Below are 144,179 nucleotides of genomic sequence, written 5' to 3'. Positions count from 1 at the left end.
ACGGAGCTGCTGCGTAGCCGGAGCCTGGGCCAGGCCTGCTCCCCGAGGCCTCGTGACGCGCCATGGATGTGCCTGGGATCTGGAGAGACGCTCCTTTCCCTCTGACCGGCTGCGGTGGGTCGGTCCCAGCACTGCCCACCGTCGGCTCCGGCGTCCACTCGGGCTTCTCTCTTCTGGGAACCCGGTAACGGGGGCTGCGGATCCCCCGTCCCTGAGCATTCTGTTGAGCTCATTGATGTTGGGCTCATTTCTCCATCCACCGTCAGCCAGCCGGCGTGCAAGATACTCCTCTGCAAAATCAGCGCACAGGGAAAACGCGGCCCCCTGCTCAAATGTTAGGAAGAATTGCAAACCCGTAGCAGACCACAGAGCTCGCAAACCAACACTGCCCGCGTAAGCCCAAGGCCTGGGCCATGTGACCTCGCCACTCTTCAACGCTTGTGAAGAAAGCTCATGAGGAGGCTGCTATGGCTTTCTACTAAGTCCTTGTTTTTTCCTGTATCTTATTGAAATATACCATATTAAAGTATACACATTTAGAGTGACATTTTTCTCTGCATTAAAAAGACAACAACAACAGTATTTACTGTCTCCTGTCTTTAACGTTTGAGATGGGGGAAAGTATCTGTCATTCTTCAGTTGACAATCAGCATTTATTTTCCGGGTCTTGGATTTTGACAGCAAGCTGTCCAGGTTTGTCTGGCGTATTCTTTTCTTGCACTATTTGCAGTGCTTACTGGAGTTATGGGTTCTTGTTCTGGAAAGTTCTTGCTCAAATATTTCCCTTCTTTCACTCTGTGTGCTCTTGTGAAATTCTCTGAAAATGTGTGGTGTTGGGGTCATTCCAAACCGTTCTCATTCTTGAACTTTCTCTCCGTTTTCCTAGTACCACTGCTTTCTGCCCCACTCTGCCCAATTCCTCAAAATCTGCCTAACGTTTTAATTTTTTCCTTCAGCATATATAAGAACATGAACCTATATTATCATCCTCAGCCCAACGAATCCTGACACTTGACTAAAACGTGAAACAGGGCCATCACCCTCCGGAGCAGCCGTTCAAGTCAGCCTCCGCCGAGTTCCTCTGGAAGCCCATGTTCTAGCGCTGTCTTTGCGCTGGGCTTCAGCGTGGTGGCATGCAGAAAGGAGACACAGCGTCTTCTCCATTGCCGATCAACGCGCCATTGTTGGAGGGTGTCCGTGCTGTCTTTTTGATAGACCCACACGGTTTACTCTTTGAGACTCTTATCAACGACAATATTCCCAAATATGTAAATTTTTGTGCCTGTAGACCTTATTTATTTTAGGTCAGTAAAAAGTAGGGAGGTGCTATCAGGTGAAGGAAACTATAACACACACGTATAAATATAATATACTAGCATAAAATGTTTTCTCCAAAACATGTAGTATTATTAGTGCCTTTAGGTTAGAATGCTTATTGCAAACATTTCCTTTCAGTCTCAGTTTTTCATTTCACTGTCTTATCTGTGCTGGTGTGTGTGTGTGTGTGTGTGTGTGTGTGTGTGTGTGTGTGAACACCAGGCTTAAACTCAAGGCTTGGGTGCAGTCCCTAGGCTTTTTCACTCAAAGCTACTTACTATTGTACTGTTTGAGCCACACCTCCACTTTTGGCTTTGCAGTGATTCACTGAAGATAAGAGTCTAATTGGAGACAGGAAGAGTGGCTAATGTAGCCACTCTATTCCGTGTGCATATGAGAAATTGTAACCATGTAACTGGATGACATGGACTGGGCTGGCAGAAAGGGAACAACAATGGAAGGAGTGATACTGATCAAGATGCATTGTACTCATGAACTGACAGGCTGAATTAAAACCAGCTTGAACACCGACACAAGGAAGGTAAAAATTAAACTAAATTTTTTTTTTAGAAATGTCTACTCAGGCTGGCTGCTGAGATCCTCAGCCATCAGCCTCCGGAGTCGCTGAGGTCACAGGCCTGAGCCACCGGTTCCTGACGACAGGAAGGAGAAAGCATCTAACTCTGGGTTCTATAACAGAGACAAGAGCCTTCTTCTCCAGGCCATTTGGATCAAAGCCAAGAAATTTGCTTCCCTGTGATTTTACATTCATGCTGTGTATTTGCTTGTAAAATCCCCTTATCATCTTTTGAATCTTGTACAAGCTCTGATGCTACCCCTTCGTTCTGATAGTGTGAGTTTGGGCCCTCCAGTTCCGGATGGGTGTAGCTATTCTGTGGAGCTTTTCATGGTGCGCACTCTAGACTGCCTGTAGCCAGGCCTCCAACCTTTCCACAACAGGGCTCCTCACACACCGGAAGCTGAGCCCAGCCTCCTCCTTCCACTTCTGCCACCAGGCCAGTGCTTCCAGGCAGAGATCCCGGAGGACCAGTCGCCTCAGGGACTTCACAGGGAACAGCTTTCCCCAATGCACACAGACCACGCCACCTCTCCTCCAAACCTAGCGAACAGGTGATTCCCTCTGTGTTGGTATCTGTCTGTATTTCTATGTAAACTTAAAAGCAGGTAGACATTTTTTTTCTGGTAATTGTTGATAGTCACTTTGCGGTTTCCTTGCCTCATGATTTTTATCATTTCTGAGCTTTCCATGTGTAAGTGTTTTATTATACTCTGTAGCTTATCACTCCAGCACCTATGACCTGCAAAACTATGCTGCCTGCCAGTCATGGTGGCTAGTTCCTTTGTGTGTGTGGTAATCTCTGATTGCAGTTTTATAACTGGATTCCCTAGAAATTGCAAGGACTTAAATTAAGAATATCTTCTTCCCCAAAACAAATGTTTACATGATGCAGAACTTCTGAAGTAGGAGCATTTCAATCCACATCTAGGGCTCAGAATCAATTTTAGAATCCTTTCAATTTGTCTGTCTATCTATGAACTGTCTATCGCCACCACCGTCATCATCATGAGCTCTACAGCCGGCCAGTCAGTTAGAACACGTGAACTTCGGCTTTCTGGGCTTTCCCTTTTCTCACCCAACCCAACGATCTCCAGTCCTATCCATTTACCTGCAAGCGATTGAGTCTCACTTCTCTTCTGTATCTAGCTCATACCCCGTACATCAGCTGGCTTAAGATTCCAAGCAATTCTGGGAAAAGGCTCAGCCTGACCGTTGCCTGTCAGTGGCAATGTTCCAGCAGCTCAGCGAACACTGGCCCGAGAGCTAGAGAATGGGGTGGCAGCCCCTGAAGCAGGAGAGCCCAGTGCAGGCTTCGTGTGTGGGGCTGAGGCGGCGAAGCTTTCCCGTGGATGACGGCCCCCCACGCCCCCCTGCAGGCCCCCCACGGCTGAGCCACCCTTAGCTCCCTGCGGTGTCAGAACACAGTGCAGGGAAACATGCGTGTCCAGACCTGGAGCAGAGGCCTTGGCCGGCCACTCCACGTTCCCTTCCACCTGACATTTCTACCCCATCCCGCGCCTTACCTGGAGACCTGGTTTTCTTCCTAGGTGGAGACTTAGCAATGGACTCCTGATTTTGAGGGCTCAGGGTGGCTAGGGTCACCCACGACAATTGACCTTCCTGCCCCTGAGCGTGTCGACGCGTGTCCCCACTGACTGGCCACTGGTGGGTCAGAAGCTTCCCTTCTTTACTCCTGAGCTGGCGGTCTGCCCCCGACGTGTCCTGGAGACACGTCACACGGGAGCGCACGTGGCTCCTTCAGTTCTTGTCCTGTCTGCCGCTCTCGCTGCCCGGGCCCCTGGGTCCCTAGTGGCAAAAGGCCACAAACATCACCTTCACCGATGGCCGATCCCTGCTAAGAAGCAGAAGGCACAGGTCCTCTCTACCAGAAGAGGCAGTGGCCGTGAGGGTGGAAACTTCATCCAAGCAAGGAGGGAGGCTCGGGGAAGGGGTGAGCCTCGTCGTCAAATGAGTACATCCGCACAGCTCAGCCTTTCAATTACCCATATGACGAGTTCCTTTTTTCTTTCAATTTATATGTGGCTCAGTATTCAAAGCATACAGTGGTTCTGAAGAAGGAAGGAAGGAAGGAAGGAAGGAAGGAAGGAAGGAAGGAAGGAAGGAAGGAAGGAAGGATGAGAAGAGAAGAAAAAAAGACAGACAAAAACAATTAGAACAGCTGTGGAACTAGCACAGAGCCCTACCCGGGGCCTCTCAAGGAAAATCAGGCCAGGCTCAAACTCAGGCCAGCAAGAGGCACGCGGCGAACCTGACTTGCAGAACGCCCAGGTCCACGGCGACACGACAGACATTGCTAGGGAGCGTTACGGCCAGCAGCGTCTTACTTCCTTTGGCTCGTTTCTTTGTTGTAGTACCAACTTTGACAATCCCAATAGCTTACAGAGCATGCGTTGTTGTTTTTTTCTCAATAAATTGATAAAGACAAAAACGGTGGTGGTGTCTGGGGGGTCCTCCTCCTCCCCGTTCAGCCCTGGCCCCTCTACACCCTTCCAGGCGTGGCTTCAGCCGCCACTCCACGGCTGTGGCTCCCCCTGGTCACCGGACACCCGGCCAGCTCTCCCTCCCCGGGGGCACATCCTGAGCCTCATCCTGGGTGTGTGTGAGAGGCCTGACGCGGCTCAGTGACTGAGCCCTCAAAGCCCCACAGGTCAATATCCTGTTACAGCCACCGCCGCCATCGCCAACCAAGTCCCGTCCATGTATTCTCCTGGGTTCCTCCCAGCCGTGAAGGGCAGGTCAACTGCATTTATGTGGGAGGAGCAGCTCAGCGCTGCCCCAGCCCCGGGTGAGCATCCTGGAGAGCAGGGGCAGAGGCTTCTCTCGAAGCTTCCTCTAACCCCTCTCACCGCGGTCCTGCATCTTCTCCGTGGAGCACGGCAGGCCCCATGGTTCACCGAGAGCAGGGCGAAGGGAGACGCAGGCTCCCTGGGCCAGCGAGGCCCCGTGGGTACAGACAAGCATCTGCCCCAGCTCCTTCGGAATCTGCCCCGCAGCTTCCTTTCCCCTGCTGGTCCTGTGGTCAGACTATGTGTTTTGATTGTTTCTCTGGTGGGTGGTTGTTTATTTTTCTCATGAGGCCATGAGGCGGCCCATCCAGGATATCAACCATGCTCATCCTGAGCAGGATTTAGATGGACATGGGAGACCTACGTCTTTCCCTTGCTTTGCAATTAAGAAAGGCAGAGTGATGGATCAAATACCAATAATGCTGCTCTGCGTTAAGCCAGCCCCTTTCCGCACAGCCACAGGAGCAAGGTTTTCACGGGATGAGCCTCTTTGGCTTGGCGTTGAAGGTCAGATGATTGGCGAAGTCAAGTCCTGGCTCTTTAGCTACAGAGAAGTGGCTGAATCGCTTAACTCACACCTTGAGTTCTCTTGTGAGCATGCAGAGAGGAGAGGCGCATGATTAGCTACATCGGATAAGCATCAGAATTAAATGAGAGACCTGGAAACGAACCCAGCTCCAGCAAGAGCCTTTGACGCCCTCAGCAGGTGCCAGGCCAGAGCAGAAACCTGCAGGCAGCATCCAGCCAGCGTCCAAATGCCCAGAGGCGTGCGTGGGCAAACCAAGCCACTGAGTCCTCCTGCCGAACTCTGGGCATCTCCCACGCCTTTCTCAAGCCTCATTTTTACCGTCTGTACAATAAAACAATAGATTCTATGAACTTCAATTTTCTCCCCAGTTTTTTTGTGTTTATGATCTCTATCCAGTATCGTGATTTCAGTGATAGTTTAACACTCTATGGGACGATGATCATAGAATCTCGTTTAAAGCGTACACAGGCTTCCATTTTGAAAGGGGCTTGTGCTAATTAGTGAGGTGGCTGGTTTTACCTGTTGGGAAAAATGTTTTGTCGTTAACTTTGCTATAGATAAATCTGTTAATAAGTTTGCACTAGATGATGGATAACTATTTCTAAAACATGTAGCGCCTGAGGCAATTTAATGGACAGCTTTGGTTACCTGGCTTCAGGATGAGGCAGAGAGAACACAGGGACACACACACACACACACACACACACACACACACGAGAGAGAGAGAGAGAGAGAGGGAGGGAGAGAGTACGTGTTAGGGAGGGAGGGAGGGAGGAATGGAAGGTGGAGGAGGGCGAGAGGGAAGGACAGAAGGAAGGAGAGGAAGAGAGAATGGGGAGAAGAAGAGAGAGAAGGCGCAGGAGAGCTGCTTCTCGCTGCAGTGGTTGGATCCCAGGGAGAGGCGGAGCTGGCATGTCCCCGCAGGGCCGTCACTGGAGGCACGGCCTCGTTGGAGGGCCTGGCTGGGGAAGCCCACCTGGTTGCTGCTGAATGGCTCTGATGGTGTTGGGTCACCCCAGGACAGTGTCAGCATGGGGGCTTCTGCCTGAATAAAGGCCCGGGCCTTGACTCTCATGGACAGAGCCACCGCTCGCCTCAGAAGCCATTCCAGGCCTAAGGTTCTGAGGCCATGGGAGTTGTCCAGGGTCTTTCTGAACGTACTGAGGGGAACGCTTCAAACAGTGCGGGCGACGCTCTCACCTGCTGGGAGGGATACAGGTTCATGATGGACCTTAAATTGAGCGGAAGGAAATACAGGCAGGTGACCTTTCATTTGTACGCAGGGCTGTCAGTCAGGACAGAAGGGAAGGTGTCCATGGGCTCCACTGAAATAGGAGAAAGTTGGGTCCCACTGAGAGATGATGATTCCTTTTACAGTCAATGAACACAGAGAGCACTGCCATCTCCACAGTGCTGCCCACCAGTTTACTTTAGATGGCTTCTTTCTGTGGTTCTTAATGCCATGGTCCACTTTGTCCTTCAAGGCAGAGATGAGCTCCCCTTTTAGAGCCCATCCAGCCTGGGCACAGCCGGGGCGGGGGGCGGGGGGGGCTCGTGTCCTCTCAGCTCCTCTCAGCACCGCCGAGGTGGCGGCTTCCTCACCTCAGAATCTCAAAGGGAAGCTGCAGCCAGCTGGAGGTAGACAACTCACCTCAAAGATCACATTTAAGGAAAGACCTGAACAAAAAGAATTCGAGTTTAGTACAGCATGGATTCAAAATTCACAATTCTGTTTTTAAATTAGATCATATTCCCCATTTCTTTAGTTGAGAGGTTTTCCTAGAGTACTGATTACGACTGCCTGGGGTCAAAGAAGACATAGGGCCCCTCCTCAGCCACAGACACCAGAAGAACTAGAGCACTGGCCTACTAACAGTTTCCTCTATTTGTCTCACTGTCCACAGACTTACCAAGGAAACAGGCCTCCTACTTGCAATAACACTGGGCACCAAGAAGGAAGAGGATCAGAGGAGCTGTGGTGTTTAGACTAGAAACCACAGCTGCAGCTGGAATAAACCCATCCCCAGGCAGAGATCAGGAACCAGACAGCAAGGTGGACTGGTAAGAGAGAGACCACGTACCTCCCAAAGCCTGAGGAACCTGCAGGAGCAAAGGAATGGGCTGTTATCATGTGAATGGGTTTGAGATGGTTGGGGAAGAGCCAGGGGTAGAGGACTCTAAAGAGAGAAGAAAATCAGACACAGTGTATTAGTTAGCCTCAGCTGCTGTAACAAAATACAATAGCCTTCTGGCTTTGTTTTGCTGTTGCTCCTGTCCTTGTTGTTTCAGGTTTGGAGCCCTGGAGTCCAAGGTCAGGGTGTGAGCGGTCTGACTGCTGAGGCCTCTCTCTTTGAGCCGTAAAACCTATGGTATTTCCATACCCTGAGTGGCATCGCCCTACACAGATTCTCCTGTGTCCTGATTGGCCTCTACTCTCTGTGCATCTGACTCACATAGCAGAGCGAGGGAAGCCCCCTCCAGGCCGTCCATCTGTCCGTCCTCTTGAGCCCCCCGCACTGGAATCCCGGAGTCTGAGCACCAATCGGCACCGCCCGCGACCTCGGCGGTGCTCTCAGCGCAGTGCCGAGGAGGCAGACGCTCAGCTGGCTGACCTCAGCGTCCCCAGGTCGCGCGGCCAAGGGGCCCTGGAGCCTCGGAAGGCCCACGCGTGTCTGGCTGCCCGCGAAGGCTGTTTCTGCGCTGCTTGGCAGGGCAGGGGCGGGCTGGGTCCCCTGGTGATCGCTGCCCCACACACTGGTTTCCGAGCTTGATTAAGGACTCGCACTCTAATTATCACACACATTTAAGTCTTCTCTTCTTAATGAGATAATGAGCTTAGGAAGGTACCCTTACGCCGGCGTATTTTTTCTTCGATTCTGTCCTTGTCCTCCATGCGAGCGTGGCATAGTACTTAATAATTATCCTTTATTTGGACACTCAGGATTTCAAATGGCTCGTGCTTGGGATTTGAAGAGGACTTTAACTCTCTTTACCGCATCAAACTTAGAGAGTCAAGTGTCTGTACAGGATAAAGGAGAGTGTCATCATCTCCGCTTCCACATCCGCGAGCCTGAAGAGACTCACTAATCCCACCCTACTGCCTTCCTTTCCTCCACCTCGGCGCCCGAAGCCATGCGTGGAAGTTTGTGAGGCCAGTTGCAGACTTTATGGACGAAGCGTTCGTCTTCGGCTTGTTAAGGAATGGAGAGTGAGTTCATCTGTCATTGATTCATGCCTTTGCCAAACGCAACTTATTTATGCAGAACCAGTCCTTCTGTGTAAGTGTCGCATAGACACTTGGTGGGTGTATATTTTCCCTGTCACTGCCCAGTTCTTTTATCTGTAAAATGACACCTTCCCCATAGGGTCGGTAATACAACCTGCTTTATGCAGGTGTGAAGACCGAATTCATAACCATACGGAAAAGAATTGTACATACACAAGAAATATTTGTTCTCAGCCTCCATTCTCTTCGTCTTAAATCACCCAATGGTGTTCTGCAAGCACGAATTATATTTTGAAGGGAGCTCAGGGTACATTGTACATATCAGGAAATGTCCTGATGGAAACTTACCCCTTGAACAATTTACACTCAACTAAAAGGTCTTTTAAAAGTACATTCAACTTTAGAAACAAGTCAATACTTTCTCAATTCCCTTATATTCCTTTGCTTTTTTCTTCCTTATCAGCGTTAATGCTCAGCCTCAATAACTGCTTAACCCCAAAAAGCAAGTTTCACATCACCTTGAGCAATGGAGGTGAACAGAAAACAACGGAGTGTGTGTGAAACACACATTTTAGACACTCAGGTCAACTTCCCCACTAGCTACAGGAGTGGTTTAAAAATAGAATGCACATGATGCCTGACTGTAATCCTAGGGGAAAAAAAAAAAACCAGATGGATTTCCTTGCATATTTATTTTTTTCTAACAAATTAGAAAACACACGGAGCCTCACTGGCATTTTACATAGGATTGACAAAAGTATTTCTAGAAAGAGAATAAATGGGATTACACGCTTGAAATGCACACTTCTTTCGGAACTTCCTGAGCTGAACCATGAAGAATATGGAAAGGAGGCAGTGGAGTGGGCTGATCCAGACTGGTACGGTACAATTCATATTCCTGCTTCACCAGGGAGCCCAGACAGCCACATGCCTGGGTCCTATAAACTCTGTGAATCCCAAGAACTGCTCCCTAGAAGGAACGTGCAGTGTTTCGTTCCTTGCGGACCTCAGTACTTAGCGTCATGTGGCATATGCGCTGTCGCTGAAAATCAGCTGTTATTATCTTGACTTAATTAATCCTCACAGAATCCCCCCAAATGGCAAAGTATGACCCTGACTGCTCCCAAATCATGCAGCTCTGAGCTACGGAACCCAGCTAAACCTATCTCTGTCCATTCATCTCGAGTTCCTCACGCTTCCCAGTTCCACCTGGAAGCACAGAGTGGGAAGGACCCTTCCTTCCTAGCTCGTCCGGCCTTGAGAAATGGGCAAGGGAGGCTTAGGATGCACAGCCACTCAGTGCCCACCCCGGGCCTTTCCAAAGGTTCGTCTGTCCTCAGACTTGTCTTCCTGCCTTTTGCGGGACAGGTGCAATGCCGTAAGTGCAACAGGTCTCCGTCCTTCTGCACACAAGCTCTGGCACCTGAGGGTCCTGACCGGGAAGGAAGACAGCAGAGCTGAGGGGATGGGGCCTTCTGCTCCTCACTACCACGGACAGTGGGTCTTTCTGCTTCCGCCATCACTAAGCAACGACAGGGTCTCTGCCATCGCACATTTAACACGAGTCCCAGTAACGAAAACGCCTCGCGGATGTTTGGTAAACCAAGTGGCCTGGTAGACGACTTCCCATCTCTTGAAGGTCAAGTAACGGCCTCGCGCCAGCAATACTTCCTAAACGTGGAGTCACGGAGGAGAAGTGTGTGGTCTCACGAAATCCATACACAGATCCTTTCCTTGATATCTCCTGCCCAAGTCACGGAGCCCAGGAGCAGCTCGAGGGGCCGGCCACGCCATTTCTTACGATGGAAACCCGGGTGAGAGGGCAAAGAGGGCCGCTCGGGGCTCGTGACGAGGCCGTGGCCGAGTTGGGAGTCCATGCGCCCGGCGCTCTCTCTCCGGCTGTTCATCTGCTCGGCCACCTGGCACTGCCTCACCTACCTGCTCTGTGTGCCTGGTTTTAGTCCCCTGGCGTCTCTTCCCTGGCCATTGTGCCTCAGCCTCCAGACTTTGGGAAAGACCGACACAAAGGATGCGGGCCCTGAGCGCGCGCGCGTCTGCCGCACGGCTGGGCGTCCTGGACTGGGGGCCGTTCTGGGGCTCCGCAGCCAGGCTGTCCCCGCCTTGACAATCACCATCGCTCCTGTGTCCGCTGGAACGGCCAGAATCGGAATGCCGAGAGTCCCCGCACACCGCCGGTGAGCCCAAGCCCCTCTGCACAGGCGAGGGCGCAAGCTCCTGGGGGCCGTTGCCACCTGGGTAATTCCAGAGCGCACGCGCACGTACGTGTGACTTCCACCTTGCTGCCCTCCATTTCGCGTCGTACCTCTGAGGGGAATGGCTGAAATGAAACAGAATACCTGCAGGGGCTGTCTCGTCTGCACACTACCTGAGAGATACAATTTCCCCGAGATTTTTCAAACTGTCTGGCATCTTCAGACTTCAAAATCACTTAGAGATATTATAAAACCATCTCTGATTGTATCATGATGATTGCTGACATTCAGTGTCTGTCAGCCTGGGGGGAAAAATGAAAGAAAGAGAGAAAGAAAGCGATGGTGAGGCTGGGCTACTGGAGGCTGGGGGCTGGTGGTGGGGTTCTGGGACACGGGGCGACGCCATGTTGAGTGAGCCCTTCCTGTGGTCAGGATTGGAGTCCAGAGCTCTCCTTTTCCTCCTGACCACCCTGGCTGCTTCACACCTGACCCCTTGACTGACAAACTGGAAAAGAGTACCTGGGAACAAAGGCTGGTTATAGAACGTCTAAGGCAGCATATTAATATTTCATTTGCAATTCTTTTCTCTCTGAGGCTGACTGACAGCTTCGTGGAGATAGTAGCAAAGCTGATTTTAATTATTTTTTTTTTAACCTGCATCGCAACTCTCCCTGCCTCTCCCTGCTGTAAATCACTCCAAACGCTTTCCTTCATTATTACCATAAGCGTTCGCTGGCAGTCTCTAATTACTCCAAAGAATTTCTTATCTTTTATTTCTAAAGCTGAAATTTTAAAGAGAGAGGGAGAGAGAGAGAGGGAGAGGGAGAGAGCCATAATTAACCGTGCAGCTGTTGGGCGTCTGCCCGAATCTAGAACTGCAGCCACCCCCCCCCGCCCCTTTCCTGGTTGGTTTGGCTGACTGGGGAGACTGGATGCAAGAATGCTATCACTTTCTTCAGAGCAGGGGAGCAAGGCACACCACACACAAGATATCACTTATAGCCCTCAAGAATGCCCAGATTCGCGTTCTTGTTTGGGGCAACACACCCTATTGGGCAGTGGGGGACTGAGTCAATGGAAGAGAATGGGAATGCTCTAGCATTGAGCCGTGAGTTCATTCCCAGCCAGCCGCTCCTGAAATCGGCCGAGCGCCGGGGGCCGTCGCGCAGGCCGAGTCACAGGCGGCTCCTGAGGTGGGGAGACCCCCCGTGCCACCGAATCGGGGGTGACTTAGCTCTGGAATGTCGCCCAGGGGAGTTCCTTGTGCCTGAGCAGCCCCTCGCTCTGCTGAGCCTCGCACTGAGGATTCGTGACACAGAGAGCGTCCCGCCGGCCAGAGATGAGCCAAAGCCAGATCCGGATCACCGAATCCCAAATCAGGCTTCCAGAGGCCGCTTGAAAACGGCAGGGCCCGTGGCCTGTCCCCCGGTCTCCGGATGGGCCCCGGAGTGGGGTCGATCATGGGAATTGCCCGGGGCAGAGGCGGGAAGTCTCATGGCTCAGCTCGTGGACAGGCGCTAGCGCGTCCCAGCGGTGGTCCAAGGTCCTAGACGTCACCCACGCGGTCTGCAGCCGAGAGCCGACCACGGCTGCCTCGGGGAGGAGCAGCCAATGCCGCAGGATGCAGCACCGAGAGCATCCTGCTCTGAAGAGAGCCGTCTAGAACACTCTGGAAAATCCTCTTCCTCTCGGCCATCGGAGCCCACGCTCCTGCAGACCAGCCTCACCGTGACGCTCCTGGGGAGAAAGGATGGAACTACGCGGGGCTCTGAGAGAGTCACGCCGCCTCAAGCCTTCCTGCTCTGACCTCGGCCCCACCGGCCGCTCAGATCAGAGGACTGAGCGGCAGCACTCGACTCAACGCTGTTCTTGAAATGAGAAGGTTACACGCTTGCAAAACTCCAATGTTGTGCTCGAAGTTTCATTCAAGCAAAATCAAGCTTCTTGTTGATCAAAAGAAAATTGCTCTCTTAACCAAGTCCCGCGTTACTGACAGAAGAATAGGTACTCACCATGATCTATTCTACGTTTAGTGAAATATCATTCCTCCAAAAAATACTTATGCTTTGACCGAAAGCCTCACTCTGTGCCGAGCTGTCACAGCGCCGGAACTTTCATGAACAGTTCCGCCGTGGCTGTGAAAACTCAACGAAATGAGAAACGGGAGCTCTTCAGAGAGGCTCCTCTCTGTCCTCGTTCTGTGATGAAAGCAGGAGGCGCGGGCCCCAGCATTACCAATCAAGGCTGACGGCTCAGCCGGGCAGGAGAGAAGGCATGGCTCAGGAGTGCTCCTGAGAAGTGAGATTGAATTCCCTCTGGCCACCACTGCTCCTGAAAGGACATGGGAGAATGAAAGGGATGGAATGCACTAGAAGCTCTGCCCTGCTCTAAGAGACTAAGCAACAGCCATCTGCTGGGCCAGGCAGGAGATGACTTAATTAATATTAAATACTTAATATTAATAGAGAGTCACGGGCCGCTTTCGTCTGTGCAGCCCCTGTCTTCCGGAGCCGCCCCTCACCTGTGTCAGTGCCTTAGCCCAAGAGCAGCTCCCCTCTGCAGGAAGGACCCTGGGTGGGCGGGAGAGGCCATTTCAGTGGGCTGGGACATGATGGTAGCAAATCCGTGGCAAAGCGAGGACGGAGGCTACCCTTCCTGGACGTCTCTGCCCGCACCGGCCCTTTGCGCAGGCCTGACGCCCCCAGAGTCTTCCCTGGAAGTGTTTTCAAGCTCCGCAGCGAGGTTTAACACTGGCCGTGAAGGGGGAGGGCCGCGTTCAGCATCCTTCGCGTCCTCAGCGCGGTCTGAACTTACACGGCCACTTCCGGTTCCCAAACCGGACCCGCTGCGTGGACCGCATGGAATGCTGGCTTGCCAAAGAAGAGGGGAAAGCAATGCCTTCTATCAGATGCACAGCAAGCAACATTTCTATAGTATTTGCATTAATAATCTCACGTAGAGCATGAATTACCCTTTACAACACTGTGTATCTGAAGTGAGGCCGATTCCCGAGGAAATGCAGTCCTAAAAACCATGACAATCGAAAAGCATGACCTGATTTGAAAGAATTCAATTGAGACTCTCTTAAGACTTCTTTATCTTATTAAAGGATAAAGAAAGCCCTCAGAATAAAATTCTATCCTCTCTCTCTCTCTATCTCTCTATCTAACCTGTTTAATTTTTAAATATACTAAAAAATCTACCTTGCAAAGCAGTGGCTGTTATTTCCTTTCCTCACTCATTGTGAGGAGCAGGCAGATTTGGGGTACAATGGTCCTCTCCTGACACAGGGATGCACTACAGTTCAGGTGTCAGCCCCCCCCCCCCCAAACACACCTGCCACCAGACTCCTAAGGTTCCCACCTGGCAGGTTTGGCTGCCGGGGGCTGGGCTCTCCAAAGGTGATAGGATTGGATACAGAACACTACTACGGCACTGGGGAGAGGTGGAACCTGGTGGGAGGAAGTAGGCCATCCGAGAGAGACATACCTCATCCTAGGCCACGTCCTACCCCCTCTCTCTCAACTTCCAGGATGCCATGATGTCCCGGCCACCAGGAGCCCCTGCTGCCACCCTTTGATTCCCCCCTCAGGCCCAAAGCAGGGGACCCAGCTGTCTTTGAACGGAAACCTTCGGAACCCGAGGACGCAATGGCTTCCCTTTAAAGGCGTTGGTCAGAGTGAGGCACCACGGACTCAAACACCGCGTGAGCAGGTGTTTCCTCTCCACTGTTTGTTTGCTGAAGGACTTGTATCTTCAGAAGGTTCTTGCTCGAGTGAAAACTGATTGCATGTGAAAGCTCCGCCCGTCCCCTCAGATCTTTCTATTCTGTTCATCGTACATTCTGACGATCCATGCAGACAGTTGTGGAAAAAATTGGTTCACGCGGGTGAGAATCCTTGAAGAGGGAGGTAGGAAGAGAAGCCGCGTGGCGTTCTGGGCGTGTGCAACGCGGCGGCGGGGGGGGCGTGGGGAGGTTGGTACTCGCACACTCGCACCGAGGGTTGCTCTCTGAGTTCCTTTCCACCTCTCCGGGGAGTTGAACCTGGATTCCAAGGTGGCAGAACACTCTTTCCTCACTGGGAATCCTGGCCAGAAACTTCCAGATCCAGAAACCTAGATGATAACGGCTGCTCTCCCACAGGAACAAGGTTCCACTGGAAACCAGCTCAATTCAATACAAGATGTGCCACCGTGCCGGGCTCAGGCACGGAGAAGGTGACGGGAAGGCAGCACCGGCCATTGGGACCGCTGCTGCCTCTCGTCTGCCATCCAGCCAGGAGAACAACGTGCCCCTCGGTGCAGCGCGATGAGCTCCTTGACCTTGAGTCCGGTGACACACAACTCCCGCCACACAGCGGCCACAGCTCCACTCCTGTCTGCGGACTCTAAATCCCGTGCACTGCAAAGCAGATGGCCACTGCCGACTGTGGGAGTGCTGGGAGCTTCAGGGCCGGGAGCTCCTAGCTAGGTGATATGAATAGGATAGAAGAACGGCCACGCGATGGGGCCTCTGCTGGGCTCCCAATACCGTGGAGACCCCAGCACGCAGGCTGTGGGCAGGGGGCGACCCCTTTCACGTGAAACCTCAGGGGGAGCTCCGAGAGTGGTCACCCGCAGGGAGAGAACGCACGTCGGCAGGGGCTGGCGAGTTTGGGTGCAGCTGTGCTTTGGAACCTAACGGAGAGGAAAGATGTCAACAGTGTGTGAGCACAGCGCCGGCGTAGGAATCCAGCTGCCTGCACTCAAAGTCTCCACAGGAATTAAATGCATGAAACAAATATAATAACACAAATTTCAACTGGTATAAACCCTTTTCATCGCAGAATCTCGGGCTTGAATCATCTCCAGCTCTGAAAGACTTTGAAATAGCAGCACGGAGGAAGATTGGAGGAGAAATGAAATGCAAAGCAAGCCAAGAATCCAGAAAGCTGGTGAAGTCTGGAGGCTGAAGCCATTGCATGGGCCAGTTCTCAAAATACGGACTCGACCTCTACATCAGAGCCACCCCAAGATTTCCAGACTCTCTCTGGAGGTTCCACAGACCTGGGGTGTGTCTCAGAAATCTGTACTCCTAACAAGCATTGACTTTTTTCAGTTAACCCTCCCCCACCCCACCCAGCGGGGTGTGACCAGTGGGGAAGTCCATTCCCAGGGAGGGAAATGGGGTTTGGGAAAGCTCACTACAAGAAACCGATCATGGACGAGGGCACTGTGCCAAGAGGCGACCAAGAGGCCGCGTTCACCACGGCAGGGAGGAGTGTGTCCTACAAGGCAACCGTGGATTCCCACGCCGTTCGTTCGCAGGAGAATGGGGCTGAGGGATGTGGAGGGGTGGGGAATCCCTTCCACTTGACATCACACAAGCCAAAGCTGCTCCCTAAAAGGGCCTGGGTGGGAAGTTCGGCGTACACCTCAGGCCGGGAAGCAGCGAACGGGAGGGGCTTAGCCTGACCTCTCCATCGCGATGTGACGAAGCGCTCTCCTCCTCTGCTCACCTCTCCTCTTCTCCCCATGGAGCCAGGCTGCGGTGCTCTACCTTTTTTGCCTCTAGTCTTTTTTCACAAGTCAACTTGGCTTTTCTACAAACAGAGTAGTACTTAGCACTATGAGGACGAATCCAAGACTCAGACCACCCAACTACCGTCCCTCCTCCCGGGAACATGCCTCTGTGGCTCTTTGGTCTCCGTCTTTTATATTTCCTATCAATAACTTGCTTTGGGTTTTAAATATTGGTGATCCCAAAGCTCAGGCCTTCTCTGTTTGTTGTTGTGTGTTTGATTTTACTGTCTATTCTTTCATGCTTATTTCTCTCCCAAAATTCCAGTGATACTCTATAGTTTAGTCTAGGAGCCCTTAAATTAAAATTTCCCACATGCTTCCCCCCCCGCCCCCCGTGGAATTCAAATAAGGAGACCCTAAAGTTCTCAGCATTCCAATTCCAATACCTGAAGCAGCATCAGTACCCAGGGGTTTGTGTTGTGCCTGTCTTCTTCCTGTTCCCTAAGAAAAATGGTTTCTCCATGAGAGCCACAAGCTAAAACGTCACCCATGTACTCTTCCCATTGACCTCACTCCCTATACCTACCTGTTCCTAACTAACACCCCTTATTTTTTCCACCTAAGTGTCATTCAAATCAGAATCTGTCTTTTCTAAGAAAAAAAGAAAGACATAGTCTATAATATACTGTCGTCACCTTAGGTCTTTATCAAATAGTACAAAGTATATAAAATAAGACTGAACAATCCTTCTTCTTCAACCACTCAAAACTCATAATTTCACGGTTAACCAGATTGTTCTAAAAAGGTCTTAAATTGAACATAGAGCTCACAAAGACATTAGTGTAGTAGTACTATATTAAGCCAACAAAACTGAAATTCTTTAATGAAGATTGTCTTTGTTTATATAGTAATCCTGGCTCTCAAGGGCCACAAACCAGCCAGATTCCTGTAGCTCACGCATACAATCTTAGCTACAAAGGAGGCTGAGATCTGAAAGCTCATGGTTTGAAGCCAGCTTGGGCAGAACAGTTTCCTAGATCTTAGCTCCACCTTCCTAGCAACAAGTTGGACTTAAGTCTTGGGTCAAGAGGTACAGAGCTGGCAAGCAAGCAGGTTGAGCAAGTGTCAGGCCCCGAGATCGAATTCCAGGCCAAATGAGCTCTCCAAGTTACATTGGGAGATGCCGAAATTCACTTATCAGGTCTCGTCCATTAGATGAGGTGACAGGAAAACAACAAGAAGTAGCCTCCGAAACGCATACACTGTGTTTCCACCGCCAAGCCTCTTGCTATCCGCATCCTCATCCTCCTTTTCTTCCTCCTCTTCCTCTTCTCGTTCTCTTAGTGACCCACCCAGGCTTTCCTCAGAATGTGGGAGAAGAGGAGCCTCCGTCATACTCCTCCATGGCCCCCGTTCACTCAGCAGATGGCTTTCCCAGCTCTTTGCTTTCAATCCTCAGCAGTTCCCCTGCACCTGAGCATGAGACCCCGGGTCCCGAGATGCCAGCCAGGTACACCGAGGGCTGATGTTCCTCTGCAGCTCCTGCAGAGGCTCATCGTCACCTGGAGCCCTGGGCTTCCCTCAGAATCCAGACCGGGCGGGAGGCCCCGCATTCTACTATTGGGAAGCCCCAGTGCGTGTTCAGACGGAGCCATCTGCCACGTCCCTTCTTCTTCCTGGCGTCTGCCTCTGCGCTCAGAAAATGAGGATGCACAGTAGAATCCAGCCACGAGGACAGAAGCTACACAGAAGCCCAGGGCCTCAGAGGCACGGGTGGTGGTTGGCGCTACGGCCTGGGCAGGCAGCTAGGGCAGCGGCCTGCCGTCCTCATTCTGTTCCCACCCAGACGGGAAGAACGATGGCCATCACCACCCCAGCATAAACACACTGGCACCCTCAGCGTGAAAGCTGTCCCAGAAAATATAAGTCACAGTGGAGGGTGGAGAGATCTTATGAATATTCATGAACCCAGGGTCTCAGCAGCCAAGCTAAGCACAGAATTACAGCAATTGTCTGAATGATTTACACACACACAAAGCCAGCCCTAGGCAAAATTACAGAGGAGGCTGGAAGTCTCTGTCCCTCTGTCTGGCACCGCCCAGCTTCCTCGCGGCTCGCCCTGCAGGGGCTCCTGCTCTCTGCCTGCCCGGGAACATCTGTGCCAACTCCCAGAAACCAAGACTCTGCCCAGCCCTGCTTCAGTGACAGGTCTCAGATGACCTACGTCTCTTCCTTCCAACATCACTTTTCTGTTCCCCAGAGCTAAGAAATGGGCTGGCCAGCAGAGCTACACAGACCAATTGTGGTAAATGTAGACATGGGTCTAATGTCTTTCAATGTCTCTTGTTGATATTTAGCCTGTGTAACTGTCTTGTTGCGATAAGAATCCTTAAACTCAGTTTCAAGAAGGAGAGGTTGTAACCAGACTTGGCAGGTGATGAAGTCAGTGGGGAGGGCTGGTCAGAGCTGACGGACGTACTTCTGACTCACAGCCTTCGCACAGGAAGGACCATCACAGGCCCTTGAGCTCCACAGGAAGTGAGCAGCGGACTGAGGGACATACTAACAACTACACCGTGCCCGAAGAAAATGGCATCCTGAGTTGAGATTGTGAGGCTCATGGTTATGAAACGGTGGGTCTCACAAAAGTAGGTGTAACGTTTTTCCACTTTCTAATTCTCTGTCCTGAAATAACCATTGCTCTTTTCAAGGCTTTCTGTGGATTCTGGGTATGGTGCGGTCTGAGAGTAAGCTCAGCCACACGGAAGGTAGCGGCAGCGGTGTCATGATTTCAAAACCAGGCTAAGCAATAGTAATGCAGGCCCTACTCAAAACCAAAATACTCGATGGAGGGTATAGTTAAAATAATAGATGGCTAGAGGCCCAGGGTTCACTCTCCAGAGATCTCCAGTACCGATCTCTACCAATAATTAGTAATATAAGATATATAAATTATGTAACATAATGATAGTAATTAATGGTAATAATAAATATTTTTCTATGAGCTCCAGAAAGTTCCAGCTTCATTCTACCCCTTACTAAGCTGGCAAGGAGACCCTGGGAATGGAGAGGTGTGCCCCATGGGAAATGCTTACTAGTTAACTTGAACCATGGCTACCCAGCAAGGGGACTTTCTATTTCTCCATCCTGCTGTCTTCGCTTTGGTGCATTAGCTTTTCAAAAAGAGCTTTTAAAACCTTAACTTAAACATTGTTGTTTTTTTTTTAAAGCTTGATTAACATGAAGTAATTGTACATATTTCAATACATGCACGCAGTGTGTACTGATCAAATCAGGATAATTAGCATTTCCATCTCCTTACCATTCGTGTTTGGAGCCTTTAAGCGTCTCTCTTCTAGTTATTCATTAAGAAAATGTTTAGGAAAATGTCCTGATTTGATCAGTGAACATTGGATGTGTAAATCAAGTTATTACGCGGTGCCCTGTAAATATGGTGTGATAAAAAGTATACCTATTTTAAATCTTAAACCACAGCATCTGCGGGCGACTCCTGGGGTTGTCGAGGTTGTCCTTGGGGGCTCCGTACAGCGGCCCACGCCTACTGGCTACTGCCGGCTGAGCGCATTGAAAGCGTGTAAGACCGAGGTGGGTGCATGTTAAATCTAGCTGAGCTGCAAGCAAAGAAGAGAAACACTAAGGAGAGCAGAAGGCCGTCCTGGGAACGCTACTGCTCAGAGGGTCCCAGCGTCGTCCACACTAGTCCCACAATCTCTGACAGCGGCACTGTGAGAAGCTGCAGGGGAGAAGACGGTCTCGGGCTGGAGGACGGAAGCGCCCTAGACAGAAGGTGGGGGCTATGTAGCCATGGAAGGGGCCAGCCGAGCTCCAAAAGCCTGTGCTACGTTGAGGTGCTCATTGCTAGCGGTGAAGATTGCAACCTCATGAACAAATGGTTGTTTCCGCTGTAGTTACAGCGAGATCACACTGGCATAGGTTGGGTTCCAATGGAGTATGAGTGGCATCCTTGTAAAAAGGCAAAGCAAGAATAGTGTATTGGAGTCATAATGTCACAAGCCAAGAAACAGCGAAGGCCAGCTGAGCCCCGTAACGCATCCTCTCTCCTGGAGCCCGCCCAGGGGATGCTGCTCTGCATGCTTGTAGCTCATCATTTCTCTACACTGACCATGACTATATACTTACACAACTTATGCAATGTGTAAACTCACTATTACCGGCCAAGTCAAAGCAAAGCTAATGCCATCGTGACAGGGAGAACTTCCATAGCATGTTGCCTTCACGTCTCTGAGACCTGTCAGCGATCCTTTCCAGAATATCTACCGCCCTCATCAGTTTACAGTCCTGACCCTCCCTCATCTGGATGGCCCAGCCTGATAGCGCTCCTCACCGTCTACCTCTCTTCCCTCTTTCACTGAGCAAGCTGCTTACGGACTGAAGGCTTCTAGGAGGTGAGCGGCTCGGGCCACCTAACACAACCCATGCAGAGCCAGCTAGCAGAGCCCAGAGTGAGGACAGAGCACCAGCAGCCTCCTCCACACAGCACGGCGCTGCTGTAGAACTGGTCATGAAGAAGACCGAGCTGTGTGGCTGTTGTTTTTGTTTGTTCTTCTAATATTCCACTGACTTCCTGCTATAAAATATCCATCCACGTAACCTGAAAATAAAAATGAATAATGACTGAATCGTGAATACAAACGGTGTGTCACCACGGATGCCCCGGGAAACCCCTCAAGGGGCATCTGTCTCTTCTTTCGCACAGAAGGACCACATCCGACCTGCCACATGGCCTCGTGAGGCCACAGGCCATGGGGGATGATGGGGGAGCAAGGTTTCTGCCTGGCCAGCTGGTGGGAGGGGAATTTGGGGGGCTTACGTGTTCAGAATGAAATCATCCGGTGAGCCACCGAGGGTTCTTCTTGTTCCTGGCTCTGTCAATCACACATCCTTAATGTGGCTCTCCTCCCTTGCCGTACACAGTGAGCGCAGACCCAGACCTCCGCGCAAGTCCGGTTTCCCTGGGTAACCCCTGCCGCCATTCCGGAAAGCAGCTCAGGATGGCGCTTAGGAGAAATGCACGCGGGAAGCCAGGCTGCGTCCCGGGGTCCTAAGCTGCGGGTAGAGAGCGTCGTGCCCTCCTCCCCTCCACTGCCTGGCATAACGGCTCAACACGCACAGACGTGAGCAGTGGTACGATCTGGCCCTGGGTGATGAGCGAGAACTTGGTGACTTGGCTAAGAAGCTGTCCCTGGCCCGCGGTGGCAGAAGGCCCCATCTTTGGTTATACTACACGTAGAGCTGTTTCCGTTGCTTCTTGCCACGGAGCTGTGAAGCATCCTAGTTCTCGTATTTATTACATGCGCTCAGCAATCAAGAATTGTAATGCTCTCCACATCCTTCTTTCATGTTGTTGTTGAAGACAGGGAACTTTTATATCCCCGGGAAAAAGTTCCAGTGAAAGGTGTACACACCAGAGGATGTACACAGCCTGGCCACCCTGGCTCTGATCTACAGTGATACAAAGGAACGCACGCGCACAAAGGATTCCCTGTAGCCTGGCTCCTTCCATTCACAGTGGACGGAGTTAATGAGCCCAAGGTCAAGGGATCAGTCGCCACACGAAGCACTTAAGCCGGGGCTGGAGTGCACAGCTCTTCCCCTGGCAGGAAGCGGCACCCTGTCACCATCATCCTATAAACGTCAGACACCGGCCACAGACGGAATCAGAAAAGAAAGTCCGCACAGCTCCACCATCCCCAACCGCCTACAAAAGAGTCTCCAGGAGCCTCATGGTCATCCCCCATCATCCCTCCCATTTGTAAGACGCCCCCATCTGCAAAATACGTTTCTATGTGATTCTCCATCCTCTCTCACGCACTGTTTACCTTGAAGGATATGATATGTGAGGCATTCTTCTTTAACTTCAGACATAAAGAAAATAATGTTCTTAGAGTGCTATGCCGGAAAAACAGGAGGTCCAGGATTCCAGCCCAGGGCTTGGAGATTGTCCCAACACCAACGCTTTACAATAAGGAAAAAGTAGCATCTTCTTCGCGCCTGAAAGATGACCTGTAGCCAGGCCCCAGTGATTCATGCTTGTAATTCTGGTTACTCAGGAAGCTGAGATCTGGTGGTTGTGGCTCAAAGTCAGCCTGGGCAGGAAAGTCCGTGAGACTCTCATTTCCAACTAACTGCCAAAAAGCTAGAAGCGGAGCTGTGGCTCAAATGGTAGAGCACCAGCCATGACAACAAAAACTCAAGGATAGTTCCCAGCCCCTGAGTTCCAGCCCCACGATTGGCACACACACAAACACATATTTGTGAATAGTTTCAGTCAAAAGGAAAGAGTGCACCATTACCACCTAAGTCAAGAACAAAACTTTCTATAGGGAAGGCACACAATTCCGAACGTAGGTATATTCACAGAAAGACAAAATCTACTCATGGACACCCAGGAAAACAAACCAGAAACAAAAGACTGCAAAGGTCAGAAAACAAAGGCTGAAAGCAGGTCGTCTGGACCATAGCAAGGGTTTCCGGGTGGGCCCCCTGCGGCCCTTTCTTAATGGAAAGACACCAAGAGATTCTGCAAACAAGCCCACCTCCTGCGCCCAGTTGTTAAGGAGACAGCAGTCCTCCTGTCTCCCTGCCATAATTGAGACCAGCCAGCCACACAGCTTAAATCACAGAGAAGAAGATAAAGGAGGCCTGAGCAACAAGACTGGGGAAGACCAGCCCCGGGCTGAGCTCCAAGAGGCCTCCTGGCTGTCAAATCCCCACGACGAGACAGCCCCTGGTAGGCCCGCAGTCTTTGTGCCTTGTTTCAAGGAATCAACAGATTGTGATTTTCAGGTATATGAATCGCACCAAGGTATGGATACACATTGACTAGAAGGGTCTTTTCAGATTTCAACAAGAGGGATGCGGGATGCCTGTTGAGTTTCGGCGAGAAGAAGGGTCAGCTTGCAATTTTTAATAAAGTTCAGTAATAAAGAACACAGTACTCGTCCGAGCAGACGCATCCCGATGGGATCCATGCCAGTCTTCAGAGCAATAGAAGATGGGTTTGAAACTTCCACTGCCCCATCGGTGGAAATTGTCCCAGGCCTGCGATGAATACCATGCTCGCTCTTTTCTCCTGAATAAGCAACCAAGTATTAAGAGTTTTTATGGCAGCCTCAAGAGTGTTCAGAAAAGACACATTGAAAATGGGAGTGTTCTCTGTCTCATTTGGCACCTGCGATCCTCTTGTCTCCACGCCCAGAGGCTGGGATTACAGACATGGCTACAGTTCTCAGCTACAGCGCTCCTAAGTTCTAAACTAGTAAATAGAATGCATCACCTTAGTCAACCGTAGTTCTCCAGAAAGCCTTAGAAAATACCCCAAAGGAAGCCAAGGGACCCCGAAAGCACCGGAGCATTTGGACTCTGGCCTTGAAAGAGGAGCACAGGACATTTGCTTTAGTCCTCTGTTGGCCCAGCAAGTCACCTCTCCTTGTCCATTCTGTCGGTGGAGATGTAATTTTCGCCTGAGAATCTGCACGCTGGTACTCTGACACAAACATCCGCTCCTGCATATGACTTGCGTTCAGCTCACAGAGGCCTTGTTCATGCCAGGCAGCGCCTGGATAGAGCCGGGCTCCGTGCTCGACACCCAGAGCTCCACAGGCTCCGAGGAGAAGACAAGAAGGGTGAACCCGGCCCGCCTCCCAGTCACAGCTGGTCTCCAGGGCTGCTCATTCCTGCGACTACAGCTTAGGTCATTTCCAACCACATCTTTACAAGCCTCAGGACTGTCTTCCCCCCCAGAGGAGGGCTGCACAGGCCCCTTCTATTTGCCACAACGACCTACAGCATGTGTGGCAGCCATGACACATAGAGGAGCCACTATCAAGAAAGATACCAGAGGAGACCTCACTTCTGACACTCCCCTGGTCGTTTATTTTTTTTTTTCTCTTGGTTTCTTACTATTTTCTGACCTCCTTAATTTGCCCATGAACCCCAAATGGTTTCCAGATGGATGTGGGCGTCTGCAGCTCTCAAGGCACCAAGGGGCTTCCCGTGGCTCTGCCCTCGTGCTCAGACGCAACACACAGAACCGATAGGCGCACGCCCCTGTCCTGTCTGCCAGCAGACGGAGAAAATGCGACACAGCCAGCACCCGCGTCCCATGCCTGGAATCCTAACTACTCAGGAATCTGAGATCTGGGGATGGTGGTTCAAAGCCAGCCGAGCAGACCAATTTAACTCTTATCTTCAATTAACCAGGAAAGAAAAGCAGAAACCGAGGTGTGTCTCAAGTGGTAAAGCGCTAACCGTGAGCACAAAGGCTCAGAGAGAGTGGGAGGCCTTGAACACAGCCCCAGTACTATCACACATGCACACGTGCACACACACACACACACACACACACACACGGTGACAGAAAATGATCCTAAGACACTGAACATGATATTGGACACCCCTGACGTGATCAATGCTTATAAAAGCTTAAATAAGAGCAAAACAAATCAGAAAGCTACTACAGACACGAATTCATGAATGAAGCGTGTCCTCCGCATTGAAATAGAGACGTCTAAGCGACCCCAGCCCCGGTTGGAAAGCACTCCGAGCTGTGAGCCGGAGGGCAAGCAGCATGGATCGCAGAGGCCCCTGCCTCCCCGCCGGCAAAGCTGCGGCAAAGCTGCGGCTCCGAGTGACCGTAGGACTCGCCCAAGCTGGGCCCTGGCAATCTGAAACGGGCACAGCTCTCCTGCCTTGCCTTGGCACGATCAGTCGCCTTCTGGGCCACTTCACCAGTCCTTCCCTTCACGTGAGGTGTAAGGTGGCCTTTGCTAGTTGGAATGGCAAGAGCGGAGTGAGGAGACCGGCTGTGGCCAGGCCATCCCCGGGTCCGACTCTACCGTGTGAAGCTCTGCTCTCACGGTCCTTCTCCAAGCTCTTCCTCCTCCGGCTGAAACCACCCTGAGCCTTCCACGTTTCCCAAAGCAATCCCCATGCCCCATGCAGGCTGGAAAGAGCGGCCGGGGTCCTGAGAATGGCGCCGGCCCGCTCCCCAGCTCTTGGGTTTAGATTATAGCCTCGGCGTCGGCCATCTTCTGAGCGCTCTCCGCCAGAGCTACAGATCTACCTTCCCAACGCTTTGAGGCAGATGGGGCTCCGTGACAGCGGCCACCGGGCCCCTGGGTGCATTAGAATCACACAGATTGGCTGGTGGGAGGCGTGTTCCCAGGCCCATCCTGGAGATACGGAGCAGTTTGATGGAGCCAGTCACCAGCTGACACTTTGGAAACGCCTTGTCTTCGGTTTCTACAATACAGACAGATTGAAGGAACGAGTTATCCCAGACTCTGAGAGCCCGCTGGCTCCCCTTCGGCTGCCACTGCCGCCAGTGAGGTCTGTTTCTCGGAGTCAGCGCCATGTGTGCACCTTCTGGTGCCCACGTCGCCTCTGTTCCCTTGGAGGCCGTGCACACAACCTGCCCGTGGGAATGAGAAGAAATGCCGGCTCAGCAGCATTATTTCCTTCCGGATTCCCAATGTCTGCAACGGAAGAGATTTCGTGTACACAAACCCCCACCGGGACTGCTGAGAAATGTCACTGGATCAAAGCATTTGCCGATGCTCTTTTGTCCTTTGCTGCATCTTCGTTCTTCTCTGTATCTTGACACTAAATTAAGACTCAAATATTTTGGCACTACCCATGACTTCAGAGACTTAAGAGGTAACAAGGAGGGTGTGGTTTGCTAGTAACATGTTGTTCAAGCGGTAGAGCGTCTGGTGGCACATGGCAAGCCCTGAGTTCAAACCCGAGTACCATCAATTAGAAGGAGGGGGAGGAGACGGAATTGACATTCGAGTTCTTTCTCTTCCTCTCTCCCTCCATCTATCTTTCTGTCTCTGCCTCTCTATAAAAGACATTCTGGGAATGTGGTCACGTGCAAGTCAAGCAGGGACTCAATACAGGCAAATCAACCACCAATTTGATGCTGATTTTGTGAGCCTCTAGAAGAGTGAGGAATACATTTCGGTGGTGTACAACTCCTTCTCGGTGGCCTTTGGCTAAGGTAGCTCGGGCAGACTTAAACAAAAGGCAGAGAAAACATGGCTGCTATGACCAGGCTGGTTCCATCTTCAGCGCCGCCTCTTAGGGATATTCCGTGACGAGGGAGGCCCTGGTTATTCTTTTGCTTTAGAATAGTTCTCACAGTGGATCCACTGTACCTGGGCTGTCATATGTCATTGCCTTCTTTCATCACCTGACCTTAATGAAAAAAGAGACTTGGGTACGTGAATGGTGAGATGGATCAAATCATTCTCCAGGGTTCTGGAGGGTATCTCCTGCTCTCTGGATGATATCGAAAGCCTGAACATTGGTATACAAACTGAGCAAACATGCAAATCAGTAATCTGGGACTAAAGAGACACAGAAATGATCTTGGAAATTGCTTTTAAGGGAAAAAAATTACAGTATCATGTTGACAGACACAAAAGAACTTTGATGAAAGCAGCTGTTAAATTGTTAATTTAACATAAAGATGGAGCTGATGATTCAGAAATGATCAAGTCGGCTGCAGATATTCTGTGCTCTGAATAGCAGAGGCTGTGTCGCACGCAGCCCTAGCCATGGCTGTAATTTGGGGTTGCATTCTATCTACATTAGCAGAACTGTTAATAAATCACACCAGCAAGAAACGAGGGATTGAAGATCTCCAGGTGTTGGATAATGCCTCAAATATCCTCACCACATGTCCCAGAGGAGGCATGTGAGTTCATAAACATAGCGTGGCGATGGCTCACTGCACCGGTCTGGATGCAGCCTAGCTAAGTTCTGAAGGACACATGGACTTGCGGCTCAGGCTTACGATGTGATCACTGCCGCCTGACCCTCAGACTCTTGTGATAGCTTCTGCGCGTTCCAGGTCAAATCATAGCTCTTTCTTGAACACTTCTTATCAAATATAGACCATAGACCTGCTTTGCTTTGCTTTTCCCTGTTTTCCTTCTCTCTTTCCCTACTTTCCCTTACCCTCCTCTCTAATTGTCAACCTGTTACACACAAACACACACACACACACACACACACACACACACACAGATTTTATTTTAGTGATGAATGAAATTTAAAAGATCTGGTTAGAAAACATGGTGGAACAGTCACTGAGATCAATGCACAAGCTATTATTCAAAGGATTATTTTTGGTGCCATAGTTTCGATGAGCTAATGTCTGTGATTGAAGCATAAACCCAGTTTTGACATCTAATATTCACCTAGTGGACATCAAAAATAAATGACATTGTCAGAACCAATTTGTGTGTGTGTGTGTGTCTGTCTGCCTGCCAGCCTATCCCTCCCTCCCTCTCTCTCTCTCTCTCCCCCCCACTTTCTATTTGTGACTCTATTTGGAAAGCACATGTTCTGAGCCACGGAGGCTAGGCCTGTACTTAACTCCTGTTCCTCTTGCCTCAGCCTCCCAGAATGCTATAGCTGGAGTGATAAGCCACCGTGCCTGGCTAGAAATCAATCACTAGAGCTAGCGTGGTTCTTCATGAATCATCTATCGCACAGACATCATGACAATATTTGAGATTAAGTCCCCCAATCTTTGATCCTCTGACATAGCATCAATTGTATCATACCATCACCGAATAGAGGACAAGGATGAGCTGATCTTCACAACCATGGTCAGACAGGTGGGAAAATGCCTTCAGCCCTAACCCAACACCATACTATTCTCTTCCTTTGATTCCTCCAATCAGTTTCCAAGTAGAAATAATCTGACATGTTATGCTATGCTTTGTAGAATTGAAATGATCAGAGGAAGAAGGCATCTTGAGCCTTTTCTTCAAAATTAAGATAATGTATGTCAAAACTTTTTACAAGATTGTATACGATGTCCACATAGGATACAGCGCTCTGGTAATGGTCCAGGTTCTTCCCTGCCTACACCCGAGGAGGCCAACAGATGAATGCTCAGCTTTGAGAGAAGGCCTAGGATAACACCTGTCCACAGCTACTCCCAGCCAAATGCAGCTGACGGCTCAGCCATTTCCTCTTAGCGTTTTAAGTCATCTTGGATGGGGGGGACGGCTACCATGGGTGCCTCTCAACTGGCTGAGATGGAGGAATCCCACCCTCATTCCACTGACAGCTCTGGATATGAGACATATGTGCACACCTCTTCAGAGTTCCCTAAATGTAGCTGATTCCACCAGCCAGGTTCCGGGCGTCATGAGTTTGTGAACAACAAATGTAGCTCTAAGAAGATCTTATCAGGCACGAAGTGGATTGTGATAATGGCTAGGGGCCGCATTTAAAGACAAATTTAAGAGGCAAAATCCAGGCTCTGCTAGTGTGTAATTATCTGTCTTGGGGCTGGGATATGGCCTAGTGGCTAGCCTTGAGCAAAAAGAAGCCAGGGACAGGGCTCAGGCCCTGAGTCCAAGCCCCAGGACTGGCCAAAAAAAAACAAAAACAAAAACAAAAAAATTATCTGTCTAGGCCTCAATATTCTCATTTGTATAATGAGTACAGTCATGACCTTCACATTATAAGATGGTTATAGGAATTAGATAATGGAGGTAAAGTACCTATCACAAAATGCATACTTCCAAAATTATATATATATATATATATATATATATTATATATGTATATATTCACACATATATGAAAGATGTCAATTCCAGTATTTGTGCTCACTCAGTATAAAAGCAAAATTATGTGATCTGGGTAACTATGGTTTCTGTATTGGAAACAAAGCCATTTTGATTTAATACAGCAATGTGACTCCAAAGGTAGCCATGTATGTGTTTGAAATATCACTAACAATAGAACTGCACTAAATCACAACAGTGATAGTTTCATCTATTTTAGTTAAATCTCCTTCAGTACTAGACCTGATCTTGAATTCTACCAACTGATATAAATTCAACAGATGCATAAAAAGATACTCAAGGAGAATCAAGGTATGAGGAAACTAAGAGGGAGAATGTAAATATAGAAAAAACATTTAGAAACATTGCCTAGTTTTCTCCCAACATTTCCTAGACAAGGCAAACAAGAATGGCTAGAGTCTGAAAGCATTTTGGAGAAGACAATCTGGAAAAGGATAAAAGAAGCAGAAATGTCCTTAAAGGAAGGAAAACATTTCTGATATTTAGAAATATTGAGTAGAACAGGATACCTTGCAAGAATTGAAACACTGTGATTGTTATTATATTTAACCAAAATGTATTAGATATGTATTATCACTACCCAAATTTAGGTACTACTGTACATGGATAGTGATAATACCTATCAGTTGATAACACTACAGCCAAAGTAGGTTCTGTGAAATTATATGATAGAGTAGACTACGTGAAACAATGTAATACAGGGAGAAAGTAACTGAACAAGAAGAAAATTGCTTCTCCTGTGCTTGTTAAAATGGTGTCTTTTTCCTCCTTCCCTCCCCCAACCCCACTCTGGCTCCCCCAAAAAAGTCCCTGAAGTTGAGGAGAGAATAAAACATTTTATTTGGGATAGAAAGAGATAAATGCTGAAGTCAGATTCAAGAATAAGACTGCACAATGAGCAAGAATAGAAGAAAGATAAGTATTTTCTATTCTACATTGTTCATTCTGCAGTTTCAAAGAATGCCTTTTAAAGGATGTAATTAGGGGTAATGAGGTGCAAAATTTCATGTACAAAAGATGATCTTGTTAAGGGCAGTTTAGGCAGACAGTGCAGCTAAAAATGAATTTTAACCCTCTGTTCACTGGAAGCCAGTGTAATATACCCCGGACTTTTCCAGATCACCACACCAATGGAGGCTCAAGATAATCAGAAATTTACCAAAATCTGGTATAACACATCTAACTTTGGCAACAGTTGTAGGACACTTCGCCTCCTTAATAAAAAATAAAAAAAGGTCAATTATTGCCACGATCTTGAATGGTACGACTTGTATTCAAAGTCCACGGCTGTGGCACTGGCCCACCTTTTTCTAACTGAGGAACCTGCACAGCGCGTCATCGCTTTATAGCAAAAGAAGGCGTCTTCCAGCAGTGGGCTAACTCAGGGCCTTACTGGTCTTCAGAATGTATTTTTCAGCTCTTCCCCTGGGTCGGCCACTTACAGTCCAAATGGTCCGCATGGATCCTCAGCCATCAACGGGAAGCGGGGACCTGAGAAACACGGAATAATTAACCTGGGAAGGCAACGTACGTTTCTAAGTTATCTTCAAAATCCTTACCTTTCATGTTGAGCTTGGGCCCCTGTATTTTCACCTGTCCAGGAAATCCCAAGATGGCGCTCATCTCCACTCTGACTTCACCCCACCCTTTCCTGAACATTTCCAATGAGCAGGGGTTTGCCCGGACTTAGAACCCTGCGCAGAAGTCCAGTTGGCTGGAGTCCCGGCCACAGTCCCCCGGCTCTGCCGGGTCGCAGGGGGCGGTGCCAGGCTCTGACGGGGAGCGCCCAGGAGGCCTGCGGGGGCGTCCCGCCCCGTGGGATGTGCAAGGTGAAGGCTTCAGACCAAACTGACTATTGTTTTTTTAAAGCTAAACAAGACATAGCAATTCCTTTTTTTTTTTTTTTTAATTAAGGAAAATTCTTCCAACTGCATTGCATTACCCCACCACAGACTGCAGCAGTTATGAGTTCGGAAGACACGATTGCAGAAGCTAGTATATTTTGGAATCGTCTATTGAGATGTCACAGGCAAATACACCCAGATTCAGTCAAGAACAAACCGAGCACCAAGTACCACATTTAGAATGATTTTTTTTTATTGCCAGAGCAAATTATGTGCAGGAAGGAAACTAGAAAGGTGGTAAAGAGTGAGATTTTTGAAAGGCACTGTGAAAATTACTGTTTGAACCTTGTTCCAAAAGCTACAGGAAGCCACAGAAGTGGTGAGAACTGGAATAACATTATAGTGCCAGCAAAAATGACACCATTATCTTTGGTTCAGAAAGAATCATCTACAGAGTTCCATTTCCTGCCTCTTAATTGCACCCCTCAGCTTCTCCTGGAGAAGTTCTACCGAGGTTGCTCAGCGTACACTGGGGCAAGGAAAACAGCGTCTAAACCGCCTTGCCTTTTCCTTTCATTCACAATCCCTTCTTCCAACAGCGTTGACTGAGCACATGTTTTGTGGGCTATCTAGACGCTGCCTTTTCATTTGCATTGTTGTCAACGGTGGGAAGCATAACGAGCAAGAATAGGATTCTCACAGCTCTCTCCCTCTGTAACGCTTGGTCCCAGGGCCTGAGGAGAGGAGATGAATTACGTAGGAACTCAGGTCAGAGAAAGGCATAGCCGGTGTCATTCTGATCGGGAAGGTCACATCTCTCTCTTCAGTGTGACAGAATGGGAGGAGAGGTGTCTCCTCCGTAGCTCACCCGTCATGGAATCCTTTTATCACAAGCTGAAGCAATAATGACGTACACAGGTTTACAGCAAAATACGTCGTCCCGAGAAGGAGAGAAACTGACAGGAAGCCCCAGAGCTCCGGTGCGTTGCTGAGCCGCGCCTGCCGTTGCATTTCTGAGGGTCTGGGAGCCGGAGGGGCTGTGGAACGAGGAGCTCACAGTGCTGTCCCCCCCGCCCCCCGCCCCGCAGGGCAGGTGCACCACCAGTGTGGCGGGACTCACCACCAACCCGTGAACGTTTACCACAAGTGAGGACTCGAGTAGGGCCTTACCTAATATTAGACGGATGGATGGAAGTTAAAAATCAGTTCTACGCTTTGGTTCCCTAGGAAATACCACTTCAGGGGATGTTGCTCTCTCCTGGAGCAGCAATACCCCGTGGCCTTTCCTCGCAGACTGGACAGAGGCAGTGGGCTGCAGCCCCCTTAGCCCCATAATGAGGAAGGGACACCACGACAAGATGGGCTGACGGTGGTGTGAAGGTGGCGTTTCAGGTTGGGCTCATGACCGGTGTGGTAGAATGTAACCCCATCGTAAGTGGAGGAGCACAATCTCTATATAACCATGGAACTTACGGGTTTGCTAGATAGGTTTTGGCTCCACACATTATTTTCACTCCTTGGAATTTCTTGACAAACAAAGCTCTCCGTATTTTATCAGCACACGCAGTACTTTACTCACCTGTACAAAAACATTTTTAAATGTCCGATTTGTTTAACAAGATGTGATGCAATGACAAGCTGAAGACCTGCCGGGAAAGATCTAGTCAATTACGCAAGGATCATTCATGTAAAGACTATCCTTATAAAGGCGCGCAGACCCTCCAGATGCAACATTTCAGAGACGCAGTCCCCGGCAGGCGCTGGCCATCCATTTCTTCTTTGATTTCTCATCACCACCCATCAGGCCCTTTCCAGTGAGAACTGGAAATTCACCTCGAGATCGTTTCCATTACAAACTGGGGTTTTCTTCCCACATGAATTCCAGAAAGGCCAAGTTTCCAGGGCTACTTCTGTGAGCCCCAAGTGTGTGGCTAGTGGATATACAAGCACTTGAACCCCTACTCGAGGGCTGATAATGAGGTCAGACTGAGAACCCGTGTTTGAATCTTGCCTGAATTTTTTTTTTTTGACTTGATCGCTTTTCCTCAAAGAAGGCTACACCCTGTTGTCATTGCAGGGTTTTGTGTTAGTTTGCATTTGTTTTTTACATTCTTAGATTTAATTCTCAGGGGTTCTCTTTCTCTATTTAAACTTTTAAAAATAATTTTATTGTTATTATTAAGGTTTTGTACAGAGGGGTTGCCATCCCGTAAGTCAGGTAAGGAGTGCCTTTCTTTCTCTGGACAATGTCAGCCCTTCCTCTGTCTCTCCCACTTGCTTCCTCCGATACCTGTCCACAAGTTACACAGGTCGTGTTTTGCTGGCCAGCAGGACAGCCAAGGACAGTTACTTCTTTCTTTGCATCTTGCCCAAATAATCCACTTTAAAACCTAAACGTAAGAAGCCATTTTGACCATAAAAGTAAATTCACGTGTTCCTGATCCCCAAGGGACTATCGTGGAAACAAACTGATAGCAGCAGGCACAAAGCCAGAAAAATGGCACTCATGCCATTAGCCTGGCCATCCTCCACAGACTGATGGTCTTCCTCGAGGGTGAGCTACATACCCAACCTTTCTGTAAAGTGAGAAAGTAGGCCGAGATAGTGCCTTGTTGAGGGCAAATGAAAGAAAACAATTTGTTTATTGAGAATCCTTTAATTACCTACTACTACCATAAATATTTTTATCTACTACTACTTTAAGTAGTAGTACTTAAGGAGTTGCCATTCACCAAAACAGTTTACCAAGACAGTGCATCTTGCTCAGTGTCACCCTTTTCAACACTCTTCCCCCCACAACCCACCCCTCCCTCACTTTTCTTTATTTTAACTTCTGTACTGAATTTCTTTGCCATTTAACAAAGCAGCTCATGTATACAATGCATCTTGATCTGGTCTGTGTTATGCCTTCAACATCTTCACGCCCCCTCTTTATTGTCCTCCTTGTATTTCTCAGTTCTGCGGTGCATGCAATGAATTCTTGCCTGCATTCTTGCCCTTCAGTTTTCTATCCCTCTCTCCTTGTCTTCACCCTCCTCTCTTGCAAGTACTCATGTCCTGGTACTTATTTTGTGGATATCTGACTTTGTCTTTTTAAAGAATTCTACTGTTTACACTCACTTCAATTTACTCGTCTGTAACCCCTTCCTTCCCTCCCAGTATGTTTACCTATAGGTTTATAGGCACATTCTACCTACCACAAATGACAGAAACTATATGATCTATGTTTCTCTGGGTTTCACTTTCTTCACTTAATATAATTTTTTCCAAGTCTTTCCATTTCCTCCTGAATGGTACAAAATCATTTTTTTCTGATAGATGAGTAGAATTCCATTGTGTATATATATACACCACATTTTCTTGATTCATTCGTCCACTGAGGGGGATCTGGGGTGATCCCATATCTTGGCTATGGTAAGCAAGGCAGCAATGAATGTGGTTGTGCTGGTAGCTTCAGTGTGACCTTGTGTGTGCTCTATTGGATAACATGCACAGGAGTGGTATTGCTGGGTCATAAGGTAGCTCTATGTTTAGACTTTTAAGGAGCCTCCATACTACCTACCAGAATGGTTGGATAAGCTTATAGTCTTACCAATAGTATAATACATGTATAAATAAAATAAAACTACAAGTGGGCAATTTTCCTGATGAGGAAGTTCCTGCACAATCCACCAGGGGGCAGGTGGGCTTTGCATGGGTCCTCCCAGAGATCCCTGCAGTGGTATTACTGGTGTAGGAAGCCAGAAGCTTCCTGAACATTTAAGGGAATCGGCAAATCTACCAGCGCAGGCAGAATCCTCCCAAGACTCCAGTGTAGAAGAGGCCAAGGGCATTTACTTTAAGCCTTGGATTCTTCGAGAAAACAATGGGTTGGTAGAAGTGGCCCTACCTGGCCAGGTGAACTCCTCCTGAGTATCATGGTGAGTTTAAAGAAAAAAGGTCCAGATCTATTAGGTCTGATTTTTCTTCATCATCGCCATCATCATCACAATGCACCCAGGTTTCCTAACCACGTAGATGGAGATTTATAGAATAACAGATGGAACCTCCAGTACATATATAATTTCTCCAAGTCTTATCTAGTACCTGTCACATTACAAGAGCTCAATAAATGTTTGTGTTTGAAAGAAAATCATATCCCAGATCCTCCCAAGCAAGAAAGGCTTACAAAGGCACCATCTGTGCAGCCTCCATTTGTTCAGGGATGCAAAATGAAAATGGAATGTTTTTCCTAAGGTGGGTCTGAGTTCATAAACCTACTTTGGCGCTTACCTAACCCTCAAGAAAGCTTCATGACTCTCCTAGATGGGTGACTTACATTAGGTGGAAGGATACTTAGAGTCCTAAAGATAGGCTGCAAAAACTAAAGAAAAGAAGTAAAACACATAGTAGATAACACATGCTGAAAAACCATCTAATCACTTCCCTCCAAGCTTGCAGCACGAGAAAAGTGACCTCTGCTGCTACGCCACCAGCTCAGACTTGGAGAGAGGGCCATGCAAGATTGCCCTGTGACCCGGAAGTAAACCTCCAAATTGCAAACACCACTGGAACATACGCCGTGGTCTCTGGGAAACCCTCAGCCTACCACAGGGGCAGCTCTTCAGTTCCCCAGAGACACCGTGGAGGTTGCCTTCCCATACATTCAAGCAAATGTTTACCATGTGAAATTATTTCTTTTTTTCCCTTAGGTTTGTCCCCTGTTGTCACTCCTTTTGATTTTGGTCTTGTGTATATATTTACCAGATTTGAGGAAGCAAAGGGGAATCACAAAACAGTGAGACAACCAATGTAACAGGGACACACACAGGACACTGTGCTGGAAATGAACTTTGCAACTTGGCGGGGCGGGAGGGGTGGGAAAAAAAAAGGGAGAGGGTAACACTGTTCTACAAGAAATGTACTCATGACCTTCCTTACGTAACTGTAACTCCTCTGTACATCACCTTTACAATAAAAGTAAATGTTTAGGGACATAGTCTCGCATGGCCATTCTGGGGGGAAATGCAGCATTGTCGCAATTTGCCGAGCTAACTTGAGTCTATGCAACACAAAATTGCTTTCACCATGAAGTCGGAAGTGTACGACTGGACCTGCGAAACATACAAGTAATTGTTGAGAGGCTGCTATGAATAAAATATACTTTTCATGCTTTCAATCTAATACAAAATTACATTTGAGGATTAAGAGGATCTTGAATAATTTATCATTTTGCAAGTGCAGTGATCTCCAATAATAGTCCATTTTATTTATTTGCATTTATGTGTGCCACAATTCTATTATGCAAATAATGTAACAGATTGCCCAAATGCATATTTAATATGTGGGGTACTTATTCCTAATAACTCAGGACATAGGATTTGATCTTTCTATAAGGAACATAGATGAGTGAGGATTTGGGGCTAATGAATGTTGTACAGATATAATGCGTATTAGGTAATGTAAAAGGTATTTCTGAGTAATGTCATTGTCGCGTTGTGATTGTTCAGGATGGAAAAGCGGGAGACAAAGGCTGACTGGTCAAACAGTCATGCCCAGCTCTGGAAATGCAAGAAGGCTCAACCGGGGTGACACAGAGGAGTGGGCGTGGCCAGCTGCGGTCCATTCGCGTAGTCGTGCAAACAAGAAATTGATTAGGCCCCAAGAACCTAATAATCACCCACAAAAGTTATATTCGCCATCAAATACTGAACAACAGGACAGAAAGTCCACCGCCGTCAGACAGGAGCAAAAGATGGTGGAGAACCGCGGACATTCGAAGGCCAAATCACCTTTGTGCTGAAAAATACAGGGAAGCTGGAGAGAAAATAACCAAGGAGGGAGGGGGGCTTGTGTCCTTTCTGGAGGTGATCGGTGTCCTCTCTGAGCCCGATTCAGACACACGAGTTCAAAGGCCACATCCGCCACGCGTAGGTTTCGTCACGTGACAAATGTCCTCGCCTTCTTAGCCTCAGCTTCAAATGCTGTCAAACAAGGATAATAGGAGTGACCGGAGCGCATATGGGGGGGGAGGGTTAAGGACACTCAGCTTCCCCGTGTACATGCAGCCTGGCGTCGGGGGGCTGTCTGTACCACCTGGCAGCGCCCTGCTCTTTTCCCCAGCTTTTGGAGGGACTGATAACCCGCAAGCGCATGGACCCAAACCCCCACCTTCCAGATGTGAATAAACCCTGCCGCAGCTGCAGAGAGGTGAGGCCTAACCCAAGGTGAGGAGCCCTGCGAGGGGGACCCCTCTGCGCTCTGCGCTTCTCTCCCCACCCTTCGCCTCTCGGGGATCCCCACTGCGCTTCCTGGAGGGGGGACGGGTGAGGGCAGGAAAGTGAAGCCGAGCAACCCTGGGCCCCATCCAGCCCTGCCTGCCCCGTGGCTGGGGCCAGCGGCCTCCACCTGCCCTCGGGGCCTCGCGGGTCCTCTGCCTGCCGTGGGGAGCGGGTGTCAGGGTCCAGGATGCGGGGAGCCGCGCCCGCCTGCCCGCCCGCCCAGCTCCCCGCTGCCTGCCTGCCTGCCTGCCTGCCCAGGAGCCCCCTTCCCCAGCCCCACCCGAAGCCGGCTCCCCCTCCTCCTGGGGGGGGGGCCAGGACGCGTCACGTGGATGCCATTAAACCTGGCGATGAGGAACACCCCTCCTCTGAGCCCAGGAAAGCAGCCTTGGCAGCTGCTCTGGCAGCCGTCCAGCCCCCCACGGAGACGCACAACCCCCCCCCATCCCCACCCCCCCCCCGCCCCAAGAACCAAGGCTTGGAAAATTGAAAACATGGAAAAGAAAGCCGGGGCTTGATTTGATGGAGGAGGACATCTGCTGGCAGGAAATCAAATGCAGCCTTAAGGGGTTCCACCGGTGGGGGGTGGAGGGGCTGGAGGGTCCCGGGGAGGAGGCGGGCCGCCCTCCCCCGGGCCAGGCCACTCTGCTGGGTGGAGGGGAAGGCCGGCCCGCGGGGCCCTGTGGCCGGGCGTGCCTCAGCGCGCCCAGCCCTCTCTCTGCCGTGCACTCCCAGTCCCGAGCGCGAGGGAACGGCTTGAGCAATCCGGTGGCCTCCTGGTCCGTTCTGCCTTTCTGCTGTGTGGATCGGGGTGCGTCTTCGCAGGTCTGGGTGGCCTTTCTGGACTCTCCTCCTACTCGCCTTGCAGCCCGGTTAGCGTGGCCTCTTCAAGTGTGCGCACACTTTGCACACACACGGGTAACACGAGTCCAGGAGCGATTCTGTCCACAGGAAACACGAGTCCAGGAGCGGTTCTGTCCACAGGAAACACAAGTCCAGGAGGGGTTCTGTCCATCCTCTTTGGTGGAAGGGAAGTCCAGAAAAGTTCGACCATCTGTTGGGCCATAAGCAAGTGGATGCTGAAGTGAAACGGGGCATCGATTTTGGTAAACTCGACTATTTTAAGTGAGCCTGCAACCCTCTTTTCCCACAGACCCGGGTGTGGCTCCCCCCCCACCCTCGTCCATCCCCCCATTTCTCACTCTGCCTCCTCCTGCTCCATCTCCGTTCAGAATCGTTCACCAGAAGCTCGTCACCTGGCCTTTCCCACGAAGCCTGGCCAGGTGCACTCGCTATTCACTCCTTTGGAATATCATCCCGTGATTCTCTCATTTTATGGTCACTCGAATTCCCGTAGGCTTTTAAAGTCATTTATGATACTGCTTGAATTTTATATTTGCAGGTGTCTGTCCGCTTCTCTGGAGCCTTTTATTGGTTCTCCCCTCTCTATCTGCTTTTCTCATTATTAACCTAAATGTTTGCAAATTCCTGTGGGTCCTTTGTGTGTGTGTGTGTGTGTGTGTGTGTGTGTGTGTGTGTAGTTGTTTTTGAGCAAGTGAGCAAGTTAATGTGGTAATGATGTTGCCTGAGCACCTCGTCCTTCCTGTGGTGACGTTGGCACTGTGGGTGATCAAGCCAGGAAGCCCCACCCTCATGCCTGGGATTAATGACCCAAAAGGAGAGGTGGGAAGACCTCAGTCACCCCTTCACCGTGTGTAGATGCAGAAAGGAGGTGCCCTCGGAGGCAGGCAGACCCCCCCGGCACATAAGTAGGTTGGAATCTGGCTAATCGGGGGGTATCACAGGACATCAAAGCAGCAAAAATGCCTCTCAGGACCAAAGCTGCCCAGGGAGAAAGAAGGAAGAGTTTTCCATCTGGAGCCTATGTGCACCTAATGCCTTTCTAATGCACTTTCTAATAGGATGCCCTCTTACAACATCAAGACGCAGCCAGGGGCAGGAAGGAGGTGAGAGGCCAACGTGTCCAGGAGGCAGGTACCCCAAGAGGCATCTGAGAAGCCCACTACGGACTTGTTGCAGCGAGCATCGTGGGCCTTGCCCCTGTCGAGACCTAGGCCGTGAGAACACACCGCCAAGGTTGCCCCAGAACCCAAGCTGGGTCTGGGAAGCACATGGCGGCACGGGACTTTCCCACCAGGTCCTTCCCGGTCACACTCCCCACCCGGGTCAGCAATGCCTTACGATGAGCGTGGCTCGGGTCAGGTCTGTCTGCTGTCAGTTTTCTGTCACAAACTGCTCGATCGGAGGCGGTGAGCCAACGGGAAGGCGCCAGGGCGATCTGTTGTGCGGGCTCACTGATTGCTGCAGAAGTCAGCGTCGACGCAGTTGACAGGGAGAAGGGGCGGGAGTCCCAGGAGGCGAGGGTCCGCATGCACTCCTCATCTGCATTACCCCACAGATTGTGTGTGGGTGCGTGCGTGCGCGCACGCGCGCGTGCATGTGAGCCTATCTAATCCAACATACTCGTTGTGATGGCTTGGTACTTAAGGATAATTCCATGCATTTCACAGTACGTTCACGTAACCTTCGTGGAGTGCAACTAGTGGCTTTTAAAATAATCTTATTCTCTAGGCTTTGCTAAACAGAAATTAAAGGAAAAATCTTGCCCAAATACAGCCACCATCCTGCCTATGGCTGGGAACACAGAGCTGGCTGAGTGAGTTTGCGGCGTGACCGCTTGACCTTGTGGGGAACCCTGGGCTGAGGCCTTGCTGCATGCGTCCGCAGCCCCTGGCAACAAGCCGGGCCACGCCAGGCCACGGGCCAGGACGTCCCAGGCCACACAGCGCATCCTCCACCCTGAGAATGAAGGGGTCTGAAACTCACCGATCACCAAGGAGCACAAGATCCCGGCACCCGGAGTGAACGCTGTTGGGCGAGGAAGGACAGGTGTGGCTTCTGGGTGTGAAATGGGAGAAAAAAAACTGGACTGGAAGAATCAACACGTCACTAATAATAGTGCTTTTGAAGTATTCTCACCAACCCTGCAGTCAGATCAGCCAGACTCACTAGGAATATGTGTCAAAGGCTTCAGAAATGCTAACACTGGCTAGAAAGAGGAGTTTCAAACGCTCTTGCTCAGCTAGGAATGTGAGTCACCCAGAAAAATTACCCCAACTTGCACGATGTTTTTCCGAGGTTCACATCAGAGCGAGAAAAGCTTCCCATAGAGGAACAGAGGAAGATAGCTTGAGACAAAGACCCAAAGGGTTGTGCCAATGTTACGCTTCTTGCTCAGATATCCAAACTATCGTCACATCTGTTGCTTTCAGGTTAGTAAGCAACTCTAAGTTCACTTTAAGCATTTAGAAAATAATAGGCAATGACCTAGAATTTCACTACCAGGCAAGAACTGAACTTTTCTATTCATCTAAACACATGCACAAAACCATTCTTTGCGTTGTCGGCATTGCCTGTGCATCTGAGTCGTTGGTTCTTGAAAGCCTGGGTTTGATGACAGCTCTGTGCTCTCGGGGTCAGCCGTGCTAGGTGCTGGCTGTTGGCATCCGTGCACTGGGGAGGCCTCTCCAGGCAGGGAGTCAATCCGGCTCCGATTTCGCTAGGAGAGGCTGACCAAACGAGAAGAGGCAGTGGGGCCTCCTCAGGCTGACAAACAGAGCGAATGGCCACCTCTCCACGTGAACCTGAAGCACCCAGCAATATGGGGGAGTGGCCCCCACGAGCAACCTGAGCAGAGGGCGGGGGGCAAACGGGAAGAGCAGGGACCCATCCGGAAGCTTCCCTGGAGCCCTGGGCTGTGGGAGCCAGTGGGAGCTCAGTCACTTTGGCGGGCTGTGCCCCAGGGCGCGTGGGGAGCTGGCTTTCAGAACCGGGTTGGCGTGGATTTCCATTCCCCTTCAGTAAGAGCGGCTCTGCCAACACCGGCGAGAAGAAAGCACGATCCAGCAGAGACTATGTGGAAGGGACTTGTCCCAGGCTGCCTTCTGAGACGGACTCACTCAACTCCCATGAAGATGACCTCAATGAAAGGGTATTGCGACTCCTAAGGCCTGGCGCAAGGAACCACGAAGCAGATTGTGCGAGCTTGCCAAAGGGGGCCACCTCAGGTCTCTCTACACCCCCGGTGTAGAACATGGAGACAGATACCGGATGCCTGTAGCGGGGAGAAGAAGCCTGGTGCCAGCCACTGGATGGTTAAACACACACACACACACACACACACACACACACACACACACACACACACACAAAAAACCCATACACTTGGACATGATAAATTAAACAGGACTCTAGACATTCACATCGTGAGACCCAAGGAGGATGTTCTTAGGAAAGGACCACAAAGTCTCAATAACTATGCGCATAGGATCATATAAAATTGTATTTATTGAAATGATGGCAACAAAGGCTGACGTGAAGGTGAGACCCGCGTAGCACTTGCCAAAACAAACCTGAAGGAGGAGAGTGAGTGTGGTTAGCATGACCCCTGTGTGTGTGTGTGTGTGTGTGTGTGTGTGTGTGTGTGTGTGTGTGTGTGTGGCTTGTGCCTGCGTGACGGGGCGGCTTGTCCCCTCAGCGTATCCCTGGGGACAGAGGCGTCAGGCCTTCTGGGTGGGCACTGTCATTCTAGGTGGGCGTGCTTGCGTGGGGCTCCCCACAGCATTGCATCTGAGCCCGGCCCACGCTTTCCTCCCGGCGTGGCCCTGCTACCCCGTGCTTCTGTGGAATGGCAGCGGAGGTGCAGGCGGCCACTGGCGTCTCCGTCGTGGGGGAGATGGCTCCCTCGGGCTGTGGCCCACGAAGCTTCTGGAAGTCCCGCCGCACCTTCACTCCGGCAGCTGGCAGAGGGGCTCAGGTCACCTGGCCAGGGAAGGAAGTCCTCCCATTCTTCTCTTCCGCAGCAGCTAGGACTGAGGCGGAGAGGGGAAGGGCAGAACAAGGCAGAAGCTGAGCAGACCCCAAGCCCATGTCCAGCTGCTCTTACCCCAGGTAGAGGAAGGCAGACACCCACATCGCACGGGGCACAGGATGCGGCCTTTGCGCGCTCTAGCTTTGGTTTCTAAGCATCGCCGATGTCATGGCCTCAGTTTTAGGTTGCCTCGGAATTCTTTCTAGAGAATACCATGGCCAGATGCTCCCAGGAGACAGGCGCTTGTCAGCCACAGCGTTCAGAGGAGCCCTTTCCGCCCATGGCTTTCCACATCCGGGATACGGTGACCCCAGCCCTGCCCGGCCCAGCCCCACGCCCGCCTCGCGGCCCAGCTGTGCAGGCTGCCTCTGCTCTGGAAGCTCTCGTTCTTCTAGAGTACCAGTTACACCTCGGGCACCTCAGGATCAACACGCCTGGACGCGCAGGAGGTCGATGACCAACCTCCATTTGGCTCTCAAGAATGGAGACTCAGAACACGGAGGGCCGGTGCAATGTCGCCAGCGGCGTTCACAGAGACAATGCAATTAAGCCTAGGTGACTTTAAAAAGAATCAGCAATGTGTCTATCATTAAACCCTGGTTTCAAGAGAAAGACAAGAGTTAGGGAGAAATCCCCAAATGAATCCAAGTAGACCTTATTTTTACTAAATTATAGAATAATATGTAAAGCACAAATTTTAAGTCTCTTGGAGTTAGGATGGTGAGGATGACACAGATAGCACAATATTGGTTTTTCCCAAGATGTCCTCCCCCTCCTCTACTCCTCCCTCTCCTCTGTTCCTCCTTCTTCTCTTCCTCCTTTTTGTCCTGGACATCTCCTTCCTCATCTTCTTCTCTCTTCCTTTTATTACTTCTTTTTATAAGAACACCGTCCTTGCTAGATTGAGCTGGAAAGGAAAATACCCACTGGACGGTTAAAAAACACACACACAAAAAAGCCCATACACTTGGACATGATAAATTAAACAGGACTCTAGACATTCACACCGTGACACCCAAGGAGGATATTCTCAGGAGAGGATCACAAAGTCTCAATAACTATGCGCATAGGATCATGTAAAATTATATTTATTGAAATGAACTCCAAGCAATGAGAACAAGAGGTTTTTTGTTATTTTGCTCTTTTTTTCCTCCTTCTTTGTCACTGATTTTTATTGCTGTACCTTTTGTCTTGTGTGTAAGTTTATCTGTTTGGGGGAGGGTAAGGGAGCACAGGAGTGATGGGACACGGCTGAACAAATGCAGCAAGGGTACTCACGAGATACCATGCTGAAAATGCACTACACAGCCTATGCAGGGGACAGGAGGGAAAAACTGGGAGAAAGGGAGAGAAGAGGGGACACTATTCACAAAGAAAAGTGCTCATTTCCTGACTTTTATAACTGTAACCTCTCTGTATTTCATTTTTACAATTATAATTTAAAAAGCACAATAGCATAGCATCTTTGTGAGTGTCACAGGTCTTTCTATCTTCCACTTCACTTCCCACTGGATTATTCTTCTCAGTATAACTTTCCTTGTCTCCACCATCTCCAGAGAAGGCAAGAGTTTCATCTAAGGTGATAGTAAATGATTAGGGAAGAGGAGGCCCAGAAAGCTATGAAATTATTCTTTCTGTGTGTGCCTGTGAGCCCACTGCTGGAGATGGGCTTTAGAACTGGGAACCTGAGAGAGAAGAATCGGCAGCAGTGCCTCGCCGACATGCGGACACCATCCCACAGGTCGTGAGTGCGCACAGAACAAAAGGGCAGGGCAGTTCACTCTCCTGGTTCTCAATCCTTTGAACTGGACCCGAATCACACCAAGCTGCAGAAAAGTTAGTGTGGGGCTCCTTGTTCTTCATAAATATGTGGGTCAACTGACATAAATGATGATGGTAGATAGATTTCAGATGACTAGATAGCAATTACAAAGCGATGGATAGATATAGATGGATAGATAGATAGAGATAGAAATGGATATATAAAGATACATGCATAGGTAGATATATACATAGATATATAAAGATACATAGATAGATACATACATAGATACCTTGACAGATACATAGATAATACATTGATAACAAATAGATGATAGGTTGATATAGATATATATTAATGAAAGATAACTAATACATAGATGATAGATAGGAAGATAGATGGATATAAATGGATATATTAAGATATGTAGGTGCATCAATAGCTATAGATACATGCATGCATAAATAGATAGATATAAATAGATATATAAAGATACAGATATGCATACATAGATACCTTGACCGATACACAGATAATACATTAATAACAAATAGATGACAGATTGATGATAGATATAAGTTAATAAAAGATAGTTAATACATAGATGACAGATAGGTAGATAGATTGATATAAATGGATATATTAGGATATATAGGCACATAAATAGATATATATGCATAAATAGATATATAAAGATACCTAGATACCTACATAGATACATTGATAGATACATAGATAATATATTGATAACAAATAGATGATAGACATGAATAGGTGAAAGATAATAATACATAGGCAGTAGATAGATAGATAAATAGATAGATAGATAGATAGATAGATAGATAGATAGATGGCTTAGCTAGAGAACCCAGCATAATGTGTTTTATTCAATAATTGCTTTAATTTGAGGGATGATTTCTTACTGAAATGGAGAGGACCTTTGGGCACATGTTCAGATGAATGTGCAAAGCTCCTGAGTACTTTATTCTCCAGGCATGTTGACCATGCCTGATTTCCACAGAACAAGTTGGAGAGCAGCAACCTTAGCCCTTTCTTTGGAGAAATACTGTAACAATGCACATTGCAGTCAATATTGCAGTTCAGTTTTATACTGTGTCGTTTAAGAAAATAAGAACTTAACTATGACATTTTAGTGGATCTCATCTATGTACAGCAATCATCTTTGTGTAACCCTAGAAAAAGCTTCTGGTACCATTATTAGAAATGGCACGTTTATGCTTGCATTTCTACATCTTGCGGATGTTCCAGTGTAACTAATTTTTTGATGTTTACTTTGTTCCTTTTATCATAAATTCCTACAAAATTGATCTTTTTCACAATATTCATGGTTGTTATCATAGACAAAAAGCAATGCAAAACTACAGATGAAGGATTTTATTTTTTATCCCAAATTACATTAGATTTTAATATATTTAAATTCATTTTTATAGCAAGTATTTGACAGCTCATGGTTATTTTTTTTTTTTTTTTTTTTGGCCAGTCCTGGGCCTTGGACTCAGGGCCTGAGTACTGTCCCTGGCTTCTTCCCGCTCAAGGCTAGCACTCTGCCACTTGAGCCACAGCGCCGCTTCTGGCTGTTTTCTGTATATGTGGTGCTGGGGAATCGAACCTAGGGCCTCGTGTATCCGAGGCAGGCACTCTTGCCACTAGGCTATATCCCCAGCCCGCTCATGGTTATTTTGACCTGTGCCAGTGTTGTTTATGTTGTTATAAATGTTAGTTAAAAATAATTTAGGAGATGGTTTTTACATCATTAACAATTGGAGTGTTTCAGAGACCTGTGTGAACAATGGATATAGAAAAGGCAACATGAAAATCAAACACGTGCTTTTTTTTTGTAGAAATTTGCTCAATATACCTTTGGCTCTATTGCTTAGGGAAATAAAGCATTGATTGGCAAGAAGTGCCCTTTTAGCCATGCCCTTACCCAAACATGCCCTATTCACCAAGAAAGCAGCTTGTGAAGAGCAAGTTTTGTTCTGAATGACCGGCAGTAGTTAATACTGATTATCTGAAGATGTAAGTGGGAAAGTAAAAGTTGCAGATCTTTACGCAGAATATTTTGAATAAAAATGCCTATTTTTAATAATTGTGTTCAAAGCAGCTCTACAATAGCCTCAGAACGTTCAAGAGCACATCTTTACATTCATTTCTAATACATTTGGATCTAATCAAAGGCATTCTAAATGTTCAAGAAACACTGATGATTCAGGGAAAACAATGCCTTTCTGAATTTATTCTGGACTGATCTGAATTTGTCCTCATGGTGACCTTGCTCTTTTTCTCCCTCCTTTGCCCCCATCTGGATGATGACTTCTTTCTCCTTGGGTACCAACATGCCAACCAGGGTCTGCTGTGTGGCAGTTCCTCTCCAGGGCTACAGCGTCTGCTGAAGGGGTCAGTGAAAGATGACAGCAGGCTGGTGTGAGCGAGATGGACATCTGGCATGTAGCAAATGCGTTTAGGAAGCTAATAGACTGCTCATTGTGAATGACTCCTGAAACAGATTCTGATGCGAGCAGTTAGGAGAGCCAGAAGCTTTCAGGAAGGTCACTTAATGTCACACAGTCTTTCTCTACATCCCACTAAACCTGCTTAGCAGTTTACAAAGCAAATCGCAGCCCAATTTCAATCTAGTAATAATTGAGTCCAGTATCCCAGCAAAAGATACTCACAAGACTCAGATAAGGCTGATTTTCCCGAGCATTAAAATCTCAGGAGTTCAATAACCAGTGGGTGTTCAACATGGGATGGCGGCTGGAGGACATGCGTTCTGCTTGTGCTCATCCTTTAAACTTGTCTGCACTGAGGTGCAAGCTGTGTGGATATTGCCATCCCTTACCCTAGAGACACCTTAGAATTCTCCTATGATGTTACAAGCACAGCAGGACTTGATCATGAGGACATGGTCACAGGGGTCCAAAAGATTTTCAAGGTTTCACCTTTGGAAAGACATCCGATTTCTTACAAAAGCTCAGTGCAAAGAGCTCCATGGCTGAATGTAGAAGGAGGGAGGGAGGAGGCCAGGCAGGTCCAGCCTTGGCTTCCTGCCTGGCTCTCTGTGGAAGGAGGGGAGGTGGTGGCTCAGCGTCGTGGAAGGAACACCAAACCGGACAAGCGAGGGTCACACACTGATGGCCATCCAACCAGAGCTGCGAGTGCTGGCGTATGATGATAGCTGTAGCTTCCTGACTTCCTGAAAGCTCTGCCCCTCGTTCGTTTTCTCTCGTCTTTGCATACATGTTGTCTTTCTAAGGAACAGTAGCAAGTAAAAGTAAATGTCACACGAGAAACAAATCTCTTTTCAAGTATTATGGAAACCATGGGAGGGAGTTGTACTAATTGGGAAATAAGCATAAACGTATGTAAGATGTATGTACATCTAAACACCGGCACTGCAACTTGTTATGGGTGTGACATTGTATAAGCTACATTTCTTCACTAAGCCTTGGATTGATCATTTGGAAACTGAGGATTTTTACCATCTTCCTAATTGGATGTTATAAATAAAAAAGATAAAACATCCAGACCAAATATATGTTTGTGATGTTATAGCCTTTTAAATAAACAAATAAATATTAATATTTTAAACTCCTGGGTCTGTAGCAACGAAGATGGAAATGCATTAAGTTAAAATTAATTTTAAAATGAGCAGAAGCCATTCTTCAGTAAAAGGTCAGCATGACCCAATCTCAACAAACAAACTAGCTATGGTGTATCTTTGATTCTAGCTACGCAGATGGTCATAGGTAAAGCGGGTTGTGGTTTGAGGCCAGCCTCTGGGGGAAAATACAAGGCTCTGTCTGAAAAAAAAACTGAAGTAAAAAGGTTGGAGATGTGGCAAAGTAGATAATAATTGCTTAATAAGTCTAAGTTCAAACACCAATACTTCCAATAAAACTAAATAAAAGGAATTACCGGAGTTGGGACAGATGAAGGGGAATAATGGAAAGGGTGACGCGATCAACATGTGCAGTACTTACTAGAACCTGATATGTTGAATTAAAATCCCTTGGTATGACTACTTCAATGAATTTTTTTTTTTAAAGAATGTGTTGATTTGTACCGGAAGTACTGTTTCATGAGTTCTGATTATATTCATTACAGAGAATAGTCTAAATGACATGTAGGCAAATAGCAAGTAAAAGTGTCAATGAATATTTAAAACATGAGCACTGAGCCAAATGTAGTTTAGTTCCTTTCTGTGACCCTAGCTACTTGGAAAGAATAGATTTATGTAATCATAGTTCAAAGCCAGCTCAGGCCCAAAGCATGAGACCATATCCAAAACATAACTAAAAGGAAAGAAATGTTGTTGGGGGGGGGGGGAAGGAGGGAGGGAGGGAGGGAGGAAGAGAGGGAGGGAGGGAGGAAGAAAGGAGGAAGGAAGGAAGGAAGGAAGGAAGGAAGGAAGGAAGGAAGGAAAGAAAGAAAAATTGTGCTTATAGGAAACAACCACTGAGGCTCTGAATATTATGTCTCTGATACGCATATACTGTTTGATTGTTCAAGTTTGAACTGAGACTCAGATGTTTAGCACGCTTATCATTTCGTAATATGGCCTAATGGAAGAACGTCCACTACCTGGACCACAGGCTCAGAGAAAGCCCCGGAAATGCACAACCCTGGTCAGAACAAAGCAGAGTTCAATCTTCCTCCAGTTAGTCCTTTATGGCTCCAGAGAGAGCAGCCTTACTTCATACCTTGTTCCTCCCACGGAAGGGGTCAGCCCACGGTCAGCGCGTAGAAGGCCCATGGCCTCTGACTCAGAGGCACCACCCTCGGATGAGAAATGGCAGGCCCTCCTGCACGGCTCGTCCACTTAGCGGAAAGCACCTGGCTTCCTGAAATTGCAGATCCAAATTTTAATTCCCTGGCAATATTGTTGTACTTGATAATGTTTAATGGAATATATGCGTTATAATAATAGACAACTTGCAGTCGTGTCTTGCATGCACTTGTGAACTGATCTAAAACTAATGCTATAAAGCGGTTATAAGCAAATTATTAGCGGTGAAATATAAATTAGAAAATACTTAGGTTTATCCCTGCAATATAATTCATTTATATTGCTGTGTGCTTACTTAAGTAAAAAAAAAAAAAAAAAAAAAAAAAAGGAGTTTCAGGGCTGGGGATATGGCCTAGTGGCAAGAGTGCCTGCCTCATATACATGAGGCCCTGGGTTCGATTCCCCAGCACCACATACACAGAAAATGGCCAGAAGTGGCGCTGTGGCTCAAGTGGCAGAGTGCTAGCCTTGAGCAAAAAGAAGCCAGGGACAGCGCTCAGGCCCTGAGTCCAAGCCCCAGGACTGGCAAAAAAAAAAAAAAAAAAAAAAAAGGAGTTTCAGATAATACTAGGAGAACACATATAGACAATACTAAACAGATACATTATACCAATGAAAGTATTTACAAATATGTTTGCTGTGGCCACGGGGCAGGGGGAAGAGCAATCCTACACTTTTGACAGCTGTAACTGCTGCGTGATTTTAAGGACTGCATTGTCCTACAGCCATCGAAAGTGACTGCCTTTCAACGAGTGGATGGTTTTTGTCTCCCCTAAGCTCAAGGGTTGAAATATTAATCACGAACGTGATGGTATCGCGAAGAAGGACGGGGAGGAGACCGTGTCTCGTGGGTAAGGCCCCACTGGGAGATTTCTGCCCTAATGAGAGGAAACAGAAGGCAGATGACTTTCACCTGGCCGCGCGTGATCAGCAAGAAGACAGCCATTCCAGGGCTCTCCTCTGCCTGATCCGAAGGCCGCCTGAACGTGGACTCCAAGCAACCATGAGGATGACTGCCAAGCAAGTATCGCGTGAAGCCACCTTGGTTATGAGAGGGAAGAGGGGTATTTGTCCATGCCTTTCAAAAATACTTCCATAAAACATCGAGCAAGTACTAGGTGAGGTTACAGGCGCCCCAAGACAACAGTTTTAAGGAGGTATTTGTTCTTAGGTTGTTGCTAGTAATGACATTGCAGTTGCTGTACCCCAAGCTCTTAAGAAAGAATCATTCGGACTGTATAAGCACTTTGAGAATGTGGTGCACATATGCAATAGAATATTATTCAGTTATGAAGAAGGAAGTACATGCTGGCAGGAAAATTGATAAAAACTGAGATCATCGTGTTAAGTGAAATAAGCCAGCCTCACGAAGATAAATATCTTACCTTCTCATTCGAACAGGGAACTCAGACCTAAAATCATAATCCTCCTCCTCCAACTCCTTTTCCTCCTCTTTCTCCTCCTTATCATATGGCAGAGTTGGGAAAGGATGTTTGTGGGAAAACCAGAAAGTGGGGGAAGAGGGCAAAGACAGGTGAATATGACCAGCGTCCCATACACGCGTGCGCATAACAATCCACTAAAGCTCCTGTAAAGGAGGGGGGCAGGAAGAGGAGGACTTGAGAAGGACTCATTCTGCAGAGAGCGAGGGGCTCTCTGAGAATGGGGGCTGCCTTCCCTTGAGAGGTGTGTCCAAGTTCTGCTGTGTCCCATACAAAACGATGGGGCAGGACACAGAGGGACAGTAGCAAACGAACCTGAGAGTTTATGAAAGGGAGAGGAGGAGCCACCGAAGGGAAGCAGGTGCCCCGGGCACGGGACTCTCAGGCCCTCGTGCTCCGAGTGCCGGGCCCGCAGCCGGCTTGACGGACAGCTCCCTTCCTGCGGTAAATCTTCTTTCCATGGTGCCAAATGCCCAGTCCCGGGTTTTTCACTGGGTACACGACCTGTGCCTCGTTTGTATGAAGTCTAAGGCGGGCTTGCTGCCTGAAAGCTCATGCGAAAGCCACGTCTTGGATCACTGGGGGTGTGTGTGTCTGCGTCTGGTTGTTTGGTTAGACGGTTCTAATGGAAGCCGTACCCTGTCTCCTGCCTCCGTGGTCAGGGACCGGTTGCAGCAGCAGCAGGATCAGGGATTGCAGCAGCAGCAGGAGTCATCGTGAGCCCGGAGGCCCTGGGGTACCTGCTCAGGTTGGCTGCTTCTCCCGTTGCTCCTCCTTCGTTAGGGACCCCGGCAGGTCTCCCCACACCGCTGAGAGCCCGATGTGAGTGTTTAACATCCAGGGCAAACAGAACTCAGCTCCTGAGAAAGGCTTACTGGGCTTCAATGCTTTCTTCACGGGAGGCCAAGCGTTGAACGGCATGCTGGGATTGGATGCTTCTCCAAGTTACGACAGTAACTTGATCCTGCCTCGCTCCATGACTAAGTTCATTGAGCCGTTCCTTTTGTGTACTATAAACCGGAGGGAGGCAGTCACTGAAATCGTAGAAAACTAAGAGATAGTAAGTAGGTCAGGTGTGCAGAACGTCTGTCACCACAATCAAGATGCCGCCTGCTCTGCACTTACTGGGGCTAGAGTCCGCACCAGCCCCATTCCCAGACAAAAGCGAGACAGCGCAGGAGGCGGTGTCTGAGGAGGCCACACGACAGCCAGGCTCGCCAAGCTCTCTGCAAAGGAATCATTCCAATGCCTGTGCATCATTTCAGATGGGGACCAAAGCTTAGCATTGCGACAGGAAGGCAAGTCATATCTGAGTGTATATAATTAAAAAGCAATCATCTTAAATATCATGACATCTGACAAATTGCCTTCCAGTCACATTGTTTCTGTATTCATGGGGATAGTTGGATTTGACATTCTTTTTGAAGGCAAAGAGAGTGATATAGTTCAAGAGATGTAACTTGGGTTCAATTTCGGAAAATCTGTTTTTTTCCTCCACCTCCAAATGTCTGAGATCACAAGTGTGCACATCCGTGCCCAGCTGTTCTCCAGCTGAAGAGGCACCGGAGTCGGTGTTTTTGTTGAGGGTTAAAGTGCATGGCAAATGGACTGTCATGTCTCAGGGCTAACCCGACTTTCAGACAAATTCTTTTAAAAAATGAGAACCAGACAGCGCAGCTTCCAGTCACTTCATTTTCAAGTGGCTTTCCTAACAGTCGCTTCAGTGGCTGCCGGGCCTCTGTTCTTGTGGGCAGCTTCTCTCCCCCCCTCTTCCCTGGAGTGCTCCGGCCACGTGCTTTGCTGCCTACAATTAAGCTCAGCTCCGGTCCTTTGACCTATCTTTGCATCTTTGCTACTTTCACTTCTCTACAGCAGACCCCAAGACCACCTGAACAGAGAGATACACTTGCTGACTCCCCTCCATCCCTGTACACTCAACCGCTTCATCAAATTGATGTCTGCGCAATCATCTGGATCGTTCCTCCTTCGCCGTGTGGACGTAAGCCCTAACTCAGCCACTGAGTGCCTCTCACGCACACCTCTTCATATGTACCAGGAAACCACAAATACGAAGTCTGTCCATCAAGCACCGTTTTCGGGATCTGCTGCAGAAGGCCTCGTGTAAACCCTTGGGTCCATGTCACGGCACCTTCAGCAGTGCACGCTCAGACGGTTGGATGTGTGCGTGGCTTTGAACTGTCCCCTTCCCGTTTCCTCGTTGATTTCAGGTTCTATTCCCAGGTGGCATTCCCCTAAGCTCCCGGGTCCCTGTTGAAGTCAGATTAAAATAATAACTCTACAACGAGTCTTTGTTTTCACCGTGAGCGCTGTCATTTCCTCACTCCTCCTTGCCTATATATGGAGATGTTATCCTTCCAGCACAGCTATCGTTTCCATGTTGTGTCTTCTTTCTCATTTGCAGTTGCCTGCGCTTTTCCCTTTGTAATGGAATGAATGACGTAAGCTCCCGGCCCTGTGTCTGTGCCTCTGATTTCATGGAGTGGGACGCTCTCGGGGGGCGGGGGGGCGACCTTGGGGGCCTCCTGTCTCTGGCCACCTAGGCTCCTGCAGTTCTGCCCCTGCTCTGGTACTAGGGAGGAACTGGATTTGAATTTGCTTAGCGCTTCCCGAGCCTCTGTCTTCCCCACGTCGGGACTTTCTCCCGAGACCCTGGGTGCAGGCCCTGTCGGCAGTCCGCAGACGGTCCCGGTTCCCCGGGGGTAGGAGCCCATGACAGAGTGGGCTCTTCAGCACGTCCTTCCCACCTGAGCCGTCCTGCTTTTCCCTCTGCCCGTCTTCCTTCATCTGGACGTACACACTAATGATTCTGTCTGGATTCTTTGCAGAGGTGCAGGGCGGTTTTCAGTCCTGCTCCATGTGCAGACTCAGCATTTCCCTTGCTAGCCAGGGGCTTCTGATCCAACATCTTTGCTCTCTCCATGCCACCGGCGCCTCCCCCGGGTCTCCTCGTCTTTCTGCACCTGCCTCTTCTCTGCTCCCAGCCTGCTTCTCAAGTGTGGGAAGACTTACAGGTTCCTAGCTTTGGATCCTGCATGTTCTCCGGGAAGGTACTTATCCCCCAATGGCGTCACGTGTCTCCTCCACTCTAGACCCCCTCCTCTAAACCTGCAAGCCAGGCCTGCGCTGCTGATGGTGAGCTACTCACTTTCCGAATTCCTCACAGGGAACACAGCTCACCAGCCAATGACGCCAGTTGTGTTAGAATATAAATCACCATTTTTCCAAGACCCTACTCATGTGTTCTTGCTCCCCAAACATGACCCTGTCTGGCTTGTCAGAAATGGGGAAGCACCATTAAATAGATGCCCTTTGAGACTTCAGTGCTGTCTATATAATGACAGTTAAATTGTCTTACTTTCCACTTGCTGTCTGGCAAACAACCAATAACGATAAGAAATCCAGAAAGCCTCAGAGCTACAATTGGACCACCATAAATCTGCATCCCTAACAGAGTCACTGACGTGAACACGTTCTGTTGATCAGGAACCCTATAGGCCTGGGAGAGCTTCAAATTCAAATCAAACGCCATTCTTCCTCTGCTAGACAATTAGCTCAGGATGCTGCACCAAATGACTCCAGTGGCTTCCACAAATCTTACTGTCGCCTGCCTGTGAGGGCTGGAAGTGTGAGCTCTGGGTACCAGGACAGTGGGGTCCCAGCCCCGCGATGACACAGAGCGGAAGATTCTGGACTCCTTATCTCCTCATGGAGGTGGTAGTCTTGTTTGTCCACCTACATCTAGGGCTCCACCTCAATCCCTTCACGTTGTAGATTAGAGTCCCTTCCTGTACTTGTGAGGAACCCACACACAGCCACAGCCACAGCCACAGCCACAGCTCTCCCAGTCTGGAAGCTCTGACTGCAGAAGAGAGACGGCATCCCACGGGAGATGCGGAGATGCACAGCCTTATACAGTCCAAGGCCTAGGCTTTAGCTGAGAGATTTTTTTTGAAAGGGGAAAGAGATACAAGAATTGTGTGTGTGTGTGTGTGTGTGTGTGTGTGTGTGTGTGTGTGTGTGTGCGCACGTATGCTGTTCCTTGGGCTTAAACTCAGGACCTGGACACTCTCCCTTAGCTTTATGTGCTCAAGGTTAGTGCTCTGCGACTTGTGCCACACACAGCTCCACTTCAGGATTTTTGGTAGTTTATTGGAGATAAGAGTCTCACAGACTCTCCTGCCGGGGCTGGCTTCAAACCATGATCCTCATATCTCAGCCTCCTGAGTAATTACGATTACCGGAGTGAGTTATCAGCACCTAGCCCCTGACTTAAGAAACTTTTGATTAAAAACATTCTGCTACTTAAAAGAATATTGAGGAAGTCTAGGCTGCTCCAGTGCATGTTCTTGATCCATGTGGTGTGAAGGTAGCTTTGGAAGGTAACCTCTTCCCAGAGATGGCACCCTAGAGCTGAGCTGGAGGAAGTGGCTGCTGGGGACAGAGTCCACTCCACGAGAGTAGAGAAAGCTTGATCCATATGCGATTTAGGGATTGTCGGATGCCCCAGTGGCTTGAAAAACGTAAAATGCTACATAACACCTCCTAAACCCACACTGGTAAGGCGGTTGGCCGGCTTCCATTGAACTGCTAAGGTTACTCTTCTGAGGACTAGGGTCTAAACGTGTCTGATGTACAGGAGACTTGCAGATCAATGAGGAGAGCATTTATCCACTTGGCGGCCTTGTAGCCTTTCCCCTCATTGTTCCCGTAGTCCTTCCTCATGTGATGGAAATGACTGAGGGGACCCCAGAACTTCATGTTCATCCTCTCTTCCTTATAGTCCTAGGTTCCAAAGATGATTCCTGAGAGGGTATCGCTGGCCTCAATCCAAAGGTGTCAGCTTCAGTGACACTTTTCTTGGTACACAAAGGATAGAATCCCATCTAGACCTCTTAGGGCACTGGGGCTCTGTCCACAGCTCGAGACCTCACAGGATGCTAGAGCTCTTTCCAGGATTCTAGACTTACAATGATGCTAGCATGATTTCTAAGGTTCTAGACTTCCAAGGATACCAGAGTTCCTTCCAGGTTCCTATTTTTAATCTTGATGGGACAGGGCAGCCATATTTCAAAACACATGTTCTGAGTTCCTGTGGAATCCGTGTATGGGGTATGGCTTAGAGACAAAAACAGGAAAGCCATCTCTAAAATGGAATGTATAAAAATGTTTCAAGCTGTATACAAAGGAAACATGAACAACTGGCATGGAATATTAAAGACATAAAGCATTCTTTGCCCAGGATCTAATACACACTGAAGTAAAGCAATGTATCTGTTTGTATCTAGAAACTGTATTTGTCAAAAATATTTCAACTTAAAAACTTTCCCTTTGGGAAGGTCTTTATCTCCCTTTAGAATCATTCTAATATCCTTCAGTTTCGGTGTTTTAAGCTTAACCCACACTGTTGACACCTTAGAATAGGGTCTTCAACCAGTGTTGACCAAAACGTCATGGAGGAAAATCCCATCGGGAAGAACTGCTCCTGATCTCAAGTGCTATCGCATTTTTTGGTTTTACTCTGTAATTCCTACTCAGTACCAGGACCACAGCCCTTAGATATAGAAAAGCACAGCATACACTTCCCCCAATAAACAGAAATTCTATACAGTATAAAAGTATGAAGGGTCAAGGCATTTCTAGGTTTCACATGACTCTTGCTCAAACCATGTGGAGGGCTCGTGGGTCCTGGCTGGGCCTCTTCCTCACGAGATCTCCACAGGCTTCTGCATTTCATCACGATTTTATGTTGCTGCCTATGACACTTCTGTGTTGTGTCTTTGATCCTTCGTGTCAGGGTTAAGAGATCTATGTGTCTTTTTACCTTTAGAGATGGTAAAAGCTCTTCCTGGGAAAAGTCACCTTATCAACAGCTGCTGCCCCCGCCGAGGCCACACAGACCACTTTCCAAATGTGCAGCCAAGCCCCCGGCTCCTCTTTCCTACGGTGGAACAGTCAGATAGCGCTTACGTGACACAAAGAGTCTCCAGCGGCTCTATTACCTGACGAGGAATTAAACTCAATGCATTATTGTAAACACAGAGATGTTCCGATCTGGATTGCAGGAGGCCTTCAGAGTGGAACACCTGGAACACAAGAACAGTAAAACGAGAGAGCCAGCTACAGTGACTGAAGGGCTTTCCTGAGAAGCCCGCTGGCTGTTCTGTTAGCTAGAGCGGCTTTAGGGAGACAAAAGGGTCCTTTTGGCTGGGGCTCCTCAGATCTTAAGAGGAGATCATCGCAATCAGGTCCCTCCGTGCATAGTGCACCGGGCTTGTTTTAGCTCCGGGAATGCAAGGAAGAATGTTGTGATTGCAGGCAACTATTTGGAGCCTCACATCTCTGTCTCTTCAAGGCCCGTTCGCCCAGGGTGGCGTGCTGGTCCTTATGTACTATGGGTTTCTGGCCGCTCCATTTCTTAGTGCCTCAAGTCTCGAGTCTTTGTCTTTTCCCACTTCTTGCTGGATGGGGATTATCATTCTTACCCATTAAGGCAGACTCTTTAGAAATAAGCTGTGCATATTATCCCACGTCACCTGGGTCTGGCTTCGGTTCCCACTTAGCTTGCTTTTGTCTTCCTGGTTCCATGCTCAGTTCCATTCCCTGACTCCCACTTGAAATGTGCTGTCATCTTGACCCTCATCTGGACATTCTACGCTTCCAGGTACCTTCACCGTTCTCAGCTTTATTCCCTCCTGGCTAATGGCTTTTACTTTCCAACGACCACACCCAAGATGAAAGTCTCAAAACTATCCTTCAAACAGTGTAAGGGGACTAACACGGTGATATTTTATGTTTATTTACAAGCTGATATTCTGTTCATGTGTTTTCCAAAACTCCCCATAGAAAACACAATTAATTTGGACTCCACATCAAAGCCTTGCCTAGTGTAGTCTTCAAGACTTAGAGACCACCAGTAAAGAGCACGTTACGTGTAGAGAACCACTCACAAAGACCTAAAAAGCTAAGTTTAAAGAAAGCTTGGGAAGAGGCTGACTATTCAAGTCCCCGAACAGTATTTCCCAGGAATGATAAACTAAGAAACATGCAAGCAAAACATCTTCGCCTCCTTCTATGTGCCGATGGCACGTGAAGAAAGAGCTCTGATTTCCTCCTTCGGTACGTTCAGACAGACATGCTGGCCTCCAAGGAGGGAAGGGACGCAGAACCTCTTGACGATGCAAGGAAGTTGTAAATGGGAACTCAGAGAGCTCCTTCTTCAAAGGGTGACCATGCCACTGGCCTTCTAAACTGGGACAGCTCTGCAGGGGACGACTAGTACACATTGTTTGCAGTTCTACCACCAGGCTTGGCGAAAGTGTCCACTGCATGCGCACTTGTTGAGGTCTTCATCCCATGTTTTAGGAAGATACTGCGCACCACTTGGGAGTGAGGCCCAGTGAGAAGCCCTTAGATCAGGCCATTGAAGGATATTGGGGGACCCAGCCCCATTTCTCTTTTTCTCTTCTCTTTTGTTTCCTGGTCACCAGGAAACATGCTCCTAATCAGTATTCCCCACCACAGGCCTAAAGCAGTGAGCTTAACTGATCTCATACCATGATCAGAATAAACCCATTCTCATTGCAATTTACTCATCTTAGGTATTTTGTTACAGGGAAAGAAATGTGGATGACACACAAGCTCAGCAAACCTGTGCAAACGGAAAGAACCAAAGAAAATGGGAAGAACCCAGGGAGACAGCTTCCCAAGAGGTCTGTGGACAAAGAAACATAGCCTTTATCCATCCCTACTCAAGCACTGCTTTCTTGGATCTCACAGGAGCAGTAGAAGACACCTCTAACTGTGGATGGCAGCTATTCACTCCTGTTCGAAGGTATAGCAAACAATCCAGCATCAGCGGAAGCTGAAGGCACATTTTCCAAGAGGCCAACACAAGGGTAGAGGACAGGCCATCTTCAGTTCAGTAGTCATCTTTTTATCCACCAATAAATAATTGCAGTCGATCATTGTGTCAGGCAAGAGACACACAAAAAAACACAGATGAAGCCAACAGGCACAATTTGCTATGTGATCTTAGAAAGTAAGAGCCGCACAAGCCATGAATGCGCATAGCAATACGGACAGAGCGGGGCAAATACGTACACAAGAGAAATGGGATGGAATACTCTCGGTGATAATAGCAACAGCGATGCTTGGAAGGCTCACTCAGCTTCAGACATCAAACCCTGGGTTCCCCGTGTTATCTTCAAAATCCTTAAGTTGTCAGCAGAGCTGATCGAAGTGGACCTCCTGAGATAGCAGGAGCTGAGTTCAAATCTCAGTTCAGTTTGCTCTTCAGTGTCCAACGAACGTAACATGAAAACCCCACTCATTCATTCAAACCCCACATCGTCTAAGAGTAATGCTCAAACCCTACCTACCGTGGGGACAGCGTTCAAACCCTACTGGAGAGGATAATGGAGTCCTGCATGGCTTGGGGCTATCCTGGGGCAGGATACAACCTCAAGAGATTGTTCGGAGTGGATTGGACATTTGGACATTCATAATGCGACATTGTGAACAAAGTACCTGGCACTTCACATCATCCTTATACAAAGTCTTTTGCATAATCCAGATTTGTGATGTAGAGATGAAAAACAAAACCACTGAAGTGCAAGGGATTTGAGTTAGAGTAGACTTAAGGCATTCTTAAATTTTAATATCTCTTCAATATTAAATTTCCTTCAAACTTCCTTCCATATTTTAACGAAATATTCACGGAAAGCTGGCACGAATTCAGATATGGTGGTCCATGCCTAGAATTCTATATCTGGGCAGCAGGAGGATTGCAGGTTCAACACCAGCCCGTGCTACATAGTAAAATCCTGTTTGGGAAAACCAAAACAAATTTGGGGCCGATGGAATGGACCAAACCACTGAAGGCAAACATTTTGATTAGCTAATTTTAAATATATATAAGGATTGACTGAGCTGACAGACTTACAGCTTGGCTCTCACTGAAGAAGAGTCCAGGCAAAAATAGCTCAAAGCTCTCAGAGACAGTCTGAAATTGGCAAGAAAATTCAGACTTAATTCTATATATATAACAGCACCTCTTCCTTTCTTCTCATAGAAAACTCAGGGTACTGGGACAGTCTCCTCAGATCTTTCACAATCAAATACATAACTGTGAAGATATTATGAAAAATCAGAGACCAATACCAGCTACATTTCATCAGCACAGTATTAGTATAAATACACATTTCATATATATTATATGTGGAAACATGCAGAGAGAGAAAGAGAGAGAGAGAGGAGGGAGGGAAGAAGGGAGGGAGGGAGGGAGGGAGAGGGAGGGAGGGAGGGAGAAAGAGTGAAAGGAAGAGAGATTCATCTGTATAGAAAGATGCCAGGATTAAGGCTAACGATCCTAGGTTTCGCCAAGCCACACTTTGCAGACCGTAGTAACCACAATTTTTGTGTGTGATTTTAAAGATAGGAGCCATGAGGGGGTTTCCCAGAACGGCAGATCCAACCACAGAGCCCAGCAGCTCTGGACGGCATTAAATTCAGCCATCTAAGACCACAATCCTCGCCGTTGTCATGACAACGCCCTCCACTCCAGGCAGGCTTCTTCTTCTAGATGGAAGGGTTTCCTTGCGTCTGTTGGGAAGCGATAACTCTCTATTGAAATATACAGACATAAATTGGAATTCACCAAGGCTTCTTTGAAATTAAAGAATATGAGTCCACTTGAATGTGAAATTTCTGCGGAGGCCCTCTTCTCACAAGACACAGACTGGTCTCTTCTGAAGGTTTTATTTCTCCTTTAAATAGCACTTGAAAAGATCTAATTCAAAACCCAGAGGATCTGCAAATGTCAGCAAATTCTTCCTGGTCCTTCCAGAATCAGGTTCCCAATTCTGCTTAATTAGGATTCCACAGTCTTATGAAGAGTACATTTTTATGATGCAAGTGAAGAGGTCTCTAATTAATGCATCTGGAAATGGACACCTTTCCTTCTCTTTAAATTCCCACTAGAGGATAGGTCTCTATTCCTGGCAGAGAGTGAGTGATTTCTTGCTGATAAGTCAGCTGGAGCTAAAATTCTCTGTGCCTGCCAGAGAGCTCCCAGAAACCCGCACGTGTGTTCTATTTCTATGTTTAAATGCTTCCATGAAAAAGTATGCTTTTCTCAACAGAAAACAATAGCCTAAGACCTTTCCAGGATTCCTTTTAAATTATTGGGTGTGTACTGAGAGAAATAAAGAAATGGAACAGGAACAAACAGTACATTAACAGATCAAAAATGTTTCACAGAGCAGATGAAGATCGTTTAAACCTTCATTCAAATGAGTGGTCACCGACACCAAGGAAGAGCCTTTCATTTGAACAAGATTCAAGGATTCACGCTAGACACTGCAAGGAGAGAAACTGGTCATTTCTTGAAGGGTGCAAAGGAACACAGTGGAAAATCTTGACAAAAGTGAACTTCGCTTTTAAAGAGGTTATACATGGGGCTGGGGATATAGACTAGTGGCAAGAGTGCCTGCCTCGGATACACGAGGCCCTAGGTTCGATTCCCCAGCACCACATATACAGAAAACGGCCAGAAGCGGTGCTGTGGCTCAAGTGGCAGAGTGCTAGCCTTGAGCGGGAAGAAGCCAGGGACAGTGCTCAGGCCCTGAGTCCAAGGCCCAGGACTGGCCAAAAAAAAAGAGGTTATACATGGTGGTTGTAAGAGATTATTCTAACATTCTATGTGCAGATAAGCAGTATCTCCTCACAAGAAATAAGTAAACTGACCAGCACTATAAATAAAACAACAAATACAAACAAACAAGATACAAAGAGCAACAACAGAACACTTCAAATACAGGAGGGCTTGTTTGTACCTGGGAACAGATCCTGCTATGTAACAAGAAGACCAGGAAACTTCGAGACAGAGACCGCGAAGCATCAAGTCACTTAGTGGGGAAAGCAAATTCATATGAAAGCTCTCCTTTAAATCTTCCTGTGTCAGAAAAGATAGGTAAAACGGTGATGAAGAAGATTGTATGTATAAAAAAATACAGCATTCAACCATGTGTATGCTTAAAATTTTCATTTTCCTTAAATATGCATGCTCTAAGCATTATTTTTAAAAGCATAGGTTATTGCAGAAAATTCAATCTTGTTGAATATTTTTAAAGACACCAACATAAAGTGATAATTTGCTTTAAAATACAAAACCTAGTTTCTTTTGTACCAAGTTTCTTCTTCAGTCTTCTGAGTTTGTTCTTTTTCATAATGTAGAAGTGTTACATTTTATTAAATTATTACTTTTGCATCTCTTACAATCTTTACATTCATTCTACTAATATATTAATGGATTTATCGTTTAATAAAAGGTCTTATTTCTAGAATAAGCTGTATTTATTCATTTCTATTTGACATAGTAATATTTTATTTTTTCCTTCCCTATATATTTTTCTTTAAACTCTATTTAGGTTGTTTTTAGATCCTCACACTTCATTCTCTTCTTAAGTTTGAAGAATATTTTGTATTCTTGCATTCAATCTTCCTACATCTCCGAGGGATTTTGATAGAAAATATATTCCTAAAATAAAATGTTTTTTCTCTTTGAGGTATTAATTTTACTAGAGTGCAATTATGTGTCAAAAATAAATTTAGGGCTGGGGATATAGGCTAGTGGCAAGAGTGCCTGCCTCGGATACACGAGGCCCTAGGTTCGATTCCCCAGCACCACATATACAGAAAACGGCTAGAAGCGGCGCTGTGGCTCAAGTGGCAGAGTGCTAGCCTTGAGCGGGAAGAAGCCAGGGACAGTGCTCAGGCCCTGAGTCCAAGGCCCAGGACTGGCCAAAAAAAAAAAAAATTAATTAAGTGACAGCTCAATGAGCAATGAAAATTTCCAATGTCCTTTAACCTTCGCAGTAGTCAAGAAACATTCTAACATCCCAGAAATTCCCACGATGTACCTTTACAGGCAGATCTCCTTTCCTGCCACGTCCAAGTAACCACCAATCCTGTTACTATGGGTTGGCTTTGTCTTTTATATAATCTTATACTAATTAAATCACACAGTGTGTTGTTTTATGCCTGATCTGTTGCTTATCACAATTATTTTGAGATAAACCATGATTTTTTCAGTTATGTATATCAACTATGTGCTCCTTTCTGCTGTTGAGTAGTATTCCATTCCATGGCTATATCACATTTTTCGGATTATATGGTAGTTAGCCTTTGGATTCTTTTAAATTTTGTTAATTTGAATAAATACAATATAAACATGCATACACGTTTGTGTGGGGAAGATTTTTTTTATACTTGTAGCTATTAATCTTAGAGTGGTCATACATTTATTGATCTTTAATAAGAAACTGACAGACTGTCTTCCAATATAGATATATTATGATTTAATTCACATTTTATGAGAATTTACTTTACTGATACTCTTTTCTGTCTGTTGCTATTTTAATTTTTTTCATTCTTTCTTTAGGAATGTAATTGTACAATGTTGTCATTTTAATCAACATTTCTGTGCATGATTTTCTGTGGAATACATTTTTATGTAGTTTGGCCGTTAATATTTTTTGTTTATGTCTTATGTAAGGTATTCATGCCTCAAAAACGGTGACTTATTTTCAGTTCACCATGATCGTGTGTGCATTCCTCTACAAATTTTATTATTCTGCCTGCCAAGTCAAAGCAAATAAATGTATAAGGACATAAAGAAAAGAGTTAAAAGTAACAAAGATTAAAATATATGTAAAAGGAGACTTATTATATCTGCAGAAGAAAGAAAAATGCCAAGACATACTTAGAGACACCCCAGTAAAATATTAGTACGGGAGAGTGATTGCGTGCCAAGATGAGAAGCACAGGTTTGAAATGAATGAAGGCAGCTATAGGGAAGAAAACCAACTACACCTTTCTCTGAAACTGAAATTCCAGCTTCTTTCACCAGTCAGTTCCGTTGTCTGCCCCTGGAAGCAAGGTGGGCATAAAGTCGTGACTTCTAACATGAATTGGCCCCCTCGTTTAGAATTGGCAGACCCTAGCTGGTACTGTATGCACATTGCCTTTCAGCCGAGCTTCAGATCAGACTGAAGGGAAGGCACCGTCACTTTATTTTGAATATCCCACAGAGCGATGCTAGTCATGGCTGCACCACAGCTTTTCTAAGCTGTTGGCTGTTTATACGAACGTGCCTTGGTACAAATCTGCAGGAGGGGGTGTCAAGTGCAAAGTCTAACAGTTGAGCATCTGGGATTAATGAGCTATCAGAAAACACTTGGCGTATGCATGACCAATCTGTGTTTGAAGACTGTGAGTGATGGTATCAGTCTAGATCGGCTGTGATGGGAAACACTGGCTCCTATTCCACAACGCGCCTGGATGCCTAGGTTGGAAGGCAGGGAGAGCACAAGGCTAAGGAAGCCCACAACACAAAGACATGCAACACTGCAGTGGAGTTCACAGACAGTGCTCCAAGAAGACAGGGAGTGAAGGGCCGCATGGCTTTTCTTTTCTTCTTTCTCCCTTCTCTCTTTTTGCTTTCATTCTTGCAACATTGAAACCTACTTACGATATTAAAAGATCCTTTTTAAGGCTCATATGCTCTCTATCAAGGACCCTAGAGTAGAATAACACAATTAAATTATGTCTGTTTTAAATATATGCTCAAATCACGTGGTAGGTGACAACTAGAGACAATTCTACGGTTCTAAGCAGGCAAGAGACCAAAATAATCATAATTCTCATGCATCTATCTTGTCTGTTATTTGAATATTTTAAAAATACATTTACTAATTTTAAAAGAGCACTCCAAACAAAATACACACAAGAAATACATGAAATGTTTGCCAAGATAAACGAGATGGGAATATATTGCAAGTATTAGAAGATAAAGTGAAAATTTAAAAAGAGCTGTTGCTGGAATCAATGTTGATAGTGTAGTGCAAACTATGGTACATTCTGGGATTTACATCTGTCCCTGAAATACACACACACACACACACACACACACACACACACACACACACACACACTGAGGAGAGTGTTGCAGTCAATCTAGAGTCAATGCCAGGCACATAGAGAGCTTTGCTCAATGGATCTGGAGCTAGCAGCCTGTCTCCACTGACCCAAACTTAAGAGGAGGAAACTCTGTCGTAGGTCACGAATGGATGATGGGATCCTGGGAGATTGCGAAAGCCCAGGAACGGGGAGGATGTTGAGGATGATCCTGAGAAGAAATGTCGATAGGAATATTCTCTTGATCCCCTTGCCTTTTCCTTTTGTAGATAACTATCGGTGTGTCTCCTAGCTCTCCTTGACTTAAGATGTCCCCGCGCAATGGTGGGTCTGAGTGTAGTGGCGATGGCAGCCTTGGGGCGAGTGTCTCCATTGAGTGATTTGTCTGCTAGCCCTTGCCAAAAGGGCTGAAGAAGATCCTGAACCTAGGACCGCTCAACATTTCCTCTCCTTTTACTTTATTGTAATAGAATTCATACATGATAACTCATCTCAGTTCAATATATACAATCACAATCACTTGCCTTTGGTATATACCCAGAGTTTACAAAACAATAAATACCAGTATTAGAACACTTTCATCATTATTAACAATCTCTTATTCCATTTCCCAACCCCTAGGCAGGCACCCATTAATACACGTCCCATGTCTCTATAGATGAGCCATCTTATGCTCCTAGGATGGTGTACTACATGGTTGTTTGTGATTGGATTCTTTCATTTAGTATAGTAGTTTCTAGATTACCTATTACTGTACATGTACAGTTAAGGAACCCTCAAATGGAACCTGCATATCAACACTTACCTATGAAACATACCCTTTTGTGTTCATGAGTTAGGTTACTCTAGCCTCCGTCTAACCACTCTGAAAGAAGGAGAATGTTTGTGTTACCCAGCACCCAGAACCACTGATGTACCTGGGCATGACTGATGGCACCGGATCTGGAAGAATCAGAGCCATCGCCATTCGGCAGAGTGAAGCAACAAAAAATACACAGGGGAATTTCAGCCGTTTTCAATCACGACTCGGCTACCAAAGGCACCCTGATTGTCTCTCCAGGAAACCAGCTCATTTTTCCTCCAGCGTACTGCCACTTTTTACAGGTTATATGCAAATACAGAAGCCATTTTTCCACCACAAAAGACTATCTTTCCGCTCAAATATTACTTCTCAACATTTCAAAAGGCATTGTGGAAAAAAGAGCCAAGAGAAGCAGCAAGTCTGAGAACAGAAGGAGTTCAAATGACACCAGTGCTTACAAGCTCCCGTCTACGCCTTTACCACGCTTCCTCTCCACCAAACACACCCGTCCCTTCACGGGAATGCATTCAGAAAGGATCACACATTATTGTTACGCTTGTCATTTTGAGTTTCAGTGGCTGTGATACAAAGTGAGTGACTGATTGTCATTCCAGAAGAACCTAGTCCAAATCCTGCCATGAACTTGTTTTCCTACAAACATGAAAGAAAGGAATGAAGGCAAAGGAAGGAGGGAGAGTAGAAGATAGGGAGAAAGAAAGGAAAGAAAGGGTAGAAGAGAGGGTGGAGGGAAGGAAAGAAAGGAAGGAAAAAGAAAGGAAGAGAAAGGAGAAAGGGACAGAAAAAGGAGGGAGGGAAGGCAGAAGGATGATAGGAAGAACGACGGGGAAAAGCGAGTATGGAGGAGAGAGAACGAAAGAGAGAGAGAGAAGGAAGGAAGGAGAGAAGGATATCAATCATGTCAGCAGAAGAAAAAAGAAACAGACTGGACAAATTTCTTACAGAAGCTTCTATGAGACATGGACAAGTTTCATCTCATTGCTTTAGTTGTATTTTTTCCAGTTATTGTTAAGTGAAACATTTTCTTTTTTCTTAGGAAATGGGAAGCAAATTGAACAGTGAATATAACATGTTTTGTTGGAGTGATGCAACAATTTCCACAAGAATGCATTTTTATAGAGTAGAATTAGTCCTTGCTTCCGATTCTTCCCAGCCCAAAGCCCCCAGGAGTGTCCATCTCCCCTCATTTCCCAGAAGGCATCTGTGCTGTCTTTTCCTGCCGCCTGCCCCGAAGTCTGGTGTATTCAGATACTCCTAGGACTGACAACTGGCACCTTGACACGGGCGGGCTCTGCCTTGCTTTGTATTGTGAACACATAAATCTGAAGTCTACATGGCCAGAACTGTCATGATTGCTTAGCATGGAAAGTATCAGTTAAACTTGAATAATAAAAAATTTATGGTGTAAGTCTGTATGTGTGTGTATATGTACATTTGTGCATATGCATGCACGTATACATGCATATATACATAATCAACACGGTGCTTGCTTTGATAATAACCTGGTAGATTATCTAGAATGATGAGACAACACTGATTTTTATCTCAAGGTCACCCAAGGGCATTAATAATGTGTAAGAGTTACTACTGTTTTACATAATAAAAGTATGTGGAACTGTCACAAATGCAATGCTGTCACAAGCTCCAGAACTTTCTGTGGCTTGTTCTGCCAATGAAGAATTGCATTCCAGGACCTGTTCTCATTTCTACCTACCTCCTTTGAAATTTTGGAACAGTCCAATATTTAACCATTAAATTCCCACATATATTAGGGATGCCAGGAGAGGAAATTCTAGCAAATATGCAAAAAATATGATCAATAAGTCAGTTTCCAGTGGCTAACCCAGCAATCCCAGCTCCATGGGAAACTGAGATTTGGAGAATCATGGTTTGAAGCAAGCTTGTGCTAAAAACAAACAAACGAACAAAAAACTCCTTGGAACTCAACAAAACATGAGGCCTGGAATTCAGCCCCAGTATTTGCAAAACTACAAAACAGATATTATCTGTACATAAAATTTTCTTTAAAATATTCTTATACTATCAATTCACTATTACAACCTCTTAGTGGGAAAGTGGACTCAAATGCTTTAAAAAAATCAACAGCTCATTATCATTAAGTAAAAAAGAAACACCTAAAATGGATGCTATATGTCTCTATTAATGAAAAATTATAATAAATAATTGATAGTATCTTCAAATCACAAAAATAACATTTAGAGGTAATATTACTAAACAAAAATAAGGTAAATAAATGTAATTTTAAGTTAATGAACGTCTTTGATGGAATGGCAGAAATATGGGCTCAGGAAGAGCCCTGGACAAAGTGCTAACAGAGGTTTTATAAAGAAGCCACATGCCTATTAATACACAAATGGACATGTAGAGAAAGCTATGCTCACACCCCTGTACAACGGAGGGACATGTGCACACACAGGTTCACGGACACATGCTCACACAGAGACACACGTTAGTTCACACGGAAACACCTTGCCCACTTGCTCACACACATACACACGTGGATACCTACCCTCTCACACATGCAACAGACACACCTATGTTCACACATGAATGCAGACACAGATACTCACAAAGTCACACGTGTGTACACAGACACACATGTTCACACACAGACATCCGTATGGACTCCCACACGTGGACATATATGCTCACAGAAAGCCATGCATATGCTCTCATGCGTGCACACAGGGGCACGCCTACGCTGATTTGAGACCATACATTTGCTCCCGCACACATACGTGCAGACATATACACGCATACAAAGACCAGCATACAGTCACAAGTATACTCGCAGACATGCACACGATCACACACAGAAGCACACAGATACACATTTCCACACCCTGACACCCATATGCTCACACAGAGATTCACATACATGCTCGTATCCATACACAAAGGAGAACACGGAAGCATGCACAGGCACGCATATACTCACACGCCTGCATGCAGGCGGACACACATACAGAGACACACGTGCACACAGAGGGACACACAGCTCACATGCATGCACACACATGCACAGATGACTTGTGTAGATACAAACAGATATACATGTGCACCCACTGGTATACACGCTCACGCACATCCACAGAGACACGCACATGCCCGCACACATACAAATACAAGCTTGCACACTTGACCCAGTTTTAGCCGGTAAGGCATTACTGGGAATAGCAATTTCTTCAGTGGAGAGAAACTGGAAGTTTGTGGAGAAGACGTGATATTTACTGTGTGTTCTTTGGCATGTATATTTTCCTTAAGTATTTATATTTGAATATGTGGTTTCAAATAGTAAACCAAAAACACAACATTAACCAAAGAATCTAAGAAATCATACATGTTTATGGAACAAATATGTATATATTGAAGCAATACTTGATGCCTTGGGGCTATATGCATGTAATTCTTATGGTAATAAAATAAAAATAAGAATATCTAAAACGGAGCTTTTGCTGTGTTCTAGACTCACTCCAAGTACTTAATACATATTCATTTTTTACTTCACCAAGTGCTTAAAGTAAGTAGTATTATTTTCTGATGCACAAATGAAAGTAAGGTCTTTGGGAGTCACAATTTCTGCTCGGTTGTGTGACAAGTAAAGGTGCCGCCCCAGGGCCGAGCTTCCTACCGTCTGCCATTTTGCTCCGCTCCTTGCTTTTAGGAGCCGAGCGTGTAGGGAGGCCTGTGTGCTCCCAGAGCCTTCTGTGCTACCTTCCTTCCACTTGAGCCAACGGCGGGACGCACGCTGCCTCCTCCAATGGCCAAGCACACAATCACCACCACAACCAAAGGAAGCCCTGGCAGCAGAACCTCCGCCTCCGCCCTGGGCCAGCGTGGCTGCCACCCGCTCGCTCGGCTCTGCTTCGGCCACCTCGCGGGTGACGGCCGCAGCCTGGGCAGGATTCGCCCACGTGCAGCACCGGTTTGGCTTGAACGCTGGAGGCCGTTTGAGGGGCCAAGCATGTCCAGGGCAACCCTGGCACGGAATGAGGGGCCAGGGCCGGCGCCCGTGAGTGCGGGGCCCAGCCGCTGCAGGGCTGCCTTGGGCTGGGCACTGCCCAGGCTGACCACACGCGCGGCCCGGTCGGCAGCGCCTCCACCAGGCGGCAAGCAGTGGCGGCTGCTCCAGTCCCGGCGGCTTCCTTAGACTCATACACGTCCAGGGCAGAGCTGACTCTGGCTCGAGTGCCACGCGTGGACCGCGGCCAGCTCAGCTTGGATGCCAGTTGGTGCAGGGTGCGAGGGGCGGGCTGGGGGGGCACCCACGTGTCAGGACACGCCCTGGGCCAGCTGGGAGGACGGTGGGCCGAGGAAGACCGTCACGCGTGGCTGGTGGCGAGGCCGCTGTCCCACTTGGCACGAAGTGGCGTGGAGGAGGGGCGGAGGGGGGCAGAGCCCCGCACATTTCAGGAGCTCCCCCAGCCCCCCCCCCCCCCCGCCCCGCATCCCGGACCAGCCATCTGTGCATCATCATGAAAAACCTGTCCTCTCCGTTCTCCGAGGAATGGAGGACTCGTCAGAACCTTTTCACTGGCCTGGAAGCCATGGCGTGTTCTCCTCGGTGTTTAAGACATTTGCATTTCAGACATTGCGGGTTTTCTTTTTTAATTGCCGTGCACACGTCTAGGTGTGAAGAGTATCGGTTATTTAATCGCCACCTTCTGATGACCTCCTCCAGGCTGCTGTCCTCTCTTGAATTCTGAATTCCTGTGCTGGCACTATTTTGTGTCAAAGGAGAAGATTCTGGACGTGAGCTGCTCATGACACGAGTTTTGCACAACTCTGCCACGCTGATCTGTACACAGAACTGTCGATGGCAAACATGGCCCTGCGTTCTCAACTGGTCATTTCCAATGGCCTTAGAAAGTGGCACCCATGCCAGCGCCCGAGCTCTTGGCTGAGCAAGGGCTGAGCTTGGAATTATCCACAGCTACTGCTCACATTTAGGGTACTGAGGGCTGGCTCTCCATGGGCTAAACTGTGAGCACACTCCACAACAGAGACGATTTGGGGGGGGGAGGAGGGAGGGCATTCTGCAAAGCTGTTCAGTCGAATTCCTCCATGGTATATCATGTACAGCAACTTCCCTGTGTGCTGTTGCTTGCAAGGCAGCTCTGGGGTTCCCTGCACAAGGGAGACACACAGACTCCTCAGCTCCAACCCAGCTGTTCCCTGGAATCAAACAACAGGGGCTAAAACATGACAGGAGCTAGCCTCAAGGGACCAGGCCTGGGGACACTTTCAATTGTCCAAAATCACACATCTGACTAGAACTGGGTCTGACAGATTTTCCTCTTTTTGTATATATCTATCTTGACTCTTGGGGGAAAAATAAATAAATAAATTCACGCCTTCAGAAACCGAGATCGTTGAGTTTGGAACGTGGACACTTGATTTCCAAACAATGACAATAATTTTATATTTGGGAGGACAGAAGATAAAATGAGGCTGACCTGTGCTGCTAAGAAGAAAGCCTGACAAATGTAACTACTGGCTGCATGATTAGTTTCATTATAAGGAAGATGAATGGGCTGCTTATGAAAAGATTATAGATACTGGTCCTCTCCTGGTGTTACTTAGCATGGATGTCTATTAAGGAAAACGCATGGTACTGGAGAAATTAAGCAAAATTCTGGTTCTTGAAAGCATTAGCAAGCCAGGCACTGGTGGCTCATGCCTGCAGTCCCAGCCATTTGGAAGGCTGATATCTGAAGATCACAGTTTGAAGCCCAAACCAGCAAAAACATCCAGGAGACTCTTCTTTCGCATTAACCAGCAAAAAGCTACAAGAGGACATGTGGCTCAAATGGTAGATTACCAGCCTCGAGGGAAAAGAAGCAAGCAACACTGTGAGAGCCCAGGACCCACACTAAAAAGAAAACAATCATTAACAAGTATGTGGCAATTCTTTTTCTTTTTTTTGAATAAAAAGTCATAATGGATTTCCAAGTCATAATTTGTCCAATCATATTTCTATGATAAAACCATAGCTGCTGGTTAGAAACAAATCCAGTAATTAAATGCGTTTTCTTCCTGCTTTCAATAGTTTAACACTTAAAATGTTGAATGCCTCTGAGTCTTTCCCCCTTCTTCTCTTCCCTTCTCCTGCTTGATCTCTCGTCCCCTCCCTCATTCCCCGCTTCCTCCCTTCCCCCTTCCACACCCCGTTCTCCGGTTTCATTCACGGGTTTCATGCACTTGTCTCCCCATGCTTCTCACGCCTGCCTCCTGCCTCTCTTCCTTCCTACTTTCCATTTCTTGCTATTCTACTCATGAGCCTTTCTCTGTCTCACCCGCTCCCTACTTCGCTAGTAATAGCTCTTGTTTCATGATATTCATGAAACAAGAATAGCTGACATTGCTTTTCCTTAAGGCTCTGACCTGCAAATGATTGGGGCCGTTCTTCTCTCTGAACCCATCTGAATCTCTTCTGATCGGTTCAAGATGCTCACAAGTCCTGCCTCTCTTTGGGAAGGCCTCTCGCCCTAAGAAACTCAGGGTAAAGGCACGCTGGAAGCACGTGACCAGAGCTTGGCAGGAGAAGCCCTCACCTCACACCCTGGACATCCCAACCTCCTTCCCTTCAGATGCCACTTTTCTCCCCCCATTATCTATTTCCTGATTCCTTGAGAATTTCAAAACCTGACACATGTTCTAAATCAAGTGAATAGAAGTAGAATTGGGAAAGAGGGAAATACCTCTTACCATGTCATGGCTAGATGCGACAATGCTTTAGAAGTAGCCTGACCTCCAGGAGAAGGAGAATACGAGTAGTTGGTGAGAATATCCATTTCTTCAGGTTTCGCTTGTGATGCCTGGACCCACGCTTGAGCAGCTCAGTGAACTTGGTTATTCAAGGCCATTAGATTTTTCTTGCCCATTTTGTGCCCCTTCACTCTTGTTCAAATTGCTCCTTAATTAAATGTCTACTACAGGCAGTGAAATTTGAATCATTTGATTTTGCTACTTAAGGCAGAGCTAGAATAGAAGCCCTTCTAGTAAGAGACAGCTAAGAAGAATTTGTCACATGGTATTGATTAATTTGATCTGTTCCAGGCAGTGCTGCCTTCCAGCGCTTTTCTGGGTGCAATTACAGGATTTTCATCAACCAAACTCTGTGCATTTAGAGATCCAGTTACCTTCTTAATCACTTGCTTTGCCTCTACAGGGTCTGAGATCAAGCGGGGAGCACCTTATTCAATCTGCTGAAAGAAGGCATGAGAAATGAGAAGAAGGGATAGAATTTTTAATTAAAAATCCCTGGTACTTGTAGAGTTTGCAAATATTCACATTCAAAAAGTAATGTGCATATCTTATCCTAAACATAATATTTAGTATGAAATAAATGCATACAAGTTTTTAAACTTTGGATGAATGCAAGAGAAAATTAGCTTTTCTGAAAACAGAGCCGACTTGTTTAAACTATTATCATAAGTTGATATTGGAAGATATCATTTCCATAAAGAATCCTTAAAGATCTGCTTATTTTCTAGTTGGTAAAAAAATAGAAACAATAACAACCATGACAATTATAAAATAATAAAAATATAGATCATAGAAGCATACAAATAATAAAGTTTTTGATGTGGAAGAAATGTTGAAAACAAAAAAGAAATGTAGTTACAAAGTAAATAACATTTCAAAAGTAACTATGTATGAATACAATGCTAAATCTACAAGGATCACTGTAAAATAAATTCTTCGCATTTTTTAGGGTAATTCCTTAGCATTTTGGCTTACCTTTTTGAAGCACAATTTAGAAGTGCATTTGAAAACATAGCAATACAAATATGCATGACCTAGTTATTTCCACTCACAAAAAAAAACCCTTCTGAAATTTACTGAAAACTTTATTGCAATAACATCAGGCTCCAAGATGTTCTGGTGCTCGGTCCAAAAGGACTCAGCCCAAGGGAGAGCACCCTACCGGGTGTTCCTGGGAGGCACCAGAAGGGAGCTCACGCTTTCTGTCTTCTCCCAGCAGTAAATGTCTTTCCTGTAGCACAGACACCGGTACGTACTCAGCACAGGAGCCAGGAGGCATTTCCAGCATCCTGCGCGCACAAGAGCTTCCCTGGCTCATAAGCTGCTGGGTAAAAATCAAGTTCCTATCTGTAGCTCACGCATGGTCCAGATCAGCTCAGACGTGATGTGCCGCTCGGAGGCCCCTTTTTATCCGGAGTGCTGCTTCCGAACATAAGTGACGAGTCTACCTTTGCAAGGTTGCCCGGGTAACTGGGCCAGCCAGCCTAAACAGAGGTCACCGCGGAACCCCAGGTCAGATGCAGCATCCTGTGTGGCCGAGGGGCAGTGAAGGCACCCAGTGGCCTTTCTGTAGTGGGACACGGGACTCAAGTCACACAGCAGTGTGATGGGCAGGACACGGACGCTCTGCGCTCCCGACCTGGAACTTGTTTCACTGAACAACATTAACATGAAACGCTAAGCTGAGACGTTACTACGGCAGAGCAGCGGCCAGAGCTCCATGCAGATCTGAAGGCCTCTTTCTGAGTTTAGCGAGGTGCATATTTTACGAGGCAAAAAGAATCCAAACTTTGCTCGCTTTCAGCCAAGTTGTTATTGTCTCTTCCCTCTGATTTATTTGAGTTGTCACTTGATCAGATAGAATTAGATCCGAATTTATTAAATGTCCTTCTTACATTAAGACTAATTCTTCATATTCCCTGTGCTAAAGAGTGCTCACACTATGTACGCCAAGGTGACTTCCAATCTACTTCTAAGTGAGGGTCTTTATTAGCTGGTACTATATGCAAAACATGATCCTCAGTTGTTTGTTGGGGAGTGCAGATATTCGATTAAAAACCCCACTTATGAAGAAGCTTCTGTTTAAGCATAGTGGAAAAAATAAAATATATGTGTGGGGATTAAGAGAATATACACTACACTAAGCACCAATAAGTCCAAGTAACTCTTCAGAGAAATTGCTTGATCGGCATACGTTGACAAGATACCACCCTGGAGTGATGATGGAGCTCGTAGACTCTGGGATGATGGAGCTCCTAGGCGCTGGGATGGTGAAGTGCCTAGGCGCTGTGGTGGTGGAGCACCTAGGCGTTGTGATGATGGAGCTCGTAGACCATGTGATGGTGGAGCTCCTAGATGCTGGGATGATGGAGCTCGTAGGCGCCGTGGTGGTGGAGCTTCTAGGCGTTGTGATGATGGAGCTCGCAGACCATGTGATGGTGGAGCTCCTAGACGCTGGGATGATGGAGCTCGTAGGCGCCGTGGTGGTGGAGCTTCTAGGCGTTGTGATGATGGAGCTCGTAGACCATGTGATGGTGGAGCTCCTAGACGCTGGGATGATGGAGCTCGTAGGCGCCGTGGTGGTGGAGCTTCTAGGCGTTGTGATGATGGAGCTCGCAGACCATGTGATGGTGGAGCTCCTAGACGCTGGGATGATGGAGCTCGTAGGTGCCGTGGTGGTGGAGCTCCTAGGCGCTGTGATGATGGAGCTCGCAGGTGCTGCACGGGAGGAAAGCTGGTGCTGATGTTTCTCCAGATGCTCACACAGAGACTCGTTGCCTTTCTTGTTCAGTGACTGAGAACCGAGCACTGAGGTAATGGGGAGTGGTAGAACCCACGCTGCTGAAACCACCCCACGTGCGTGAGGCCAGGCCCTCGCCGAGTGCAAGGGGACGCGCTCAGTGCCTGGGACCGCCCGGGTGAGCACAGTGCTTGTCAGGCTGCATGGCGCTCTCCAGGTGGAGGGGGCGTCCTCGTCATCCCCTCCTCTAACACCAGGCTCTTCCGCAGCAGGGCTGACGCACATTCGGCCTGACCTAAGGTGATGAGAAAGCGGGCCACGGGCCGCTCTCCCCACGGTGGCCGGGCCAGGCTCTGTCCCCTGCGGGGCTACACTCGTTTGAAAAGCCAAGTTGCCATCATGACCCCACTCACTTCCTGCTGTTCTAGGAGGAGCTACAATTGACACCCGTTTCCTTAGCTCCTGTTCACTCTACACATGGTCATAGTTCAGATCACTGTAGAGGATCCTCCTCTTGACAAGGGGAAAAGTGGGCCATGATGTCCCTTTTCTCTCCTTCTGCAACACCAAGATGGCCATCTTTATCATGAAGGAGAGCTTCTTCTCTCTTTAAAAACATGCTTTTAAAAAATCTTGAATGATAGCCTGTGCATCGCTATTAGTTGACTTTTTTTCCCATGAAGGATGTTTTGTGTGTGCAGGGACCTGGGGCCCCTGAGGCTTCTGGGCCTCCCGGTCCAGAGGACCAGCCTGGTCCTTCCAGGTTCTCCTCGGTGCAATCCTTCCCGTCCATATCCCCGGCCATGCCAAAGTGGGAGCTGAAAACCAGCCACAGGGGGAGTACTTACATCATGCTAATGGCCAAATGCAGTCAATGCATTAAAAGCACACATAGTATTTATGGTGGAGGGCATTTGGTGTGGAGCATTTGGAGTAGAGCATTAGAGTGACACAAGAGGAGGATGCAAGTTCCCTCCTTCCTTCCTTTGGGGACCACCTGAGGTGTTTAGACGCTCTCTGGTGTTGGTGTGGTCTGGCACACATGCACCCACATCACAAACCAGAGTGGTCATCGGGTAAATGGATTCGCTGTAAAGACACGCCTGCAAATACACCCATGTGAATGGTTACCGTTTGGAAATCGTCATCTGAGGAATCAGAATGATTCTGGGAAGAACTCTTCTGCTCTGAACATGCCAGGCCAGGCCTTCTCTTCCACGACTGTCAGGATACACGTTTAAGGGACATTTGACAAAAGTCCCACCTGTGGGATTGCATGTGCCCAAACTCTAAGTTGAGAATCTCCACATGTGTCATTTAATGTTTACAGGAGAGTTGGCACTAAATGAAATTGGTTCTTTCCAAATACGGACACGACGTGAAGATTGGAGCTACTCAAATCACTGTTTACTAAGCCTGGAGAACTACTCTGAAACAAAGGAAGTATGTCCCTTCTTCGCTGGTGCGAGAAGCAGGAGGCCCAGCCAGGCTGGAACTTTGTGTCTTGTATGTGGGGGTTGCCAGATGTCTATTTTGAGCTAGTGTTTGAATGTAAAAGTTCTATTATAAAGGTTAAAAAAAAGTCCATCGAATTATTTTGCAGGTCCACCTTCTGTGCGATTCGATGTATATGGAACTCTACATCTTAAAAGACGATTCCAACCATGATTTATACATTTAATGCAATTCAAGCTATGTTTTACGCATTTTAAGTTTGATAAAAACTAAAATGTATTTTTTCTAAGCCCCTTTCTCCATAATTCTTAATCCCATGTGCATTTTAAAGGAAATGAATTCCGTGTGTTCCCGACTCCATACACTTAACTCGTCAAACAATGTTTTGTAAGGAGCCTTTGATATCCAAGAAGCCCTTTGAGTCTTTTTATGAGACTTTTTAAGCCTTTCTCCTCAGAAACAGGAAGTCCTGTTTGGCCACGACCAAAAGAACTTGCATACCAAATGGTTTAAGTTCAACTTGAAAAGGCCACACCCAGGGGCTGGACTAGGGCTCAACATGGCGGCAATGTGTTTTTTGGTCCTAGGGAAAGAGGAAGTTGGGTTTTGATCCACATAGAGCCCTTGGATGAAAGGGGTACATGGAAGATGCTGGAATCGTGTGGCAATTTTAAGAGAAGGTAAAAATCATTTTCACATTTAACAAAGGTCATCTTGTATTCCTGTTGCATTTAACAGATTTTTTATTTACTTATTTACACATGCCCTGTTCAGAGCCACGCGGTGGAGCAGGAAGAAATGGCCGTCATATGGCATCGTACTTACATCTGACCGCGTTTTTGGCAGACTGCATAATTTGGTATTTCTGATTTTTTTTTTCCCTGCCCACACAGCTCTTTCAACTTTCTGTTTTTCAGCTGTAATCCTGATCCAAAAAGCGATAGGGGTGAATTCTTCAGGGAGCTGGTCTCCTTCAAACTCATAGAAGAAGATTCCCTACAGCTCATGCTCATGTTACCAAAGACTTTGAAATGCGCTTGGTGCCTGTGGTTCTAAGAAAGAGAGTGCTACAGGATGTGTGTGTGTGTGTGTGTGTGTGTGTGTGTGTGTGTTGGGGTGGGGGCGGAGGGTGGTGTCCAGATGCACTTAAGCTAAGGAAAGATAATATCAGATAAGCTTAAAACATGCTGGAGCATAAATTAGCTTTTTCTCCATGTTAGGTGTCAAAATAAAGTACATGTTGACATTCTCAGAAAGTGAGAAGTGTGTGAAAGAAACATATGTCCAGTTTAATACAAGATAATAAACCAAGTTAAAAAGTTTTATGCGTTTTATTATCAGTTATGTGACAAAAAATGAGAAAAAGAAGACTTAAACATAGAAAACTCTTCTGAAGTTTAAAAAAAATCTTCAAGTTTCCTGTGTCAGACTTACATCGAAAACATAAACCAACGTTTGCACAGAATGATGACTTCAATTACTTCCAGGCCTAAAGTGGGTGGGGCCAGAGTTCCCAGAGCTGCTGCTGACGGAGCCCAATGGCTCTCTGGTCGTCAGCCACAGGTACTTCCACTTGGGTGTTTTCCAAATTCTCTCCAGCCCATTGTCAAAAATGGGGAAAAGCCACTACGTGAAGATAAAGTAAGTATTCATATTTCCACTGGACAAAAAAAAAAAAATCAGCCACTTCAGCCTGGGTCACTGAGAAGTTAACCCGCTGCCCTCCAGGTATCGAGCCGATTGACACAAAAGGAGCCGCCTGCCTAGAGACCCGGCCCCGGCGACTCTACCGAGCCGTGCCATGCTGGAAGGTACGCCCGCTCAAGAGGGGGAGTCGGCTGGCCTAAACCTCCCTCACCAGTGGGGGGCCCCACCCAGCCCCACCCTGGCCGAACCAAAGTTCTTCACCCAGTTCTGGGTCTCTTAACCTGGAGATGAACGGCCCTTCCCAGCCACAGGTCCTGAGCTTCCTGCCCTCCATCTGCCCCGGGGTGCTGCCCCTCCCAACCAGAGCCAGGCCAGCTCCCTGGGGGCAGCTCAGAGGGGCCCTTTACACCGCCGGCCCCCAAACAACCACGCCCATTCCTGAAATGAGCGCTAAGTGAAACCAAGTGCTTGCAACTGTGAACCAATACACAACTATGTTTAAATGTGTGAAACAATCAAAGGCACAACTGACAGGACATCGGGATGAAAGCAGGGTCAGGCGGAGGACCCTGAACACGGAGCCGACCCAGGCTCCGTCCACAGCGCCCCCCGGAGTCCTGCCCCGCCGCATTCCAACCTTATTTTACTTAACTAAAAAGAGAAAATGAATCATCATAATAATGCATGTTGGTGTTCGTCCCATCTACTAAGAAATAGCTTAACTAAGCAACTGATAAAATGATTGCTATGATTAACATTTTTAAATTTTTCTTCAAGCGAAACTGACATGAATGTGCATCTCCGTGTTCACCCCGTTCTGCCTCTACTCCACATGAGATGCTGGACGTCAGGGGAAAATGACTCACAGTCTATCTTGAATTTTAAGAAGCAGGGGTAGTCAAGACACGAGGCAATCTACTGCCGCCCGCCTTCATACCAGGGTTCAAATCCTTCTCATGAAGGATTTGAAGGAAACCGGGGTGCTGAATGGCATAGCTCAGAAGTCGAGTGCTTACCTAGCCCAAGTAAGGCCGTGGGTTCGATCCTTCCCAACATCAAAACAGATGCTACAGACACCTTTTGCAAGGAAATAAAAACTCAGACAAAGATGGGATCTATTTTTAAATCTGCACGCGAGCTGTTTTGTCAGAAGAGCTGGCTTGTTTTGGAAGATGGTTAAACATTTGCCCAGTAAGCCACCCCACACCTAGCCCAAGTCCCCCGGGAACCTGGGAGCTGCTGGCTTGCTGGCCACGGCCCTGGCCACCTCCTCTTTAGACTGGAATCCCCGTCACACAGGCTCCGCCCCCCCAGGGCCACTCAGGCCACAGCACTGGCTGTGTCACTCTGGGTTTCTGGGATCGCAGGAAGGCAGAGTCCTCCCAGCCGTCACTAGACGCGTGTGAAATACACATCCCAACCTTGTGCACACCCAGCAGACAGTCATACAGCCAACACAGACGCGGGCAGGCCCGAAGGCGTGAAGGTAGCCCATGAGAGCTCCTTGAAGGTTTACTCCATTGTCTGAGAAGGGCCTAGTGGAGCACACCGAATGCAAAACAAAGATCCGTCTCAGGATCCTCTTTCTCTCTTAGCACCAACCCTTGCCTGCCTACCAGAGACAAAAAGGCTGCACGACAACCAAAAAGGAAGAAAAAGTCACAAATACGACTTAACAGAGGAGAGGAGTCTGCCTATCACATGGCTAAAACGTGTAACTGCAAGGAGCAAATGTAGCTTTGGCAGTGCAGATATTAAAAATGTGGGCTACACTTTCCATCCAGTTTATTTGTGAGGTCTCCTCCAAATGGCCTATAAAACTGGGAACCTGGGCAGCTTTCTCCAGGGGATCCATAAACTGTGGCAGCTGATCCTGGTAAACTAGCTCATAAGGAATCTTAGAAATTACAGCTTGATTTGGCCAGTATTTATGGCGTGTGTAATGTACAGAAACAGTGAAACAGAAACACACAAGTTTCCATCTGTGCCACATTATAACGCCATGCATTAAGAGAATCATTTTTCATTTACAATGGTGGCGATCCTGTAGACCTTCTTCCTTTGATATTCTATGCTACCTCACACATGATACAATGTCTACACACAGCCCATAAATATGAATCTTTACAGTCCTAGGAGCAGCGACATTCCAGCCTCAGGACTACTCCACCAAGCATAGGTGCATTCTCTCTCTCTCTCTCTCTCTCTCTCTCTCTCTCTCTCTCTCTCTCTCTCTCTCTCTCTCTCAACCCCCTGCCCTCTACTGATTTTTGGTGTTTTCTTTTATAAGGGCACAATAGACATATCCATTTACTCAAAGTGGATGGCAAACCACACTGCAGAATAATAACATGAAGACAGCTCTGGCCATTCGGGAGTTAAGTCTTTGTTCGCCATTCCACAGCCCTGTGGAATGACTTGGTCTCAGATTCCCTCTTCAGCACCCACCACAGTGCGGGCTGGAGAACCTGGGCTGCCTTATCTCCAGCTCTGAACGGGGACAGGGCAGGCTAAGCAGGCTGCCACCCATTCTGTGCAGGGATTTTTCACAGCTTTCCACATTGCGTTGTTTCAGCAAGCCTGGAGGCTAGAGGGTTCTGTGAGCTTTGTTTTTCCATCTGGGACTCTTCAAGGACTTGAGTGAAAAAAAGTCAAGTTTGAACAAACAAACAAAAATGCCAAGATGGGGGACAGATGGGGTCTGGGTTGCCAGAGGGGAGGGGCATGGGGAGTCATGTCTAGCCTCTCCTTTCACCTACGTCCTCCAACAGTGCCTGCTTCCCCTTCGCAAATACACACTTTCTCCTAAGGAAAATAAAAATCCCTTCACTGCATTTGAGACCAGAGATTTCCACTTTCACATGGTTGAATTCACGGTGGCTCCTATGGCACGTTGCTAGACATGCGCTGGCCATTTCCTTGGAGACAAATCTCCAGAATTGAGGCACTCGGAGGTTAAATTTGTGCAAGAACACAGAGTTGGAAGAAGTGGAGCTGCTGAATTTTGTAACACACAAGAAAAAGGGAAGAGACTTAGAAATCAGAGCCACAGCTGGCCGGCACTTAGCAGTTGCAGTGTAATTCTGTGCACTCATGCTCTTGGCCCATGGTCAAGGCTAAGGACGAGGCCTGCCCCAGATGCTCTGCGGTAACTGAGCTGTAGAGCTGTTTAAGGCTGAGGAAATGTCTCAGAGCATGTCACAGAGTTGCAAATCTTCTTAGCTGGAATCCTGTATGGTCATGGAGGCTCCCTGTTTCTGCAATGTGGAACAGGCGGCTTCTCTGAGCCAAAGACCAACCAGCATTCTTTGGGAAAGTCCCTTTTGCTTGACTGCCCACATGTAGAGGATCCTGGAATCCATCCTAAGATCTCCAAGGGGCACCTCCCTCTACCCTGAGTAATCCCCAGACCGGTGGTGCTGGCCCCACACAAAGGAGATAGAGCCAGGAGTCATTCATTTCCAGTAATAGTCACCATGACCTATTGTCTACAGAGAAAGACATCTTGCTTCATGAATCCACCAAACACAGATTATGTATTCTCTATCTCACACACATGCTCGCTCTCTCTTTTTTTTTCTCTCTCTCTGTCTTTCTTTCTCTCTGTCTCTGTGTGAGTGTGTCTATGTCTCTGTCTCTCTCCTAGCCTCCATGATGTGGGCTGCTCTGTTCTGCCCTGTTCGCCTCAGCATCATGGGTAATGAACTGAACTGAAACCTCTGAAATCCTAAGTCAAAACCAATCCTTTTTACCCTTTCAAGTAGCTCTATGAGGCCCTCTGTCCCAGTGACAAGAACACTAACACTTAAAATGGTGTCATTGTTTGGTCTGCAGTCTTGGGGTTACATGACACCAATACAACTCTAGCAGACGGGCACACAAAGATCATCACATAGAGCATTCACTGATTGGTTCTTTTACTTAATGTTTAATTTTATTTTATTATAAGGGTGATGTCAGAGGGGTTACAGTTGCATACATAAGGTAATGAGCACATTTCTTGTCAGTGTTACCCCTTCCCTTGTGTTCTCCCACTTTCCCTCCCCCCACCCTCATGGCTCCCCTCCCCTCAAGATGTAAAGTTCATTTCCAACATAGTATCTTGTGAGTATTGCTGTTTTATTGGTTCACTCTTGGTCCTCTCTTAAGTCCCAGATTCCATCTGCACTCATTGTAGGGTTCAGCTACTTTTGCCCTAACTACACTGCTGCCAGCTACTGTCTGTGCACTGGCTTCTATGTTTTATTGCTCGTTGGTTAGTGGTGTGATTGTTTCTTTGTTTTACTTCATTATTGCCCATGCCTTTCCTCTCTAGGCAGTTTAGAGACCTCTCCCCAGCCTGGAAAGGGCCCGGGTCATAAACAGTGCTTCTGAGTCAAGCTTGCACCCACGCCAACTTGTACCACGTGATTACATCCTACCAGAAGAAAAACAATGCCATCCATTCATCAATCGACAGATGTTTTAAATGTTTTCCAAATCTGCTCCTAGCTCACCTTTAGTTAGTTTGGATTGACACTTGGGCTGTCTTCCTTCCGTTGTTCCTTCGAAGGTACCGATGCCATCGCTGCCCACACTGCCCTGGTCTGGCTTGTGACAAGGCGGCAAGACACGCCTTTGCCCATCTTACTACCAAGTCCTCTCTCCGGCTAGTTGACCGCAATGCTTTTCCTTATCGTGATAACTTTTCAATCAGCTATGAAAATTGAGAACAGAATATATGAGGACAAAAGTGAATACTTGTTCTTTTTTCTTCTTTTATTACTGTTAGGATATTTTCGCAAGCCAGGCACAACATTATGTAAAAAGTTTCACTTTCCCAAACAAAAGGGCAATTCATTATCAGCCCAACTTCCTTTTCTGGCTCCAAACTCAAGTTATATACCGTATTAACTACAAACAGCAGGGTCTTAATCATTCTGAGTTGCCAAATAGTCTTGCAAATTACATATTGCGCTGGCTCTGAGTACTGCTAGAGGAAATAAATGCCTATGTTTATGTGGAAAATATGACCATATAACATAATTGGGGATACTTAATTTTTTTTTCATAAATACATAATTTTGACAATGAGTATGATGGGTATTGCTTGAGAATTCTTCTGAAAAAAAAAAAAAGATAGAAACCTGATTTACCAAAACCTATAGAAACTGATCAGTGATTAGCAGCCATTGCTTTTATTACAAAGACAATAGTGAAGGTATTCATCCATTTCCACTCACTTAGTGTCTGCTATTTCCATCCGAACAGCCTAAAGTTACTTAACGCTCAAGTCTGCACTGCGGAGCAATTCCCGCTCACAGGCAGGCACGGCCCAACGGGAAGGCATATGGGAGCCTCGCTCTCTTCCCTGAGCAGATGGAGGCGAGGCATGTCGTAGAAGTAATGGGCTTTGTCTCCAGGGGGAAGAGCCTGGCTGCTTTGTTCGTTGATGGCATCCCTTGCCAAGCCTTCTGCTCAGGTTAGAATTCACGCATTTGGGGTTTCCATTGACTTTGCTTCTTTTCAAACAAATATCCGTCACGAAATCGTAAATACACAAAAACACTTGCTTTGCTAAGGTCCAGAAGCCTGAAGCTCATAAATGAACTTCAGCGTTTTCCGAAGAGCACGGGCTTTTCACACCACTGGGCCAAGTTACTCTCACAGATTTTAGGGCAAAGCCTGGGGCAGCGAGCAGTGGGTGCTCATAGGAGCAGAGAGGTAAAGCCATGGCCAAGTTTAACCCATGAGTGACCACAAAGGTGATCTTGGATTTAAAACCCAATCCCAGGTATTAAATGCATGATCCCATGTACTAAAGAATTGAGTACAGATAGGAGTGAGAGGCCAGAGGTCAGCCAGGGCATGTGCATGGGAAAACATCCAATCTGGTAGAAAAAGTACAGGCATTGATTGCTCATGACTTTGGAGTTCCTTTCACTTGAAGGCAGCATGCCTGCAATCGTGTCTGACATACGTGCCCCAAGTCTTCCGTTCTCAGGGGCCTACATTTAGAATTCGATGTTATCTTTTGCTTATCCATGTAACCACAAAGATATAGAACACAATTTAAAGTAGAAGGCCCTCCTCCCCCCAACGTTAGGCTGCGTCTTATGGTCGGGCCACACTCCCGCTAGAACGTGATTGCGTGAGTTAGCTAGCGCTGCCTGCTGTAAGGAAAGATGATCAACTGTGGCACAGAAAATAGTTAGCACCTCGCCGCTGTGGAGGCAGAAGTTCACGGTGGAGGTGTGAAAGGCTTGGTTCCTTGGAGGGCAGAGTGGAAAGCGGCCGCCCCCCCGTCTCCTTTGACTCCTTGGGGGCCATTTTCATCCTGTGCTCTCACATGTATCTTTCCTCGGCTTTTCCGTGTATGGACAACCGTCATACTGCCTACAGCTCACTCTCCTATGCGCTTATTTTAAAGTGACCACCTCGAAAGACCCCTTTTACAGGTGTGGTCACATTCTGAATTAATGGGATTTATGACCCCAGTGCGTCGACTTTGGGGGGAAAAGTGACGACTGAATTTGTAATGGTGATGAACTCTGATTCTAAGTGGTTTTGGTGATAGTGTGGTTTTGTGCGAGTGGATTGAAGGGCTGAGGAACTGAACACAAGGAATGAAACCATCGCAGCTCCATGCCCACAGCTTCCATTCGGAATCGTGAGAGGCTGTGTGACACCGGCTGTTAGGAATGCAGGTCTGGTTCCGCGAGGGCTCTTCGGGTGCTCCTGGGGGAAGAACTTCCAGAGCAGCCAGGGCAGTGGCGGAGGAGGAGGGTTCGCTCCCAGGCTGGCCTCCGGCCTCGGGCAACATGCGGTGAGGGGGCTGAGCTCGGGTGGGGTCCCCGCCCTGTGTGGAAAGCCGGGGTCTCTTCTGTGAAAGTAGACCGTGAGGACAAGGAGGAGGTGTGTACACTTTGGACATTCTGATTGTACTGCACTATGTTTTTAATGTAATGCTACAATGGTAAAGTGGTGTAGGATTCATGTGATTCGCTGCGACGGATGTGACGCTTTTCCTTTGAAAGCTCGGAGGAGGAGCAGAGTCTAAGAAGACTGAAGCTGTGCGCTGTGCTGGTACTAGACAGCCTGACATCTGTATAATGGTTCCCAAATTCGGCCTGGAACGTGAGGTGTCGAGGGACTGTGAGGTCCAAAGGAGGAGGACAGTGGAGCGAGGAGAGGAAGGGTGGGAGGACGCAGTCGTAGTGTTCAGTGTCCATAAGTAACCATGGAAACAGGAACACTGAGGGAAGGGAAGAGATGGGGTGGGGAGGGTTGGGGAGGGGGGACGATGAAAGAGGTGACACTGAGATGCATTGTCCTCATAAACGAGAGTGTTGAACTGAAGCCCCCTATACAGCTTCTTAAGGATAATACAAAAGTGAGATGAATAAAATCAGTAAGCGAACATTCCTAAAAATGAATGAATGAATGAATGAGAAAGAGAAGTTCCTAATTCCCGACCAGCCTCCGCACTGCGGCGCCGGCAGGGGCTGGCAGGGGCTCGGGCACCGCAAGGTGTCCCGCGTGCATTACCTGGTGTAGTCTCTGCCGTCACCCAGGAAGACGCGCGTGGTCACGTTGTTAGACACGAGGAAGGCTGCTCCTGAAGACCCCAGGCACGCGGCCCACGGCTCCAACCTGGGTCATCAGGCCCTGGCCTTGTAAAGCAGACAACCTCTGTTTAGATCTGGTGTTTCCATACAAAATTCGCCTTCTGTTTTGCCCTCTCATCAGAGCTTTCCAGTAACAGATAAAGCCTTTGCACGATACAATTTAAGGACCTGCTCTCTATCAGAAAGGAATATTCAGAGCCTGGTGCCGGTGGCTCATGCCTGTAATCCTCGCTACTTGGGAGGTGGAGCTCTGAGGTAGTGTGGTTCGAAGCCAGCCTAGGCGAGGAAAGTCCATGAGACTCATATAAGAAACGATTCAGCAAAAGTTGAAAGTGTTGTGGTGGCTCAAGTCATAGAGCGCTGTCCTTACGCACAAAGAGGCTCAGGGGCAAGCGGAAAGGATATTCAGGTAAGTTATCAGGCATTACGGGATACATGACCCTAAAGGCGGCTCGCGTGTGCACACTCACAGTCGCTCATGGATATGGCACGCTCGCGGCAGAGAGATCTGGGGTCCGCTGGTGAATGTGCGGGTCAGAGCAGCTCTGCAGGTGGAAGCAGGTCCTGGGTCAGGGGAGCCTGGGGCTCGGAGGTGAGCGCGGGCATCCACCCCGGGCAGGAAGGAAGAACGCCCTGGAGGCGCCTGGCTGCCTGACACCGGGTACTGCTCTGTGGAGAAAACAATGGGAAAGCCCTGGAGCTGGAAGCCACAGCACAATTCCTGAGTCCGGAGAGTTCCCGGGACACCCTGCGTAGCCCTCCACCCATCTCGGCCATTGGGGCTGCAACTCCACCCCCGCCCCCTCCCTCTCTGCCCAGTACTCCCTGCACTCCAGCTTTGCCCTTGAGATGGATCAAATCGCCCCTGCATTGCAACCCGCTGGACCCCATCACAGTTCTGCTCAGCAACATGAATAAGACAGAGGAAATGCCTTTCACTGGGATTTCATATCTGAAACGCGGGCCACAGTCCGACTCTCCTGCTAGCTAGGCCCTGTCACTTGTCTTATTTTAATCTTCCCAACAACCTAGGAAGTCAATTTTATTATTGTCTTCTCTCTGGGATGTAAGATAGGATCAGAAACATGACTTAATGTCATAAACGCTCGACAAATTCATACATCAATCCTGAGCTTCCTTCGGCAGGAGCCTACGTGGGAAACCCGGAATGAAGCGTCCCCCGGCATCCGCGTGCTGCAGGCAAAGACACCGACCTTCTGCCCCAGCGCTTGTGGGCGGAACACTGAGAGCAGATCGACCGATCTCTCCTGGTGTGGAAATACGCCAGGACTTGGGGCTCCGAGAGCTTCCCACAAGGCCTCCAGGCACCCGGCACGCGTGCTGGCGAGGCCGGGTGGCGCCCAGCTTCCCTGCCGGGGGGGAGGCAGCGCTCCCATCCGAAGGAGGCCGCCTCCCAGTCGTGAGCGGGCTGCCGACGCACCGCTGCGCCGGGACAGATGGAAAATGGGCCATTAGGAGGCCTCCTCATTACTCCTTGTCAGCGTGAGCTCCATTAGGAAAATTAACACATCGACCGTGCCTCTCGAGATGAATCAGGCGGAAATGACTCGCGCGGGGGAGCACGTCAGAGTCTGACGTGGGTTGCATTGGACTTTGGGATCCTCTGTCTCCGGGAGTCCCAGAGTCTCTCTAACCCCGAGCACCCCTAGAAACGGGAGAGTCAGTGCCGACCGCACCCCTCTCCTGGACGCCCTGCGGAAGCAGGGGCCGGGACGTGTCCCCAAGAGAGCGCTCCCTTGCTCACCTGCCACCCAAAATCATTCGTCACTTTAATAAACTCTCCTCTTTATCTTTTTGTTGACGCGTCATAGGTAGTCAAGCGTGGCTACGTGTCAGGCCCATGCTGGTCCACGGTAATCCCCGTGGCAATTCTTCATTTTTATTAATAATCAACTAAAACCATAGGTGATGTTCCCCCTTCATGGTATACAAAAATGCTTTTACTTTAGGGAAAAAAAAATCCTTAAGCCTCACGTTCAGGCCGCACGAAGTAGAGAAGGAAATAGACACCGATGACGAAGGAGAAGCGTTGTGCAATGTTGAGCTCTTTCTGGAACGTGACGGAGGAAGAGGGCGGAGAACGGGCCGGCCGGCTAGACTGGGGCTGACGCAGCCACGTCCATCCACCCCGCAGCACCCCAGCTTGCTGCCGGCGTGGCCCGCCCCCCCCCCCCCCACGGGGAAGGCAGCTCACCCCCCATCCAGCTGTTGCAGTCAGACACCAGTCTACTGACTCAGCCTATGGCACACGCTGTCTTTCTAGGAAATGTGAGGGAAGAAGAGAGCTCTGCGTCACCGTTCCGCCAGCATTCTCGTTTCTGTGACATCCTCCGTGGGCCCCGCCTTTTCCCTCCCTCGCCCGCCTGCCAAATGTCTCGTCCGTGTCTTAACGAAGCTGCGTCCACCAGCCTTCCTGTGGTGCATCCTGAGACCTGCTTCCAGGGAAATGATTGAGAAATAACGCGGGGAAGTACACTGAAAACCATGCCAAGCCCTTTTCTGGAAGGTCCAGAGCTCCTTTCGTGGAGCCCAGCCACCCCGGGGCTGCGTGCTGTGCGTCCAGAAGCCGTGGGGTCTCGATAGCTTCTACGGCTGAGCTGGGCTGCTTTTGTGAGATTCTGGATGGGTGTTCTGGAAGGCCACCTGCACACAGGTGTGGTCCCCACGCGCCGCGTGCATGGCCGGCGGCCACGTCCGTGCTGGTCTCCGTTCCCCGGCCTGCCTCTGCAAGGCCCTGGAGCATGAGGTCTCAGCGTCTCAGCCTCGCTCCACCCCGAGCTCAACTGCCTCCTGGGAAGCCTGCTCTTCCGCTCCTCTGACGAAGGGGCCAGGTCCCACCCACTGGGGAGGAGCCCTCCACGCTGATCTTTTCCCCCTGCAGGTCAGGTCCCCCAGGAGGTCAAAGTAGCGCTCTGCTCCAGCATCGCTGGTAGCAGATGGTTCCCCACAGTCCAGGTCGACCGGGTCATGGCGAAGGTGGGTCCTCTGCCCTCTCGCGGCCGCCGGATCTCCGTGGAACTGAGCGCCCTCATCCTTGGCATTGAGGGGCATGTGGTCACCCTCCGCCATCACTGCATAGAATTAGAGAAAGCAGTCGGAAAGGGCCTAACATTGCCTTGCCTGCAGCGAATCTTGGGAAACCCAGAGAAGAAGAAGAAAAATGACCCATTGTCCTGTAAACTAAGAAAGAATCGCTAGTTTCTAAGCAACATTTGTTATCATGAAATGAATACACATTTCCCACCGAATCTATGGGCCCTTCCTGGTTATTCTTTAGAACGGCACGTCTGTGTAAGTCGTCATTATCGCATTGACTCTACGAGTGAGAAAGCTGATTTCTTTCTGGCCTGCTCCTAACAAAAGCCAACAAAGGCTCTTCCTCTCAGGTTCATATTCTATCACTGCCCCTGCCTAGACCTCAGCTCAGCAAAGAGAGAGAATCCTTTCCGGACTGACAAGGACTCGGAGACAAAGGAAGGCCAAGGTCAGCCTGACAATGAGCCTGTCGGTACTTTCCGAGGAAACCCAGAGCACCCACAGAAGGGGAAGATTTGACACAGACTGCGATCAGAAGGCTTTGCTGTTGTCCATTGGACACCTTGAAATGTGTCCTTCATTTCAACACCAATAAATCAATGGGACAAAGGCAGAGGCAGGCTCAGTCTTTGACAGAGCATCCCGCAGGCATGCGTTGCTTCCTGGTACATTCTCTAACCACTGTTAGAAGAGAAGAGGAGTTCACACAACTAATAGTGAAATGGAGACCCATTTCCAGCCGCTAGCCTTTTGTTGTCAGTACTTTAATGAGGCTTTGGACGCATAGCACAATGTAACACATTGGGTATTTAAGTATGTGTTAGCGCATTTTAAATATACACATATGCCCATTATGAAAAGCTGTGAGAAGTCAAGTAACAAAGAAAGGATGTAAAACAAACAGAGAAAAGGGGTCTGTCCAGGAGTTGTACACAAAGTCTCTTCTGGGTAGACGTCCTAAGCAGGAGATAGGCCTTCCGGGGGCTCCTCCGTGCTGTGCTTTCTGGGTCTCCCTTGGAGCGCCGCTTCCCAGGACGGCTCTCTGCGGACCTCGCGCAGATGCCTGGTCCAAGCCAGCAAGGCCGATCCGGGCCTGGACGGCACCTGACCGGCCTGCAGCCAAAGACGAGCAGACCCAGTGAAGAGCTGAGTACCACAGACTTTCAAAGGGTCGCCGGTGGCTCACGCCCGTCATCCCGGCTACTCGGGAGGCCGCGTTCCGAGCATCACGGGTCAGAGCCAGGTCGGGTAGGGAAGTCTGTGAGACTCTTCTTCTCAAGAACCAAACAAAACTCCACCCAACAGTGCAGAGGTGGAGCTGTGACCCCAAGCGGCGCCCTGCTAGCCTTGAGCACCGAGCGGCTCAGGGGCCGTGCTCAGGCCCAAGGGATGTCTCCATGAAGGACGACGGAGGGCAAAGGTCAAGCATGTGGTATCCTAAAAGCAGCAAAATGGTCTTTCTTCCTTGGGCACTCAGACAATACAGCATTAGAACCTGGGCAGGAATATGGGGGATGAAAACCCAGAAGGTTCTTCTCGGCTTCGCTGTCCTTCTTGAGCCAATTGCTTCCTTACTTTGGTCCTTTTGCTCTAGAACGAGGGGGCATTCTAATTCTACGAGATTTTCCAGGGAACGGAAACAAAACAGGTTACAAGGGGAAAAGTGGTCATATTGTGACGTGTATAGACACATTGGAGAATAAAGGGGGGAAATGTAAGATGTCAAGAGGCCAGAGCGCCAGAAAAAAAAATCTGATATTCACAGATAGTCATATTCCCCGCAGTCCTAGCACTTACAAGGCTGAAGATCGTGTTGGAGGCGATTTGAGCTAGATAGTACTTTAAAAAATAATCTAACACAAGTTTTTCCTTCTTCCCTCAAAGCAGGATTCCTTAGACACTTCAACACCAGTATATGAACTGCTTCATTTTTGGTCTTCTCTACCAATATGTAAGTGCGTGAGTAAGGAACATACGTAACCTTGTTCACCTTTGTGATTTCAGGAAGAAAGGAAAGAAGGAAGGGAAGGGGAAGGACGGAGCGAGCGAGGAAGGGAGGGAGGAGAGTAGGGAGGGTAGGCAAGCATAGTGAATAGAATCTGTTCCTAAGAGGCTCAAGTGTCAGATTTACTAGAAAAAAACAACCCTGTATATCAGGTATTATGGCTATGGTCTAAGAACTATTAGAAACCATAGCCAAAACAGAAATAATATTGAGAATTATGCCTCATCAAAAGAAACATCAATAAAATTATTTTACAAAGAAAACTGATATTCTAGAGGTGAAAAGCGTAATACTCAAATGAAAATTTCCCCAGCGATTAGTAACAGATAATCCGAGTTAGCAGTAGTACCTGTGACCTTGAATATATATCAATCAAGATGATCTAATTTGATGAACACAACTAAGAAATAAAGAATATAAACAAGTCACAGAAACCTGTGAATATCATCAATCAAACCAGAATAAGCCTAATAAGAAACTCAGAAAAGAGACAAAAAGGAAAATAAAAATGGCTTAAGAAATAATGACCTAAACTTCCAAAACTGGGCAAAAAAAAAAAAAACCCACTAATCTATACATCTAAAAATTTCAACAAACCCAGAGCAGGATGAAGTTAGACATTTATACCTAGATAGGATGAAATTGAATTATAGCCAATGTTAATAATCATGAAAGCAAGAGAAAAGTCACAGGAGAATGGCCACAGTGTCTTATTTCCTTAATTCTATTCAGTTTTTCCTGATAAGGCCCGCCGAAATCCTTCAATATCGTAAACATTATTAACAACAAAGCAAAGGATTCACGGAAGGGAAAACAAAGACGGAAGAGTGGCTAATGACCTTGCAACTAAAGGAATGATGTGGTGGGAAGTTCCATGGTTTTTCTTTTTGCCTCAGGAGTCACCAAGTTGGACAGAAAGCCTGTTGGTCATAAGCACTGCATTATAGCTGAATACCACATTAAGTCTTCAGCCCCCTGACCAAAGTTTTAAGCTAGCAGAGGGGGGAAAACCAGAGTTCCATTCTTCTCAGCCATGGCTGCAATGACAGACAAGCAGGCCAGGTACAATTCGGGGCATGGTGGGGTGGGGTCCCTGCCCCAGAGCGGGGAAGGTGGGAGAAAAACGAAGGAGGAGGTTACAGGTTGGATAAGAAATGTACTCACTGCCTTACCTAGGTAATGGTAGCCACTCTGTACATTACCTTGGCAATAAAATAAAAGTTTAAAAAATAGAAGAAAAAGCCAGTGAATTATCTCAGCAGTGCGATGGAGGAGAAAGAGAAAGGGTCGCTGAGCTGAAAGGCAGAATGATAGAAAGAGCTCAGGCTGGAGGGAAATGAACAGAGCATCAAAGGCTATGGGACTGGAAATATCTAGAACTAGAACTCACAGAAATAGGATTTTTTTTTAAAAAAGCAAGACTAGAAACAGCATGAGGGGCGGATAGATGGAAAGTTCAAACATTTGATAAAAACACAAATCAGAATCAAGAAGGTAAGAACACTTCAAATGGGTAAAAATGTCTTTTGTTATTTGAAAAACATTCAAAAAGGAGATTTACTATAAGGCCCAGACAGTCTTATAGGAGATTCTATTAAACACTTAAAGAAAATTAACATCACTTCTATCAGATCTCTCTCGGAACACAGAAAGGGAAAGAATAGTTTCCACCCCACTGTTCAATGCTAGACACCAAAACAAACAAACAAACAAACAACCCCAGAGAAATGCACTTCAATAAAAAGACTCCATGGTGTAGAAAAGGAAGGTACCACGTGTACCCAGCCCCCCTGACACAATCCTCACCGTCATGTGCACTGGCAAATAAACTGTGAAAAAGAAAACCTCAAATTCTACTCCTTACGTTTTCTTTCTTTTTTTAATTATCTTTAAGTACTTGGACAAAGAAATTGCTGTTTAACAATGTGGTTTGTGAGTACAATGTCATCCCTTTCAACGTTTTCACTCATCTCTTTCCTACCCACTTTCTCTCCCACATTTTGTAATTTGTAGTATATACATTGAATTCTTGATTATATTCCTCCCCGCTTCTCTTCATTAGGTAGCCGTCTCCCCTTGGCCCTACCCTACCCCTTGCAAGTACCCATTTCCTGGGGCTTATTATGTTTGAGCTTTGACTTTGCCTTTCTCCCTTGAATCTGCCATATTTCAGCCAATACATTGGTACACAATTACATACCATCCAATTTATTATAAATCCACTTCCTCAGTCCTCTTGTATGAATACAATAATGTGTTTGATTTCATTGTACTATGTGTATTTCTTTGTGCTATTACTTCAAAGTAAAGGAAAATGAATGATTCAATGGTTAGATGTCTTTTCAATGGCAAATATCATGTTCCTATGTTCCAATTAGTATAAATTTTGCACTAAAAATATTGGAAATCTTACAACTAACTCCATTTTTTATTTACAGATTAAGGATTACAGAACGAGAGAATTTCTTTTTCCAAAGTTGTATGTAAGTTAATGGAAAATTCTACACCTTAGTACGTGTACATTTTTCTTTATTCTAAATTTTAAAAAAAAACAACCTCTTTTTAACACAGGTAACAATTAAGTTTCAGGAATCATTTCAGAAATCATCAATTATTTAGCATTTGTGCTTGCACTGTTATTTCCAGTGCTTATAAGTGATCTTGAGACACTGAGGTCAAAAGTGTCCAGCATTCTCTTTTGGTAACACATCAATCAGTTTTGTGTTCGTGTTTCCTGTTTTGCTTTTTTTGTTTGTTTGGTTTTTCATTTCACCAGACGAGAGGATACTTGTCTCTTTTTGTGAATAGACACTACATGAAAGTACCTCTTGAACGACTTGGTAAATGGTCAGTATTAATTTACTAATAGCAATTGATAACTTAAAGAACGTGAAGGGTAAGCAAATGATGTACATGAACGCTGTGGAAGAGGCTCTTTCAGGTGCTTTCGGAGTGAAATGTTTCCCCGTAGAAACAGGGTGTCACGGGCTCCGTGGTGCTGGCCATCGCCGTTCTGCGGGGTTTACAGGTATGTACTGCCCTGGGGTGCTGGCTTTTCCCTACGAGGGAAAGGCAAGCGTCATTTCCATCCAGACACACAGTGAAGGCCTGAGCCCCGGCGCTCCCTCGAGGTGGATCTTGCACGGCATTGTCTGCGCCTCCGTGTGCTTAGTACCAGGACTGAGGCGTCACCCCCTGGGAAAAGTCAGGGGTACCAGGAGCCAGCCCCCCCCCCCACCCCCGCAGCCCCTGCCACCATTCCTGCTTTGTAAATTGTGTTCCTTGAATTCGCAGCCCGGATCACCCACCTGCATGTGACTGAACCCCAAGCCCGGATTTTCAGCTTGATTTTGTTTGATTGGCTTGGGGACCGGGTCCGAAGCCCGGGCTGCTTCACCCCACGTGGCTCGGGATCACACGGGCTACTCCGCAGTGATTCGTGGCTCACGACGGTTCTGATCCCCTGGGCCTCTGCCGTGGCATTTCTAAGATGAAGGAGTCAACATGTCTGCTTCAAAACGCTCAGCGGGGTTTGCTGCAGGGCGAGCGCGCCAGCGGCTGGGTGCGTTCCTGGTACAGAAGACCCGCAGCTCATCAGCCCGGGGGGCGGCCTCTGCCTAGGCCGGCACACCTTCTGTCTCCTCGACTCAGTCTTTGACAATCCGACGTCAAATGCGACCTGTCCCAACTTCTGCAAGCCTGCTGCCTGCTGGCCTGGCTTTCCGCCATCGTCTGAAGGCCACTTCCCCTCTGTCAGGTCACCTCCTCTAGTCACCTTTCCTTCCTGGCCGTGACAGGACTGAGAATGTCACGAGTGACGTGAGGCTGCCGCTTCTGTTTTGCTTTTCCCAGAAGGTTTTGGGAGCGTCTCACCCTGTCCGTGCCGGCACACCCGCTGACTTCTCTGCGCGTGTTGAAAATGGAATTGTGAAGTCATTTCCAGAGAACGCTGACACGCTTCCTTTGGTGGGAGGTGTCTGTCGATACTATTCTGCCTGAAGACCGTGTGCAAGTTTGGCGCATGAGAATATTCTAGATTTTATTACTGGTGCTAGTTCCTCTCCACGTCTTGCACCTGAGTCTTTTGACGCGCAGCTTGGAGTTCCTTGCATGAGCGAGGACTTCCTCCGCCCTTTGATTTGTGCCTCATCTTCTGACTTGCTTTGATCAGTAGGAGGAGGCGTAACCCACGGCGAATCTGCTCCAGGCTGAGCCTTTGAGGCCCTGTGTTTCTACTTGTCCTCCCCCCGCCCACCTCCCTGTAGCCACCAACACCGTGAGATGAGCTCGACCTGAGTGGTCCGCTCAGCTCAGGAGCCTGATGGAAACACTGGAGGGAGGAGTTCTTAGCAGAGACCCCCAGGAAGGCAGTCTACCCATGGGATACCTGGAGCCAACACTTCTGCCATGAGCAGTAACATTACGATGGCACACCTGAGCCCTCTTGGTTGTGGGACAGCTTTGTTTAGAGCAAAACAGAGTGTGTGTGTGTGTGTGTGTGTGTGTGTGTGTGAGTGTGTGTGTGTGAGAGAGAGAGAGAGAGAAATCAACAGAAGAATGGGTTGGTTAAGTATAATGTGTCTCTTCTATAGGCATTCCTTAGTTTGCGTTGCCTCTCATTTTGGAGAGTAGCTACAAACTGTGCTAACCTAATTGGCTTTCTCATGTCAATGAAAAATTAAGTCAGATTCTGATAACTCTTTCTGCTAAAGGATTTTTTTCCCCATGCCCACGTGTTTCTTAAATGTCTGCTGTCAGTCCTCCTCCCCTTTCTTTCCACTTAGGTACATTTCCATCACCTTTTGTTCCAGGATTGCACCGAGTGAGCCTCCTCTGGGATGCATCTTCGGAAACAAATGGATGGCGAGGGGTCCTCCTGGAAAACTGATGCTTCCCAAAACGCCCACCTGATTGAAGAGCTGAGAGGAGAAATGGAAGACCGACGTTCACAGCCCATCTCTATAGAATATGTCTGTGATTGTGGAACAATGAGGAAAATTGCTAAATCTGCCATTTTTTCAGCACCTATTTTTCCCCCTGAGGTTACAGTGATCCCCAGGATTCAGCATTCTACGGGAACTTGCAATAGGACACTTTCAAAGTGAATTCTAAATGACCGAGAGCTACTTGATCAGAAGAATTCAATTTATAACAAGATTTGCCACTTCAAAGTCAATTCCATCCCTTTTATTATCCAGGGGCTGCAGAATGAATCATTTTCTGAAGATTGCAGCAGGTTCTTATGCCAAATACTTACGGGGCTACAATTACCCAGCAGCAGGACCGGTAACAATCACTGCTAAAATCACATTTTGTTTTTCTCCATGCTTCTGCCATGCTTCCTGTGTTGGGCTTTGCTTTAAGTCTGTGCAACCAAATTCGTTGTCTCTCCTTTCTTCATCGAAATCCAACCGTGACAACACATCTTTTCATCTTTATGCATCCTATTAATTCCTTCTCCCATGTATTCCATTTACCTTGAAGCCAGTTCACATAACCCTTATGGCCAAGGGGCTAGCAGGTTCACTCCTGTTACATAAACCACAGAAAGTTGTTTTAGCACAGCCCAGCTGGAAATCCCTGAGGGCCGAGTAGTCCCCTGCCTGCTCCCAAAGACACCAAGCCTGCAGCCTTTGCTACAAACCATAGTGAGTAAGAAAGGAAAAGGAAAATTTGGAATTAAATGAGAAGAAAACTGGGTTGATTGAAATTAATATTCACATCAGTTCCTAGGTGAATGTATAAAATGTCTACTGTGATTTAGATTCAGGTGTTTGTGGTTGATTGAATTATTGGCTTGGCACATTGGCTGAGGTCCCTCAGAACAACATTCAACTAAGCCCACAATTGCATCTATAAGACCCTAAACCACTGGTTTTGAATAGGGGCGCACGTATCAGCAAAGCAACACAGAGAAGGGGTGGGGGGTGGGGAGAGTTCAAGCAGAGCCATTTGCAGGAGAGTCAGTGCAGGAGATGAGAAGCAGAGACTCCAAAGACCACCGGTGATTGGGTGTGATCAGAAAGCTATTTCCCAATTTCGTCCTCTCCTGCTTCATCTCCGTCCTCTTCCTCTTGTGAGCAGCTGGATTAAGAGCGTTGTTGCAATTCACTGATAATATGTCTTTAAGTGCAACGAAACCTGCTCATTATTTTGAGAAATACAAGTGTTGTGAGCAATATCGATAGACCATCCAGAAGGCAAGGTTGAGTCCATCCTGTACTGTGAAGGGGCCATCCTTCCTCTCTGCCGGGGGGAAACATGCCCATGCTAAGATGTCCTAAATTAGCTGAATGAAAAGGTATTAAAAGCCACTGGTACCCTTCCTGTAAATGACTGAAAACTTAAACCACAGTTAAGAGGAATTCAGGTAGTTCCCTCCTTTTCTATGGGGAACTTTCTGGGTTTGTAGATGTTCGGAGGGGTGACAGTTCCACAGGTCAGGTAATGAGTGCATTTCTTTTTGAACAGTGTTACTCCGTCCCTCCTTCCCTGCCCCCCCTCCCAAGCCAGAGGGGTTTAGATGTCATCCAACGGGCTACCTCGCAGAGCCCACCCCTCCAGCAGAGCGCGTTTCTTGCCTAAGACGTTGTTGTCAATCAAGTGCTGCCACAAAATTAGTCTGAGTAACCCCGTTTTACAGAACACGTTTTCACAACTCGCACCATTTCATGATTACATATATCCGCAGCATTCACGATGCCAGCCCATCTGTCAGCATGTAAATGAGGCATTTTGAGGAGGGAAAGTCAGCCCCGGTGCAAATGTGACTAATGTGGCAGCGTTATAAGCCACCCTCCAGTAGGAATTCAATGTACCTGGATTCTTCCCCGTCGGCCTCGTGCTGCCGCTTCCGGCGAAGCAAGATTAACTTCTCGGCATTACGTGTGTAGAGAAGATTACATTTCCTTTCAAGAATATGAACTAGAAATATCTCTCAAACCTGGTCCATTCCTTCTCACCTTTTCTAATACTTACCTCTCAGACTGGCTCAGTCAGCAGGAAAAGTTGCATGTGTGCGTGTTGATGGGCGGGGGAAAGCAAATCGTTTATGGTTTAGAGAGAGTGTCGGGCCAGAAGGATAGGAGGTTCGAACTTTTGTGAGTCCTATTCTAAATGTTCGACTCAAAGCAACTCACCAGAGCTCTAGGAGCCCCTGCTGCTGCTTCTGTAAGGTGGGAACTATTCTCCAGTTCACAGAGCAGGTGCGTCTGAATTCCCTTCCCCTGCACATTGGGCAGAAGATGCTCAAGAATAAAACTGCTGCATGCACAAGACGTGTGTTTGGAGCGAGCACTCTTCATTGGTATTGGCCTTTCCCGTTCCGTAGTCGTCACTTTCCGTATTGCAGTGTACTTCTTCTATCAAAGTATTTTTGGGTACTTCATCAAGTCCGGGAAGGAGGAGGAAAGAGTCACTCTGATTCACTCCTTCTGAGGATGCTACACAGAACCCTGACAGCCCGGCGCTTTCCAGGGGCAAGGACGTGGTGACAGACATGCAAAGGGCGGGGGTCCCTGTGGTGAGAAAGCAAGCCCAGCAAGAAAACACAAATCATTCCTGGACATGTGGGTAGCGTGAGGCCAGGAGAGCATGTGGTCACCACAGAGCCTCGAAAATCACACCATATGGGGGAATGTGTGCTCCGACCTAGACTCAGCCTGGCCCTGCCAAAAAGAGGGGGGGAACTATGGAGATCTCATCTGCCCAGTTGAATCAAAAACCAAATGATCATTTCAAACCAGATGGACCTAGAAGAGGCACCATTTGTCTCTGAGGGTCTCTGCTTGATTTTAAAGAGCCCTGTGCACCAGACCTGGGGTCAGCAGAACCCCAAAGATCTCCCCGACACCACCAGAAGCAGGAACTAAGGTACACTTAGCAAAGGCCTGCCAGTGCCCTGTCACTGACGGCGGGCGGGGGGGGGGGGTGTTCCCAGCCCCTGAAACTGCATTTAGGGCTTGCTGAAGTTTGGTTATAAATCTCCAACCCCCTCCCACCCACCCACCCCCAGGCCCATGTGCTAAAGCCTTAGATCGTAGCCCGTGGGAGGTGGTAGAAGCCTTAAAAGGTACAACCCAGTGGAAGAAGGTGAGGTGGGGGCCTGCCCTCGAAGGGGGCAGTGTGGCCCAGCCCTTCCCCCTCCTCTCTTTTGTTGTTTTCCAGGCCTGAGATGAGCATCTTCTTCCTCCATCACTGCCCAAGCGGCACTTACACCGTGTCCTGTCTGGGAAACGCAAGGCCCAGAATCGAAGAGGCCCAGTGGCCACCACCGGGCAGAGTTCACTGGATTCAGAGGCTGGGGCTGAGAGGGAGTCAGAGGGCAGGCGGGCCAGGCACTTGTGGGCAGGTAGAAATGTGCGAGGTGTAATGCCTGAGGTTGGAGCTACAGGCCGAGTCCCGCACAGAGAAGAGGGTTCCTAAGGAGGTTTACTAGTGGGGCCATGCCTCCCACGGGAGAGGGAGCAACATGGCGGCCGCACCCGATCCGGGGGCTCATGGGAGGAGCTGAGGACCTGAGGCCGGGGAAATGCTAACAGATTCGAGCATGGTCTCTTAGACCAGGAGCCAGAGGCAGAGTCGGCAGGCTAAATAGTCTGCCCGCTGGGAAAGAGGACATTCCCAGGAGGCAAGATGGGAGAGGACATAACTGTCTTTCATCCAGGAGGAGAGGCCTCAAGAATGGGAGAAGATCCACCTGCTCAGAAAGCTCCTTGTGTTTACTAAGTGGGTACGGTGCTGCTTAGGAAACACCTACCCCAGTCATCTTAACTGTAAGCACTTCCCGGCTTCAGGTGTTGTGTATGCTCCTGACCGTAGTTACTGGGACCATTTGTCTACCGGCATTGCCACACACACTCGGGTGATGTGAGGGGCTACATCACATCGATGGCTGTGACACCAGCAGACTATGGGATTTCTCAACTGCACCAACCTCTGACGTGTCCGTGCTCTTGTCAACCAGAGTATAATGTGCTGTGTGGGACGAGAGCATGTTCACCACCAGGACTCATGGGCAAACCCCTTCTACGTTATCCAATACAGACAGGGCTTTGAAAGGTCTTTCTCCATTATCTCATTATTGTAATAAAGTTCCCGAATCTTTCATTTGCTTTAAGAAATGTGTTTCTGTCAGCCATCAGAAAGCATTGGATAAATTTAATTCTGAACTTCAAGGTTCTTCTGTAATATGTCCTATTCATACTTCATGAATTTAGCGGACTTTCTTTTGAAATTTAATAAAATGTAGTAATCAGTAAGACCCTGGGTAATTCAGAGTTGTGCAACCTATTTATTTAAATCCCATTATCTAACACTAGTATCTTGTTTCATACATTCACCCATACACCATAAGGATCAATTGTAGAGTGGTAAATTTCATTTTAAAGGTAACACCTCAAACTTATCACTGTTCATAAGGCTAGATTTTCCTTTATTAAATCAGTCTCCTAATATTTATGAGCTGGAGTATGTAGCAATGCAAAGACAGTATTTCATTCTTCGGTAATTTTATTGGCTACTGCCTTTACTGAGTCAGATGAGTTTGATGATACTAGTGTTCAAGATATGATTCTTGTCTCATCTCCTATCTGAAAAAAAAATGTATAATGTAGTCCCAGTAAGACCTTCTCCCAGCTACGGAAAGAGGGACGAGGGCTCAACAGCACTGAATTCCTTCTCTCCGATGATAGATAAAGATAGATAGATATAGATAGATAGATAGATAGATAGATAGATAGATAGATAGATAGATAGATCTGGAATAGCTGACCAAATTAGCCCGGATGAGGAAAGAACAAGATGTGAGGAGGAAAGACCATTGGTGCTGGTGTTCAGGGGGTGGGAAGTGCTAATTAATGTTGAAGAACAGAAGGGAACACTCCTGAAGTTCTGACAGGACCGGCTCCCCAGGGCGCCTCCTCCCTGCGCTGCTGGCTGGAGGCTCCCGGCCTGCAGAGCACGTGTGTCTCCACCTCCATCAGCAGAGGCCATTCTCTCTGCGTCCACACTGTCCTCTGCAAGAATACCAGTCCCGGTTGAGTATGGCCTCCTCTGAATCCACTCGGTGGGATCACACAGGTCCTATCAGCAAATATTGTCACCTTGGTGTACACCAGGCAACAGTACCAAGATCAGGCTTGGAACACAACACGTTTGCTATCAAGTGGTAACATATTCTGTGTGTGTGTGTGTGTGTGTGTGTGTGTGTGTGTGTGAATGTGAGTGTGTGTGTGAACGTGCCTGGTTTTGTGTGCATGTTTGTGTGTATGTGAATGTATGTGGTTGTGTGTACGAATGTGCATGGTTATGTGTGTATGAATGAGTATGGTTGTGTGTGAATGTGTGTGGTTGTGTGTGGATGTTCGTGATTGTGTGTGGATATGAATGTGTGGTTGTGTGTGTGTGTGGATGTGCATGGTTGTGTGTGTATGAATATGTATGGTTGTGTGTGTCTGTATGAATGTGCATGATTGTGTGTATGAGCAGATAAGTCCAGAGATTTCCAGCATAACTGGCCTTCTTCTAGGTCAGAGAAGAGATCTCAATGGTTCTTCTTGCCTTCTCTGGAGGGTGATGATGATTCTCCTTCAAACTGGGCTTGGACTCTGGGCCTTGCACTTGCTAGGCAAGTGCTCTACCACATGAGGCAAATCCCCACCCCATTTTGCTCTCATTTCTTTTTCCCTTTGTGTGCTCGCATTGTACGTACACCAGCTTGAAGTCAGGGCGTCTGCTCTGGTTGGGGTTTGTGTGCTTGCATTGTACGTACACCAGCTTGAAGGGGTGTCTGCTCTGGCTGGGGTTTTCTGTCAGTAATGGTACTCAGCCACTTGACCCCTGACTCCAGTTCTGGATTCTAGCTGTTTGCTGATTAACTGGGGATAAGAATCCCAGGTATCTATATGCACAGTCTGGATTCAAACCTCGAATCTCAGCCTCCTAACTACGTAGGATTATAGGCACCAGGCACCAGCCACTGGTACCCAGGGCTTTCTTGTTTTTCAGGTAGGGTCTCACACTTATGCCTGGGGCAGTCTGAACAATGATCCTTCTATTTACACTTCCTATATAACTGTGATGACACACCTGGGCCACCACACCACGCTTTTATTGATTGAAGAAGGAGGCTTAGGAACATTTTTTTGCTGGGGCTGGCCTTGAAACACAATCATCTCCATTTTAGACTCCTGTGTGGCTAGTCCCCATTCCCAACACACTCTTGGTTCTTTTAACAATATATCCATTCCTTCAGGCCAGTAATTATCCAGGGACAGACTCTATTTCCAGATTCTTCTGCCTAGTAACTGAATCTGTCCAATGACTGTGAGCAGTGACTATGGCCAGAGACTACGTCCTCATCTTTCAGAAAGAAAAGTAACAGAAAATCGACCACCATCTTTCTTATGTTTAATTTATTTTAAAGTCAGAAACAAACTAGCTTATGTGATTGGCCATCTTCTCTAAGTTGCCATTTCATACTCTTCTCTGGGTAATATTTTCCTTTCCCATAGTGGGCATTCAGAAATAATAAATCAATTGATGGCTGATTTCAGATTTTATGACTTCCCTTACCTGCCTTTGACAAAGTTGCTCTTCATATAAACGTTGAAGTCACACTTCAGATAAACCAATGTAGCTTATTGAAAGGCAACAAATGAAGACCTTCTGCCCTTTCTAAAGATTTCTCAAAAAAAAAATAAACCATCTTTATAGGAAAAGAAATCACAAAGATAGAAGCCAATGAAATCTATACAAACGATTCGCAAAATGAGGCAGAACTCCAGGAGGGAGCTTTGTTTTGTTTTGTTTTGTTTTTAACATATGAGGAGTCTGAGCAAGGCCTTTCTGGAAAACGTCCATGCAACCATTTCCCCCCAGGGTGTAAGTCTGGTTATTACATTGATTTATCCATAATTGTTTTTCATACTTACAAAGACAACCTAATTTCCAGCACGATGACACATGGACCCATTGAACTTTTTAGCCCCTAAGCCAGGAATTACTCATTGTTAGAGTTGGGCTCTGGAAAGTTTCCCTAAAGCCCACAAGTGGAAGGCTTTGTCTGTGTGTGGAAGCCTTAGTCCCCAGTCTGGGAGGCAGTTTAAACCTCATGAGGTGTTGCCTCGTAGGCGGATGTTGGGGGCCTGTGCCCGTGGAGGCGATGATTGGCACGGACCTCCCATCTCTTTGACTTACAGTTACTGGACAGCCTTCCTTTGCCACATTCCCCCACAAGGATGTCTGCTTTCACCCGGGGCCCCAAAGCAATGGGGCCAAACCACTGCAGACTGAAGCCTCTGACATCACAAGCTCAAAGGAACCTTTCTCTATTGTAAGCTTATTACCTCAGGGAGTTCGCCAGGGTGACACATCACTAACCAGTACCCTGTCATCAGCGAGCCTACTTCCCAGCCCGGGGGAGGTTCTGTGAGGCAGCTCACCGACTTGATCATGAGGCTACTTTGAGCTAATCTGCATGCAAAGGGGAAAAGCTCTGACCCTAACAACAGTGGGGAACCTGAGGAAAACCTGTGCGCTCCCTTGCACTCGGTTCCCTACACCACGCCCAAGGGGAAACACACACAGCAGCACACTTAGAATAGGCCCTTGGGAGAGAAATATTGAATCTGTTGACTGCTCTTCTATTCAGTGAGACTTCTGATTTCAGATGGGCTTTCAGTGAGAAAACCAGCAGGAGAGTGGATGAGAAGAGAGGCCCCCAAATGTGACCATGCAACCATCCACTTGCATCGTCAAGTACAGGTTTTCTTTGGACATTTGTATGGACAGTCACCAAGAGGGAAGTTAAAACGCTTTGGAATGCCGGTGCACTGCGAGATCTGACCCACGACGCCTAGCCTGCCATTTTATCTTGCTCTCAGCTGGGACAAGTACTGACTCGGACTCTGCCAGCGGGAGGAGCCGGGCTGCAGAAGAGGCGCTGTAAGTCTGCGTCCGGAAGAGGGGGGCACCAGGGCTGCAGAGAGCGTGGCTAAAACCTTTCCAAAGAACGCGAGAAGGCAGCTCCCATGCTGTCCATCTCGGACGATGCTTCTGCTAAGTCATCCGGCCTCCTGCAAGAAACACTGACATCTTTCAAAACCTCCATTCCTTTTTGCCTGCATAAATTTGGGGGGGGGGGGTGGGCACGCTAGTGCACATGAACACTCGCCTTGGGGCTTGCACTCAGAGCCTTGCGGTGAGCAGATCTGTAGAATCCTCTGGAAACCCACAAAGCCATGCTTGGGGTGGCCAGAGCCTTCTAGAACAGACGGCCTGAGCATAGTCCTGACGGGCGAACAGAAGCCAACAGGGTGACGCGTCTACTTGTGCGGGGTGGGGATGGAGGACTGTAGGGGGGTGGGGGGGACGCATGGTACAGCACTGTGTGGCGTGACGTGGCCCGGGTTTGGGCGTGGCGCTTGCGGAGGTGCCGTGTGGCCCGCCACGTGGCCGTCCGTGTGGCCGTACGCGGTGGGCTGGTCTGCACACGGCGGGTGCCGGGCAGGAAGGGACGAGACCATCCACATTTGTAGGTGAGTCCCCACATCTCCGCCGGGGCTGGCGGCTTATCCGGCCCCGCAACACAAAACAACCATGACAACCCAAACGGCAAAGCTACCACGCATTATTTATAGTTTTCATTAATATTCACTTGCGACGTGTTCACTTGTCATCTGCTAAGTGACAGAGAGATAGTAGCAGGTGCTGTGATCAGAGCTATATTATGAAAGGAGGAACTAGAAGTGGGAGAATTCTCCCCATTCATCACACGGTTCTCGCCCTGTTCAAGACAGAACGAGAACTACTCCGTTGAAGCAGTAGAAGAGCCGTGGAGGCGAGCCCGTAAGAACAGCTGCCCCTCTGTGATCAGTTACTCTTGGATGAGGCTGGGCTGGATACATGAGGATCTGTTTTCACAATTATCTAAGTTCCCAACTTTGTACAGTTTGACCTATGATTTTCTAATTGAAGAGGGTGCAAAAGGCACGGGGGAAATGAGGGAGGAGGTAACAAGTTGAACAAGAAATGTACTCACCACCTTACATATGAATCTGTAACCCCTCTGTATCACACTTTGACAATAAAGAAAAAAGTTTAATAAAAAAATACCCACACAGCCCTCTGCTTTTGACCTTCAGTACAGCAGTCAATAAATTATATGTGATATTCAAATGTTATCATAAAGTAGACCTTGCACAAAATGATTTTGTCCAACTGTAGGTGAATCTCAGTGTTGTAAGTAGGCCACACTTAGTAGAGTAGGTGCATTAAACACACTTGGTTTTGATCTAATTATATTTTAACCTGTGAAGATTTATCAGGGCATCAAGTCGTGGAGTGTCTATAATTATTTCTTTGATATTTATCTTCCCACATGGAACATGGACTTTATATTCCTCCTCATCCTTTCATTCAGGGGGTTTCACACTGGGCCTGCGTATTCAATAAGTACTTTACAATTAAATTATTCGAGTGTGTTCTTTCTTTGCTGACGTCCAAATCACTACCAATTTCATCTAGGCACACAAAGTTCTCTGGACATGTGCACTTGCTCCATCCCGAGAAAATACATCAAAAAAATTCCCTCTGCACCCTAATTGCTGCCTAATAAACCTGGCCACACTTCCATCCCGAGGTAATGAATCCGTGTGAACCCCGCAGACCTCAATCACTGCTACTGCCAGTAGATGAGCCTTTGAATCCTTTTCGCTTGCCTGGGCCTGACTTTCTGTGCCTAGAACTCAGTCACTCCTCAATGGCTACCACCTGACCGGTGTGGCTATCTTTCCACAAATCACCCAACTTCTCTGCCACACTTCTCAGGAATTCCACCACCAAGAGAAAAGAGAACTGGACTCCAAGTCTTACTCTGGATATTGACTTCACTTTGAGATCTTAGGAAAGCTGTGCCACGCCACTGAGGAAAATCTACACTTTAATTATAAATCAGAGAGAGGAACAGGTATTTGTGTTGGTCACCGTCCAGAGAAACTAGACCCATCAGGTGTGCATATATAAAACATACCTGCAGAGAAATAAATCTGTGTCAGTAATTGGTCCCTGTGGTGGTGGGGCTAGCAAACTTGAAAGGTATAGGGACTTTGAGCAGGTTAGAGACTGAGCGGAGAACTGAGGGGCGGAGAACTGAGGGAGTGGCTGGAGTCTGGAAGCTTCCAGCAGCAGAAGCCTCTGTCATAGTGACTTCTGTCTTTCTGCTACATTTTTCAATGGATTGAAGACCCCCTACCCTCTAAAGGGCAATACCTGTTTTAGTTGAAGTCAACTGGCTTAAAGTTTATCTTCACAGCAACGTCTTGACTGATGTTCGGTGAAATATCTGTGTACTGTGGATCAGCCAAAGGAGACATAAGGCCAACGGGCACAATGAACCCCCCCCCCCACAAATATCAAAACTAAGTCACATGATCTAAATCACGTGACAACTACCTGCTCCTCCCCTTTCAATATTCTCTTGGCCCTGTCATTACTGGTCATGTCTGGATGGGAAATGGGTGAAGACTTGTAGTGATATTTGAACAAAACATGCAGACTTCTGCTGGATCTACTGTAACCATAACAGGAATTTTCACCACTTCTGGATGGCACCTATTTCCATAGACCTAATATTTATTCAAAGTGTTCTTAAGAAATCTTCAATGGATACATGAGTGCTTTCAGTGGTCAAATATTCTTCTACATTTTTATCTAATATACTGCAAACACAATGAATGCTTAACTATATAATAGCCTACAAGCTAGAACACAACCAAGCCATTACTTTTACTTCACATAGTAAGGGTAAAAATTCCCAAAGCCCACCTATACTTTCACTAGCATTGTTATAAGCACACATATATCTTAAGTTAGAATTAGGAATGCATATGGTGATCCCATTTTTTTTTTCTCACTTGGCAATCGCTAATTTCCATTAAGGAAAGTAGTCCTGATAGAATCATCCCAGACCTGCAAATGAATCGCTGCTGTAACCTAGCAACGGTGCAGGAAAATGGACTTTTATTTTGTCAAGTGTCACTTGGCTGCCATTAGCTATACTTGTATTCCACTAAGCCCATGTACTCTAGCAGATTTTTGTGAAAGAGAGAAAGTGTGAATAATGTGAGCTGTTAGTGGTGAGCTTAGCTATTCATCCATTTTCTGAGGTTTAGCTCTTTAGCTCTTGGGAAAATTAGAGGATTTTTTTATGTCAGGAAAAGGAAATTTCTCAACTTTTTACTGGAGGAGGTGGTAGAATTATATATGATGGTTCTATTCATGTTCTAGCAACACTGTCAGACACTGAAAATTCCTGGGTGTTGCATCAGTTAGGTGCCTGGAAGTTGAACTGTTGAACTGTGAGAGAAATGGAGAGTTATTTAAGTTTGGGTATGGTCAAATAAGGAATGGTAAAGCTATCCTGTTAAATCCCCAACACATGTTAAGAAGGAAATATGTTAATGTCTGCTACTTAATTTCCCCCCCTAGAGTTTACCATATTACTGTCTTGCAATGAGACCTTAGATGTCTCATTTAATTTTTTTTTTCACATTTGAACAATGCCTGTGCACCTATGTCTTGAAGCTTTCTCAAATAGAAACAAAACCATACTTCAAGGGAAATTAAATCAAAAAGAAATGTGATTTGGTTTTCAGGTGCTGGTAAACACACTAACTTCTACATTTCTGAACAAAATTAGGGCCGCGTTGGGCGGACTCTCGTTGCGATTGTACAGCACCGCTTTCCTTTCTGCGCAGATGATGGATTTCCCACACGCACGTGGTGTGTCTGCCTTGAGATCACACCACCTCACCACCACAGGGCCTCACGTCTGAGAATGTGAACCCACACCCGGTACAAAGTGGAACCCGCCATCCTTAGACAGGCTCTTTGCCCTCACATTCTGGATCCCTTTATTAAAAACACATGGCATAGTCCTGAAAGAAAAATGTGGCATGCTATCACTTACATGTGGGATCTTTAGGACATACAGAGCTATAGAAACAAATAGTGAGTACTAGAGATAGGAGGGTGTTAAGAAATGTGCAGGTCCAGTTCAGAGATGGGAAGTACAGGGATCAGCTGGCTGGAGATGGCTCACACCTGCAATCCAAGCTACTGGGGTTAGGTCTGCCCAGGAAAATGGCCCCTTCTCTCCATCTGAGGCTGCACATAGAACCCCCACCATGTGTTTCCATGCAGAACCCTTCTCCAGCAATCTCTACCCAACACCTGAATTACCCACCTGACCGGCACATCTGGGAGCAGTTACCTCCCCTTTCCCCGGGGCCGCGTCCTGAGGGCCCCGGCACCCCTCCTGTGGGCAGCGGGCGGCGGGCAGCGGGCGGTTCCCGGACGCTGAGGTCAGGGCCACACCGTGGCCCCACCTCCTCCCACCCCACCTGCATCACCCCAATTCCACCAGTTGTTTGTTCAGGGGTGGCGGGCAGATGGGATAATGAACTCTTTTCTGCCAGAACAATCACGTGGCAGTTCTGTTCAGCAAACCTTACACTGAGAGCTGGGAATCACGGTTCAAGGCCAGCCTAGGCAGGATTTTGTGAGACTCTTATTATCTCCTGCTAACCGCCAGAAAGCTGCAAATAGAGCTGTGGCTCAAAGTGGGAGAGCACTAGCCTGTAGCAAAAATATCGTAGGGACATCTCCCAGGAGAGAGAGACGAGAGAGAGAGAGAGAGAGAGAGAGAGAGAGAATTAGGCCAACTGGCTAAAAATCTGAAGACCCCATCTGAAAAATAACTAAAGAAGAAGTTGCATGCCTGGAATGGAACAGTACCCACTAAACACGAGACCATGAGGTCAAACCAGAACACTATCCAAAAAAAAAAAAGTAGGAGATAAGTAAGACAAACAAAGGGGAAAAATCTAATGTACAGCCCAGGGACTGTAGATAATACAATTTTACTCTTTGGGATTCATGCCAAATGAGATTTTAGCTCCTGTTACCACACAAACAAGAACTGAGTAACTATGTGATAAGACAGATAATATGTTGCTTTGTTTAATTCTAGTAAATGGTTTTGCCGTCTGCAATGTATAATGTGTTATATACTTTAAACCTATACAATAAGTCATATTAAAAGTTGTTTTTAAAAACTATGCCATAACTTTAGTTGTATAGGAAGATTTCATGCCATTCTTGCTTCCTGTTAGGAAAAATAGAAATATGCCCATCCTCCACAGACTCTTTTCCTAGGATTTGAGGTGTCGAGAACAATGTCCCCCAAATCAAGCCCCATAGATATTGAGATAACCTTAAGTCTGCAGAAGGGAGACGGACATCTGCATCACTGCTGGCAGTGAAGGCGTTACTCTCCGCGGTGCAGGGGAGATTGCGGAGTCGTCACTCAACGCTGCGCGCCGTGTCCCTGGTGATCTCAGCGAGGCAGGCGTGGGGGGCCCTTCCAGTGACCCCGCAGAGACCACTCCAGGCTGTGGTTCTCCCAGGAAGACTGTGTCATCTACCCTGCACCAGAAGCCTGGGGATCCGGCCCTACCAGGTCGCCTGGTGACGGCTTTTATAAATGACCTAGTCTGCCAATCAAGACACCTACTTTATGCAACACGGTTCAATGAATACATCACTGATAGAAATAACATTAAAAAAAAAAGTCAGACACATCACAAGGGTAAATGATGTCTAAGTGCAAGGTCCTTGGGATATGTGGGTGTATTTGTCCGATTTTCTTTGCTATGAATGAATACCTGAGAGGCGGGATGATTTGGGGCTCGTGATTTCGGCCTCTGCTTGGCTGCCTTCCTTGCTTTGTACCTGCAGTGAGGGTGAGCATCTCGGAAGCAGGAGCGGATGGAGGACCGGGCTGTTTCCCCTGACAGCCAGGAAGCAGAAGGGAGAGAAGGAGCATGGACCAAGTATTACTCTCAGTCATTAGCCAGGAGCAATCCTTTCTCGGGCTCCCTCCCATCTCCTAACCAGAGCAGTGACCGCCCCTCCCACCAGCCAGAGTCCAGGCTCAGTTTCATGCGGGTGGTGGTTTCTAAGACAATGAGCTGAAGTGTACCAGCCCTTTTAAGGCCAAGCTGGGGGATGACACAATGTCACCTCGGTCGCATGGTCTTCGGTCAAAGTAGTGACAAAGCCAGTGCATACCGAAGAAGCAAGGAGCCATCGTTTTTATGGAGACCTGTAAAATCCTGGGCATGGGTACCTGTACGGGCCAGAGGAATGCGGCTGCTTTTGCAATCAGCTACCAAGCTTGTTCAAGTAGAGTACGGACGTGAGATTGTTCCAGAAGGATATGAATTCAGATGGTATGGGAGATTTCGGGTGAATCTTCTTGACCAAGGGATGAGAAGTTGAGAATGAGCACAGTAACGAGGAAAAGGCTAATGCTTCGGAGAAGAGAGCTGGTCTCCCATCTGCCACCATCCTCGAGAGAATTGGAGGGGAAAGGGAGGAGTGATAGCAGAGGGGATTACCCCAGAGCTCAAACATCTGCTGAATCTGTTTCTTCATCTGCTGCTTGGCTGTGGTTCAGTTTCTACAACCTATACGGTGGAGGATGAATAGTTAATCGTCTGTATTTCACAGGGCATCGATCTGAAGCGATTAGTAAGCAGTTTTATCTAATACCTCTCCGCCTCAACTATGGCTGCAAATCCATGTCTTAGAACAAGAAGAAATTGCTCTTCAATGGTCTGTATTCGTCAGGGTTACTAAGCTCTGCTGCAGTAACAAATGAACCCCAAATCTCAGTGGAGAGCAGAAGTTTATTACTGTCCTGGAGATGTTCATGGCAGCCAGTGAATCACCTTCCCCGGTCCTCTGGCTGGCTTTCCTGGCCTCCGCCATGCGGATGCAGCAGAAGAGAGTCACAGAGAAATGGAACAATGCAACGATAAAGACGGAGTAGATCACCTTCTCTAATTCTTCTCTTCTTACTGCAGAGCGCTATGGGTTCTGGATTTTTCTTCTTTTTTTAATCTGGGTTCCTGAAAGACACAGAACTCAGGACCAATCCTTCTGAGTTGCTCCCTGAGGAGTGAACGGCAGTCTTGACTTCTTCCCTGTCTGCAGCAACCTTCCCAGGCGTGGCCGGAGCGTGGTGGGGACTGGGAAGAAGAGGAAAGGGGGTGGCTGCCGGCGGGGCCCATGAGAAGGGGGTCCTCACTTCCACCTCCTCTCCTGTCGGCCCCAGGGACCTCGGGTGGGTCCCCCATCCGCCGGGTGTCATGCAGGGGAAGGCCAGGTTTCCCGGCCACCCACGCTCTGGAGTTCCGGAGTTTCCAATCCGCACAGTCAGGCAGGGGAGAATGAGCAAAGGAACGGGCCTCTCCCCCGACTCCCATCTCCCTCCCCGACATGGGGCGCGCACCACAGACGGGCCTGCGCGCCGCCCACCAAGGCAGCCTGGGACTGAGCACGGCTGGCCACGCACGAGGGCATTTGAGCATGGCTGGCCACGCACGAGGGCATTTGTCCTGGAGACCACACTTGGGGCTGCTGGCGGCTGCTTCACAGGCTTGAGGCTGCCTCACGCCGGGGCAGGAAAGCACACGGCTCGGGACTGTGTCTCGGGTGAGAAAGCACTGACGTATTCGCTGCTTGCTGGTCACCGGGGCCATTTGTCGCCGGCAGCCTTTGGAGCGCCCCCTCTTCCATCCCTGCCCGTCCTACGCACGGTGCCCCCGACACGGCGTCTCCTCTGCGCCACCCGCAGAGGCCGCTCGCTCCTCGCAGGTGCACGGCGCCGGCAGGGGGAGCCACGACCCAGCTCGCCGCCGTCCTCAGACGGCCACGTTGCCGGGGGGGGGGGGGGGGGCGGGGGGCGGAGGGGTCTCCTCCAGGACGCCCTCCCCCGCCCCATGATGACCAGCAGCGACCGGGGGCCCGAACCCGTGACTCGTGCCCGCAGCGTTCGCGACAGCGAGAATGGATGCGGGCAGGGCGAGGGCAGGATTCATGACTCTCCTTACTCACATGATTTACTGAAAGCCGGCTTTTATTACCTAAGAGCCGGCCGTGGACATGTGCTGGGTGTGCTCTGGATAAATGGCCGGGGTGCAGCTCTGTGGGCGGCTGCCAGGAAGCAGGAAGAGGCGGGGGGGGGGGGGGCGGGGGGGACGGGGGGGGGGGAATAGAGAAATGATTTTACAGCTGAGACACTTGTCAGAAATGCAGGGGCTACACGCTCCAGGAACAGCTGCTGCTGATGAGCTTTGAAAAAAAAGGCACCATTTGCAGCAACGGACAGCTGGAGGCCTGGCCACACTAACTACCGAGTGGGCAAGTCTGATTTATGGACAGGCTGCTAATGGGGTAGAAGTAAAGATTGATTTGTGCTAGAGCAGGCTTGGGAAGACGAGAGGGAGGGAGGCTGTGGGTGCTGACGAAAGCCCCCCACCCCCCCCGCGAACTGCACACACAGGACAGAGGTGGAAATGAAGCTAGGAAATCCATGCTTATGTAAATCACCATTGCAAGGGATTTCACACAGCCCGGGGCAGAGGGGCACCCGGTCCTGCAGACAACCAGGGCCACAGCTGTGCTAATCCACGCTTCCCGCCCCCGTGGTGGTGTCCTCGTCTGTATTCAGTTCCGTAATAGGTATTACGACGGCAGAGGGGAAGTGGCACTTGAGCTATGTTTCACAGTGCATTGGGAGATGGAAGACAAGCAATGACATCAAGCCTGAGGAGCCCCCCCCTCCTCCTTACCGGGACCCCCTTATCCTCCACCCTGGGAGCAGAGACACTGGTCCTTGAGGACCACCTCAATCAGGACTTCCAAGACGCCAATACCTGACCCCCGCCTCCCCCCAGGGTTCCCTCCCTCCTCCCACACTCCCAACATGCGGAATGTGACAGTCATCTCACAGGGACTGATCTTTTCGCTTGTCTACTTCTGCATTCTCCCCTCCCCCCACCCCCACACACACATCAGAAAGTCATGCGGAACAGAACAAAATCAATAGTGCCTGGCACAGAGTAGGCACTTTGACTGTCTGTGGAATGATCTTTTCTATTCATTCAGTCCTTCACCGGAAAAAAAAATATATCAACACATGGCTACAATACGCTGGGTGCTAAAATAAAACATATATTTAATACGACGTGTGCGCTGGACAGAAATGGAGCAGAGAGGCGGAGAGAGTGGCGAGTGGGTATTTTAATTTAAGGGACATTTTAGCTGAGGTTGCGGACCACGGGGAGGCTGACACTGAGAGACGGGAAGCAATCACTCAGGTTGTGGGAAGTAGTGATTATTCTCAGGCGGAGGAAGCTTTGCGTGTGTGAGAAATGGAAAGCACTCGGTCTCGCTTGAGCCGCGTTCTTTCATTCACTCATTTCTTCATTCGTTTTTCTCACGACGCACTCACGGCTCCCTCGTGCATTGGACAACCCTGTGCTGAGCGTGCAGAACCCTCTGCGGTCCGGCTGTTCCCAGCTCCTCCCCGCGGCTCAGAGGCAGCGCACATCCTAGAGGCACCAGTGACCTGACAAGGAGCCTCTGGGAGTGGGTGTGGGATGGTTGGGCTGGACAAAGACAAAGCCGCGTGGACATGGCCATCTCTGCAGGGCAAGGATTTCAAACCAGAGGTCTGCAGATCCATGTCCACTTCCAAGACCCATTCACGGTTCTCAACAGGAAAAGCTCTTTTTTCTTTGCCAGTTCTGGGGCTTGGACTCAGGGCCTGGGTGCTGTCCCTGATCTTCTTTTTGCTCAAGGCTAGCACTCTACTACTTGATCCTCAGTGCCACTTCCAGCTTTTGCTAGTGATTTATTGGTGATAACAGTCTCATAGACTTTCCTGCTGCGAATGGCTTTAAACCGGGATCCTCCGATCTCAGCCTCCTAAGAAGCTAGGAATTTGGGTGTGAGCCATTTGTTAAGCAAAGCGGCTGCTGCTGCTGTGTGTGTGTGCGCGTGCGTGTGTGTGTTTAGCACATCAATCCCACAGTTGCTTTTCTCACCGTACTGGGCTTCTCACTGGTGCATTTCAAAGCGATGGTGGCTATGGGAATTGGCTCTTGCAACAAATCGCATACGCCATTGGAAAATAAGAGTACAAAGAGAAAAGCCAAATCTGAGGACGTGCTTGATGAATGTGTAAAGCCCCACCTCGACTTCCGATCTTCCCCCACAGGCACTGACGCCACGGAGGGCGTCACGGGTCACGCTGCCCATCCCCCAAGGGTCAGCCCTCTCTGGTTGGGTTTTCTTCGTAACTGTATATTTTTTTTTAATTTGTCTTTTCTTTTTTTTTTGGTACTGAGGATCGAACCCAGGACGTGGCCCTTGCTGGGCAAGCGCTTTGCCACTGAGCTACATCCCAGTTGAATTCCGACACGCCCACTTCCTCCGGTGATCTGGACGGTTTCCCAGCAGGTGAGAATGTGTCCCCGTCGTGGGTGCTCGGGGGAGTCGATGGAGGTTCAGAGTGCTTATTGCGAGGGGCTCAGATTTGCAAGGGCGCCGAGACGCGGAGGCGCCACGCGCGTTCGCCAAGGCCAACCAGAGCACTCCCCAGCATGCGTGCGTCCAAACGACACGAAGCGCAAGGACAACCCAGCTTGTTAGATCACTCTCCCCTTTCCAGCGACCAATTTGCATGGGGGAAACCTTCATCTTCATCGACCGAGAGAACTGCAAAAGCAAATAGGAGCATCCGGTTCCCTTCCGCAAAGACAGACATTGAAGACCCAGGCTCCAAAGGCTGGTGCTCATAATCCCAGTTTGTCCCAGTCTGAGACCCTGAAGGATCACTGTTCAAGGCTAGACTGGCCCGAAATGTCCACAAGACTCCATCTCTGACAGCACCAGCGCCACGCTCCATACTTATGTTCGTATATAATTAAAACAAAAAGAGTGGAGTGATTTTCCTACAGTAAGCACAGCGGCTAGTTCCAGATACACCAAGGCAGGAAGCTGTAGCACCACACACAGCAAGTCAGCAAGTTATCTGCAAGCCGTCACGGCTGATCACTGAGCACCACACTCAACCTGTTTGCTTAAAAAAAAGCAAAACAACCAAGTGCGACTTCTGCAGGGAGGTCGGAAGTCGGGGCTGGCGTTGGAAGGGCGCCTGGCTGAGCCTGCGGCGGGTGGCGGGCAGGCCCAGCGCCTGCGTGTGCTGGGGAAGAGAGGAACCTCTCTCGTTGCCATTAGGACATTAGGTCCGTATATGTGCTACATATGGCCTATTAGCTATTTTACCATAAATGAACGTAATTTCCCTCTGTGAGGTAACGTCAGAATTTCCCTTTTAGTCTCATTATGTTCATTTGGACTAACGAGCGAGCCGGGGCTCTCTCGGCCCCGCGCCTCCGCCCCCCGCCCTGCCTGCCTCCCGGCTCGGCTCGCTGGCGGGCCGGAGCTGCTGCGGCCATTACCCGAGCTCCCTCTGCCCTGGGTCCACGCACTTCCCATCTGGCTTCGATTGGGAGGCACTCCATTTATCAAAACAGTTTGCTATGTGAAAAAAAAAAAAAAAAAAAAACACAACTATTTGATGTCAGAGAAGCCAGATGACGCTTTTTATGGGTGCCTTTCCTGGAATCAGAAATCAATTTGCCCCGTTTGAAACAAAGCTGAGTGAGGCCCAGAAAGACTTGAACCAGTGCTCCGTACGTTAAACCCTGCGTAAGACGCGCTGTGCTTGGGAAAACACACCGTCTGCCGGGAGGCCTGGGCGGTGCGGGGGACGGGGGGGGCCGGGGATCCCCCTTCTGCGGGAACTCCTCCGTGGCGGGCCTCGCTCCTCCGTGGGCTGCGAGATCGTGGGACTCAGTCGGGCTCCACCCCTTTGGGGTTGGGCTCAGCAAAGTCCTGATAGGAAGCAGGAAGCGAGACGTCGTCTCCCTGAGCTCTGCGGAGCTGCTGCAAGTCTTCAGACCGCGATCTGAGAACCGTGATTGTGGCTTGATAGGACCTTCTCCCCTGAGGTTCACGTTCACGCCATGTTCCAGCCGCCCCCGTCCCCCAATCTCTCTCCTTCCATGCATATTTGGGGTAGGTTTTGCACGCTGAGACCCCCTCCTTCCAGCACTCTACGTCGCATGCACAGGAGTGTTTCCCCACGCCGGCCCCTACCTTCCCTGGATTTTACACCTGGCTGGAGGTGGGTGCTCCTGGAGTTCTTGGGTGACGCGCGTGGGTTTTCCTTCCCGGAAGGTGCTGCCGCCATGTCTCTAGGGAGCGACTTGCTCTTGCTGAGCTATGGCTGGTGGGAAGTGACCTGTCGGCTGGGGACCCAGGGGCCACCCTGAGGGTGGTGAGTGGCCATCCTCAAGCCATCAGGACTGGCTGTACATCTGCACCTGGGCCCCTCCCGGCAACTCCACGGAGATCACGCGTGCATTAGAAGTCACTGTCTCCAATGTCCCTGCCTTCACCGGGCCTCCTGTCCTGGATTTGAGACACAGGGCTGAGCGGTCATCTAGCCACAGAGGGGGAGCAAAGGGGGCAGCAAGCACCTGCAGCCCCCGGGGTCGGCTCGGCCAGGGTTGAGGGTCCCTCTCAACTTCCGGGTCTTGGTGGCAGGCAGTTTACTTCCTGTGTGCTCTCTAAAGATGGATTTCCCATTAAGTTAGGGATTCTGTGAGCCGTGGAAGCTCCTGGTGGGAACAGATCCTTCAACAAACAGGACGCTGCTCTTCTGTGGCTTCCCCCATCTAGAGAAGACAACGGGAAACCTATTAACTACCAGGGCTTTGACCTTCACATTCCCGACATCTTTACCCTAAAGCTTGTGCTCTTGCTACTCCTTCTTAATTCTCCACACTGGACAAAGACAAAATGCTTTTGCTCTCACCCTAGAATTCATGCGTGGAAAGCTCTAAATCCACTGAGATGGCATCGGCAGGAAGGACTTTGGGAGGTGATCACATCAAGTGGGAGGAAGCCTATGAAAGGAGTAAGCACCACAAAGAACAGTATCATCGACCTTGAGAGAAAATGATTTCTTTTCACTTCTCCTCATAGGACTACTTTTCCTTTGTCATTATTTTCCCTCCCGTTTTACCCACATCCAAGACAAGCGATCTTTACTTCTATAAGACTCCACAAGACCATGTGGAGGACTTTCTGGTTCTCATAAGCAACTGTAGCGGCTACTTGGCAAATCTTGCCAAGCTACCAGAGATAGAAATGGCGATGCAATCTGCATTTGGTTCATTGCTGATGACCTTCATTAGACCTTGGGAAACTTCTCACAAGTTACCTTCCCTACACTAAGCATCCTCATTTCTACAGATGCCCAGTTTCTATGGGTATGCAGGACTCTCTCCACACCGATTCCAAGAAGGTTCTTTGCAACTCGAGGTACAGTGTGTTGAGAACTATAACTCACCTAGGAAATACAAGTGTACATCCCAGTCAGATAAACTTTTCTTAATTTTCACTGAACAGAAAAAAAAATCGTTATTTTTAATGTCGTGATTACATAAAAATAGGTTGTCCTCAAAGATGAGTACATTTAGTTTAAGAAGTAACTTTACATTTCAAATGTTAAAAAAAATCTACTCCGTTTTTCTCTCATCTGTTTTATAATTTTATCACTTAATTTAAGCATTAATGTATTTGGAGTGTATTTTCATAGAGGATGTGAAGAGGGAACCCAATTTTACTTTCTCCATATGGTGAGCCAGTTTCCCTAGCACCAATTTACTAAGTGATGGATTGTTTTGCCAGTAATCTGTGATGTTGAATCTTCCCATCCCCTCTTCCAGTGATCACTTGCCAATTCCGAGTATGTCTTGCTCTCGCACAAAACCATGAGCAGAGGCTTAGTAGCTGTATGTCCCGGAGAACGATGGAGCTCAACAAGGGTCCTGCCCCTGCAGGGCTCCTCGCGACTTCCAGAATTCTTGCCAGGTGGAGGGAACGGAGGCACGGAGGCAGAGTCCGTTGACGGGGCTTTCTGGAAGCTCCTTGACTCTGGCCACAGAACCCTCTCGATGTACACTGGGGACTGGCTCCCACGCGTGACGCACAGAGAGAGGAAACGCTGTGTCCTGCCTGCTGGTGAGTCCACTACCCCGCGCCATGCTGGCCATGAAGCGCCGGGCACGCGAAGCTCCCGATGTCGGTGCTACGCAGTCTGCTCGTTCACACACACCCTCCGAGCTCAGACCTGCGTGCATGGGAGCAGGGCGGAGGACAGATGCCATGTGGTCCGGACACTAGACCTCAGCAGCCACCACAGAGCAGAAGCAGCTGGAGAGAGAGAGGTGAAATGTGCTACCGGAAATGCCGGGGAAGGTACGGCATGGTTAATTCAACAGCGACGAGCGTCGGGGAGGAGGAATGAGGTGAAGGACTGTGGGGAGAAAGAAAGATCAGGACGGAATTCAGGGCAACACCAGAAGGAACAAGGGCGTCTCAGCTGGAGGCTGACACAGAGGGCGGACCAAATCTCCACCGCTGCCTCGGAACACTTCCTTAAACACACAGCATCGGGTACCGCTCCAACAGCTAGACGTTTGCTGTCGTATTAGGAGTGGAAGCGTGTAAACACAACTAAAGTAACTTATTAAATCTGCTTACAGTCAAACTAAGTCACAAAAGTCTATTTATCTTGCAGCTAAGTGTGTAGACTATCACCCACAAAGATATGGCCTAAAACAGCAGCAAAGCCAACCGCAAAGAGCTTGTCCCACAAGAAAGGCGATGGATGCCAGGTCGGGGCCTGACGGGGGTCGGCGCTCTTTAATCCAGTTCCTCGGGAACTGTGCAAGGCGTCCTGGGCCAGACCTTCCCAGGGGGCGCTGTCCGGAGTTCTGCCGGGGCGCGGAATCCGGCCCGAAGCGGCGGAAGAACTGCTGACGGGTGCTCTTGGTCCAAACTGGGTCTCACGCTCATTTCCTGCCCATCAGCCTCTCCTCTCAGGAAATCCGGGTCCCGGGATCAAGTAGACTCTCAGAAGCAGAGCAGGGCTGTGTTTGGAAAGGAGGAGGGTCCATCAGCAGCTGCCCAGGCTGGCATCCACACCCGCCCAGCCCTGTGGTGAGCGGCCACTAAAGCACCTCCAGGAAGAAGACAACCGGAGGCTAAATGCCACATCTGGGACATTTCCGTGACGTGTGTGCTTGCTTCCCCTGGCTTGGATCCCGGGGGGACGGTAAACCGTGTCTCAGGGGGCACTCCAGGCCACGTGGAGGAAAGAACAGGCCCACTCCGCAAGTCTCCTAACAGTCCCCACAGGAAGTCTGGCGGTGGCCCTGCCCCTCCCCCCGGCGGCACGGGAGGGTCTCTTGGGCTGACCACGTGGACCACAACGCCTGTTTATTCTGCCAGGACAGCCTGTGGTCAGACTTCTGGAGTGGCTGCCTTCCCATCGCTTAGGTGACTCCGTCTCTGATGGCATGGGAAGGATTCTCCCTGGAAACGTACCCCACGGCAGTGGCTAGATGTTACCCAAGAAACCAGGCACTGATGACTCGTGCCTGTAAGCCTAGCAACAGGAGGCTGAGATCAGAGGATCCCAGCTGGAAAACCCACGAGACCCCGACCTTCAATTAACCACCAAAGAGTTGAAAGTAGGACTGTGGTTCAAGGGGTGCAGCACCCCGTTGAGTGAAAAACGCTAGAGAACCACGTCCAAGCCCCGAGTCCAAGCCCCAGCGCTGGCACTGGCTTTCCTGGGGTTGAAGACATCCCAGAAGGCCTCAGAGGCCTGACTGTCCACTGTGCCTCCTGCCCCCCCCATCGCCCCTCCCCCGCATTGCCCCCCCCATCGCCCCGCCCCCGCGTCGTCCCGCCCACTGGCCCCAGATGGGCTTCCAGCAAAGCAGTGTGCTCAGCTCAGCTGCAGTGGCTGCTCTGGGCCTGGGTCTTCTCCTGCGGCCTCCATGGGCGACTTGCTACTTTTGTCTTGACCGCAGCCCCCAGCCTTTTGGGAAAGGTGCTCCCATGGGAGGGAGGGCTCCCCGCTTCAGAGTTTACTTTAATAACCATCCTTGACGTGGTCGGGGCTCGGGGACTGGGGCCGGGGCGGGGCGAGGGGGGGGGTGGAAGGGAACAGAGGCCCTGCCCTCTGTTCTGACTTTTCCTTCCTGGAGGGCAGCTCCTGCTTTTGAAATGTTCCTAAGGCTCCTCCATGCCAAATTTAATTTGCGACTTGTCTTCCACAGCCCACGATGGCTCTATTTTGGAAAGTCTTTGATGTTCTTCTTCTAAACGAAGAAACTTTTTTTTGGTACAGGTACCGACCGGCAACCGCAACACGCAGAGGACATTGTTCCAGATGTAATTATTTCCCATGCAAGCCCCCGAATAGTCACGCATGGGAGGTCAGACGCTTTGGTTTGGTCAGCTGTGTTGCTTTGGCCTAAAGGACATTTCCAACAGCCCAGCTCAGAATAATCGGTGGCCCCCCTGCCCACCATCCCCGTTGGAGGGCCAGTTAGCGGGTACTTGATTGAAACGCAGAGCAGGCCTGACGCCACAGAGACCCCGAACGCAGAGGAGGTGCGTGACCGAGAACCCCACGTGGGGTGATGGCCCAGAACGCCTCCTGTTCTCAGGAAGAACCCAGGGCTCTCTCACCTGTCATCTTTCTGCGGTGACTAAAGAGGAAACAAGTTGGAAATAGGGGGAGGGGCTTCTTCTATCATAAATACCTTTGTGTAGTTGTACAGAGATTCAAATCAAGTAAGCGTGCTCACTAGAAGCTTTTAGGGTTTTTGACTACAAGTTAAGCCTCCGTCTCTCATTTCTCAACAAAAATATAGTATCTCCTTTATTAGTTTCCACATGGTACAATCTCAATGTATACATTTAATCTAAAGCTGGGTGTATGATATCTTCTCTATTTAGATTGTTACGGAGATTACAGCATCAAGTTTGGAGGCCTGACTTAAAGACTCTGGTGTTCGCTGGCACCTTTCTGTGAGGACTTTGTCACCATTGTAACCGTCATTGTAAAACGTGAGTGCATTTCACTTAAAGTACTCTAAACACGTCTGTCTTATTCTCTTCCCAACAGTGTTTGCGAGTTTTCCTGGTGCCGGGTAAATAGGATACCTCTAGTTTGTTTAGAATCCCTAAACATCCCCCAAATGGGGGCGCCTCAAAGGATTCTTGGTGGAGCTCATGAATTTCTCCTGGAAATAGGTCACACAGACTCCGTTTTGAGACTTGTCTTTGCATTTGGTTTTTATCTGAAGCCTCATCGTGACTCTAAGTGAATGTATTTATCTTAGTTTGTCTAAGAAGGAGGGCTGGGTCAGCGGTTTGAACCCGATGACGGATTGATAATTGCAACCAGCTTTTAAAAGTGACATTTTGGTTAAAAGTCATTTCAACAAAGAAACACAGCTTTTAGATAGTGTATATTCAACAAAATCTAGCCGTTGGGCTGGGTTGCCTGGTACTCTCTGGCCTCATTGGGAGCGAGGCAGTTTCCTGTAGTCAGAGGCCAGGCTGGGTTCACAAATTCTTTTCCTGAGGTGTGAGAAAAACATTTAAGATTCCAATCTGAAGTGCTGAAAATTCCTGTGAAATTCATCTCCGCTAGGCCACCATCTTCCTGTTGAGATGAGAAAACTTGTTCCGGAAGTATCACAAGAAAACACAAAGATGAGCCACCGACTGATGAACTTCAATCATCTCAAGTCTGAGCAGAAGGAGCCGCAGCACAGATACTTGCACGGAGTTCCACACAGCCCAGGCTCTGGTCTACAGGGCCTGAGGCCATTTCCAAAAAAGCGCTTTAAAAATGTGTGGTTAGTTTTTTATCACATCTTAGATTGCCTTCAATGCAATTAGTAGATGCTTCCTGGATTGTAATGAATAGGACACTTTATAAAATATCTCATTGATACAGACTTGTGGAAAGGCTTAGGTAAAGCGTTGGAAAGCCAAGCCTATGCAAACATCCATTAACATCGGAATATATGGGCTGGGTGTGGTGGTGCCTGACTATAATCTCAACAGTGAGGCAGAGCACCCACAGTAGGAGGCTAGCTTGAGTGATACAGCCAGACACAGTTTAAAAGGAAAAGGAAATCAGAATATACATAAAGCTCATCAGACAGACATGAAGAAAGAGACTCATACTTGAACAAGATAAAACTGAGTTGACTTTTTAAAATATAAATTTGGAGAGAGAGAGAGAGAGAGGAGAGATTGTGAGAGTGAAAATCTACGTAAATTTCCTTTGCAATGGGGCTGGGAGTTGCTGGGAGCTTTGGCTGGGAGTTGGCACTGGCTTGTCCCCACTGAGTTAGTGGCTCATCGGGTGGAGCCCTGTTCATACCCCCGCTCCCCGGACATGGAGACCTTACCACTAGGACAACCAGCACAATCCTAGCAAGGAAGCTGTTTTCTGGGCTGCAGCATCAGTGACCAGAACTATGAGCTCCAAGAGGCCCCGGGTCCCAAGGGCTGAAGCTGCTCCCAGGTGAGGGGTTTATCTCCTCAGCCCCTTTCTGCCCCAGGAGAGATTGGAGAAGCCTGTGGGGGGGGAGGGTGACCTTAGCACCCCCCCACCCCCAAGGACCACCAGGGAGACAACTCAGACAGTGACTCTCAGCCCCAAACAGGCATGGCTTTTCTCTAGTGCATTTGTTTTTAGTGCCGAACGAGCTGACAGGAGCCATTACTCAAAGACCAACAGCCATTGCACCCATTACTCCAACACAAACAAATCATCACCCGGCTGTCAGGGCCGCAGCCTCCGGGCCACAGAAAGGCTTCTGACGGTCCCTGCACCTGCAGGGGGACTTGGGCGAGGTGAGGCACTGGCCCGTCCTTCTTCTTTGCTATGCTTTTGTTGAAAGGTGGGAGGAGCCAGGAGCTCGTGGCTCACACCCTAATCCTAGCCACGCCAGAGGCTAAGATCTGAGCTTCTCACTTCAAAGACAGCCTGGGCAGGAACACACGGGAGACTCTTAGCTCCAACTAACCAGCAAAAAGCTGGATATGGAGCTGTGGTTCAAATGGTAGAGCACTAGCCTGGAGCAATAAAACTCAGGGCTAGCGCCTAGGCGCTGAGTTCACACCCCAGGATTGGCCACACACAAAAACAAAACGTGGGAGGAAATGAGGAGCGAGAGAAATAAGTGGATAGAACGAGGGGGAGGGTAGAACGCGCCACATCCCCACCTCCATCCGCTCTCATTCGTTAATCAGATAATTGATCTTTCTGAGCACTGGTGCTCTCAGCAACGTCTGTCCTGGGCGGGCATCCGTGCGGAGGGGGCTAGAAGCGTGGTGGAGCTCACGCTGGCTCCGACCCCGGTCCCCCCGAGGGCCGCGTTACCCAGAGAGCCGGCTGAGGTAGAAGGCGGGCTGGGGCTTCCGTTATTTACGGTAGACCTTCCTTTAAATCTGGCCTGGGATTCCCCGCAGCATTCGACACCGAGACAAAGGGGAAATGGCGCCCGTACGCTTCTCCCGGTCACACCAGCCCCGATCTGGACTGTGTCCCTTGTGGCTTCTGACCTGGATGCGAGGCACACCGTGCTCAGCCCTCGCAGGCCCCTGCCCGGCGTGTCCCGGCCCCCCGGGGACTCCAGCCGCTGTCCCCAGCCCTCGGCCGGCCGCACGGCTGTCAGCGTGAGCTCTGATTGTCACCCGGCTCCGGGCCCATCACCGTAAGTCACTCTTGACGGAGGTGATAGGAGAGGCAGGTTGTCATTAGCGTGTTCAGCTAGGTGGGCGCAGGCCTGCTGGGTCGCCTTGCTCTGACGAATGACTGGGATTTGCAATTAAAAACGCTTCCTGACGGAGCTGCCGTGCCCTTCCTTCCAGGCAACCCTGTCTCCGCACAGCCCCCGCCGCGGCCAGTCAACAGCAGGCTGAGAGCCGCTCAGCCCGGCAGGAACGAAACGCCCGCTCCATCGCCACAGTTCTGCACGTCTGCAGTGCTGAGCACTCAGCCCACCGCAGCGGCCGGCCGCGCGCGGGGTGGGATGCGGGACTCTGCCCTTAGGCTCCGCAGGACGGGTTGCCCGTTTGTGCCGGTATCTGAGGAAGACGAGAAATAACTGACAACTGCAAAGCTACTGAGTGGACACGTACACACACACACACACACACACACACGCACACGCACGCGCACGCACGCACGCACGCACGCCATCAACCTGAGCTGTCCACCGGATTGGCAGGTTGGCAGGTGTCACACTGGTGATGCTGTGGTTTGTGTAAAAATCTCCCGCAGTCATTTTGGTGCGTTACGTTATTTCATTGAGTAATTGCCCATGGCTCCAGTGACGGAGAAGGGAAAAACAAATAAAATGTTAACCCAGGCTAGCAGCCAGGTGGAAGAGTTCATTTTTTTCCCCCCTTTAATTTGTCATTCAACGAGGAATTAGCATATTCAATTTCCTTTCTTCTAGTTTAGGTCCGACACCGCCCCCTTGTGGTCGTGCTGGAACCTGTGCGGGGTGTCCTGGGTGGGAGGCGGGTCACAGCCTTGTGGGTCACCTTGCTCTCTGTCCCCGGTCTCCCTCCGCACCAGAGGTAACCCCAACGATGAGGAAATCACACATGGAAAGAGAGTCGCGCTCTTAGACGTGTCACGGTTCCTTCCAGGAAGGTAAGTGTTCCCACGTGACAACTATCTTGACATGCTATAACCTCTGTGTTACTGCGTGGACCGCATGTTATTTGAAGGGGAAGACTGTGTACTTGTGGGACATAGCTACGAGAAGGAAAAGAGAAAAGGATTATATCAACACGGTATGAAGAGCGGGCCGTCTGTGGCTCTCACGCCTGCCATCCTAGCTACTCAGGAGGCTGAGGATTGTGGTTCAAAGCCAGCCGGGGCAGGAAAGTCTATGAGACTCTTATCTCCAATAAACCACCAGAAAACTAGAAGTGGTGCTGTGGCTCAAGTGGCAGAGCGCTAGCCTGGGACAAAAGAGCTCAGGGACAGCGCCCAGGCCCAGAGTTCAAGCCACATCACTGACAAAAAGAAGAAAAGAGAGACAGGGAGACGGGGGGGGGGGGGGGGAATATATAAAGTGTATCTATAAATCAATAAGGAAAATACCCACAAACTAACAGAAAAGTAAGTAGAACAGATGATACACATCAAAAGAAGCTTACTGTTGTCTGAAGCAAGAATCTAACCCCGTGATGGATTACAAGGTTTTAAAGTATCTGGGAAGTAGGCACTATCCTATAACTTTGGTGGAAATATGATTGGTAAAACATTTTTGAGTGTTAATTATAAATCGAAATGATTTCACCTAGTCATTTTATTTCTAGGAAATCTTTCCAAAGAACATTGCTATCAGGTTATAGTTTTAACTATAAAGTTACTCGTGGTCAAATGTGTGACTATGACAAACTATAATATAAATGTCCATACATTGGGTGATGACAAAATTAATTACAGGGCTAGTGCCATGGTCAAGTACACTCAGGCAGCCACAGAATGATGTGGTGACACAGACATGGAATTGCTACTCACACTACTAGGAGAAAAGCAAGATGTAGAGAAAGAATGTTTAACAACCTCCTATTAGTATTGTGAAAGATGCATGCAAACATGTTCATGTGTTTGCAAGTGCAGAAATTAGGATAAAGTAGGTGTGACTTGGGTGTGTGATGAGGGAGGGCTGTTCTTGGCCTACTCCAGATATGACAGAGACAGTTGTGGCAGGGTCTGTTGGAGATGCACACTTGTGTAATAGATGCAAAGGGTGAAGGAGCAAAAGATTAAATGAAGATTACACGTGCTACATAGACGACGCCGTCAAGGACTGACCAGAAAGAAGTCAAGAGCGCAGTTTCCATCAGAGGCGAGGGAGCCGTTTCATTGCATAATTGCTTTCCTTGTGTTTGCTTCTTCCAGGTTCTCCTTCCCCTTCTCCCACTTCCTCTCCCTCATCTTCTTGGTCTGCATCTTCCCATTTTCTTTTGCCCTGGCCCCCAGCACCTGCGACACCGAGACACGTATTAGGGAATAATGAAATATGACGACTTCCCTCGTGCTGCCTGCCAGCCACCTAGAGAAGGGGTTGCTTTTTAGTTTACGACTCACACGTTTTATAAAGGAGCGAAAGAAACGGCACCAGAACTCCTGGGAGGATCTTTATGACATTCGGAGAAGAAGAGGGATGGGGTTCGTGCAGCTGGAGCCACCAAGCAGCACAAATGTGTGGCTTGGAAGGAAAGAAATGGATTCCACGGCCCCGAGGCACGGGCGGGGCTGAGCCCCCTCTGCAGCGGCGGCGACCATGCGTCCTGCCTCTTCCACAGCTCGCAGCTGACCTGTCCTTCCAGCCGAGCCTTCCACCCTCTGCCTCCATCTGCAAGTGGCCGCACTCCCTGAAGGTGTCTGCTTTTCCGTCACCAGCAGCGAGACTGCTGTTGGCTTCAGCGCCCAATTGCAGAGCCACGGATAATCTCACCGGGAGATGCTTCCCTCAGTTATGCAAGCCCTTTCCCCGGGGCGGAGGGCTGGGGCATGGACCTGTCTCCTGGGGTCAGCTCCCTCTTCCCTGTGGGTGCTGCTGGAAGCACCAACCACTTAAGGGTGGAAGTCAGTCCTCGCAGAGCTGGCTTGTGTGGCCGTGAACACCTGTAACCCCAGGTACTTGCAAGCTGAGGGCTACAAGGCTTCCCAAGGTCAAGGCGGCCTTGGTAACTTAGCCACACCTTGTCTCAACTCTTTTAAAAGGTATGTGTGTGTGAGGGGGCGGGTATTAACTCAGTTGTGAGCACCTGCCAACACACCAAAGGCCTCTGCTGTTTACAGCCCCTAGTGCTGCCCAAAAGAAAAATTCACTTTGGGTTTAAGTGAATGTATCCAAACCTTAGGATTGGAAAAAAAGAGAGTTCACCGAAAATAGGAAGATGAGCTTCAGGCAATGGGGAAATTAGGAGGGAACTTGTAATAGCAACAAACCCAGAGGAGAAGATAAGTACTCAAAACACGAAAGGTGTTTTGAGCATTAAGAAAGAAAGCATATTAACAGATCACTCACAGAAGCAAAACAACAGTGTGTTAGTCGAACACCTGAGAGGAGAGCTTGACTGGGGTTCATAGTTTCAGTCCAGTGTCGGTGGTTTTCCCAGCAACCATTCAGACTGAGGTGGACTGCTCACCAGGGCAATGTGACTTCTTTGAGGGGGTTATTTCTTTGTTCACCTTCTTTCTCAGATTTCTTTATTATTAAAACATTGAATATTCTAAATTTCCAAGACTTGATAGTCGTAAAAATTCCAGCCTTCCCTTGGGGCTTGATTTTTCACTCTTCCTAGAACTCTATCAGAAAAAAAAAAGCCTTAATTCATCATTGAATGAAACACCAACCTGAAAACTAAAGAAATACTCAGTTGCAATCTTCTTGTCATCATGTGCTTTACAACTTTTTAATTGGATTTGGAGAATAGCCTCGCAGAGAAGACTTTTAGAAGGAATGATACTTACTGTCCCATTTGTAAAGAAGTAGAAAGGCCTGGAAACAATAAGATTAAATGAAGTAAGTCGGGCCCAGAGAGACAAAGGTTGTACATTTCCCTGCTATGTGGAAGCTAGAACTAGCCTATGAACCTGTAAGAAAACATACTGTCTGGTCTGCCAGTGGTTACAAATGTATTCGCTGAAATATGATAGAGTCAAGGGAGAACTCAAACAGTGTAATTCCTTAGAAAGGCAAAGTCAACGCTCAACAAAATAAACACCAGGAAACAGGTACTTGTGCAAGGGGCGGGGTAAGGCCAAGGGGAGAGAGAGAGGGGCACAGAATGGAGGAGCAAGGGGGAAAGGCAGTAAAGAATCCAGTGTATACCCTACAAAATTGAGAGAAGCAAAAGAATGGGGCACATAGGAAGGGTGAGGGAGAGTGTTGAGAGAGACGCCATTGATCAAGATGCGTTGTCTTCATAAATTGCTTTGTTAAAAAGCAACTCCTTTGTACAACTCCTTAACGATGATGAAGAGAAGGAGGAGGAGGAGGAGGAAGAGGAGGAGACAGAGGAGAAGGGGGGAGGAGGAAGGGGAGGGGGAGGAGCAAAAGAGAGAAGGAAGGAAGGAAGGAAGGAAGAAAGGAAGGAAGGAAGGAAGGAAGGAAGGAAGGAAGGAAGGAAGGAAGGAAGGAAGGAGCAGCTGTCACGAAGGAAAGCAAGCAAGCAAACCTCAAAGCCACTCTGCCTCTGAACACTGAACACAGCTGACGCGCTGCACTCCTGTCTGTGGCTGGGGTGGATTTCTAGGGGATGAGGGGAAGAGACAGGCACATTTTCCAATGACCCTTTCAGGAATTGAGGAAGAGCAAAGGGCTGCAGTCCAGCAGGGTCGGGGGGCGGGGGGGAGGAGAGGAGGTGCTGCCATGTACACCTTGTTTGTTACACAACTTGATTCTCATCTTCCTACTGGCTGAGCTTCCACAAATTTCATCACTGACTCCACTTCAAGTCTTTCTGTAAACGATAAAACTCGCAGAGGTTTCAAACTGAATTACTCCCAGACTTTTCCTCTTCCCGTTTGCACCTGGACTGGGTTCCTCTGTCCAGGTGGGGTTCTGGGCTTCCCCTTCACACTATTCTAGAAATCCTTTCCACTCCATGTGGCCTCTTAATTCTAGGGACTTGGGCATAACCTGCTTGCTCAGTTGGTATACGTTTCCTGTAGAGCTTATGCCAGAATGAGTTGTTAACTTTTTGCTTGCCCAATAACATTGGCTTTGCTTTGTTTTACTTTTACCTGGTTTATTTTGTGGCTCAAGTGGGGCTTGGATCTAGGGTGTTATGCTCTTGCTTTGCTTTTACTAGCAGGGCTAGAACGCTAACACTTGAGCCGCACCTCCACTTCCGGCTTTTGGCTGGCTAATTGGAAATAATAATACCTTGAATTTATCTGCCTCGATAAGCTTCAAACCACCAGGGCACAGCTGGAATCAACTATAAATCAGTGATTCATTTATCAAAGCATCTTGGAGACATTATTCCATTTTCCTGCTTGCTATTGCCAGTAGAAAATCTAATAGTAGTCAGAATTCTAAGGTACTGTCAGCAGCTACTTTTATTTTATGATCTCTCTCTTTCTCGTGTGTGTGTGTATGTGTGTGTATGTGTGTGTGTGTATGTGTGTGCGTGTCAGTCCTAGAGCTTGAACTCAGAACCTGAACACTGTCCCTGAGTTTTGGGAGCTGAGTTTTGCTCAAGGCTGACAGTTGACCACTTGGACCATAGCTTTCAGGACTTTGGGCGTTTAGTTAGAGATAAAGTCTCCTAGCCTCTCCCGCTGGGGTTGGCTTTGACAGACGGTCCTCAGATCTCAGCCTCCTGATCAGCTAGAATTACAGGCCTGAGCCACTGGTGCCCAGCTACTACCTGTATCCTCTCAGGTAACTTTCAGGATCCTTTACTCAAGATCTAAAATGTCCCAGTACCACTGGCTTTTCCTCAGTTTCCAAACTAAGGTCCTCATTTCTTAGCGTTCTTCTCTGGGCATGTCACAGATCCCCTCTCTTTGTCCTTTGATTTCTCGGTGAACCTTATTGTTTAAGTGATGTCTCCTAAGAATGGGGCCTCTGTTTTTATTAACTTTTTGCCTTATCTGTCTGCATTTTTGTTCAGCTTTCTGCAATTGGTTTTCCATTTCTTCTTCTGAAGTGCTGAAGTTTTTGCTCTAAAGGACTTTATCAGTTCTTCCTCAATGGCTCTTGTGTGTAGGAACAGAGTTAGAAGACAGTTTTGAGAGAACAAGCTCCTCCTCTCCTCTTCCAAAACTTTCTTTTATGGTTGCGGCTGGAACACTTGAGGCTTGGGCTGATGTTCTAAGACTAAGCATGTCATGTGCCCTTGTGCAAAGTGTCTGCTTGCTGATTCCGATGTTCTGCAGAAGCCGGTCCTCAGCACAGACACGCGCATCCTGAGTTGTTTGACTTCAAGCACAGACTGGAAAATGCACTTGTCATCTCTTGACCTAACTTCTTCGACGGTATTTGTGTCAAATGACTCTGATAAATCTTTCTTATTCAAACCCTTGGTCAAAGAGAAAGAGATCCAGAATGTAGGCTCTGGATATCCCCACAGACCTGGAAAGTTCCAGTTAACCACTCTGCCCTACATTAAGAAAAGTTGGGCAAACCACAAAATGTCCCTCCAAAGCCCACAGTCTTGTAGCAGCATAGAGCAGTTGGCAGAACTGTGGTCAGAGACAAACATGGAATGCCAGACTGTATCCTGGATTGCAAATCTCTGTTTCTCAGGCTCTGGTTCTGGTCACCTGGCAGACCATAGGAAATAAATCAGCTGGCCCTGCAGCGGTGGCCTTTCCCTGTTCTGCCTCCTTCCTGATCGGAGCCATTGTCAGGGGCCAGCAGAGCTCACACAGCAGTGGCATTCAAAAGAGAGCCAGTGGATCACTGACACATTTCAGAAGAGCCTCAGTGACTTTCCCCCTCCTGTCTGTCCCCCCAAGTTCCCTTTCTCCCCACATCTGCGCCCCTTCGCCTGTCCATAACTGAAAGAGAATGATATAGACCCTTTGTGGAAAAGACTGTGCGTGATACAGTGAAGAAAACCAAGGGAAACAAGGAGATATTTTTTGAAGATCACAACGCACCTCCTTCCACTCTTGAGACCTCATTTCAGTGGCTCTGCCCCTCGTTTCGATGACTCTTGCCCGAGTAAAAGCTGAGAATTGGCATTGCAGATGAGTCAAAATGATTGCTCCCAGTAGACCTGAAAGCCTCCTTTATTGGAAGAAATAAAAGGAAAACGACCCAAAATCACAGCCCCAGAATTATCACCTTATTCAAAAGCTATAAAGCAGCACCAGCTATCTGTGAAATTCATGCATACTTAAAAATTCAATAATGACTGTGTCACGAATACTAACTTCAAAAAATGATCAGACATACGTATAATGAATCCCCTTTTTACAAAAGAGAAAATACAAATGTCACTCTTCTGCAGTAGATTAGGGATTTATCCCTACCAGGGTTTTTCAGAACATTCACAGTTTATCCTACTGCTGGGGTATGTCCTAATTTTTAGATAAAAGTATGTATGTGTATGGTTACCATACTTTAAAATTTGAAGGCATCATTATTGGTGAGCACAAAGCAGCCCTGCCAATAAGGATGGAGCTTTATTATCACTTTCATTCGCAGAGAAAAGAGACAGAAGACTGGGAGACAAATTGCTCATTCAGGTCTCCTGAAGCTACAGAAGGGATGGACCTAGGATTTTCTCCTGGCCAGCCTCGCTTTCTACACGGAGGTATATCCTCCATGAAATGAGCTGATGTCACTGTAAAACGAGAGATTAGTTTGGGGTGTCAGAACGGGAATCACTGCCCCTTCCTCACACCCCGAAGAAAAATGATGAAAACCTTCCCCGAGGCTGTGGCTACAGTGATGCCGTTGCAGAAGCCAGCGGTCCCCGGTGACATGCCAACGCCAGAGCCAGGTCACCACCCACGGGGGGAGGGAGGGGGGAGGATGCCAAAATAACCAGATACTCACCTGGCATTGCTGACGCAAAAAATAATCTGGTTAGTATACATTGTAGAACGCATCCAATGCCAAACTAAAATTTAAGGTGAAACCTTGCAGTTTCTACGCTTGGGTGAAGACATTCATAAAGGAAGGGTCAGTCCCCGGAGGCCTGGGGCAGAAGCGAGGTTCCCTGCGAGGCCCTCACTGGCCAGGGGGAGGGGGGACCTCTTGGGGGAGAAGTAGAGCAGACACACAGGAAAGCCGGGCTTCTGTTTTCTTCTGATTAAGTGGAAATGCAAAACTCAGGCTGCGCAGTGCTCACAGTCGGGGCCTACGTGTAGACAAGAATTCACAAGTTAAAAATGAACGGGCTTGTGAGATGGAAATTCTAATAGCTGATAAATTATGTACTGAGTTTCCCGATGCATCTGGGAGAGGTGAGCGTGAGGAGGCCGGTCATCACCCCGCCTGCTGCCGCACCTCAGATCTATCCTGGCTTTTTATGTAACAGCATCAAATGGCGGGGAAACATTTAAATCACAAAACACCAACTTGAGACAATTATAGCTGGGAACTTACCTTGCACAAAAGCCTGAAGACACTTTCTGATTGAGGGTCTGTGATATTCAAGCAATTACGAAATACAAACAGGATTCCCTGAAAGAAAATACTTGAAAGACCCGTCTGCAGGAAAATCAAGACCTACCACAGGACAATGCAACTGTCGAGTCTCTTCAGGCTTTGCGCTCCAGGTCTTTACCTGTATTGAAATTTAAAGCAGAAACCATTTCCAGGAGCTCAGTATTTCATGGAGAATCAGTGGTAATTGGAACCACAGGTTTACTATACTTAAGATGTTAAGAAGGAAGGATGTAGAAACATGCAAATTTCCTCTCTAATTCTTCAGTTCCGATCTCTTCGCTGCCAGAGAAAATATCTAGTTGCATCAGTATGGTTGTTCCTCGAGATTGCATGATTAAATATTCATATGGCATTTGCCCTAACTTGTCTCAGCCTGTACACTTTTTCCTTCATGTCAGACAACATACAGGCTGTCCTCTCTCTCCTCTCTCCTTCCATATTCCTCCCTTCCTCCTTCCCTCTTTTCTCAGAAGAGGTGTTATGTTCTAGGAAGTGTCTAGAATCTGTTGGCGGTGTCGTGTGAGTTCAGAGTCGGGTAGATACGAGTGAGTAGAAAAGTCAGGCCGCCAGGCGTCACCGCCCCAGAACTCGGAGACGGCAGAAGGAGCTCGTGAACTCAAGCCTGCCTGGCAACCCAGTGGGGGCAAAGGGAGCACAGAAGATGAGACAGTAAGGGTGGAGCACAGTGGAAGTAAGGACGGGAGAGGTAGCGGGAGGTGTGGCCAGCAAATGCAAGGTCCTGAGTTCAAACCCCGGTACGTCCCCAAAGAGAAGTTTCTGTGGACGATTGCACAGGACCACCATAAGGAACAAGAGTGCCCTGCCGTAGCTCAGAAGGCTAAAAGGAAGGGTATCATGTGAAAAGTCTAAGAAGACACCGGATTGAAGCCTAGCCCAGCACACACGTATGCAGAGGTAGCGCACTGGGTGGCAGTTATCCCAGCCCGGTGAGACACTTCCGTGCGGGAGAGGACAACCGAGGCAGAAGCCGCCACGGTGGGTAGCGAGGGGAAGGCACGCAGCACCTTCCTTACCGTGGATTCCCAGACCGGCCACGCGCTCTCGGCCAGATGCAAAGCTGAAGGCCCGAGCCCCCACCTGCACCCCGCCGTCCAGGGTGGGACGAGGTGAACCAGAAGGGTAAACTGAGGCCCTCTGCTTCTCAGAGGGAAATAATCCAATCGGAGGGGTCTTTGGCAGCCTGTGGTTACCGCTTCACAAATCAAGCCAAAGACACACACTCCCCAGAGGGAGGAGAAGGGGCTAAATCCCCGGCCCCGCCAGGCAAAGAAGCTCTGGACTGTCCCAACTGAGACCCCCCCAACACACACACACTCAGAGTCTCCCCCACACCCCCCAATTCTTCTTTCCTTAATTTTGCTTTCAAATAAACTCACTCTGTGTACTTTACTCTCCTGACTGTTGGTTCTTTATTTGGCAGAAAAAAGAATCCCTTCGATAGTATTAACACGGTACCCCATTAGCGTGCCCCATTCATTTCTGTTTGCGTGCGCCCATTAAAAATAAATTCAATGTAAAAGTAAAGCAAGTACCACTCTGTAAAAGTGTTCAAAAGATCTTAGCAGCCCTTCAGAGCACTTGTCAGTCACCACGGCAGAGAGCAGGGAGGGAAGGGGGAGGGAGGAGGGGAGGGAAGGACCTGGGGAGAGAGAATCCAGACCCGAGCAGAGGCCCAGGCACAGAGAGGGAGGTGCTGCAGCTGGGCAGCTGCCCCTCCTCCTCTTCCCCTACCCCCCCCACAGCCCCACCCTCTGCCTCCTGGCAGGGGGAGGGAAGTTCAATGCCTTGCTTTGCAGGGGTGCCTCCTAGCCCAGCTCCACTTAGAGCGGCAGGGACACTGGACACCCATTGATCCGCAGGCAGAGGTGCAGCAGCCCTCCCGCAGATCAATACCTACAGCAGAGCAGGTAGCTGTGTCTACCGCCCCCCCCCCCACTTCCCCCGGGGGGGGGTGGCGCTACAGGCTGAAGCTTGGGTGCAGGTGATCTGTGGAGTCATCCCCGAGGGGGAGGGGCCCCGGCAGGTCCAGCCTGCAGGGCCCCGGTTGGGGGGGGGGGGGACGCAAAAAGCAGAATGCGCTCGCTAATCTTTATTCGTGAGTCGCACATCACCGTAGCCCTCAGGACGGTAGACATGGACACAGCAAACGCCTGACATCCTCCATCTCTCCCGTGGCCTGGACCTCGCAAGGCATTCCAGTGGCGTTCCCTAGTGGAGCTGGACATCGTACAGAAGCACTTCTAATACTGAAGTCGTCATCCCTGGCTTGTCTGTATTTTCGACTTTTCGTTAAAATCAAAACGTGACGGAGGGCCTAGCACCAGTGGCTCACGCCTGTCATCCTAGCTACTCGGGAGGCTGAGATCTGAGGAGGGCAGTTGAAACCCAGCCGGGGCAGGAAAAGCTGTGAGACTGTGATCTCCAATTATCCGCCAGAAAGCTGGAAGTGGAGCTGTAGCAGAAAGCGGTAGAACACTAGCCTGAGCGAAACAGCTCAAGGACAATGCACAGGCCCTGAGGTCAAGCCCCGTGACCAATAAAACTAAAACATAGCTGAGAAGTGGCAAGATCAAGACGTGATCGTTTCTTGTATTTTATTTACATTCACCTCTCTCTTAAGTGTCATCCACATATTTAAATTAATGGAGCTATTTAAAGAAGCCACCTGATAACTCAGAATTTACGAAGGAATATTAAACAAGAGTCTTTTGAATAAAGTCAAATTTCCCAGGGGAGTTAAAAAGCTTTCACGGTGAAACTGAATGTAGCCGTGGAAAGTCTCTGTGGAATTGCGGAGACTCCGGCGTGGACGTAGCACCATTTCCATGCCTTTCAACAGGTGGCTAATCGTGATACTGCAAAAGGGCCGCAGTCCACCAATCACGATTCTCCAGCAGGGCCTCAGTCCACCAATCACGATTCTCCAGCAGGGCCTCAGTCCACCAATCACGATTCTCCAGCAGGGCCGCAGTCCACCAATCACAATCCTGCAGCAGGGCGCGTTCCCTCTGCTATCGCAGAGTGGAGACTTCACAGAGGGAGAAGAGCTGAGCCTCATCCATACCCTCTCTGGTCCCTTCAGAGCACGCGGGTCCTTTCCAGGCATGTACCTACTCAGAAGTTCCAGGGCCCCGTCCCCCACATAGGGACCTCTCCGCAACACCAGTGCCAGTCCGTGCTCATGTGTATGACCTCAGGGCTTTCAGTAATGCCTGTGAGTCTTTTTCAGGATCTGGGTTGCATTAAGTGAATTAAGACAATAACGTTTTAAAGGAATATAAGTTCTGTTTCTAAATAGTTCATGAAAATAGGCAAACTTTAAAAAGAAGACTTGCTTTACTCCTTTATAGGTATATAGTTATAAGAAAAGGACGGAGAGGGGTTGGGAATATGGCCTAGTGGCAAGAGTGCTTGCCTCGTGTACATGAAGCCCTAGGTTCGGTTCCTCAGCACCACATATGTAGAAAGAAAATGGCCAGAAGTGGCGCTGTGGCTCAAGTTGGCCGAGTGCTAGCCTGAGCAAGAAGAAGCCAGGGACAGTGCTCAGGCCCTGAGTTCAAGGCCCAGTACTGGCAAAAACAAAACAAAACAAAACAAAGAAAAGGATGGTGAGCTGGTCACTAGTAAGGAGGATGAAATCTGAGTGAGGATAATGGTTTAAAGTCAACCTGGGCAGGAAAATTCAGGACCACCAAAACTGGCAACCAAGAAAAAAGATGGACAGAAGATTGAAAGGGAATATCAAAATCGAGAGACACAGGATAAAAAGACAAACAACTCCCAAAGCAATACTTGCAAAACCATTTGGTGTAAACCAACTGAACAACTCAAGGGGGGAGAAGGACAGGGGGAGGGGGGGAATGAGGGAGGAGGTAACAAACAGTACAAGAAATGTATCCAATGCCTAACGTATGAAACTGTAACCTCTCTGTACATCACTTTGACAATAAATAAGTATAATTTTGTTTTTAAAAAAAGATTGTGATGCTATCATTTAAATAAAGTCGATAGGGAAAACTGGAGGAAAGTGAAGGAAGGGTGACATTGTCCAAAAAGAAATGTGCTCATTACCTGACTTATGAAATGGTAACCTGTCTGGTACAACACCTTAACAAAAAAACAACAATAAATTATATTTCAAAAAGGAAAAAGAAAGCCAATGCTTTACCAATAGCTGAAGGCATTTAGTCTTCAAACATGTTCTAGTATACAGGTCTGTGATTTCACTTTCTGTCTTCCTTGCTTACTAAGTGAAAATGTCAACGGCACCATTTTGGAAGCACCTTCTTGCAATGCTTTTGCTGAATCAGTGAGTCATCAGACGCTTACCCATGGTCCAATTTGGTCAAATCATCATTTGGTTGCAACTATAATTTGGTGACTGACGTAAAAGCTTCAGACACACACAAATCAATTCCAGGAGAATCAGCTGGAAATAATGAGTCTTACAAAAGAGTTGGATATTTTATTATTTGTATATTTTAAAATAAATTTATACACACAAGTGCACTTAATTTTTTTCTGGTGAAGTAGTCACAAAATTCTTACCATTGGGAAGGAGAAATGATGGTGTGATGGGAAAAGAGAGAACTCATGAAGGACAGAGAGAGGGGAAAGCAGTGAAGCTACAGGCAACCAGCCCTGCAAGGAGGCATCACACTGAAAGCCCAGAGAAACCGTAAACATTTCAAGCAGCGATATGCAATCTTGAAATACTTCTTTTCTAGCATCTCTAGATACAATTGAAAATAGGTGGTGGAGAGGAAGATCGTAAGGCAAGACCAGGTTTGGACATCCTTGCGCAGTGACAGATTACGGTAGTGAGGGGTTAGGTTAGATGAGAACATGAAAACATCTGTATTAGTCAGCGTGTGTAACATTCAGCTGTGTGACAAAAATTCCAAAGTATCCGTTGGATTCGTGAAACAGAGGCTTACCACCCGCTCACATCGACGCAGTTAAGGGGTTTTCTTTCCACGGAGCAGCTCCTTGATCAGCCCACAGCCTGGGTAGAAAACCAAAGAGTAGATAGACAGAGGTAAAAGCAAAGTGACTACCACTCAGTCACCCAAAATAAAAGCACTGGGCCAGCACTGCCCTCTCCTCCCTGCCCAGGGCAAATGCAACACTTAGGCTTCCCTCAGGCTTGGGTGAAGAACCTGACACTCCAGATACAAACATTGGTTGACCGAAAGCACAGACATTTCTCACTAATTTTTCAACTTCCTCATTCTAGCAATTCCTAGGTTCATAAAAAAGACTGACCATGGGGAAAGTTTACAGTAGGCAGGAAGAGAAGCCTGGTATTCAGGTTGGTGTGGATTAAGCCTTGCCATTTAAGCGCTAAATGATCTTCCACAACCTTTGTCTTGTCGGCTCTCAGTTTGAAGCTTTAAAAAACAGGAGGGAAAAAGAAACTTTTCTACTTTAGGAGGTATAATGGAACCAAATAAGTACATGTGAGATGCAAATGGTAACTCATTAGCACGCTGAAGGGAACCTGAAATTTCAAAAGGGAAAGACGGACGGAGAGCCTCTTGCTCTGCAGGAGCGGAGAGGAAAGAAGCTGTTCCTGTGTGCGCCCCATGGGGGGGGCTGCGGTGAAGATAGTCCGCTCCCTCCTCCCGAGCACGTCCTCCAGGGGCCGCGCCCACGCAATGGCTCGCTGACCACGTGATGCAGTTCACGAACAGGGCTATGGAAATGTCACTGAAATCAGAATGGGCACGGGCATGTGTTTCCCGGGCGGTGTTCATGGATTCCTGAGTGATTAGAGCAAGCTACCAGTTCAATAAATAAGGAATGGCTTTATTTTAAAATTTCTTCGGAGTCACGTAAAATTCAGTAGAAAATGACAAAGGAGTACTGGTTGAAAAAGCCAGCAGTGAATAAATCAGGAGGGGCATATACATGGTCATGCGCTTTGTCTATACAGTTTCTGGACAGAACGGCAAACTTTTTTAATTTAAGGGACTCCCAGCTTACGTCACTTGAACTCCATGGTTCCTGTCTAGCCTCACCTCAGTGCCAAGTGCGCCGTACAGAGATCTCTGTCATGGAAACCTTTGATCTCATTTCCTCGCCTTTCAGCAGTCCGCCTCACGTCTCCCTGGGCATCTTCAGGCCAATAAAGTCCTGTGTGTCGGCTACTATAATGTGGACGAGCATGTTTGCCCCCAGATCGTAGGTTGAAATTCCAGCCCTACGGACACGGCCTTCGACGGCGCGAAGGAAGTGACGAGGCCCTAAGGGAGAGGCCCACGGCAGCAGAGTTGGAACACCTTGTCGACGAGGTTCCCGTCTCCACCCGCAGGACCCAGCAGCCTAGGGAGGCCCTCCTGCGGCTACAGTCTCTTCTCCCCGTGTCTTCACATAGTGGAAAGAGCAGAAGAGCTTTCTGGAAGCCCGTATAAGGAAACGGTGGTATTCCAAGGTTGCACCTCTCAGGACTGGTCCCCGGGGCCCCAGGCCACCACGGTCTCTGCCGCCACACCAGGGAGAGGACTGAGACGGAGGAGCACTCTGGCCTGTCTACCCCCCTCTTCTAACTTCCAGTCCCCGACTTCCCCTCGAATGAAGCCAGGCAGGCCCTCCGAAGCCCCTGCAAAGTCCCACCGGGGTCACGCCGGCCCGCCAGCTAAGCTCTGAGTTTCTAAGCTCAGGGGTAAGAGATAAACGACAGCCCCAAGCCAGAACATCGTCCGCCATGACTGAAGAGGAACGAAAGTGGAGAAAGAAGGGTTCCTTTCTCCAAGATTCCCCTGACATCACTTTGGGGTCCCTTCCAACCTTTCAGAGCAGCTGCTGTGGGAATGGCTCGGTGGGGGGTGGGGGGGGCTAGTCGGTGAGAGTGGAGGACCCGGCCTCAAGTCCTCCCCAAGACACGGGGGGCGGGGGGGGTAGCAAGATCGGGGGTGTGGTCCCTGAGGTCCAGCAACATCCACTGCATTACCACGGCAGAAAAAGAAGAAGAACAGAACGACATTAATTTTCAAAGGAATTAAGAGAACGCCGAGGACTTACACCTCGCGCTGGGTAATAGTGTAGGTCGACTCTGTAACGCTATCATCGTCCCAATTTCTGGGCCAAACATTAATCTAGATGTTGCTGTAAAGCTTTTTTTTTTTTAATTTAAGATGTAATAAATATTTCAACCAACAGGCAAATGTGAGCAGGTGTCCCCCACTGGGTTATGAGTGGGAACCTTAAAATGTATATGTTGAAAACAAACAGTACCCAGTTGTGTAGTGCGGGGGGGTGGGGCCTGTGGAGGCTGGGGGGGGGTGGCTCGGGAATGGATGACTGTCACTACAGAAAGAGTTTTAAGGACTCAGCCACTCCCTTCTGCTTTTCTGCCCTGTGGGAAAACAGAGGTCGTTCTCTTTTGCCCTTTGCTGCCCTTCTTCAAGGAGAACACAGTAAGAAGGCCTTCGAAGATCCTAGCACGGGAATCCCGGACTCTCCCCCTCCAGAACCATGATCGTAACTCCCATTCTGCACGGCTTAGCCAATGCGTGGTGTTTTGTTATAGCAGTCGAGCGTACCCGAGACGCGCTGCATCCGGTGGGCGAGCCTCATCCAGTCCGTGGTGGAAAGAAGAGTGACGACCGAAAGTGTTCAGAATGCTGCTGCACGCTCAAGTCATTAACTCCTATTGGATGTTCCGGCCTGTTCACCCCGGGTGCAAATTCCCTATCAGCCAGCCCCCACCGTCATGCGAGCTGATTCGTGAAACAAGTCTGCGTCTGTAATACATTTCGACTGAAAATGCTTTGAAGTCTTCCCTGCATACCTTCCGGGGTGTAAGTGACAGAGCTCCTTCGGGCAGCGTCAGCCTCGCGACCACCTGGCGGGGTCTCCACCCAGCGCTGCGGAGCCCCCTGAGGCCCTCGGGACTCACAGAGCACCTGCTTCTGACGCTCGGGGTTTGCCCATCTTCCCCTAGGAGGGATGCCCACCTCTCCTCGCTCCCGGTGCGCTCTCAGGGCAGCAAAGCACATGACCCTGTTCACACAGCGGTAGTTTCGCAGCTCACGATCCCTTCTCCCTACTCCACGAAGCGCTGAGAGACTACCCACATTTCCTGTGTCTGCATGGTCCATGATACCAACAAATCGAGATGCAAATTAGTTTTCTCTCTACCTAGTAACTACCTTGACACAATTGGTTCTGCTGCGTCCAAAATGTTGTCTCTCCTGCGGAGCCCGAGGCCGGCTGTGAGAACCGGAACCCTGACCTGCAGGACCTTGGAGCTCCCTGGACCCGGGTCACATCCTGAGGAGGGGAGGGCGGGTCCACAGGAGTGACCTACAGTGTATAGGAGAGACCAACCCCCCCCCCCCAGGAATGAAAACAAAAGAAAAGACGATCCCCAAGTGAGAGCATCAACCTTCCCGGGACTGGTCACTTCAGTTGGTCCTAGTGCTCGGCTACCCCAGGGAATGCTGACAACGCACGCACCGGCATCCTCTCCCCATGCCTGTAACTACATCCCGAAGTTTCCACACCCTTTGCCGTCAAAGAAGCATTGCACTCCCTAAACAGTATCTGTTGGCCTCTTTCCACCACACGCATCACCCTCCAAATGTGACAACCACACTCAACGCTACGAGGGACTGTGAGCAAAATATTTCTGAAGAGCTTCCGTGGAGTGTTTTCCATGAGACTCTACCAGGCAGATGTGGGGCTCACCATCTGTGATTTGTTTCACCTCTACATCAGGCTTGTGTACAGTTCTGTTTTCATCTTGAGAGTCAAGAACACTCCATTTTTTTTTCTGGTAAATGAGTTCTTTTAAGTTTTGTAGTGATGTTATGGGTATTGTCTACATCTGCTTCCCTGAGAAGCATTAAACCCACTGCGCAGTCCTACACTAAGAGAAGGCAGAAGAGCAACTTGGTAGGAAGCAAGCCAGGGTCCAGATGAAGTGAGACCCTCGGGCCACACCAGAGCCTCCCCCAGAGCTCCCCTTGTGTGAGGTCACTGCTGTGTCGAGGAGGGTGTGGAAAGAACTGGAAATTTAAAAAGGGTACTGGAAAGAACTTTCAGTCTTACAGTTACGAGATGGTCCTGGAAATCTTTGAAATAGATGATAATATTCTCAGTTTTCGCATCTTTTTTAAATAGAAATAGTATCACCTGTACCAGGTTCTCATGGAAGCTCACATAAAGCTTTTGGAGAATACCACATAGGCTTACATATCTATCAAGAATTAGAGCATATATTTATAATGGCAGCTTATTGTTTTCCTTGCCAACAAAGTACATTTGCAATGACCCCCAACATCTTCCGGCTGATGTGTCTTCTCTATTTTACCCCTTCCTCCATTTCTCTTCCTGGTATTTGTTCCCACAATGTAAGAATCACAGAATTCCTGCCACTAACATTTGAAAACAGGAATTCTATCCTGGACATGGTCAAATGCTCAGCATGTAGCTCACACTTTCTTATCCCTCCAAATGTTGTTCATAAAATCCTGGCTGTCTGGAGTGTGTGAAATTCCTGAAATGTTCATACCACCCACCACTCTGCAATGATATGCTTTCTAAAATTGTAGACAGAAAAGAAAACACTAAGGGAATAGTGAAACTACCTGAAGGAAATACTGTAACAAGAAGTAAAAGAGACAGAGTGGAAGAGCTCAGTGCCTTTAGCCATGCTGCTATTTTTCTTCTCTCTCCCTCCCCCCTTCCTACCCTCTCTTTCTTTTCCTATTTCCCCTTCCTCCCTTCCATCCTTTCTTTCTTCCTTTCTCTTTCTCTTCTAATATACTAGTCAACATTAATTAACTTTCAAATTATTGAGTATATCATCCAGTTTAAAATTTTCATGTGCCTATAGGAAATGCCATGATGAAACAGAAGAAACTCTTTAAATGAATATCTCTGAAGACAGGTCCATCTATGGTGCGGTGAAATGAACTTTACGCGTGCAGTGAGATGTCCTGATATTCTGCTGTGGGCTGCTGTTAATGCTGTTAAAGCAGAGGCTCGCTCGTGGAACATGGAAAAGGCATATCATAGAAAGGTCATAAACATCACAAAGGAATGCAACAGGACTTGCAATAAAAATGGGTTGGATGGGAATGGAAGCCAGAGACTTGATCTGTACTGAAAGTAGACCTTTGGCATACAGGGGAAGAACCCCCCATGCTGGAGGAAGGCAATGCAATTGTTGACGGCATCAAACGTATGACAACAGGGAATGGTAAGACTGTCATAAACTGCAAAATTTCAGTCTTACCAGAAAACATTAAAATTAAATGCTTTAGGCAGACACACGACTGGCAAAGGATGTGAGCACACTTGCTTGAGATAGTTGCTGGGGACACGGGGCTTCCTCACTATGATGTCCACGTTCCTTTTGGTCCTTTGACCCTTTGGATCCTTGTTGTCTCTTCCCATTCACTGTCCAGCAAGCTATCTCTGATGCCGACTCACAGTTTCTGATTCTCCATCATCCTGCATACATATAGCTTATGGCAGACTTCTGCCCTGTGCTAGGATATGTTATTTCTCAGAATAATTTTGTCTTTTATTTCTATTAACAACAGCTGCATTCTTCTTTCAATTTTGTAAGTAGAAATTGGATCTATCTAGCTAAAACTTTGCTAATCAATTAACTAAACAATTAACACATCGTTGAGGTTGGAGGCATGGCCCAGGTGGTACAGCACCAACCAATGAGTGACAGCATCAAATATGGAGGAAAAAAAACATAAAACAAATTGCTATCCTACCAACTGGCTGTCTGGGGAAGGCACCATGGCTATTTCAACTACCAGGACTTGAGCTTTATCAAGTACAGCAATTATACACAAAGGTAGGTAGATAGATACATAGATAGATAGATAGATAGATAGATAGATAGATAGATAGATAGATAGATAGATAGATAGATAGGTGGATAATTACCATGAGATCTGAGATTTAGTAAAAGCCGTGCTAGCAGAAAAATTTATAGCTGTGAATACTAGAAAGAAGCTGAGCACTGGTAGCTCACACCTGTACTCCTAAATACTTGGAGGCTGAGATCTAAGGATCATGGTTCAAAGCTAGCCCAGGCAGGAAAGTCTGTAAGACTATTATCTCCAGTAAACTACTCAGAAAAAGCTCGAAGTGGTACTGTCATTAAAAGTGGTAGAGGACCAGTCTTGAACATAAAGAGATTAGGGACAGTGCTCAGACTATGAGTTCAAGCCCCAGGACTGGCAAAAAAAAAAATATTAAAAAGTTCTCAATTATAAAAGCTAAAATTTACTAATGCACCTCAAGCTTTTAGAAATCAAGAATTAGCTAAACCCAACAATTTGTAGGTGGCTCACACCTAGAACTCTAGCTACTCAGGAAGATCTAATTTTGCAGAAGTATATGAGACTTTATCTCCTAAATAATCAGCAAAAAGCAGGGAGGATGAGATGGTTCAAATGGTAGAGTGCTAGCTGAGCAAGTAATCAGAATAAGCATGAGACTCTCAGGTCAAATTCTAGTTTTGTAAAAACAAATTAATTAAAATATCTGAACAAATAGTTTACAAAAGAGAAAAACCCCTCAAAACAAAAACATAGATACAAGAAACTCTCAACAGTATATGCTAAATGGGACTTACCACAATTGTTCAAAATAATCCATAGTCCCACAGTGTATAGTCTGCTCTCATAAACAATCTTGTAAATAAATGACAGCGTTAACCAAAAATGAATTCAAATAGTGTAATTCCTTAGAAAGGCAAAGTCAAAGTTCAAGAAAGCAAATTCCAAGAAGCAGGTAGTTGAAAAGGGAGAGGGGCAGATGAATGAAAAGGAGAATAGGGAGAAAAGGCAGCCAAGAATCCAAGGTATATCCTACAAAATTAAGAAGACTGAGGGAAGGGGTAGGTTGAAAGGGATGAATAAAAATGTTGGAAATGGTGACATTGATCAAGACACATTATATTCATAAACTGCTTTGTTAAATGACAACTCCTTTGTACAACTACTTAAAGATAATTGAAAAAAATAAAATGAAGTTTCAAGTGTGTTACATGGCTTTTTGAGGAACCCATGGAAGTCTTCATTGTGATAATTATGTAAGAAGTATCAGTATGGATTATTATTGATACAATTATTCTAGGTTGTGATATGATTAGATTCATTGATGACTACTACAGTAAGCCAAGAATTGTTCTAAACATTGAGACTCAGCGGTGATAGACACATCCCTGGTTGGACTCTTCAGATGGGAGAGACTAGTGCCAGGTGATTATTTTGCCTCTCTTTTTATCTGTAGAACCAACTGCTAAACCAACAAATACTTTTTTGTATGTTCTATGTAAATAACTCTGTATTGGCCAAGCTACAAATATATAAGTAGATAGACATGGTGCCAATGATCAAGAAATTTAAAACCAAGTTGGTTAGATAAAACAAGGTCATAAAAAATTAAACAACAGAAGCATTATGTCATAAATTTATGAAGCTGCAATGAACGAAATTAGGTTGTTGAATAAATACACAACTTTAGACCAGGTACTGGTGGCTCATGCCTGCAATCCTAGCTACTCAGGAGGCTAAGATCTGAGGATCAAAGTTCAAAGCCAACTCAGGCAGACAAATCCTCAAAACTCCTATGGCTAATTAACCAGCAAAAAAAGAAAAAAGAAAAAGAAAAAAAATGGAGATAGAGCACAAATGGTAGAGTACCAACCATCAGCAAGTGAGAGGGTGAATTGCACTGCAGTGGCCAGGCTCAACATTTCTAGCAGCCAGACAGCCTCTGGGTACCATTTTTCTTGTCTTGAGTTTCCTCACCCCTTCTTAAGATATGTCATACATACTAGAGCTATTACTACATGAGCATATATTTGTCACAGAGAACAAACATATATTTAAAATTCTAATACTGGAAATGACATTTCATAAACTAATTTTAAAATGCTGGGACTATTTGCAGTCAGAAGAAAATATACCTCTAACATCAGGAAAGCTTTTCTGAATAACCAATCAGAAAAGAGTTCCACGCTAACTTAATATTCGTATTCAAATGCAAAATAGAACCAGCACCAGGAAAAATTCAGTGTCAATCTGTATTAATCATCTTTCAAATCATGGTTTTAAAAGTTAATGTATTTAATATGTGCAGAGATTGTGTGCTATGTCATGTCAATGACTAATTTTGCTGCATTTGACAAGTATAACCA

The sequence above is a fragment of the Perognathus longimembris genome, chromosome 8, assembly GCF_023159225.1.
Source record: "Perognathus longimembris pacificus isolate PPM17 chromosome 8, ASM2315922v1, whole genome shotgun sequence".
Lineage (NCBI taxonomy): Eukaryota > Metazoa > Chordata > Mammalia > Rodentia > Heteromyidae > Perognathus > Perognathus longimembris.
This window is presented reverse-complemented; position numbering follows the sequence as displayed.